Here is a 121,896-nt window from a genome sequence, read left to right as displayed (position 1 = left end):
AACTGTGACAAAAATGTGCCTTTCATTTCATCCTTTCAACTCCAAGGGTCATTTTAGTTTAAACCTGTTTTCTTTTTCCTTTGAGGCAGAAACAAATCTGACCTGCCTTAAACTGAGTTTAAGGAAATATAGAAACATATTAGAAAAAGTTAGAGATGCATTCATGTGCTATAGAGCTGTCCTATCAATGGTGTCACACTGTTCCACCGATCAATACGTCATGATAAGCTTCAGTGGACATGCTAGTAAAGATGGAGGTAAACAGTGCTTTTCCACATGTGTCATGAAGAAGATCCACCTTTAAACAAACATCAGGCCCAACAGTAGACTGAATGACTTGTTAAGATGGACTTAATTGCTTTTTTATTGCTTCCTTTTTGTTGCTGAGTTTCACCTCATTGATCCCACCCCCCCCTTCACACACACACACACACACACACTCATACACCACACCCCTCAGACCATTGGTCACTTACACCACGGCCCCGCCTACACATGGACTCCTTTATAAAGGCAAACCAAGCCAAGGGAGCTGAAGTTACACAGGCTGGCCCTTTAAAATCGCTGATCTCCTCTGCACTCACTCCCTATCTTCTTATTGGGTCAGCTGACTTTGACAGGAGACTTTCAAGAGACACTTTCATTCACTCTTTCTTTATTTTACACTCTTTTCCGCTCAACAAATAGAAACCACTCTTCAGACTTTCTTTTCAGTCTTCAGAGGAACTTTTCAGAGGACTTTTTCCTCCTCTTCACCTTCCTGTCACTTTTAGGGAATCTTCTGCAGAAGCCGATGGATCTGTCCGACCTTCCCTTCCCTCTCTCTTCTGCCGACGACCTCTACGATGACCCCTGCTTCAGCACCAGTGACATGAACTTTTTTGACGACCTGGACACCCGGCTGATGCACGCCGGGCTGCTAAAGTCGGAGGACCATCTTCATCACCACCACCACCACCACCATGTCCCCGTCGCGGAGGAGGAGGACGAGCATGTGAGGGCTCCCGGGGGCCTCCACCAGGCAGGGCACTGCCTCCTCTGGGCCTGCAAGGCCTGCAAGAGGAAAACAACGCACGCAGACCGGAGGAAAGCAGCCACGATGAGGGAGAGGCGACGGCTCAGTAAAGTCAACGACGCCTTTGAGACCCTCAAACGCTGCACGGCGGCCAATCCAAACCAGCGGCTGCCCAAGGTCGAGATCCTGCGCAACGCAATCAGCTACATCGAGTCCCTGCAGTCGCTGCTGAGGACCGGCCGTGACGACGGCTTCTACCCGCCGCTGGAGCACTACAGCGGGGACTCGGACGCCTCCAGCCCCCGCTCCAACTGCTCTGATGGCATGGTGAGTCCAAGAACAGCTGAGCAGTTCATGTGCTGCCGCTTGAAATGTGTGGAATGTGTTTGGGGCATTTATTTTTGGATACAGAGCTTCAATATGTTTTCAATGAAGGGGAGCTTTAAAATCAACTTTAGGGGCCAAAATCTCTCTTTTTTTTTTTTACTTTAAACCACAAATATGCTCCTCTTCCATATTTGAAACACACAGCCAGGCTCAAATAATTAAAAGTTATTTGTTGTACATTTGAAAACAGTCTAATTTGAAGAGAACGTCAAAATAAGTTCATAATCAAATGATTGGATTAGTTTCAGATGTACTGTTGTTGGTGTGTCGCACAGGGAAGTTTTACTTGACATGCAAACTACCTGCTAAAAAGTAGAATGAAAAGGAGCACTGATGTGATAAAAGTGGTTCTATTAGAGATTTAACAGTAAACATGTCAAGTTTAATCTTTAAAAACATAATCAAGTGATGATAAATACAGTTAAAACAGATAATAGATGTCAAAGATCTCAAATTTAAACATACAAAAGCTCAACTTTATTGATAAATTGTGATATATTCTACTCTACATATGGTTCCTGTGCTCACACATTGTGTCCGCTGATTGAGAAGTAATGTTTGGTTGGTTGATTCGTGTCTCCAGATGGATTTTATCTCTCCGTGCTCGGACAGAAGTGAAAACAGCGACAGCTCCTACTGCAGCCAGACAGCAGACGGTAAGTCCAACACAGTCACTCCTTAAATATTTCTACTGTTTCTGCTTCATCAGGCTTCGTTTCTTTTCCAACGAAGAGTTTCTCTTTCGGTTTTAACATGACTCATTTCTGCTTCTCCTTTAATACGACCAGTTTATCCTGTGAAATTAAATATTCACTATTAATTCCTTCACACACACACACACACACATGTGTATATATATTTATATGTCCTCTCTCTAGTTTAATGTAAGTAATGTGACTTTCCTTTAAAATGACAGACCCCCTCTTTACTTAAAGCAATATGACAGATTGCTCCTTTAATACATTAAATCTGTCATTTAATACAACTTCTTCTTTAATTTGACCAGTTTGACTACTAATACCAGTCCTTAAATATGAAATATGACCTTTCATGACCTTCAGTCTGACCAGCTCGTCCTAACTTGACTTATTTCTCACAAGCTGCTACAGATTTCAGCAAAACCTCATTTTTCCTGTTTCTTCCTCACAGATTCCAGCAACAGCAAACGGTCGCTCATTTCCAGTCTGGACTGTCTGTCCAGTATCGTGGAGCGGATCAGCACGGAGCCAGCCGTGGCCCCCCTGGGCGACAGCGTGGTCCCCAGGGGCCCCGGATCGCCTCAGAACAGCCCTGCTGGCTCCAGCCCCCCCGCCGAACCCAGCAGCATCTACGAGCCGCTCTGAACCCGGCCGCAGATATTCCACAAAAAGCCGAGACAAACTTCTAAAGACATTTTTCCCCCAAAGTTTGAGTCCAGTTTGGCGCTTCAGTTTTTAGCCTCCTGAACAAACTGAAGACCGACGTGTGTTCCATTAATCTCAGCAGAAAAATAAGGATTTCTGCTGCAGATACGACAACTGAGGACCATTTTGTACATCTGTAAATAAGAGCTGTTTGTTCATATCACACACACACACACACACACACACACACACACATTTACAGACATAAAGGATGCTGGGATTGTTGTGTCACATGTTTCTATATATTATTTATGAGTGAATGGCATTTTAATAAAGAAATATTTATATTATGACTTCATTTCCTTTGTATAATTCATCCATGGCTTTTATCTGTTCTAATATTTTATTAATACAACTCCATATAATGTATTCCATCAAATAATCACATGAAAGCCAGGTCTCTAATAAGATGTGGTCGACATGAGTAAATAAAGGCCGCTCGCAAATACAGAATAGAGGAAAAAACTGCTTCCTGTTATATAATGTGCATGTCCAGTGAGTAAATGTACATTTCTATTGGTTTAATTTAATAAATTTAACAATATGCACATGTTATTTTCAACACATTGTTGTTCTGGATTACTCTTCTGTATTTTGTGGAATAATACAGTAACAAGTGTGGAATAACGGCCTGTCTCCAACATTACAAATATGTTTTTGGGCCACTTTGGCACAAGATATAATCGCAGCATATCGTCATCTTTATCTTTTAAGCTGATATCACTGATCTCATCTGCAAACAGCTGCTTAATTCAGAGATCCAGCAGAGACAGAGCAGCACTATTATTACAACACTGAACATTGAGTCCAATACTGATTTAGCTCTGCTTTTAATATCTGGGTCGTGATAGATAAAGATGATCTTCACTTCAGGACAGTCATTTAACTGTAATGTTTGTGCGTTTACTCCATGAATCTGTGGCTTTTTACCACCATGAAGCTAGGTTTAAGTTGGGTATTGAACAGATATTCACTTTGCACCCAGCGGCGTCTTGTTACTCCCCAAATTGGCAGCAGGAGGACAGTTAGCTTAACCACTGGAGGCTAACTGAGGGACCATCAATACTTAATGGTTTCATTGACAAAAATATGAATATTTTTTCCATGTTATGTAAGGCAGAGACTCTAAATCAATACCAGAGACGATTACCGCACTGGATTTTTATAATTTTTTAAAGTACTCTTTATGGAAATGTCTTTTTTTTACCATTGTAATTTGAGGCAGTAACTCTGATCAATCAATGAATCAATACCATTAATTGTTACCACACTGACACACTCACACTTCATGTTTGATTTTTGTGTTTCTTACATTAATCTTTGTTGTGAAAACTCATTATTTTTATTATAATATTACAAGGGACTAAATCAATACCGAAATGCGTCACTACACTGGAGAAAGAACACACATTTAAAAGCTAATCAATTAGATCAATCGAAGAGATGGGTCAGTGGATACAAACTTGGACATGCAGGCTGGAGCATTTTTAATAACTCTGCTTTTTATTGTTTGAATGTTTTTTACACAAACACAGTTAGTTAAAATGTCTTTTATGTTCTTTATTATTCATCTAAATTCATCCAGAAAACAGTTTCACTTGAGCAGACGCAGGCAGTAAGACGTCCAGTTGTTGCCTTTGTTCCGGAGGAGTTGCAGCTGTCGCCGGGGTCTGAGCCGCTGTGGTGGCCGAGGGGCCTCGGCTCCCGTCCGGCTGGCCGTCGCTCAGCGGCCGCTCACTTCCGGCGGCGGGAGTGGGCTCCCTTCTTGCTGCTGCAGAGCACAAGGTGCAGAAACAGAGTCAGATCTGCACTGGTGACTTTAAGATGAATAATATTATAGGTACAGACAGAATAATACAGCAGAAAATATTTAATATTTAGATTATGAGTCTATTTTGTTTTATCTTTTTACATAATTTAAGTATTTTTTAAATAACATATCATCTTTCCCTCAAAAAGTACATTACAAGGCTGATTTGTTAACGATAAAAGAATAAATTTTCTTTACATTTCTTTCTCATTTGATGACTTTTGGAAAAAAAAAATATAAAGCAACTTATAAAAGCTGCTCTGCTGCCTGGTAACTCAGTATCTGACTCTTCCTCAGTCATTCTTAAAATAATATATATTTTCTGCCTCCGCCTCTTTCCTGAAAGTTTGGAAAAAGTTTGAAAATAAGAATGAGAATAAGAAATAAAGGACATTAAGGGTTAAAATGTGTATTTAGAAAAGCTTATTATTATCATACACTTTTAGAATCTTAATATAATATAACTGAGACTCTTATAAATAAAAAAACATCCTAAGAAGAACAGAAACAGCATTACTTTATAAATGTAATTCACTTAAATACCTTACTTCCATAATAACATGTTTTTTTAATTTTGAAAACACAGATGATTTGCACTGTTGGGCCTAACTCCGTGTGTGTGACATCACTTGAATGTGTGGGACGTCCTCTTGGTGGGACAGTGGGACTCAAATCACATTATAATGTGGTGTTTTCATTATAATGAACTGTGTTTCACTCAGAGGTCTCAGACATGAAGAAGCTACATCACCCTCTAGTGTCCAGACAAAAGGCCGGCTAGTCACAACCAGTGGGCTTACATTTATCATGACATTATTACTGATGTATTCAGTATATAATGATATTTAGCTAGAAATGAAGTCATGTGACTGAACAGGATAAATTCAGCTTTTATCAGGACAAACTGAAGAATATAAATAATTACACTCAGTAGTCTAAAGGAACTAAATACAGTACAAATAAAGAGCATATTTTATACTATTTTCTACCTCTATGTAACTTCTATGTAAATATTGTACATTTTTCTGTGGCTTTTGTAACTTTGCAGTTTTAGATTATTAAGACAAAATATAAAGAGCAAATATAAATACATATAACTAATAAATGATGATATATTAACACAGGACAGGCAACCCAGTAGTATATAAAGTAGTTTTAATGAGCTCAACCTTCAGCAACATGAAGGTAATGACAACACTGATGCACCAATAATTATAATCCAACAATATAACATTTATTATTCTGAAATAGGACATTCTGCAAAATGAGCACTTTTATTTTTGGCACTTCAAGTATATTTAGTATTAGTATATTTAATGCTTTTATACTTTTACTTGAGGTTTTGAGTGCAAGACTTTAACTTGTAATTGAGTGTTTTTATATTGTTGCTTCTACTAAAGTATATATATCCTATGGTGTAAATATTTATTTCATTTCATCACAATCCATATATTTATATCTATATTTATATTTATATTTATATTTATATTTATATTTGCTATTTTTTGTCTTTTCTATTGCTTTGTTTCTTTCACTGTCCCTGTTTATATTGTTGCTGCTGTAACAAGAAAATTTCCCCCTATGGGGGATAAAATAAAGAAGTCTAAAGTCTAAAGTCTATCTGAATACTTTTTAAATCACTGGTCACAAACACCAACTGTGTGCACGTTTAGATTCTTTTTTCCGTCTGTGCACTCAGAGACGGAATAAATGTCGTGTTTGAAAGTGTGATTCAGAGTTTCTTTGTTTGCTCATGTTAATGAGGAGTTACTTACTGTTTCTGCAGCTCATCGATGCGGTTTCTGAGAGAGATCACCTGAAGGGCAAACAGCAGTGTTTTTACTCAGGCACAAAAGGAATCTCACCTAAACACATTCAGGACTCACAGATTCTCTATTTAAAGGTGAAATGTGCAACTTTAAAATACCAGCAACTAAACACAACCGTAAAGATGCAGTATTACAGGTCCAAGTCATGGAATGGAGTGTAACTAAGTACATTTACTAAAGTACTGCACTTAAGAGTAATTTTGAGGTACATTATACTTTATAAAATATATATATTTTACAAAGTCTCCACTCCACTGCATTTATTCAAGAGCTATTTGTCACCACTTACATCGAATTAAGATTTAACATACAAATAATATGATCAGTTTAGAAAATATGATCCATTACTACAGATTAAACTACCAAAAGTACATGAAGTAGATAAAAGTACTGAACTGAAAGTAGTCTCTCTGCATCACGGGTACTTTTACTGTTAATACAATAAGTACATGTTTATGGAATTACTGCTTTTACTTAAGTGAATGATTCACATAAGGTGGTAATTTGAGTATTCAGATATATTTGACACTCAACATGAAGTCACAACGACGGACCAGGAGATGTGGATGTTGGGTTTTCGCAGCATGAGCTGACCTCATATTTCTGTCTCTTGAGCGCCTCGCAGTGGTCGTATTTTATTGCCTCCAGGTTGTGCAGCCACTCCCACAGCTCCTTCGCCTTTTCCCTGTCAAACACAGACCAGAAACAAAAAAAAGTTCACAAACAGCAGATGAAAATAACTCGGTGGTCCCTGAGGAAGACGGTATTTTAACCTGTGCTGGTAAACTATGATTTTAAATGAAGCACAAAAGTCTGCGTACAATGTGAACGAGCAAACAAATAATCCCACTCATTAACTAATGATAATGTTAAGAATGATCAATAAAACGTTTAAAACAAAAAACACAATTGACTGCTCAAATGTAATTTATTGTATATATATTTAAAAAGAGCTTTTCATTAAAGTATATTTAGAAATAAGTTAGCGTAATTTAAATTGATTTAGTAACATAGGAAGAGGAATAAAAGGGACTGAATGGTGGTTGAATAAAGTGTAAAATGATCAAAGTGTTTCATTTGCTTGACTTGAATCAATTTCCAATAACTTTGTATCAGCACAAAGTTCTCATGTTTATTGAAAATCATAGCGTGTGTGTGTAAATGATCTATATGTCCAGCATGGACTTGTTTTTGGGGACTTTTCGGCTTTGGGGGATGTAAACAGGAAGTTTTTAGCCTAATTTATTTACATTTTGGCAAATTGGTACTATTAGAAGTTTGCCGAATGACCTATTAGAGGAAACCAATGGATGTACAGACAAGTAGATTAGTTTGGTACTCAAGGAAATAAAAACATGTAATGATTTTCATGGAAGTTCTGAGTTATAAGAGAATGTATAATTTACTAGTGACAGATTTTGCAGTACTTTGTTATTTTTGTTTCATGCTCATGGTGAAGAAATCCTCTCCATTGTTGCTTATCTGTTCCTATCTGTTGGGTTATTAAGTGTCCTGTCAGATTTAGCTGCTCTTCACACGTAGAAACGCTCTCTGACTTGTCTTCTTCTTCCCTCCTGTGAGTTACCTCAGCTTGTCATCACTTAAATCGTCGACGTTCAGGGGTTTGCATCTCTCTGCCATAATCTTCTTCTTCTTTTCTCTTTCAGTCTGCTTCTTGCCTCTCTTCTGTTCAACCTGGAAAAAAAGTTAGACTAGTTAAAACTGCGTGTCCTCACAAACATTTTGCATCATGAGGCTGAAACAACACATAATCCAGCCCACCCTCTGCAGCAGGCTGCTGTAGCCTGATCCCATGTTGCTCAGCGCGATCTTCTTCTTGGCTTCATCCTCGGCCTTCCTGTGGGCGTCGGCGTCCTCCTTTCTCTGCCGCTCAGCCTGTGGAACGAATTTTAAATCACATTTTAGTAAAAAAAACGACCTTTTGACACGCCTACATTGTTTTTTTGTTTTACTTTGAAGGGGGCATGAGTCCATAAATCCATCAGTACAACAATATAGCCTATTATAGCCTACTACACTGTTGCCCATAAAGTTGGAATAAAATGTTTTTTACCAGATTATCGCAGAAATACAATAATTGTCGGTGCTGATTCAACAGTATGAGAAGAGGAAGGACAAACACTTTCCTTTTCCAGTTATGTCCAGGAAACAGGAGCTCCTACTGCTGATAACCACTGATGGGTGAATGTGCATCTATTCTAAGTAAATCTATCTTAACCCTTTCATGCATAGAGGTCACTACAGTGTACAGTTGTTCAAAAGCTGTTTTCTTGCATATGCATGAGCTTTGATGGTGTAGTTGCACATCAGCCACTACAGTGGATGCTATTACATCATCTCATACACTGCTACCCAGTGGGAAGCCACTGCAAGTGAAATAAAAAAAGAGTGAAACCAAGATGGCCGACAGACGACCAGAAACGGTTGTTGATCATTTTCTTCTGTTCAAACCTTCTATAAAAAGAAACCCTTGCAGGTAAGAAAGATATGGGGACATCAAGTAACATCTAAGGAGTCATGCAATTGATACATTTTCCAAGTATTGATTTTATATTGGGAGGAAATTATGGTCAATCACATGTCCACTGAATTGTACATCATGCATTAGTAGCTAGATTTCAACTACTGGACATGTGAATATATCTTTATAAAATATGGGTTGAAAAAAAAAAAAGTTCAAATCTTGTTTTTCATGAATAAAGAGGAATAAAAACACTTCCTGACTGAGGTTATCATAATTCATGCATTAAAGGGTTAAGGAGGTCACTGCTGTTGAAAGATGGAGGTGTGCTGTGAGAGACCAACCTCCCGCCTGGCCTGCCGCTCTTTATCCTTATCAGAACGAATCCTCTGCTGCTCGGCTCTCTCAGCACGACGCTTCTCCTGGAAATGAAAAGAGAGCGCTGCAATGCTTTCTGCCAACCATGTGCAGAACTCAGTGCTTTAATAGTCTGGTTTAAGTCTCCATATGTGGGATTGCTGTACTTTTATCTCATATTTGTGTAAAATCCTCACAATTCTGTCTTTGAGGGCGATGAGCTCCTCCTCCTCCTTCTTCCTGCACTCGAAGTGAGCATCAATCAGAGACTGCAGCTCAACCAGGTCTTTGTTTTGACGTTTCTTCTGGATGTCCTGTGAGAGGCAGGCAGGACACAGCGCTCACTAACAAACGGGACGAAGGCTAAAGCTTCCAAACACACACTGATTAAAGAGACCAGTGAATGAAATACAATGAAATAAAATAGGTATAAAGTAACAAGAATAAAAGCTGCAGTGCCGTGCAAGAGATTATTAAAGGATTTGATTTAATGAAAGTCTGTGGCAACTAGAGATGTGACGTTCGCCAACGAGTCGAGTCTTTTGAACGGCTCTTTTAAGTGAATGATGAGAACCCATTCACAGTTGTGAGCCGTTCGTTTGGGGGCCGTTCTTATATGCAAATTGCCCACGATGCCTTCATGTGTCACCTGTGTGCCCCATGAGTCTGAGTTGTCCACGCTGCCTTCACGTGAACGACTAATGACATCTCCGAGTCTGAGTTGTCCACAACACGCTCCATTCACGTGAACGCAGCTACAGATGTGCAGTATTAGGGGAGGAGATATTAGTGAGCGCTGCCCGACTGGACTGAAGACATTTACATTTACCGCTGGATCAGGGAGCAGGAGATATTAACGACTGAAGAAAAGTCATTTGTTCTTGTTTCCATTGTTCTGATGTGGATTTGAGTTTTATTTATATTATTTAATATATATTCTTATTTATTATTTTCATATTTTTTCTGTATTGTTAAAATGTTCATGTGTGGAAAATTTCACACTAAAGTTATTTTGCATGGAAGTTAGCTGCAGCCTGCATAGTTTTTATTGTGCCACAAACTTTTTTAGGTGAAGGGAAAATTCTAAATAGTGATCTCACTGTCAAAGCATGTTGGTACGGCACCATCTTATGGAACGACTACCAGCGATTGTTTCCTTGATGAAAACAAGTTACCCCTGGTTTACTTCTAATAAATAAATAAATAAATATAACAACGAGTCAGTCGTTTGAACGACTGTTTGCTCTTTGGTTCTTTGAAAGGAACGGCTCCCTTCAAAGAGCCATAAATCCTCTCTAGTGGCAACAGAGAAGTCTTGATTTAAAAGAGCTGTGAGTTGAGTTGTTTGTAATAACATTTGCTTACAAAATACATTTTCTCACCACTAAACAATGAGATCAAATCAAATTTTTGTCCCATTTATCATCTCATGAACCCACAGGTTGACCTTGGTGACCCTTTGGAGAGACCACTGGACCAAACTACCAAACTTCACCGTATAAGGAAGTTAAAACTACCTTGACTGACTGCAGCTTGGTGTAACAATGTAAAATATATTGATTTATATACTGTTTACTTTTGATATTTTAAAGGACCAGTGTGTAGGATTTAGTGGCAGTGGCGACGCTGCAGATTGCAATGCCCTAAATACCTAAATACCTAAATGCCCCTCATCTCAGGACTCCCTTTCCAAGCGTGTAGGAGAACCTACGGTGGCTGACGAGGCTTCACGCTGCCCTGTGCTTTTTTGTGCTAAATAATAATAATAATAATACAACACTCCTCTTCTTTCTTCTCCTTTGTCTTCCAAGCAGTGCATTCACACCGCCAAATTCAATCCATCACTTCAAAGTAAAAATGCAAAATGCCCTAGTTTGTCCATTCTGGGCCACGGTAGAAACATAGCAGTGCAGCAGGGAGGACGCTGGGAGAGAGGACCTCCTCCCTGTGTGGATATAAAGGGCAAAGTCCTACACACTGCACCTTTAGGTACATTTTTATTATAATACTTCTGTACTTTAACCTATGTTTGCTTTTGAATTAATAACTTTTAATTGTAATGGAGTACTTTAGCATTGTGGTATCGGTACTTTTACTTAAGAAAAAGGTTTAAGTACTTGTTCTTCCATCATTCAACAAAAAAAAAGTCTCCTTACATCAAAGTCCACTTTCTCTCCATCAGGGATCTTTGGAGCAGTCGGCCTGTTAAAGGAAACAACATTCAGGTTAAAACACCACGTGAAGGTGCCAGAAATGTGAAAACGTGACGGATGAGCCACAGATAAAAGAGAGAATGAATGCACTCACTTGAACTTCGGCTTCTCCTCTGGTTTTTCAGCATCACATCAGCAACAGGGGAGAGAGGAGAGAGTGTTAGAAACACAAACATGGAGGGAGACTAAAGGCTAAAAGACTGCTGGTTAATCAGGGGCAAGGTCCATGTAGACAAGCTGAGTTACATCTGAGGGCTGCAAGTTGTTTCACACCTCCAGTAGATCAAAGTAATTTGAGTGAGTCTCAATGTAGCAACACTTTTTCACGATCAGTGACCCAGTCCTTGTGTGTTAGCCTCCCTAAAAGTGCTGTAAGTACAAAGTGTTACCTCTTTTTTTCTATTTCAAAATGTTAATTTGTTGTGCATTAGTGTGTAAATCACACCCGTAGAATCTGAGACGTTTGAAGTGCTAATCAGGATCAGTAGCTGTGCCACAAATCACCATAGAAACTATTCAACTTTTCACAACAGGGAGTTTGACAGTGAAATTACTGTTAATTGGTGTGCATGGTAAAAACATCTCCAACCAGGGGTTTAACAGGAACAAATAACCAAGTTTGTGATTAGCTTTTTATTTGTTTGGTTTGGTTTTTTACGGGACCCTCACACTGAAAATAAAAAAAAAGAGACGAACAAGACGGGAGGAAAATGCAGGCAAAGCAACAGCGACTCAGCAGGAAATACAAACTACCATCTTGATCTCCCTCGTCCACTGGCAGGACACATTCATGCAAAAAAGAGAAGAAGCAGAGATGAGCAGCGGGACCCCGAAGCCGAGACTCAGCATTCCTGAATCCTTCGCCCTGTTCCTCCACATCGCCTCTGACACAGACACTGAAGCGAACTGATTAATTCTGCTTTTCTCTCAAGGATAATCAGTGAGACACACAAATGCACGCAAGTTTGAATCATTCATGTGTGAAAGGTGTCCCCGGCCGACAGAGAAACAGAAACAGGTCCAATCAAAAGAGCAGAGAAGAATCCAAATGAACATACCTTCCTCTTCATAGCCGTCTGCATGCAGCAAGCGTCCAAAGCAAGAGCAGAACAGAAATCATTAGCAGTCGGACTGGGCAGCCTGCTCCTGTCCTCTTTGTGGTGCACAGCTTATCAAGCACATTTACCAAATTGGGGTGTTTTTATTATTTTAAAAATATATGTTTTTAATGTAGAGGCAGTGGCAGCCGCTGCAGAAGTCATGACGTGGACATCATTTAATGCTTTAATCCTGCAGTAACCCAGCAGGTAGCTCACTGTCCAAACATCCCTGAGCTTTTATTCACACGCTTATATTATTATAATACATGTTATAATACAAAACCTGCTGCTATTCTCTCTGCAGGGTTTGTGCCTAATTGACCTATTAATTAATCAATAAATAGGTAAAATGACCTATGTTTAATGTTATACGTCTGTCAAGCCTCTTGACTTTGACTCTTGCATCCTGTCTCTCTTATGAACACTAAATGTTTTGATCTATCCTTCACCTTAACCTCAGAAGAAAGAAAGAAGTAAGTTTAAAGTCACTAAAATGCTAATTGGTAAAGCAGTGCTTTGATTTGTTCTGGGGTCTTTTTGGACTCGACTGTATGGAAGATTTTCGATGACTAAAGGAAAATATCATGCACACTGTAATTTATGTGTGCATTTACAGTGTCATAATGAATGAACAACACGTTAAAAGGAAAATTCATTACATGTATATTACATTTATTTGGCTGATGCTTTCATCCAAAGCAGTTTACCTTATTTAGTAATGAAGATACCACCCAAAAAGTGCAAGAATCAAGAACAGAAATGTGCGTACATTTCTTTAAATTAGCAAACTGCTTCAATTACTACATTTTAGAAATCAGAGATAGAAAAGCTTGATTATTATTTTTAGCTTTTTGCCTTTATAAACTTAATGAAGTGAATGACAGTGCTATGTATTTAGGATTGGCACGTCTATTCTGTACTGTACTAAATAGTGAAATGAAATACACCTCCTCACTTTGAAGGCAAAAGGCTAATTTATTGTCCTTTTAAATTCATATTAAAACGTATATTTTACTCAATTTTTCCTCCTTGTTTGATTTCTTTTTATATAGGCATCTTAAATCTTCCATACCAGTGGTCTAAAGGTGCTTAACGCAGATTTATCGTCAGGTAACTGGCTTTTTCTGAGGCGATACTGCTGAGGCAGCGAAATCGAAGCATTAGTTCAGCAAGCGTACAGTAAAGCCTGGGACTTCTGCAGTGATGCCATCTGTGTGAAACAGTAAACACACATCATCACAAAAGCATCTAAATAAACTTGAATAGTGAGGATGATCTCAACACCCCAATGTAAATGCTTTAGAGCAGTTTGCCAGTGTCACTCCTCATCTACACACAGAGAGAAAGATGCTAAACATGGACAGAAGGGAGGCAAAGAAACAGCTTTTACATGAAATTACCCAGCATCCTCTCTGCTACGGCCTTCAAGAGTGACTGAATGAGTTTGCCAAATGCAAACAATGGCAGTAGTCATTAACAACAAAATGAGACACGAACATGGAGGGAAGGCAGCGGATGAAACAGGGCAGCTGATTCATGTAAACGCAGCAGATTTTCTTCTTCTCCCTTTTAACATTTATATGCAAAGCTCGTATTCAAAACACACATCTGACACAACGCAGTAATGGCAATAACGCTGGAAACAGGACAAAATGTGTTGTTGTGATTGCGTGTCAGCTAACACCGATGGCTGTGTGATGTGATAACCGTGGACAGTTTGTGAAGCAAAGCCCAAATCTTTGCTGCAGTGCACTCTAAAAAAAAAAAAAAAACAGGGGTTCACTGGGGGTTCTTCAAGGAGCCCAAAGACACCAAAAGGCACTTTTCAAGAGCAACGCACAATGAAAACTGATACTTTTCTGCAGAGTTGGTGGACTTTGGCACGAGGGAGTAGGTTAGTTTCCTGTTGTTGATGCTGTAGGTGTACGTGATTACAGAGAGAACAATGTGTACAAGAGTTTGGACGTGTCTAGTGGCTGCAACATTCATAACACAAAGTTATGAAGATACTGATTTTGCCATCCTTCGGCGGTGAGGCTGTTATTAAAATCAAAAGGGTTTAACATGTTGGAAGCATGAATGTGTGCAGCAAATGGCTCATATCAATATACCAGCTATTTAAAAAGATATCTTGTGTACATTTAAAGTTTAACCAGTTATAGAGTGTCCTAAAAGGCAAAGGGTGTAACCTCTGTGGAGCCTGAATGTGGTCAATACATTTTAATAACCACTTGGCAAAATAATGGATGGCGGCTCAATGGTCAGTGCTTTAACAGAAAAAGGAAGGGATCACCTAAAACACTGGGAAGTAAAATAAAAGGTGTAGGACAGATGGACGCACAGACAGTCGGCCATCTCACATTTCCATCTCGAGTGGGGGAATAAAAAATAAAGGTTCTCTGACGTCTCTCAGTGTCGGGCTCCTTCAAGGATCCCTCGTGTTCGGTCTCTGAAGAACACCTGTTGGATTTCTTTAATCCCTTTTACTTTTTAGAGTGTGTGTTTTTTGCGTGATGGATCCTAGTATGGTGACGTTGAAAGGTGAAAGATGATTATGGAAAGAGCCAGTTTACTCTACAGTGTCTGGAGCATCAACTCTCTTCTCCATGATTTCCCAGGCCGTGATGTTTGATATGCTACACCTCTCTTAGCAGTAAGGCTGTGAAGACTCGCTCTCCTGCTCAAACACAAACCCCAGCAGTGAGTGTAACCGATTCAGACCTACGACAACACTGAGGTCACGCTCCTGACCCTATTTTAACATGTAACTTAGGTGATCAGCGCTTTGTAAAAGTCGATACACCATAGTCAAAAAGTTCTCCATTATGAGTAAACATCTTTAATTCAAAATATTACTTCAGTAAAATAAAAGTAAAAGTGCCCATTAGGTTAGACTGTTATAATATATTAGATTATTCTGTTTTTATCATGAAGAAATACACGTAAATGTATTTTAATGTTGTAGTTCATCAATATGGAGCCAATTTACGACTTTGTACGTGACTGAGTACATTAGTAGTAAAGTACTGCGTCATATCATATCAGCATATGATATGTTTTTTACAAGTAACTTGTAACGATAAGAGTCAAATACACGTGGTGAGGTAAAAAGTAGAATATTTCCCTCTGAAATGCAGTGAAGTATAAAGTAGCATAAAATGGAAATAGTCTAGTTCAAGTTTGTTAGAATTGTACACAAGTACAGTACTTGAGTACATGTACTTAGTTACATTCCACCACTGGGGTTAATAGAACTTGCAGTCAATGCTGGCAGCGAATTTAAGCCGTCTGAACTATTAAATTGGCTTAATTAGCTGCTTTGTACGTTCATGTTTAGGAAAATGCACAACAAGGTCAAACTACTCTGAGATTCGGAGGAGATGTGCAGCTGCTATCTTGCGTGCTGCAGCTAAATTTAGCCAGATAACATGTGGGTTTTGTGTTTGTCACTTACAATAGGTTGTACCATCTGTCCCTGCCGGGAATGCATCCTGACACTCGCTCTGTCGTTTCACAACTTTTGTGGGCAGTTATGAAGAGGAGGTAACTCCAGTGGAAAGGGCCAAAGGGGAGCTAAAGGGGAACTGGATTAGTGAACTGCAAAAATATCAAACCTAACAAGACAACTGACTCTTTGGCCTTCAAATGCTCTTTCAAATAGAGCACGTAACATCTGCCAGTAGAATGTGATACATCGAGGTACAGTAAAGCCTACTGCAGATCAAACCACCAGGAAAAAGGTAATGTGACTCCAACCTGGAGACACTAAGAAAATATCTCCACACACTGGCAGATTTCTGTCATTTAGTATGATAAGAGTTTCTGCTCTTCTCTAGTGCTCCCTTACAATCTTTAAAGTGTGGAGTGGACATATATTGTGGGAAAAAAACTGCAGATGGTCCAACAGACTCATGCTTCATTTAAAGGTGTATTAACAGGGAGAAACTATATTTATGTCAGATAAGAGTCTCTAAGATCAGAAAATAACGCTGCTACCTTTGCTGAGTTTACTGCCATCTTTCCATATGCAATTTATTTATAAGGAATTTATTTTTGTTCATATTTACGTAGCCACAAAGCTAAAAGACTGCCTTTATCTCCTGGATGATTCCAGAAATGTTGCGAGCTAAATAGACTTCTAAAATAGACTAATGTTGCTGCAATGGCATCATTAGAGTGCACTTTCTGCAGCTTTTCAGTCAAAAGCTAATGTAAAACAACTCTTTACTGTCAAGTTTCAGCTGATTTTCACCAGCTGATGTGTGTTGTTTTATGCAAAAAAAAGGAGATCTTTAACACTTAGCTCTCAACTTCATCAGCAACATTACTCTTTCTGCATAAATGACTATTTCATACTTAAAAAGATCAACATTCACGTTTAAACTGGTGGTTCTGGTAAGTGAAATATCATCCTGCAGCCACTGTTGTGTTGTGTTGAAGTGACTGAGCACCCTTTGGAAATCTAAAATAAACTGTGGCTGTAAAATTTAGCTTCAGTCCTTTTCTACAGCCTCTAGTTGGACTCCTGAAGGGCCTAACATGAAGAATGCATCGTTCAAAGTCCATTTATCTTCTATCACAGTTGTAATTGAAACAATTTTGACCACTTTTTGAAATAGTGATTAATGGTGGTTTAATAAAAAAGAAAATTCTCGTGTATTCTTATATGTTCTAGTCGAATCTGCATCCTTGAAAGGATAAAACAGAATAAAACAGAAAATGAAAACGATGAGCAAAAACTCAAATCATGCCTAATCGTCATCTAAGACTCGACTCTTTGGCTTGTCAGGCAGGATATGTTTTGCAGCGTGCTGATGCTGACAGGACCGACTATCCTACGGAGCAGAGTGCTGTCCTGCAGGAGAAGGGTGAACGGACTGCCCATGCCACGTACCTTCCTCCTCATGAACCACCTGCTGCACCACCTCCTGTGGCTCTGGCTCTGGTTCTGGCTCTGGTTCTGGTTCAGGCTCTACCTCTGGCTCTGCTTCTACCTGGGCCTCCGCCTCAGGGGCTACTTCTACTTCTACTACCTCCTCCTGGGCTACGGGCACGCAGCATGCACCAAACCGCCGGGAGGGTGTCGGAGAAGGCCGTTAATGAAGACCACAGACATGACAGAGCCATTAGAGACCAAAAGTGAGAGATTACTTTAGTTACAGAGAGGATGGATGGGTGAGCGACGGACAGAGCTGCTGGAGAGAGAGAAACACATGGTGATGAGAGAAAGTCAGTTGACCTTTCAGACAGAAGCCGTATTGAACTGTTATGGTGGAAAACTAACTGAAGAGCAGCTGCATTTCATTCAGATCAACTTATTGGTTCTGTTCAACTTAAATTAACCCAAATGCTAATTAGCTCTCTTCCATATTACCTGCTGGTCATAGGAGGGAGTCATTGTGTAACATAAAAACTCTTTAATTACTCTAAATGGATGCACGGGGATTGTTATTTTTACAGAGAAATGTTTTTGGATCGTCTTAATTATATTAGGAGGTCATGTGTTCGCTGTGGCTTGGTTCTCTGTTTGTCAGCAGTGCTAAAGAAAAACTACCGGCCTGGTTTTAATGAAACTTGGTGGAAGGATCTCGCCTGTGACTAATGAAAGTGTAACACCAGTGTCCACAGCAGGGTGAATGGATGTGGTGCAACTAAACATGCAACATAATTGACATAATTCATAATTCCTCATAATACATCATTTGAAAATATATCCACAAATATAAGTGGCTACACTTGCAGATTTGCATGTCATAGAAAATCCGACTGTTGGCTTTGGTGTCCTTCTAGTTATGAACTAAACTTAGTTTGTGTTTTCATTGTTGGAGCTGAAGTTCAGGGTCAGTTCTGGTGCAGAGCTGCTGGAAGCTGGTCGGACTTTTCTTTTGCTGACTTACGGATTTCCTCACGGTGTTTTTTCATTTTTATACATATATTTTTTCACAACCTCACCAAAACCAGCCTGAACTGCTTTTTAGTGTTATAAAAAGTACAAATAAAACTTACTAAATTTACTTCTGTTTGCATTTGCACTCCCTCAGCCAATGAGGAGACTTATTTCTTTTCATTCTCCCACTATCCTGAGATCATTGTTTGAATAATTTTAAGCAGCTTTGAATTACATTTTTAAGTTAAAAAGTGGGAAACATGACATTAAAAATAGTGTTTGATATCCTGGACATTTCAGTTCACGCTAACAACTATTTTAAACTTTGTTAAAGTCATTAAGGGTTTATGTTCTGGTAGTAAGTAGACTCTAATTCATCATAGATTATAGATAGTAAACCCAGAAACATGTTTCACTGTTAACATACAAGGAGCTCAACGACAGAAACCCACAATAAAAGACAGAATAGTGTTGTAAACTAGCTGTTTTGACTAAATGTGATTTGATTCTCAGTGCGGCCTGCTGCCGTGTTTCCAGGTTAGTTTTCCACCTCCACTGTTGACAATGCGGCCGTTGTGTGAATGAGGTCAATGACGGTTGCACTGACAGATGACAACGTCAACATGTCACATGCCGAGAAAACAAATGTATAGAGCACGGAAGCTCACTCACATTTTTTTCCCAACCATGTGATTAAAGACATCACTCAGTCAGCGAAAGTCACCCTTAACTTGGAAGTGTGTGACTGACAGCTGGGTGGTAGGTAGCTTTCTCCTTAAAATAAACATCCCACACTTCTAATTCAAGATTGTACAGTTAAGTCTCTTTCCCCTTAGAAAGGTGTCTGATACCATGAAACATCTGCAAAGCTTAAATGCAACTAAAGGTAAATAAAGCAACGAGGCAGATGTATTCAGCAAAGAGTCTGAACTGACTTATTTAAACCAAAGGGAAGTTTCACTTTGCATTATGGAAATCCTGCTACGACTCAAATTAAACCTGTGCACATGTTTGTATGTCCCATATAAAGAGTAGGCGTCACTGTCAAAAACTTCAAATCAAGGGTGAAATTAGGCAGCTGATGAATTAGTGCAGTAGACAAAAAAAACGTCTTAAATGTCGAATCGATTCAGTCGTCTTTACCTGCCTCTTCAGTTTTGGAAAAACAAGGCATGAAGTGGGACAACAGAAACAAATATAACATGGTGTCATTTCATAATTACAGTCAAATATTCTCAAAGATGACATTTTTTTTTAATTATCAGTCAAAATACCATATTAAAAAATATTAAAATACTTGAGATCACTTTGCCATGAATGCAATTACATGGACATTTTTGTCATTTGTGACATAATTCATTGGATTGCTGAGAAAATCTGATCTAATCTGAATTCTTAAAATGATTTACTTTATTACTAAATTACTTCAGAGTCAAATATTGAACATGTTGCACTTTACACTAAAATGGATGAAACCACAAAAATGCGAGTTGAGAAATGAGAAATATTCCTTTTTTCTCTTTAAACATCTGAAAACATTTTCAATACAAATAAAAATGCTTTTTTTTTTTTTTTAATTTACATTCAGCAAAGAATCAAAATGCAATCAAATAATCTCTCAGGTTTTTGGTGTAATCTGATTACGCAATCCCAATTACATGTAATCCGTTACAATCAATGTGAAACACATTTAGAATAAATGTCTTCACATGCATACAAAACATGTTGTATGTAAATAAAAAAATGAATGAATGAATGTATTTGCAGTGTGTTATGAACACATTTCCAAAATGACAAATACAATCAAACTTTTATTCATTTTACTTAAATTATTGTGTGTAATAATTTTGATTAAACCCACAAGTCATATAACTTACCTATTATATATAACCTACATATATTTAACCCCTTGAAGGTCCTCAGAAATAATCACGTTAAAGATCCTTACACACATAAATGTGTATGCATAAAAACAAGCCATAAAAATGTTAAAAATTTTTAAATAGTTTTTTAGACCAGCATCAGCCCTAATCATACTTATCAAATTTTAATTAGTTTTTTAAAAAATTAACCCTTAAATTGCCATGTTTTTGTCATGATGCGCATCATTTTATGGTCTAAAATACACAAAAAATACATGAAAAAAATTGAGAACTCTGAAAAATTCACCATCTTGCAAAATTATAAGCAATATGCATGAAAAACTGATAAAATATGCTAAAAATAAAAATCATAACACACTAGAAAGTGCTGAAGACCCTCAAAGGGTTAAAAAAAAGAAAAAAAGAAAGCCGAGTGGTTGTCACTTACCCTCGATATGATCCCTGTAATGTGAAAGACGAGATATTCAAAAATCAATCAAACATGAAATCCCAGCTGACTTCTCTAAATCTACAGTCTGTGTTGGTTGTTGTGTGTCGTTACTGACGGTGTGGGATTCACTTACACTTCCTCAGTGTCAGACATGGTGACAGCAGACTTCACACCTGAGGGAAAAGACAGAGAGCCCGATGAGCCGACAGGGTCAGAGCAGCGGCAGAAATGGTGTGGAAATGAAAAGGTTAAGAGTTTGATCCCCACAGAGACGCCCGTCCTGCTGCAGAAACGCCAGACTTCTCCTGCACCACTTTACTCTTTGACTTCATTAAACTGAAAATCTGTTTCTTGGATAAAAAGTTAAAAGCCTGTGAACTCAAAAACATAAAAAAATGTACTCTTATTCTCTTTCTTGTCGAGATTTGGACGAGAGAGAAAGAGGTGGATTTCACAGGATGTCAAACTTTTCCTTTAAAGAAAAAAACCCAAATGATCATCCAAGATCACAGAGCTTAAAATTCTGCGTGTCTCTTCGTGGAAACTTGATAAAACATTCAACAGTTTCTATTTCTGGGAGAAATTTGTCTGAATTTGTCAACTAAGACAACGTGTTTTGTTCCCATTTGCTCCTCTTGAAGTTAACCAGTAACCAGTGCTGTGTTTAGGAACATTTAAGCTCTTGTTAAAAGAAATGTTTAAAATATAAAACTTCTTTAAACTGAGGAAAATACTTGGTAGAATGTGTCGATCATTCATGCATCTATAGTTCAGAGGCAAATATAGATAAAATAATAGTTACTTGTCATACAGTCGTGCTAACTGCTCCTGTTAGGCTCCTTCTAATGTAAAATGATATATTACCCTTCCTTAAAACATTAAGATGCTGTTTCCTTGTACATGTCGACATGTCAGACACACACAATAGAAGCAGGTTGCATTATTCATACTTTTACTTTTAATACCACTGGTACTTCTGCACTTTGTATGTAGGATTTTGAATGCAGGGCTTTAATTTGTAATGGAGGTGCTGTTTTTTTTTTTTTATTGTAGTATAGCTTTTAAAGGAAAAACACATCTCCGTACTTGAAAGGTCGGAGCAAACTGCAGGATATAGAATCTGTCTAAGTTTCCAGAGCAGCACACGACATCATCCTCCTCTCATTTTTAGCTTAAAGAGCTTTTAATGCTTCTTTCCCACTGATTTGATGCTGCCAGTTTGACTTTATATTTCAAGTAGACAATCAGACATCATTAGCAGAGGCAACATTAAAGGGTCAGTTTACCCAAATTTCTAATTATATCTTATACTTACTTCTTGTGGTATCATGCTTTTGGTTTAATTTGGACACGTGCTGACATATCTGCCCTTTTCTTTTCTTTTGTTTGTGGTGCTCACCCTGAAAAAAAAGTAAAAGCAGCTTCTACCCTGGATAATCTGTTCAGAGGAACGTTTTCTTTACTAGAAAGTGGTTCGAATGAACTTCCTTTACAGCACAGCCTGTGATATTAACCCAAGCTATGTCCAAAATCCTCCCCATGGTCCCTCATTCACTTCTCCCAGTGTAAAACACACTCCACTGTGGTGATTTTTAAGTATATAACTTTCACATCTAGAAATTGGAGTCTGAAATGAAGCGGCACATGGTAGACATACTGCACCATATGGAGAATGGGAACGGTTTCAAACACAATCTCTGAGGTATTTTTCCAATGTTGTGAGCACCACAAATAAAAATGGCATTCACTCCCATTGTGCTGCAGCCCTTTGTTTCCTAATTCTGCCCCTGGGGGGCCCCTGCCCTGCGTGTTTTAGATGGCTCTCGGCTCCAAAACAGCTGATGCAAATGCTCAACACTGCTGTAGAGGAATCTCAGAGGTGAATAACTCAACACTTGGACAAATTCATCCAAACCTGCTGGGATTTTTTTTTTTTTTTTCTCCAATCCTGGGTGAACCAGCCCTTTAAATGTGACACGCTCTTGCTGTTACACTTCAGCGTCCTGAGATGTCCTGTGTACTATACTGCACGGAGTGAATGTATTTCACAGTTGGTGCAGAGCTGAACTATGGCAGCACTCTTGGATTCAACACCAGCTCTCACAGTTCATAAAAAAATGCTGCAGCCCCATATACGGCAAATTCCCCTCTAATCATCCTAAGGTGAAATACTCCTACAGGCCTGATGAAGCCCAGCTGAAGTCCCAACATCAGTTCGCTCCAAAAGGAGACAAGGAGCAGCTCTGATGCACCCAATGTGGGAGGATTTGTTCTCACTCTTTATTCTATATTCAACTTATTTGATATATATAAAGTGTCTTTGGATGACTCCTTCACACTTAGCAGTGGGCACAGCTGCAAAGGACTCGGAGGATTAGTTCTGGATCAGATTTCTGCCCATCAGCTGAGGAACGGTGTCCAAATAGCTGCTTTAATCCCTCGGCTTGGTCCAGCGGGAGGATCCTCTGTACTCAAACGGCCAATCAGCATCCTCCTCAAACAAACGAGCTCTTTGATCGACTTATAGCTGACAGCGGCCTCACCTCTGTGTGTGTAGCGTTCACTCAGTACATACCGACACTTCAGCACACTGTATATTTAGTGGATGGTCAGTTTCTTCAGCATGAGAACACTGAATGCTGAGAAGTGTTTCTGAGTCTTTCTGAAACTAAAACTGCTGAAACTAACAGGTGAGACCGCAGAGAGACGTCACATCCTGAGCCAATCGAGAGCAGATTTAGATTTGAAATTTATAGACCCAATATATCAGTCTGATGCAGACAGATGGAGAAAGAAAGTGTTTGATGCTGCTTATGTATCGTCATCATCCCTGAACCTCACGTCTCTAAAATGTTGGCCTGGTTTTCAGGTCGATCATGGAGGCGATGTGGGCGTATCAGCTTAAAGTTCAACATACCGACAAGAGGAGCATGTTTCGGTTTCTGTAACGTGTAGAATGATTTACATGAGAGGGGAAAAGAGATTCTTCTTCTTCTTCTTCTTAAGGACAAAAACCTGACAAATTCAGCATCTGCTCATGTAAAACCTGAACTATGTGTAGAATGACACTTAGAGCAGAATATGCAGGAAGACAAAAGAAAGACAAAGACAAAAGATTTGCCAATTTTCAGCGAAATAAATAATCAATATAACAAAAATAAGAAGATTTCAAGATTTAAATAAACAATGTGGGTATTTTCTAGACTTTGGTGTTCAAAGAATCAACATTTCTTTAATGACTGTGTCTGTTTGTGAGCCTCTCCAAGCTGCCAGCTCTGTATCCTCAGGCGTTCATACACATTCATATTTAACTACAGTTTACATCTAATGCCTATTTATAACTGGACTAAAAAATAATGCTGCTTTATGTAGCTACAAACAGTCAGAAACTAACTTAAAGAGATGGAAACAGAAAGAACTTCAACATCACATTAAGTGAAGTGTTTTTATACATCTTTGATTACCTTAATAGATTAATTGATTTCCCTCCGGGGTGCTCTAGTTTTATCATCTACATCTTTATAATTTACAAAAACGTGAAATATAACATGTCATTTTAATTTAAAGACGTATTATCTAATTAATCTGGTCTCAGGAAACTGGACTCCTGCTCCAGGGTCCGGCTGTGAACCATCCGAAACATAAACTACACGTGTTGGACAAGCAGCAGAACACGTCTACATCTATTTCAAACGTCCCTCCTGAGGAAACAGCCTGCGGCGCTGGAGGACGGACGATCATCTGTGTTTTCTTTCTCTTTTTCTACAACGCCTGGCGCTCTTTTCTCCCACTGCTCACAAATGCAACGAAAAGCTAAATCCTCCAGGAGCAGATTTTGACTCAAAAGAAGAAACAAATGAGTGAAGGAACAAGTAGTTTTGCAGTGATGAGTGATTTCAGAGCCACTCAGCGTCAGTGGTCATCTTACCTCAGAGAGGGAGAGAAGCTCCTCCAACGATGAAGATGAGGGTCTGTAAGAATCAGCTGGCTCGGCTCAGAGAATAAGTCCTTGTGTTATAGTGATACTTGAGCTCATCAGGCCCTTATTGGCTGTGGGATGAGAGCGAGGTGTGTGTGTGTTGTACATATGTTTATGTGTGGAAAAGGTGGGGGGGGAGTCATGACCCTGGAGAAGGAGATGGATGAAATACTGTGGATGGAAGAGGAGAGCTCAGGTTTTGGAAAGGAGCAGCTGAGGCGCTTCTGTTGCTAAATTTACAGTGATAGAAGGCTGAGAGGAGGGGTTACACATCAGCCTGGCATCCAGACAATGGAGGGAAAGTGTGTGTGTGAGTGTGTGTGAGCGAGTGTGTGTGCTTTAGCCACTTCATCAACCAGTCAGTCAATCAGTTAGGCACTCAGTCAGTGCAGAGTAACAGAATAATGGAATAATAATAGCACTGCGCCATAGACTCACCTGATTTGACTGTTCAGGCTATTGAATAGGCATTATCAGCACACATCTGCCCCGTGTATAATATATATAGATAAATGGTAAATGGTTTTTTGTATAGCGCCTTTCTAGTAGTCATTTCAACTACTCATCATTCATCCATTCACACATCATTCACACAGGAGGAATCTACGCTGGAGGACACTTCGATAGGAGGTGGGGATCGACCCACTCCACCTCTGAGCCACAGCCACGGGACCTACTGAAACTACTGGTGGGGTTGGGGAGCACCAGGGGTCGTAAAGCAGAGAGGACACCCTGGATGTTGTGGTTTGTGCCCCGTGCAAAACCAAAAATCAGTGTTTCATAACGTGTTTAGGTTTAGGAGAAGATGGTCTGCGTTGAAATAAATGCATTAAGTACTGGAGTGAAGTTACGTCACGATGCCATAATGTGTTTTATTAAGTGTGTAACAGTGCTTTTTTTCCACAGACTTACATTGTGAAAGAGATGTGAAAGAGCGGATGCATTTTTTTGACCATCCCGTCCCTCGTGAAATGACATCCATCAGTGGACGATCCGGGTCAGTTTATACCAAAGAAGTTTTTTTGCTTCATTAGCTACTGAGCAACTTTCATAGGAATGAATGGGGCTCTGCTGCTTTCTCTTTATACGTCCATGATTTTAACTGACAGACCATCTTTTTCTAAATCTACTGTAAATATGTAGTTGTGGTGCCTCAACCTAACTGAAGAGCAACCTTCTTATAGCTTATTATTGTTACCTTGAGGACAAAGGAAACCTCGAACAGAACCAGGCTCAGAGGGGGGCGGCTTTCTATCGGGGTCCGTGTTGGGTGGAGGTCGGATGGAGAGAGAGAGAGAGAGAGAGAGACACACACACAAAACAAACAGCAACTATAGCGCTGACAATAGGAATATGACTAATAATTAGCAATATGGTATGGTCTTATATGTCGTTTTGATGATGCGCACCTCATGGTAGGTGGTAGGTGGAGTTAGCCCCACCTGAGGCCCTCTACTGGTAGTAACAACAACTGGTAATGGGCATGTTTATGAGCTGAAAACAGTCAAATAGAGTGAAAAACTGAAAGCTATAGAGATAAACAACATGTTTACTCAGGTTTGCATGCTTTTCTTCCCCCAGAGAAACCTGTACTAGTGTGTAGACTGATTATGTATTCAACAGACCAACAGCTAATACATTCAGAAAATATGCAGCCTTGGCCTCTCTGATAGCGGTATGGACCTTTAGGTTTTTTGTAGTTTGTTTTGTAGCTCTTCTGACTTGATGGGTATGAAAACATAATGCAATCTGACTTAGCAAAGTATCAAAGTGCTCATATGGAACAAATCTGCAAAATCAAATCACATTTATTTCTTTTTCTTCACTCGTGCAATTAAATATCTGCTTGGAACATCTACAATGTGATTCATGCTTGTTATGCTCATGTGCAGACACTCACAGCACTTGGTGAAGGTAACAGAAAGACGGTTTAATATTGAAAACGTCAACAGTGACTTGGTGCATGAGATGGGTCATGTTGACTTGGTTTGAGTGCTTTTGTTGGCCAAAACTAACCACGAGGGGTCTCTGGTGTTTCTGGGATTGACCATTTTTAGGAAATGGTTCTGGCTGGAAAGGCCCTGCTGTCTCTGGGAGCTCTTCACGAATGACAGATTTAACAGATTTAAACATCCCTGTCAGGTTGAGGGAGCTGCGTTGAAATGAGGGTATCTGCAGGTTAATAGTGACAAGTGTCAGGTTGTAATGATCAAGTTCTGCGGCCATGATTGGTTGTCAGTAGCCGGCTCTTAGCCAAGACGTAGTAGCAACAGGAGCCACAAATAATCTACTGCTGTTGAAACGTGACTGAAGCAGCTGATAATGAGTAAATAACGTAAACCAGACTTCAGTGCTCCATCGCATCCCTGCGTGATCGAGCAAAAGTGAGCAAGTGTAAAGTTATTGAAAGACTTGAACCAACTTCTGTGGCGTCCCCCCGTCACCACTACCTGCTCCTGTCATACAGCCCTGACGGTGTGCCGCCTCACTTAGACCAAACCAGAGCTAAAAGTAGGGTGAATATTGCACTTAAATTCATCAGATGGCCAGAAACATGACCCCCTATGAATGCTAATGTCGCTAACTGTTTGCTAACATGCCACATCCTCTCACCACTTTGGAAGCTGGTGGCAGGGTGTTTGTTATTTCCCTCTCAGCTCATTCTAGGCAGTGGTTGAAATGAATTAATACAGCATTAAAGATACTGAACAACCCCTGCCATTAACATCCTGCTTAACTCGTCCAAAGGAGTATTAGATTGCATAAAATTGTACTTAGGCCTACTGTTCATGAACCTGTTAATTACTTTGGTGCTAATTTGTGTTAATTCATAAAGTAAGACACCACCTAGTTCACCAACAGCTAGCAAGCCTGTCAACAGTCTAGTTGAGGCGTGTGACCCCTCCCTGAACAGGACCTCAGGCATAAATTATACCCACCGACTGACTGCTGCTGCTCAATGCAGTGCAGTACTGCCACAGGTGGTCGGAGGCTTTAGTGCAACAGAACTGACTGACAGTAATCAATCTATAAAATGAAGAGTTTGGGACTTTTTAATCAAATTTCAAAGCTGATCGGGGGCTGATCGTCCCAGAGGGCCCTGAGTGGCTCCTCTGGTGAAATCTCTGGTGTACATACCTCCCCTCAAGGCAGAGTATCCCATCATCACCATCTCGTCCACTTCTTAAACCCACCTCACGGAAATAAATTCCACTTGCGAGAATAACGTTTCATGAGGTAAAGTGACACTTGGTTTGCAGAACGGGCGTTACGTGGAAACACAGCCGTTGACAGAAGCTGTAACTGAAGCCAAATCACAACACAATTCACAGTTCTTCAATCCCAACCTTGCTAAAATACTTTATTTATACTTATAAATGTGATGTGATGCTTTGGTGCATCCAGGTCTTAATGAGGAAGCAGATTTCAGATCTTTTTTATGATCAGGCTTGGTCCTTATTTTGTTATTGGTAGCTGATGTCATTGAGGTTTGATAGAATCGTTGTTATAATTATTACTGTGACTTCTTTCTCCAAGTTTCCCCACATTGCCTATTTCTGGTATATTTATTGTTAGATACGCTGATGTAATTTAGCCTCCGGGCCACTATTTCTCTATATAAGGACTTATAACCTTTCACTCTGGCTGGTTACTCTTTCCAGCCACACCCTGAGGTGACCCAGTGTGGGTCCAAACCAGTCAACGTTTTCCTTTTTTGTGATCTTTCACTATGTTCTTATAAAGACTAATAACAGCTTTTTAACTTCATCCTGGGTCGATTGCTTGTGTGCCTGAAGTAAGCACAGGGGTGCATTCACCTGGAGTTTACTACAGTACAACTTCGAGCACTCAGTGTTTTTTCTTTTATTTCTGTCTTTGTGCTTAATCATAAACACACTTTTAAGAAAACAAGAAGTAAAATAACTTGTTCTACTGATAAAAAGACAGTTGCAAATCATTCTTTCTGTCTGGTCTCTCACAACTGTTTAGACTACATCTCTACCTGACACAAAAAGCTTAAAAAAAATGCAATGTGACCATTGTTTTGGTAGAACTTCATCTTTAAATGCAGCTTTAAAACAGTATTCAAAGGCCTGACAAAGTTGAAAAGCTGCACAGGAGTGATTATTTTGTCCAGACAAAAGGTTTTAATGGTCATCAACACTCAGATAAGGGTTAGGCTTGAAAACAGTGAACCCAGCCTTGTTGATCAGGTCAGGTTTGGCCTGATGTCATGCTTACAAGCTGGATTTCTCCCCGCTGGTCTGCTGAGCTAACAAAAACGACCACCTTCCCTCAGGTGGAGGTGTCTGCCGACCGCCTGTAGGGGCTGCACCTCAGCCATCTCAGGTAGCCTGGAAACCCCCATCTGCCCTTGCAACACACACTGAAGGCAACAGTTTTATTTTTGGAGTGGCCACGGGCACTGTGGCTCACTCCCTAAGGCTTCAGTTCACTTCAGGATGAGTCGGCCATGTGGCACCCTGAGCCTGGATTAACAAGCAGAGCGACAGTTTGCCCCGACAGCCGCTCACTGAAGGTAAACCAGTAAAACTCAGTGTCTATTGATTGACCAGCTGGTGGTACTGCAGCGTGGTCCTGACCCATCGGCCAGGCGCTAACCTGTGAACTGTGCATGGGAGTCGATAGGAGCTCGTGCACGATCTGAAATCTTAAACGCATGATGCATATCAGACACTGTACCCATGAGAGGTAGAGCTTGGAGAGCAGCTTTTACCATGTTGCATGTTTCTGCACAATTCTGTGCCATGATCGGTAAATGTCAGCATGAGCCAGCGATGAACAAAACCTGCACACCAGCACGGTGATTTTACTTTTGTTGACCTTTTAGTTGCACAGGTAAATAAATTCTTCTTACACTGAACTGTTGTTTGCTTCGCAGTCTGTCCAGCTTAAAGGTCACCACACCAATTTCCACTGTAGGTAACTGTTGCTCAGAGTCACAATGTAGCAGTAATAACGAAGAGCTCGTCCTCCCTTTTGTTCGATTGAGCTCTTTACAGTTAGAGAGATTGAGGTCATGGCACAGTTTTATCGCAAAGCTAAACTTATACTTTCCTCTTTTGAGCTGCTCCAGTGGAAGCCTCCCAGATATCCAACCCCAAAGCCTTAAAAGGGGGACCTCTCATGTGTCAGCTGGTCGCTTTGACTGAAGGAGTCATTTTGACAACAGGGGACCCACGTTAAACATTTGCACAAAACCAGCCAAATGCCATATAGTGTTTCAATTTCAAGCGAGGTACGACATCTATCAGGATATGCCTCAGCTTCTATACTTTAAATACTCAAAACAGAGAGTCAGATTTGGTGAGAATATGCCATAATTCTCCTGCTTCTCCCAGATCAAACTGGTGCTAACACGATATTAATTAAATTTTATGATAATCTACGCTCGGAAACACGAGGCTAAGCTCGCAGTCGGAGCAGCTCTGAGAGGATTTGGGCCTCGGATTGGTTTCCAGCAGACTGAGGCTGTTTGTGTGAGAGCAGGACAGCAGGCAGCAGGTGCTCGGTGTCAGGATGTTTGCTCTTATTTCCCTCAGTCTAAAATTAGACTGTGGACTGTTCCTACTGTCACTCCAACGTTTAGACAGAAAGGGAACAATCCAGCTCATGTTGCCACTTGAGACAACGAAGTAAAAGTGTTATTACAGTAGGCAAAAACCACCGTCATAAAATGGCAGACTATCTATCATGTTTTCAGATGTTGTGAAGCTTTCATACAAAATGTGGGTCAAAAATTAACACCAGCTTCAACTGCAGCTTCAGTTTGTCCCATTTTAAACACATCTTTGTCTAATATAATCCTGGGTACAGAGGAATGTATGTCACATTTATTGTCAGTTAATCATGCTTCTGACCCTTGACCCTCTTCTTATTGTTTGCTTGTAATGTCAATGGCTGAGGAATTTCGACCCCATTTACCGCTGCTGACGTTTAAAGTTTCTTTGCTTGTGAACATTAGCTCCCAGCCCTCCTCCCTGCATGAACCTTGTCACCCTCCTGTATGTGTCAGTCATCTCGCTTTGGGTTTGCTTTTATTTCCTACAGAGGTCATTTTTAAATCCGACAGTCTCCTTGAGAGACTATTTTCATAAGTAGTTTGTCATCATTTCAAAGCAGCCTTGCCATAAGCAACAGCTTTACATGCCTTTCTATTTCCAATAGTGACGCTTCTTGTAGCCATGCAGCATCTTCAGGATCCAATTAAGAGTTGTGAAACCTGCTAATGAGGCCGTTGTTATGAGAGCTCATACTTTTCTAAAGCCAGCTGCAGACTTGCCTCAGAGCCATTAGCACGGGTTAAATCAGTACAGTTGGGAAGCAGCTGAATACACAATACTGGGAAGAGTGGAAGAGGATGAGCTCCGCTACACAGTAAATGACAATAACAGCTAAAGTATGGAGGAATCAAACATGATCAAACATAAGGGATCTGTTTAATTGATGATTTACCACAGTTGAAAGACCTTGAGATTATTATTCACAGGATAAAATGAATACCTGTCCAGCATAAACAGAGAAAAGACTCACTATTTGCTCCACTACCTTTTGTGAAATGATAGCAAAATGTTGCAGTAAATGTGTCATTACAACAGGATTTAAATACAGTTTCAACATAAAGCTTGAAAATACAGAGAATAGTGAAGAAAGTTTAGCTAAATTTTGATCTGAAAGATTTGATTCATACTCCAGGTAATCCAAAGTCCAGCTTGTGTTTCACAAATCTTCATAGAACTGTTCAGCTGAAATGGAGAAAAAAACAATTTACTATCAGCATGTATACTTGTTATAGAAACGCAATTAATTATCTATGATATCCATTATATCCATGACTAACAAACTCAGTGATTATTTGGTGAGCTGCTGAAATGTCAAGCATATAAAATGTACTTTCTGGCCTTTCCTTAAGTCTTAATGTTAAAGTTTTAACCATAAAAGCCAAAGCCCCAACAGATCATTAACCTATTTAGGTGATATGTAATCTGTACATGAGACTAATGTGGGATCTCACCTCTGATTTACTCTGATGAACTGTGGTTCATTATTAGTATTGACAATAAATAACGTTTATTATCGAGCAAATATCATGAAATCGAGTTGTAGACGACAAACTCTGAATAATTTGACTGTTTTGTGTTTGCTTTGCTGTTCTTATGTAAGTAGATTTTTAGCTAAAGATCTCGTCTGTCTTGCAGGAGTCTGAAATGCTGATGGAAGTCGGCTACAGTAACGGGCTGGAGCCTGACCTTTCCCAGCAGTACCCTCCACCCTTACTGCCAAAACCGGGCAAGGACAACGCAAGGCTTCAGAAACTCAAGAAGAAGAGAGCCAAGAAAAAAGGCAGCCTCTCTCAGACGCCCGTCCCCTTTCGCTCCTGTTTGTCGCCTGTCAATGAAGCAAGCACAGATCTCGAGCACAGCGACCAGTCCAGCCCACCCAGGACGCCCGATTCAGTCTACATTGCCGACTCTTCAGTGTCCATTTTCCCCTTTGGCTCCCACTACGATCACTCTGCATCTGCATTCCCTCATCCTCGGAGCAGCCCCTACAACCAAACTACCGGCGTCCTCCCTCAGTCCCACATAGCTAAAATCAGAACTTATGACGAGCAGGTGGCTCCACTTTATGAGTGCTCCTCCTTTTTATTTGATGACGTGACACCTTTCGTGATGCCACCTTTGGCTTTACCACCACCGTCACCACCTGAGCAGGTTTCAGCGCCACCTCTCCTTTCGGCTTTCAATTCTAACATGACACCAAATTCCCATGGGTCAGTCACAACAGTACTTCCAGTCGCTATGTCGCAGTCCAGCACTAAAATATCAACTCACAGCTTGACCCTATCCCCGGCTGCCCCCAATTGTGGCCCAGGCCCGGCACCTTCTCACGTTGCAAACCTACCTCCTGTTCCACTGCTGCTATCAGTTTCAAACACTCAGACACAACCTTTTATCCCCAGCCAGGGGGAGACAAATCACATTTCCCTGAAGGACTCCCTTCAGAGCCAGACATCATCTTGGACTGCCAGACCTACCACTAATGGTAACTTTATTCCAAGCCAGATGTCCCCTGAGATAACCGCCTCAAAAATATCACTTGTTGAAGCAGTGGGTGAGACGAGGCCCGACGCCGCCCAAACCAGGATTTATACATCAAAGGCTACATTTTATGAGATCTCTAAACCTCCCTCCATCCAGGACCTCACCCTACCCAACCCAACCTACCATGGCGCATCGTTATCTGCCGTATATAAGGAGAAACCAGCTGTGTCAGTGGTGAAAACTGATCAGCCTGTGTCCAGATCACAAAGTGGAAGACCTAAGACACCTTCTTGTGCACCGGCACGAGTATCCACACCCTTTTTTGAAATATCTAAACCTAACCCACTTTTATTTGCTGCAAGTCCCGCTTTCAACTCCTCTCCAGATTTACAACCATCTGCAGTTCTCAATGAGGCCCCGAGACACAAATCAGCAATTCAAACTAGTGTTATAAATAAACCCCCAGCTGCCACAGAAGAACTGAAGTGGAATGATGTTGATCACATTACTTCAATCAAACAGGCAAACAATTACAAAGAGATTGAGATTCAAAATACAAAAAAGGGTGCAGTGAACACTGGATTGTACTCAAGAGAGGATTTAGCATCAGTCATGACTGAACCTGACTCTACTGTGGTCAAAGCAACACTGATCGTCCAAGAACTGAAAACAGACCAAGGCTCTGAAAGTGAAGCTTCAGTTTTGCCAAAGGTTCCATCATTTTTCTCCACTGAATCAAAGACTTCCAATTTCCATCCTACACCAGTAATTTCAATGCAAGCACGACCAAGTCCAAGCCCCCTGTCGACCACTTACTGCCCTCCTGTGATTGAGGCACGCAAGTCTTTGACGTCACTGTTGGAGAGTCAAATGACATTAGCAGCCTCGAAGCCCAAATCACGATCAATGTATTATGGGCTTACTCCAGCGGAGTATGTTGCCTACGGTGGGATTAGAACTGTCACATCTCACCACAGCTCGGTTTCCCCTAACATTAGTGATACCACAGATGTAGCCGTAGATGGATCACACACCTCAACGCCTGATGCCACAAAACAACTCAATGGACACCAAGAGCTTCCCTCTTTGATGGAGGTTTCTGCTGCTCACACTTTACAACCTCCGTCACCTCCAAAGGATTCTGAGTTTCCAGCTGAACGGATCGTCACATGTAGCAAAGATGTGTTTGAGGGAAGTTGGTCTGGAGTTCACAGTATTGGAAAACAATCACTTCAAACATCTAACGTGGAAACAATAAAACCTGAGCCTCCTCTTGACTTGGCACAAAAAGCAATGCAACAATCCACAAGTGATGTATCCACACCAAAAGCCTCATACTCTAAGGTTTCAATGCCAATGCCTAAAGCAGGTGAGGAACACACACAAAGTGCGGCACTACTTTCTTTAGAGGCAGCATTAAATACGACTCCATGCCTGGCTGATAGCAGTGGTCTGTTGAGATCTTCCTCACCCGCAGTGAAAGTAGATTCAAATGCAGTACCACAGCATAGTGCAAAAGGGATAGATGTCATAGAGAGGAGAGAGACAAAAGGAGAATCCAGGGTCACAAATGCAAAACCACAAATTGAGCAAGCTTCAGTCCAGTCTTACCAAACTGCTGGACGTGCCACTCCATCATTAGCCAATGGTCTAAATGTCCAACCCACTGCCAAGCCTGTTGAAGACCTAGCTGACTGTAAAAACATTGTTGTGCAATCTCCTGCCAAAGAATTAAAGCCCAGCTTCTCAGAAAGTGCCATCATAAATGGTACGCTCATGTTAGGTGTGCAAGAAGCCACCAAACTGATTTCAGAGACACCTCTGCCCAGTAAAGTGGCTACCGAAGCTGTTTTACAAGCACAAAGGGATGAGGTTAACCGGCATATCAAAAGAAGCAGCGAGGTTACTAACAAAACCAACGCTGACCCCCAGTTCTCAAATATATTGATTAAACAATCGGCTACCTCAGAATCCATTTTGCCACATGAGCCTGTCACAGCATCTGTATGCTCTGCGCACTCCAGCATCACCACAGCATCTACAGCCGTCCAAAACAAAAAAATCACACAACAGCTCAGCACAGAAAGTAGAATCCAGAGAAATAGCAATACAGTAGAAAACAAGATCAATTTGTCTGGAGAAAGTCAATATTTGAAAACTTCTCAAGTATCAAGTGTTCAAAATACACCAATAATACCCTACCCGTCTTTCACCACAAGCAAATCACCCAATATTTCAGACATTCATTTTCCTTTAGGTATGACCTCGAGTGTGCCCACAAAACAGTCCCCAAAGCTAACCAAAACTAGTGAGAATGTAAATCTAAACACACAGAGTAGCATAGGTTCTAGTGGCCAAGGTAAAGTTGTCCAAGCAGCAAATTTCTACACAAGCTCAAGCAGAGCTACAGCAGAGGTGGCACAAGCAACAGAAACTGGTCTTAACATCCCTGCTAAAGATGCAATACTACTGAGCCAAGTTAATCTAGAGGCCAAACTCCCCACTTATAATAACATTGGCAGTAATAGAGTCAGCGGCTCATCAGAGGACACAGAACTGCATCCAAAACCAATCAATGAAAGTGTAAGTTTATTGGCTGGGAACACACCAATTCAGCATCTTCCCACCATACCTATTGGAGCAGAAAACAGTCAAACAAAATGTGTTATTGACACAAGAACAGCTGCTAATTTTTCAAAAGGTAACACAGTACTGAGCACATCCAGCAGTGAAACAACAAAACTATCTAACAATCCTCCTGCAGGTTTGCTTTCTGTCATCAAGTCTTTCACAGACAAGGTCTCACCTGGACAACCTGGAGGTGTGGTGGCTTTTCAACACGGCAGGTCTGTTGCAGAAACTGCTCAATCAAACAAATCCGATGTGGGCAGCAATGTTCACAGTACTCCTGTTGCTGAAACCAAAGTCCCTAACCCAGAAATGAGCATGAAGCCACCTTTTAGTACTGTGCAGGTTAATAAAAGTATCATGCCGCCCAGCCCTACCATGAGGCACATCACACCAAAAAGCCCTCAGCTGAGATTAGACAGACCTGAGAGTCAATCTGCAACAAAACCAGCTTTCAATGCACAACCTGTTTCTGGCTCTGCTGCTCAAACAAGAATCCACACAAACTCAGAACCAGATGGCAAACAGACTGCCAACCTTTTTGCTGAGCACGGATCATCCGAGACATCGGCGCTAATTACTACTAAAAAAGTCGTAAAAGACCAATTCCCTTTCATCCCACCACTTATAGTCAATAAATCTTTAGCAAGTCCCCCTACAACAACTAAAACTTCTCAAACATCTAGGACTGAGACAGCAACCTCCTCTACCTCTGGTTACGCCATGGCTAACATATCTAATATAAGTGTAGCACAGCAAACCATTGCAACACTAAGTCAAATCACTCAGTCTGGAGATAACATTCAAACCTCTGTGAGCTCAGCGGCTTCTCAGTCTAGGCTGAAAAATTTCATGCAATCTGTCACTGAAACGAAGAAATCTATAGAAACTAACATTCACACTGTAAATACTCAAACCGTCTCACACACTGATTTAAATAACCACGCTGCTATTAATATTCACCCCCTTGCTGATACCCTCACCAGAGATACAAAAGCCCCACTTAGCCCTCCTACAGTAGCTAAACCTTGGACAAGAGCCTCCCCTCTACCAGAGCCAAGGGTGCGTAATACACCCAGTCAGACCTACACTCCAACCTTGCTCCAGTCTTCTCAAACTCCTGTGTCTTTGAGCCATGCCACAGACACAAAACCCCCGTCAGTCGTTATGAAAGACCAGACAAATCCTCCCATCACACCTCTTCAAAATAACACCCCTGTTCAACCCTCTGCTAACTCCATCAAAGAGAATATCTCCAAACCAGAAATCAAACCACCCGCAACTAAGAGCACCTCATTAACTAACGGCGTTGAGGTGAACGTAGATTCCCAAAAGGACAAGATAAAAACAAGCCTAGCAACAAATCCCAATAAGGAAGGAAAGCTCTCCTCACTAAACACTGAAACTATTGTTTCCATTCAATCTAACGATCCTGTTTTGAACGGTAAACCTACTGTAAAATCACAACCTCCCATTAAGCAAGTAGAGTCAAGACCCTCCTCTGCCACTGTAGAAACAAAACCCTCAGTTGCAAAAACCAGTTCATCAAAGTCTCCCCCCGATCTGGTCCAGATTAGATCGCACATCAATAATGTTCAGCCTTCGACAGAGCCACCAGTAGAGAGCATTTCCCCAGCAAAGCCAGCAACTGATACTGTCATGAAACCGTCCATAGTTAAAGCCGCTGTGACTGACTCTGCCACTCCTGCCTCTCTGCCTCAGGCCTCAGTCTCAGTCAAAGCTCCATCCCCACACAGAGGAACGTCACCGTCATCTCAGCTAAAAACTGGACTCAAAGACAAGGATGTTCTGTGGACCAAAACCACAGCTGCACCGACGGAAGCCCCGGCAGCCGAACCCTCCATGAAGTCAGCGACATCAACTGCATCTTCAACTGCTGACAAAAAGGCCATTACAGCAGAGAAACCTCCTTCATCTGCTGAGCCCAAAGCAGCGCAGAAGCTGAAGGGCATCAAGGGTAAGCTCAGCGGATGGACAAGGCTCAAGAAACACATGGTCGTTGAGCCGGAGCAGCCTGAGTTTCCACAGCCGGAGGCAAAATCTCAGGACGACTCCTGTGGCAGCAGCGAGAAAACAAATACAGGTGGTAACGATATGTCATCAGCAGACCAATGTGCCAATCAAGAGGTTGCTAACAAAGAAGGCCCCAATGCTCTGAAGATGTGGGATGCTCTCCTCTTTCAGATGTTTTCTACCAAAGAACGAATCATGCAACAAATCAACACCACTAAGAATGATTCTGACAAGAAAAAGGCCTCTAAAGACAATCAAGCAGAAGTTCCTTCTTTTGTCAATCGCCTGCCGATTTTGCTTTACAGCCCTCGTTTTGATGCCAGGAAGCTTAAAGAGGCGGCGGAGAAGCCCCTCACGAAAATAGCAGCGGTGTTTGAAAGGGGGCTGATAAAACGCAAAACTCAGGATGATGAACAGAAGGACTTCAACAGAAAAGCCAGAGGATTTGGTTCAAAGAAAACTACCAATGTGTAACTTTACATGATGCAAAAGTATGTTTGGGTTTGATAAACTACAAGAATGTGGTTTCTGTTGTGTAATTTATCACAAAACAGAAAGATAGAATGATCTCAGGTGGACGAGGGAGTCTCAGATAAAAGGAATAATACAAAGAGAGAATTTGAAAGGAAAAAGACCTAAAACCATTTGTGGATTTCTGCCATAAAGTTAATCTCATAAATCAGAGCTGCAGCGAGAGAGCAGTTTATTCTAGAGGGGAAGAAAGATTTAAAGTGTGACTGGTTACTGCTTAATGACCATCTTTTTGAGTCAATACTGGAGCTATAATTTTGCTGTGGTCTTTGCATTTTAAACTAAGGAAACAAAACACAGTTTCACTAGAAGAAAATTCATCCCTGTGTTGAATAATGAGCAAACAACTCGTATTTTCATAATTTGTGGTTATTTAAGATTTGAAAGTTGGTGTATGAGTTTGCTGTTACAGCTTCTAAAGGTCAAAAAATAATAACGCAGCAGGTGTGACATCTTTGCACTTTCAATAAAATCAAATGAGGATGTGACTTGGCAGAAAAATGATAAGTTGAAGAAAGAAATGATCATTATATCCTCTGCAACTCTACTTTGTTAGATTTTCTTTTATCTTTCATCGGATGATGGGCTAGATTAAGAGTTGAATGCATGTACTGTAGATATTTTAATAGATAAATGATTGTTTAATTTGTCATGCTCCACATTTTTCTATTTTTCTAAACAAAGAAAGGCTTTTAGTGTACACCGCTGGTTGGCAGTTTTTAATCTCTGTGATAAATAGGGCTTTAACATTCCTGGAACAACAGGGAAAGAAGGAAAACGATGATGACTTAAGGTCCTGTCAGGACAGATTTAGGTTTCTGCAAGTTGGGTGTGGATAGAAAGGAAATGGTGAACGTCCGGGCATTTGATCAGGGCAAGAAACTACAACCACACAGGCAGGTGCATCTTGGGACAGGGCAATGTGGAAAAAAACATCAGGACATCTAAAGGATCTTCTGCTGATGTCCATATATATGATAAGTGATATGATCTGTTGGATAGACTATGGGATGGATTGCCAGTAAGTTTTGTACAGACATTTATTCTTCCCAGAGGATTAATCCTATAAAAACGTCTGTGGTCCCCTGACTTATTTCTCTAGCGCCACCATAAGGTTAAGATTCGTCATTATGAGTGGAATATACTGACAGCTGGTCGACGGATCGCTAATAAATGTTATTCCGACACCTCTGTTCCCCAGAGTATGAACCCTGAGGCATTTTAGTGATCTTCTGACTTCATCGTCAGCTCAAAGTTTTAATTTTTATGGTTTATGGTCAAATACCTGCAAAACGAAGGACATTCCCATCAGCCTCAGCTGTGCTATTGTGTTTTGTGCTCGTTAGCAAATGCTAGAATGCTAAAGTGGCTAGGTTGGCTGCAGACTCTCTGTCTTGTTTCCATTAAACTACACAGTAATGGGAGAAAACTGATATTATAATTGCTTTTTGGGATTATTTGTGACCATCACACTACACATTGCCCAGCCCTAATATACCCCAGAATCAAAATCTTGTTCCATCATATCAAAGTTTATATATCGTACTCAAGCTCCTCTGTGAGTTGAGGAAAGTCTCTGATTATAAAATGGAAAATGTTCACAATTAGAAGATCCATTATTTTCATCCATCATAGACGATACGCAGTGACCCTGTTGGTGGATGGTAATTTCCTGCCTTATGATGAATTGTCCGGGACTTACTGAGTTCAGATTGTGACTAGGATGTAGCAGTGAAGACCTATGGATGAAGAAGAAGATGATGATGATGAGGATGAGGATGAGGATAGTGAGGCCTGCTGTAGGAGGACAGACTAAAGGAAAATTGGGTGATAGCTGGAGAAAAAGGGCAGACATTTGATGATAAGTGTGAAGTTTCAGAGCTTTGGAGAGTTTTGGTGCTGGCCTAGCAGCTTATTTTGAGCCGTTTTGTCTCTATATTGGATTTCAATAATTGTTAGTTTTCCCCAAAATGGATTTCTTTTAGGTGAGGGGGACTTGACCCCTATAAGCTAAACACGGCCCTATTTATTACACTGATGCTTAAACAATGACATGTTTTTGTTTACTGTGTGATTCTAAAAAATGCATAAAGTTGAATGTGAAACTCTTGTGTTGCATTTTTTTTATTTTCTATCACAACACCTCTTTGGTTGGCACCTGAAACGTAGCCAGAGCAAGTTACAACAGTAAATTTATAAGGTAACTACTACTAGTTATAGTAGAAGACTAATGTTATTCTAGATTTTTGTTATTGTCTACAAATCCCATGAAAAGACTCAAGTCCACTCGCTCCTACTGAAGTCAGACATTATTTGAATAAGTCACAAATACATTCTCAAATTAAAATGAAATTGTAAACATCTGCACACTGCAGTTTCTTATTCAAATAGGAGTAAATACTGTGGTTGCTGGGGACTTTTTTCAGCGGTGGATTAATACACGTTTGATATTTGGTGCAGCAGGACGGCGTGTGTTCATGGCGATGAAGGAACAGGTCACCTAGTGAAACGTTGGGGCTCACTGATGTGTTTTTATAATATAAAATAAAATAAAAAGCTCTACGGCTCAGAGAAATAAGATAAATCATGCTGTGATACACACACACAATATGCGTTGGTAGATGTATTCAGTGATGTACTGACTAAGAAAAACATGGAACATCAGCAGATTTATCCTTAAATATGTTTGTTATTTAAATGAAAAAAAGAATCTTTTGAATAACAAGTGAATGGATTTTAAAAAAAAATCCTTAACAGAAAAAACGTTAAACAATTTGAAACCAATAAAATTTTATTACAATATAGATAAAATTAAATTTCCATCTTGATCTTGTTTCCCTACCGAATGAAGGATGTCTTACCTGACAGGCAGTTTGCATCCTCGCTGCAGTCGTTGTCAACAGAAACCTTCTCATACTTGCCGTGACCCGTCACCATAAACTTAAATTTTTTACCAGTGGAGCTCTCCTGAAATCAGTTTGGTAAAACATTATTTATCAGAGACAGATTTTTCTTATTTAGCCTCCTTTAATCACTGAGTTGACGGTTTATGAAAAAGAAATTGCAGCATCTAACTGTCCACTTTAAGTATAACAGTCAAGAAAGCTGAGTCTCATGTTCTCAGTGTGTTTACAGTAAAGTACCATAAAGTTGTGTGTTTAATAAACTATCTAAGACCCTGAATATGCTCACTTATTGCATCACTGTGGAAAAACATTGTCATCCAATAACTGTAAGGAGGAGAGGAATTTACCAGAAGAGGAATTTGGTGTTTGAATTCGTACCTTTCCTTCCCTCCCAGAGGATAACGTGTCGCCGAGGCTCTCCCATAAATTCTTCTTGTTTAAAACGCCACCAGGTTTCATCTCCTGCAAATACATCAACACACAGAACACTCACTGATGCTGCAGCAGCCACAAGGGGGCACATTGACGCTGGACGCTCTGTTTACTGAGCTGAGATGATTCACACCAGATGAAAAGAGGACTGGGTGCGGCTGCACGCGCGAAGCGGAGAGGAACGAGGAATAATGCTGATTCAAACAAGTCATGAAGATGAAATAGAGATAAAGTAAAGATAAGAAAGAAAACTGAGAAGAAAGAACTTTTCAGAAAGATGAAACCAAATATCAGCAACACGTCTTTCAGAGTAAAAGTCTGACTCACTGCTGGTCTGGAGGGGGAGACACACCTGCTCCCATCCTCACTCCCCCTCACCCACTGGTTGATGAGACCGGCCACTCCGACTTTTAAACCATCTGCATCCTGAGACAGAGAAGAAGAAGAAGCATTGGTGCCACTTTACATGACAGCTCATGGTAATAGTAGGATCATAGCTTGATTACAACAAGAGGTCATTAAGAGGTGATAATCAATCAATTAATTAATGAATTACCATGTAATTACTAAAGTAACAACCAGCCTATAGCTTGGTGGGTATATTTAGGTCCTATAATGAGCCAAAACAAAGGGTAATAATGGAGAAACACATTTAAAAATACCAACGAGGAAAAACTGTTTAGTAGTAGCTTAATAATATTTTGGTAACGATATGGCATATTTGGATTAAAAACAGTAATATGATAATATTGATGGGGTAATGATGATAATGAGTTAATATGGGTTGATGTTTCCACAATATTATGGGCTCCTACCAACATAACACCTTCAAAATCACATGGAAATAGTCAAAAAGTCCAAATTTGTACATATAGTGCTGAATTTCTCAGACGCTCCAGGTATGCTGTGTGTTGTTAGCTGGAAACACTTGAACTGAATCAGGGCTGCAAAATGCTGACGTAATTCTAATGTAAAGTGTTGCCAAAACATTCATCATTACTATAAAAAAGGTCATTCTGCTGCTCATCTGTTTCTTATATCTCAAATATTTGCTTTGATTCTATATCTAATCTTTAAGAAGTTAAGGGAGCAGAAAATCCAAATGTTTAACACAAAAATATCAGCAGCAGCAAAACATCAGTCTCAAATGTTTTGAGAGGTTGAACAAAGAATATTGTTGTAAAAACAATGTTTTCTGGGAAAAAATACAAAGTGGAAACTCTTCATCTGTACATTTTTCTTTTACTATGAATCAACAGCAGGATTAAACTTTCTCTCGTAGGAAATGAGAGAAGGTGTGAGTTGTTATTGGTCAGCTGTAGTGGGAATAGCTCTTTTAGTCTGGTGACCTTAGACGGTGGGACCGAGACGGTGTTTTGGTTCCAGGCCTCTCCGGCCTCAAACAGGTTCTTCTTGGCAGAGACGGGCTCGGTGGGACTCGTCAGGTCCGCCGGCGCCTGACTGCAGGATCTGCCTTCCTTAGTGGAGACCTGTGAAAAGTAAAGTTTACATACGACGTTGTGACAGTTTGAGACACTTCATGCTGATTTACGTTGACTTTGGGTTCAGAAAATATGAGCTGGCTCTGAAATCACTGTGAACTGTTTCCGTTATTTTATTTCAGTGTCTACATTTTGTGAGAGCAAATTTATGGTGAGAATAAGTTTCTTTCTACTTTTACTTCACTGCATTTAAGAGGGGAAATATTGTAGTTTTTGCTTCACTGCTTTACTTTATTTTGACTGAAGTTTCTAATTATTATTATGAAGTATTTTTACGAATCAAACTAAAGAATAGACACGTTCTGCTGAAATCATCGGTCAATCAATCAATTAGCTGGCAATTGGCAATAGGTTGGAGAAAACAAACGTATTTCTCAGTATTTTCACATATTTACAAACCAAACAATCAACTAATTCATAGAGAAAATAATCTTTATTTTAATTTATTCTAAATTCAGCTTATTTTTGAAGTCAATAAAAGGAAAACACTGATTGAAAAAAGGTTTTTACCTCTAGAGCATGTGTGTACTGCTCCAGCCTCTTGTCGATCTTGGACACAGGAACAGTAGGCAGCGTCTTCTTTACGCTGCTGGTGCTTTAGAGGATTGGAGAAATGGTGAACATGAGCTGAATTCACCAGAGGAAGAGTAACAAGTCATGCTTCAAAGTCTCCTCTGAGCTCCATTGCACTTTATTTTCGTATCTGTAACTATATCAGTTTTTTATTCCTGGGAACATTTCTTCTAAGAGGTGGAGCTGCACTGGAGTCAAACACCACAGAACATCTGCAGTTCTGGCAGGCACACAAACTCAGACTCACCTCTTCCTCAGAGACTCGGTTCTCTCTATGATCTGAGGAGAGAATTAAGACAATTGATGGTTAACACACACTTGAGAAATAACCTACAGTAACACAGTCTTTTCACTGCAGCAGGCTGTAATTTGCACCTATTAAAAGCGGACTTTTTTTCACTGATGCAGTCATTAACTTCGGTTCCCTCAGTGTTTGGGTTTTGAGGTTACGGTTTAAGAGAAGCCCTCAAATGTGGGACATGGACTAGATTCAAATGAGCTGTTTACTTAGTTCAGTTTTGTGGCCAACTTCATAACCTGATTGAAGACTCAGGCAGTTTCATCAAGTAAAGATAGTAATAAAAAACAGAAAATAATGTAAGATAAAAACGATAATAACAAACAGATGATACATGGTGTAAAGAAAACAGTCTGCTGGTGTTAATAAAAAAGTTTTGATAATTGATTGATTGATTTTTCAAGCTGAAAACAGGCAGAGAAGCAGGCGGGAGCAGAAGTGAAGCTGCCACATCTCTCGTCTTGTGGTAGCCGCTGACCTCTGACCTCTGACGCTCGTCTACAGCCGACTCACCGTGCATTTACCGTCTGTTGACACTCTGCTGTTCACTTCGTCCTGTAAAGAGACACGATGTGACTGGAAGCACAACTCAGACATGCAGGACGTTATTTCTGTTTCACACGTGAAGTGCAGAAGACACAAGCGAAGCCCCTCCCACCTCTGACACATGACTTACTGGGTAAAACTGGATGAGGAGTTTCTGGAGGAAGAGCAGGGAGCATGAAGGAGACAAAATGATGTAGCACGGTTAATATGACACAACGCTGAATCATTTTACCGCTGTCCAGTCCTACGTCAGCACCTGTATCCAGCATGACTGCCAAAATATGTTTTAGTGTTGAAAGGGCAAGATGTAAAAAACGGAGTGGATCTGGAAACTGCAAGTCCGACACCAGACATACTTCCATTTTAACACGAGTGTCAACACAGTTTCCTCTTTCACATCTGAATCCGACAAGAATTAACAAAAACAGGCTTGTTTCGTCCGAGGTAAGATACTAACCAAGTGTTAGCCAGAACACAAATACCTACCTTCAAGTTAAAACATAACTCATAACATAAAACATGGGCACATCAGTCAAAATCTGCATTACAACTTCATAACATGAAAGGGGAAAATAGTGCTATTCCCCTAGAGCAGAGTGGCAACATCCTTATCATAATTTTAGAGGAAAACTCCTAAACTTCTTAACTTAACTTAAATCCAAGTGTGCAATATGCAACCGTGTTGTCGAGGAAAATACAGAAATAAGACGTACTTCATCTGTAACTACATCAGTAACTACATCTCTGTCCAGCTTAGGTGTTAAATGCTGCTGCAAAATGCCAGCACTAAAATAAAGGAAATGTAATGGCAATGTTTCCTTTAATGTTGGGGGGGAAAAAAGGCATAAACAATGAAGCTGGATTGAGACAGAGATTGCCACGGTCACGTTTGGTTGCCATACTGCACATTCGAGGGTTGTTTGAATCAGTAAAACTTTATGGCACAGACCACCTTTGGTTTGACGAGATACCTTGAATGTTGGGCTCATGGGGCCGTAGCAGTTTAACGGCTCCTCGCCTTCACTGCTGCTGCTGCAAAGAGAGACTGCAGATCTTTTGTTCACGTCCTCGCTCCTCCTGCCCTCCGCCGACGCCTGGGACAACACCGATGAACAAATATGAGCAAATGTTAGCATGACATTGAGAGAAGTCTGATCAAACCTGATCAACAAGACAAAATTAAGTATAAACAGTAATATAACTTAATCTTATTGTGCTAAAAAGTATCTTAAGAGCAATTTTCCATAACATCTGTTTCTTCTCCCTTGATTTTTTTTCTAAAAATAACGTTTAAAGGTTGCTCACCCGTACCCATACCGTGTAATTTGGTGGCACAAAAGTAATGAGACACTGGCAAACCACCGGTGCTAAAAGCAGGAATTTGTTACAACATCTTATGTCATTGCTGCTTTCGTCAGGCTGCACACCTCATTTCTTCCCCCCGTCGGCCAAAGCAGCATTCTTTTCCTTTATTGCTTTCAGATTCGAAGCCAAACTCTACGCAGTGTGAGCTTTCTAATAAGCCTGCATGTGTTCGATTAAATGTTTTATGAAACACGGGGAGGAGAAACAAGGCGTGTTTGGTGTTGTGTCGGCCCACTACTGCTTAGTGGAAAAGGTATCGTGTGATTAGTGAGAGAGAAAGTCTAAATTCCTACTAGAGGCCCTTTATAACACCCCACAATGTGTAAGAGTTGGACGTAACATACGTTTTAGACACTCAGTAATCAAGGTAAGAATGTAAAGTGTGCTCTGATAGTGGCACCTGGACAATACGTAGACAGTAAAGGTAGCCTGAGATCATTTAGTTTAGGTGTGCAATACACATTCCTGCAATCAGCCAAGGCGGCGAAGAGGAAGACCGTTGGGTTGTAAATGTGGATATTAACAAAGCGGGTTTCAAACTGTGAGGAAAAATCCGCTTCTCAAATGTTTTATGAGGAAAGAAATAGATTCAACATGTTTTTGAGAGGATACTCAGACATTTTGTTTTTTTTACAAGAAACCTCCAAAGGGCACCTTTGTTATGAAAAAAAAGTTTATCTGCTTGGAGTCGATAGATTAAGAGAAATCCTCTGAGCATTACTGACAGTTTACCCTGATTATAACCCTGAAAAAGAGACAGTTACTCCTCTGGGGAGCATGAATCTGGTCTGTAGGTAGTGGTGTAGAGGAAAGGTTATGCAGTTTTTGAGATACCATGCCATGAAAATTTTGACCTGGCAGGGAAATCTCCAAAATAATTAGCATTTGTTCATCCTCTGGTGATGATGAATATCCACTGAGGTTCTATGACAATCTGGATGGTAGTTTCCAGCATATTTTAGCATCAACAAAGAGGATGGATGAACCATCTTTAGGTCTCCTCACTAGTGGGGCAGTGGAGGTAGTAGTAGTGACGGTGCTATTGGACAACCAACCTTGTCTAGCATCTTGTACTCCTCCTCTTCCTCTTCTTCCACCTCCCTGTGTCTCTCCTCCCGCCTGAGGTGGAGGTCTTCCCTCCCTTCATGTGTGAAGCTTAGTTTTTCATCCTCCCGATCATCTTCATCTCTGGGTCTCTGTCGGGTTTCTGGTGACCTCCACTCCCTCCGCAGAGCAGTCTGCGTCTCTTCCTCTTCCTCTTCCTCTTCCTCTCCCTTATGCTCCTCTTGCTCCGCCTCCCCATCCACCCTGCAGGCCCCTCCACTGTGGAGGAGATGATTTAACTGGTTATTAAAGTGGACAAGCTATTGATTAGAGAAACGAGCATGTTCAGATATCAGGATACATCCAAACGTGCGAAGCAACAGAGACCAAAAACTATTCATGAGATCAGACAGACACGTCACTTAAACAAAGAGGGAGATTAAACCAGACAAAGAGAGGAGGACACACCGGGGCCTCATCGTCCCGGCCACCAGGTAGGACGTCCGGTCTGCCGGTTGGCCCACGGCGTGCTGCAGCCTGCTGTCCTGTGGCATTAAGACTGTTGAGCTGTAAGACGTCTTGACTTCCATTCTGCTGCTGGACATCTAAAATGAGCCAAATGCAAAGCAGTTACACTTTTAAAACCAGACTTTGCAGCTTACCAGGAAATGCTGTTACTGAATTGCGTTTTATGATGAGCTGGAAATCAGCTCATCAGAAAGCTCCTGTACTGAACACATCGGTCAGCGTACCTTCTCTGGAGGTCTGGTTGAAGTTTGGTTGGTTGAAGTTCTCTGGGACTGAACGCTGTGTTCTGGCTTACACGCCTCCTCCTCTTCATCCTCCTGCTGTTTCTCCTCTTCGGGCTCTGGTTTACACTGTGCTGGTGAAGGCCTCTGCTCCCTGACCCTGCAGTCATCCTGCACCTCCTGCTCATGACGATTCTCCAGCCTGTGACTCCAGTCGCTGAAGCCCTCGTCCTCCTCCAGAACCAAGCAGCAGCTGGGCTTCAGCTCCCCGTCCAGCCTGAGAACCAAGAACAGGTAACTTTTAGTCCTGACTGATTGAGGAGGATAGAAGTGGAGTCAAACTATTAGCTGGGTTTTTTATTTTGAAGAAATGCAGATGTAATACAATACTGATTGACTTTGAAGTTAAAAAAAACGCAACATTCAAGCTGCTGGACTCAGGACACACAGGAGGAAATGAATGTCTTGTATATGAAACTATGAAAACATATTTTCTTTACAACCAACGATGAAGGCCTTTGCTTGATCTGCTCTGTGAGGGTTATTTGATAAAGGTGCTATAAAGCACCAAAAGTAGTTCCGCTATGATTACGAGCCATAGAACTACTTTTAGTGCTATTCAGCACCATTTTGTTCAGTGTGTAACAGCACAGTGTCATTGCTCGACCACATTCTCCATCTTGTTTGATCATATTTGCTACATGATGAATATGCTAAATCCAGACATGCTCTTCTTTTGTGTGGTTGAAAAGGGTTCAGTCTATCCAGTAACCCTAGATTTGAGAAACTCTTAGTGGTTAAGGTTTGGTTAGAGGAACAGTTACTGATACACTGACAAACAATGTGCACAATAAAGAAATAACACTAGTCTATCTCGACACAACCACTGAAAAGGTGTAAGGTTTATCTAAATGATGCTGCGAGACGTGAGGGACTGTGTCCGGATGCAGCTGACGGTAGTTGAGTGTCTCTGGTGTCACCCAAAGGTCTCTAGCAGGGCAGAGGGGTGAGCCAGGCGGCAGCTGGCAGACAGGACCTGCAGCTTCAGGCTCCATGGAAACAGAGACAGTGCCCATGGAAACAATAAACAGAGAGGCTCAGCAGCGTCCTGTTCCAGATCAGCAGCCTGGACCTCATCAGCACTAACAAAACACCTAAACGCTGATGTTATTTTTCCAGAGGAATTGCAGTGGTTCCTAAATGTTATGCTGTGTGTGTTTTGACCTTCGTTTAATTCAGGCCGACAGGGAATGAATCACACACAATCACACTGTTGGCTGAACAAACACAGTTTCTGCTGGTGCCCTCTGAGTTCAGTCTCACATGTTGCCTACAGATGATTACTAGTTGATAGATATCATATTATTTTCAGTTTGTTTGTTTATGTGTTAGTTAGCAGGGCGTCTCAAACTACTCAACACATTTCAGTGAAATCTGGTGGGATGTAGGGCCATAACACTTTAATGTTTTTGCACTAAAATCTGAAACATGAGGCAACATTTTCTGGTTCAATATGAATATTTCAGCCAAACATATGGTTTGTAAAGGGACTCCTTGTACAAAAATGTCTTATAACGTATATAAAATGATACTTTTCCAATAATATATTGCAAGAGAACTTTATTTTATCACTTCAATCAATTCTCCTGATACAGGACACTACACATAAGAACAGCTAAAATATAAATCATTACAAACACAGTAACTTCCCCCAGGAGACCACTATTCATGTACTGTGTGAAACCCAAAGCCAACACTGACTTTTTGTGACTTATTTTAAGTAAGATTTAACTTATGTCCTACATCCCCTCTGTCTGTTCCAGTACTGTTACAGATTCAACATACTTATTTTAATTAGAATATACTGTTTTCCCAATTTTAACCAAGTAGTTTTGGAGCCTAAACATAACCAAACTGCAGTGGCTTCACAAGCAGTGACAAATGCAACGTAACTCATTTGCTTTCTTGTGGCTGGTCCCCATCTGTCAAATAGAGGATGCTGAAAAATGCTCATATACAGTATGTGGTGTTGGGAGTCATTGGAAATCGACCTATTCTGTCATTTCATTATGAGGATTTGTCGCTACTCTTCCTGGTAATTTGGTTAAAGAACTTATCTGTAGCATTCATGTCTGAGATTCACTGTCAACCTGTTGCGAAAGTAGTAAGAGATTAATATCATTCAAAACTCCAGGCAGGATGACCCATGAAGCCAATTACTGACTGAGTAAACAGTGCAGTGTTTGATGAGTGGAATGAGTGTGCTCAGCACCTCGCAGCCTCAGGTGATGTGGAAATTACCCCTCGTCACACCTCCGAGCGATTAAAGTGAAACTAATGGAACAGCAGCTTCCTCAGCTCGTTCACCTGCAGCATCACTGGACTGTGTAACTGCATTCAACATACTGATTACACACACATGAGTCATGCAGGTCATGGAGACTCAGCTGGAAACATCAAGGACAGTTTTCCATCCAATCTGTGATGAGGACTCAAATCTATCAGTCCCAAACTGAGCTGAGGATAGTTAAAGAGAAGCGTGGCAATGTAAATGTTGTTCTTACCGAAGGCTTATTGTTAATGTTTAAATGAGATTTTGGGAAATTTGTTTATTCTTGTTTATGCTAACAGGCCAAGCTAACTGGCTAACGTTCAGCAAGAGAGCAAATAAGCTAATTTCCCAAACTAGTCAGTTATAACATTAATAGTTAATTAAAAAAATTCCTCATGAGAAACACTTGTTTTATTTTAAATGCATAATATGTAATTTCTGCCACAGTCAAAATAATAACAATAGCCACAGGTTATTGACGTTGTTAAGTAGCATGGGATCATGGGAGTTGTTGTTTTCACAAGTGTTGATGGTGAAAATCTATCTGACGTGACTAAAGCAGAAATCATGTCATTCTAATGAAATAGCCACGAGCAGCAAAAGATGATATTACGTAAACCAGCCAATGGAAATCAATGACTATGATCCATCACAAGTGAGCAATTGAATGAAGGAAAACTGGCTAAGTAGCATCTCTGACGTGTTTCATCTTTGTGTTTACTCAGAAGTTAAAGCAACTGAAGTGGGTAAAATGGAAATTACACCACTGGCAGCCAACCAAATGAAACGCACCGTTACTTTGAATAAAATGGAAATGTTACATATCATACCTTTAAGGTGAGAGTGAAAACATTTGTTTGTGGTTCTGGTTGGTGGTAAAATTCGGTTTGTCTAACTCACTCTGTGTTGTGTGCAAGGTCGTTGTGTTGGGGGGGCTCTGGCCAGGAGGGGCTCCCCTCTCCTCTCTGCCTCTCCCTGGCTCTCCTCCTTCGCTCCCGCTCGGCCTCCTCAGCATCCTCCTGGCTCCGCTGGGCCGTCACCCTGCAGCCAACATGGACCCACAACAGGCTGTCACAACAGTCCTGAACCTCCAGGAGCCAGTTAACATCATACAGCGTGTGTTTTAAATTTATTTTAGCATTATTACAAATCAATCTTGACATATTTGATCTTTAAACATTGTAAAAATACATTTTGATTGTTGGTTTGACCAATATTTGGCTGCATAGAACGAGTTTGTAATAACAGTCACATCATCACATCAGACCTTATTGACTTGAACAGACACGTTGAGCATGGTGACTATGATAACTATGATCCCTCCTCAGCTCCCTGCTTTGTGGGCAGCTGGAAATCCCTCAGTCTCCAGAGGCCCAAAGACTCCAGATAACCCAACATGGCTGGAAGCATGTGGACTCCCAAACATTACATCCATATGTGATTGGTGAGCTTTATTAAATTATGGGTATTAGTGCGCAGCCACCACTCATGTGGTTTTCGTCTTTCCACCAGATGTTTGAACCTGGCTGCAGAGATTTGCTTCAAATCAGCCACAAGAGCATTAATGAGGTCCAACAGTGATACTGTGTGATCAGGTCTGGCCCACAGTCGGTGTTCCAGTTCATCCCACAGGTCTTGGATGTGGCTGAGGTCAGTTGGCCAGTCAGGCTCCATCCACACTAAACTGGAAGAAGCATTTCTTTATTGAGCTGACTTTGGACTTTCCCCAAACTGTGGCCACTATGTTGGAAGAACATTATCTAAAATATCACTGCATGTAAAATCCTGGACCATTAAGCATTCCATTGGTTGGAGCTAAGAGGCCTTAACCCTGAAAAATATCGCCAGACTCAAAGTTTGTAGACAAAGAGGTATATGACGCAAGTTGATATAGTGCAGGTAGATGCTGTATAAGTCAGGAAATGAACCATAAACCATGTCATCTGCTCCACTTTGGCAACAAACTACACATTATTTACATTTTCTACGTGTGATTTGTCTGCTGCAACAGTGACAGGTATCTGTGGAAACATTCACGTGTGAGGATTGTCTCAGGTACTTCACAATCATAGGAAATAAAAGTAGTTGTTAGCTGTGTTTGAAAGAAAGCTCATTCAGCTCTTCTGCCTGATCGGTTTTAGTTTCCAGAGGGGCGGGACTTGATAACAATAACTCTTTTTATTGTCCAAGCACATCTGGCAGAGCTTGAGCCAGCTGCTGTGCTGTTTCACTTAATTTCAATCTCTGGAGGGAGACAAAGAGAGCGAGTGGGGGAGAAGGTGAAGACATGGAGGAGGAGCAGGAGAGGGACTTTAATCCCGCTTACCCAGAAATCCATCTCGTCACACTTATGAAGGCCTGGAGAAGATCCGGTGAAAAACCCTTCTCTGGAGAGCACCTGTTGTTGGACTTTTGTTGGGCGCAAACAAGTTTTCCAAAGCGTGATGTCATTGGTTTTAAAGGACAATTACGGTTTACAACTTGGATCATATTCTTTTGGAGATTTGGGCCTGATGACGTCTTCACCAAAGTTATTGCTGAGATCTCAATCAATGTGGCGCCATTGCTAAAAGTGTCTGACTGGGCAAGAAACACGATAGCTGAGAGAGGAGACAAAGGTCTGCTGTACACATCCATCACAGTGCACAGTTTACAGTCTCTCTGGTTCAACTTTGACCTTTTAACCTTTAGTTTAACCTGCAAATCTAAAGAGGTTTAGATAATCTGACTAAACTGTTTGAACGTTTACAGTCTTTCTAATTGTCTGAATGATCGAGCTCCTTAACAGATCGTAATGACAGTAACAATGACACCACATGTCCTGTTCCACACGTGTTTATTTTACTTGTATTTCAATTTTAGACTGGATATTATATAATTAATGATGTTAGTGGATATAAGAACATTTCTTATAACTGAACTACCAACATTTAGGTCAGTTTTGTTTCGTTTGCATGCTGGTGGAAGTTAAAAGTATTCTATTTTAGCTATTTTAGCTATTTAGCAACTGTTTACTCATTGTTGCTCAGTGTTTTATCATTACTTTTAGTTCGCTATTTCAGCCATTTATTTATCATTTTTAGCTATTTCAACAATGCATCCTTTACTTTTAGATATTTTAATCATTTATCCACGACCTTTCAGTAACAATTTCAACAGTGGATCAGTGATAATGTTTCAGTACAATATTCCTCCTGCTGTTTTCCTCTCAACGTTGAGGGACAAAACACAAAGAGGGAATTTTGCACTAAAAAAGCTGTAACTTTGGAGACATTCGCTTGACTTCATTAACTCAGACTGTTGAAGCCTTTTAAAAATAAACTTTAGAAGACATCTTCTTCTGCAAAGAACGACAACTGGTAAAATTTTGAGTCAAAATGCTGCAGCAGCATCGTGGAAGAAAAACAGGCCAGAGCCTGGAGCTTGTTGGTTCTCATTAAAAGAATACATAAAACATGCAGAGCGTTTGCCTTTGTTCTGGCCAGTTGCTGGTAAATTCAATGCGCAGGCTTTCACCCAAAAATATTATTCATTCTCCCAACATGTCAACGTGTCGTTGCATCAGACATTTGGCTGAAAGAAATCATCCCCGAAAAAAAAAACAAAAAAACATCTTTGTGCAGAAACAGATTCAAATATAAAAGACTGATATAAATGTGAGACACTGGCCATGAATGGTTGTGAATCAAACACGCTGAGGTCATTATTATGTGGGAAGGTGACCTACATAACACCAAACACGCTAGAGTGGGAGCTGCATTGGCAAGAGCCAGTCTGTAGTTGGCTGTAAATGGATGTGATGTGTGATAGTCAGGCCATTCTGGAGGGGAATGGGACAACTGGGGATGAGGTTTGATTGTCTGGATCTCGTTGCTGCTGCCTGAAATGTAACAAGGGGAAGGAGTATGAAATCCTTTAAGGACCATATTGGTGGTGTTGCACGTTTAAAAGTTGTAGCCAATAACTACATATCAGTTATACGGAATTTAACCCAGAACACAAGAGAATTAACTGAAGCTCTTTTCTGTGCAAACGACAAATTAACTTAATATCTTGTGCCAAACATCAACTTACATTTAACTAATTTGCAGCAGCACATATGCACGTATTATGTATTATCAACATAATGACAAAATAAAGTTAATTATCATATCGAGCAAGTCAGCATAGCAGCAAACTGTTTAGTAACAAGCCAAAATATACAACCTTGCAATATCATATCTATAATATCTGTAGTTATTTTACTATATCACTATAACTACTTACTGCTGTTAAGGTTCAGGAGAGTTCATGGTCTGTTTTAATACAGGAAAAACTAGGCAGTGACTCGAGACGCAACGTTGTTATTAACATTAAATTGAGACCACAATCTTTGCTGCACATTAACCAAAGTGCTTTTGTTGCCTGAACCGAACCACAGATGGGATTCTGGATGCCAGAGTTCGGTGTTAAAGACCTGACCTCCGCCCACTCCGACCACCTCCTCGTGACTCAGTTGTGGTGGATAAATGTCGCTTTTCATTTTCTCAAACAAAGCCCCTGAACACAATCCAAGCTACAATTACGTTTGACACCACAATGTAGGTAGGAACGTAATTTAGCAAAATAAACATGGAGTTTGTAGGAGACAAGACCTCTTGTGTGTTCCAGATAAAAAGAAACGACATATGTTTTGTGACTTTAGGGGCTCTGTTTTCATCTCAGTGACCACAGATGACATGTCAACAAGTCAGAGTAGTGGCTCTATCAAAGGGACATTATGGAAATGTAGGAAATCATGAAGTGAAGCGGATGTAGATGAGGCATTTCTGCTCTGCTGTTACAGGGTTTGGTCTCGGCAGTCTGCAGCTCCAGGTATCTTCAGAGTCTGCTGGGACATTTAACATGAAGCATAAATGTGAAAAGAGCAAATTATGGAGGAAATCTGCCTGATATGCATCACTTTTTCCACCATTTACACAATGAGGCAATGGAGGCCTGGGGAACGGCCTTTTCTTTGTGTGTGTGTGTGAGCAGTAGAACAGGAGGGGGTTCAGGAGTCAGCCAGATGATGTCATGGCCATTAAGGAAGTTGCAGCTATAAAAGAAACCATTGAACCCAGAGCTCAGTGTCATTTTCAGTGAGGTCACACAGTTATGTTCCACTGATCACCGAGGAGACGAGGAGCTCGCTGACAATGAGGAACACTTAGTTAGGATGTCAACAAAGGAAACAACACATCAGGTTCCTGCGTCTCTCAGAGGAGATAAATCAGATCGGATTGTTCCAACTGAGCCAGTAGAGAACTGAAGAGTAACAGGTAGCAGTGGAAAGTAATCAAGTACATTTAATCAAGTGTTCGAGGATTCTTTCTACTTCTACTTCACTTCACTTCAGAGGGAACTATCGTACTTTACTACATTAAGTCTTTACTAATTACTTTCTACACATAAAAAACACATGAGGCAGTACTTTACTACTAATCTACCTCGTAGTAAACAAAGTATCTAAAACTGTAAGAGCACATTTTCTTTAGAGATAAAAACAGAATATTGTATAATAATAATAATATGATGCTTTGAAAGAAGCCATTGTGCAGAATGAGTGCTTTTACTTTTGATACTTCAAACACCTTTTGCAGATAATACTTCTGTACTTTTACTTAAGTTAAGTATTTTTTCCACTTTTGTAATTGTACTTTCACTTAAGTTAAGTACTTCTCCAACCCTTAAGTCGCCCTTAAGGTGACAAACAGAACGTAAGGATACGATAAAGAGTGATTGAACTGAATCTGTTTGCAGTGATGGAGAATAAATAAACTAATAAAAGAGTCTTTTCAAAAACAGAACTGGTTTTGTCTTTGGATGGATTTTGCAGTTAAAGATGTTATATGGTGACATTAAGATATAAAGCCAATAACTCTGACTGCTTCAGCCATTCATAGCACTGATAAGTCAAAGGGAAATACAGATATATCAGTCTGTGACTTTCTTCAAGCCATTAGATTTTTCTTTAAATAGGCTCAAAGTCAGAAATACTACCAGCCAATTACAGCAGTGGTTCAAGAATAATAAAGTCATTAGTTAATGACACGCACAGCTTGTTTCTGTTAGTAAGAACTTAATGATGATGAACTGCTCACTGTCAACGCTGAATGTTTCCCCATTGCAGCAGCCAGCAGATGTTGACCGCAGGATTTGATAAGATGTCTCCCAGATTGTCGACCACACATCTCCATCGTCTGCTCCGCTTTTCTCTGGTGTCAGTTGTTCTCTTCACACTCTTTAGAACCGGGAACCACCACATGCTAATGCTGAAGCCAATACAGCAAAGCTGCAGACTCCTACTGGCTCTACATCAATCTCTTACTGTATTCTGATGACATTTACAGACAGTTTTGGACAGTTTTCAGAGGCTTACGTTACCTGTTACGACGTCTGCCACAAGATCTCAAATTAAAATAGTTGTTCTGACATGTTAAGACATTTGCTTTTGTGAATGTTTGCTTGACTGACACCTTTAACTCCACCTGAGTCCAGTTGTTTTGTAGGTACAAACAGCTGTAGTGACAGCCAGACACAGCAGCTGTATCTCTCTCTTCAAAGCCCCAGACTCCATTGACAAATACAATAATTTTACCTTGCAGGACACCAGAGTTTCTGGTCTGCTGCTGCCTCAGTTGTTTAGTGTGTTTGTGTATTGTGTTCCTTAAAAACATGAAAGTCCCACAGTAACACAAACCTTGTTTTCTTTTAAGTGCTCAGGACGAGTGGGACTGATAATCTGAGATCCATATAACACGAGCAGGTGATGATTGTTCTACCCACCGATGATTAGATTTGATGAAGGCTGTAACTTGTAATGTTTTATATAGTCTAATTAAACGTGTTGCACATTTCAATGTGTTTTGTGTTAAGTTAAGTTTAAGTTTGTCTGTTCTGTGTTTAATCTGGCTGCAAAACAAATTTTCCTTCAGGGGCCGATGAATTTTAAGTTGAAGTGAAGATAAAAGTAAGTAAGTGCTTTTTTTTTTTTTTTTTTTACTGCACTCCTAGAAAACGACTCCTCAATTCTTTAATACAACAATAATACTTTGATGAATATTCGTCTGGAATTTGGTTTTTACTGGAGACAGAAAATGTAATTTAGGCAGAGGCTCCACACACACACACTCCTCGTTACTCATTAATATCCTCTACATGAAATCATTTCTACGACTGCAGCCATGACATACATTACAAGACGTTTCCCCTCCGTTGGGCTTTAGTGAATATTAACACTTTTTGTCTGTGACTTGTTCCAATAGTGAAATACTAGTATCAATATAATATATTATCATACTCACTATGTGGCAAAAGTATCAAGAACATCAGTGTTACACACAGATAGATGACTGTGTTACTTTGTGCACATTTTTACATCAACCTTTAGATGTTTTTATTCTGGATGTACTGACTGTATTGTTTTTTAAAATCTTTATCTGCAAAATAAGAGGTAGCTGTAACAATTAAGTGCAATGGAGTAAAAGGTAAAAGTAAAATAACAGTGGAATATTAAAGTAAAGCACAAATACCCTCCACTTTCTCCTGCTCTGGTTTAATAATGTTTTATTATTTTATGATGAAGCTCTAAATCACACTTTGCTGGATTTTTCTGAGCAGCAACTAATATTTTCTGACATTTTCTCAAAGTCAACCGAACACACGTTTAGAAAAAGACCTGCGGATTCGAGGTAAAAGCCAACCTGTGATCATGGATGAGTTTAAAGCACTCCTCTCTCACCTGATGAGGTTCTGCAGGAGCTGTCTGCTGGAGCTCTTTCTCCTCATGGACTCTGACATGGTGGACTGGGCTGCTCCTGGTCCGTGCTCCTGATTCTGGTTCTGGCTGTCCTGTAGACTCTGGTCCTGGACCTGGTTCTGGTTCTGGATCTTTACAGCTGCTGTCTTGTTCTTCTTCTTCGCCTGGCTCATGTTGGCCTCCCTCTCTCTCCCTCTCTCTCCCTCTCTCTCCCCCTCTCTCTCTGTTTAGTCGCAGCTCTCTCCTCCCTCCATGTGGTTTTCATTGTAGCGTTCTGACCCCCCCTCTCTCATCCTAAAAGGGGTCATGTGACTCTCCCGGGGGGAAGTAAGATGATATCATAACAGTGGATCAGTGATAATGTTGTATGCATGTATATTGTACATATTCCTGTTGTGAGGAGAGCGACAGACAAAGTGAGACTCAGCGAGTGTGTTTGGCACATTTAGAGATGTTTGTAAGAGAGATCATCAATTCTTGTGTCACTCTTACAAAATGCAGCATTAGTTTTTAGACTTTAGACTTTTGATTGATTGATTTATTTATCTATATTAATGTTTCAGTCTGGAACAGGCACTATACACTGAGTATGTGACAAATAAAGGTCTCATCTTATCTTATCTTATCTATAAAATACACAGTCCAGGGTCCTGACTGTTGAATTTGCACCATCCTTTAAACAGCCTCACAAGCACTGGAGGGTATCTCACCTTTCAACAAACCCCTTTAACATGCGTGTTGAATGTTAACACCTGGAAAAGTCTAATTCGGTCAGTATGTGTCGCACTTTGTTTCTGTGTCTTTTATCTTCCACGTAAAGTGCTAAAGTGCTTTATTTAAGTGAAGTATTTGTATTTTACTCGAGTCTTTTATTCCACTACATTAATTTGATGACTTTTCAGATTAAGATTTGACACAAAACACCTATTCAAAGCTTATAAAATACACTAAATTGTCCCCAACATTTTTGGCTTTTGAACCATTACAATAAATGCGTTTATTTCCACTAAAGAGACATTTTCCCCCAAAACTACTGACGTGGTTTCATTTCAGTAACTGTCTGATCACCTGGGAGGAACTGGAACAAACTAGTTAACTGTTTATAATATAATGATAATATTGCCTCCACCTGGAGCAGCTACAACAGTAACATGCTGCTCTGATGCTGACGTAATAATTTGACAATCACAGCCACTTTTCAACAACCTCACTTTAACTTTTAATACTTTTAGAACATTTTTACTTGAGTAGGATTTTGAATGCATTTACTAGTAAATAAAAAACAGGATCCAATATGATGATTTCTGTAGGATAACAGACAGATAAGATATTTATTTAAATTTAAACTAAACAAGGCTTTAAAAAAAAGGAGCTTGTCATGTTGCTGCTTCGAAGCTTTCGAACTTTCCTCCTCTGGATTTAACACCTGCGGACAGTTTGTGGTCACATCTGTTTAGGCTAGTTAGTCTTTTTGTTCTGTTTCGTTAATTATTTCTATTCATGGTGTCATCGTGGAGTATATCTTAGCCTATGTGAATAAAGTTACTAACCTACTATGTACTAAACAAAAAAAACGGACTAGCAAGCAACACATAGCACAGACATGATCTAAAAACACTCAAACAATCCACCCTTTACATTGTAGATGTGTAAGTGTTCACTTCTCCGGGGGAACTTACAGGAATCGTATTAAACTGTACAGGGGAAACTAATTTCTTAATGCTGGAAACCGATCAGAGAGAATCTAGAAATAAAAACATCGCCCCACAAAGGAAGAGTAAAGGCTCCAGAAAGCTGACCTGAAGTGAGCAGAGCTTCAGATCAGAGGAGAAGTGTGTGTCTCACTGTGTGGACGTCAGATAAGAGCAGCAGTCTGGGAGCTGGTGAGGAGTGAGGGAGTGTTTCAGCTCTGGTTTCTGTTCAGCAGGTTATGAATAAGATATGGCAGCTGAGAACAGGAGCAGCTGCTGGAGGCGACGGGCTGATCGGCTGAGTCCACCTCCGACTATACTGAGCCACATCACTGCCAGGGTCTGTCTGTCTGACTGTGTCTGTCTGTCTGACTGACTGACTGTCTGACTGTCTGTCTGTCTGACTGACTGTCTGTCTGACTGTCTGACTGTCTGACTGACTGTGTCTGTCTGCCTGTCTGTCTGACTGTCTGTGTCTGTCTGTCTGCCTGCCTGTCTGTCTGACTGTGTCTGTCTGTCTGTCTGTCTGCCTGCCTGTCTGACTGTCTGTCTGTCTGTCTGTGTGTCTGCCTGCCTGTCTGTCTGACTGTGTCTGTCTGTCTGCCTGCCTGTCTGTCTGACTGTGTCTGTCTGTCTGTCTGTCTGCCTGCCTGCCTGCCTGCCTGTCTGACTGTGTCTGTCTGTCTGTCTGCCTGCCTGTCTGTGTGACTGTGTCTGTCTGTCTGTCTGTCAGTCTGACTGTCTGACTGTCTGTCTGACTGTTTCTGTCTGTCTGCCTATCTGTCTGTCTGTCTGTCTGTCTGTCTGACTGACTGACTGTTTCTGTCTGTCTGTTTCTGTCTGTCTGTGTGTCTGTCTGACTGTTTCTGTCTGTCTGTTTCTGTCTGTCTGCCTATCTGTCTGTCTGGCTGACTGTCTGTCTGTCTGTCTGTCTGTCTGTCTGCCTATCTGTCTGTCTGACTGTTTCTGTCTGTGTGTCTCTCTGTTTTTGTCTGTCTGTCTGTCCTGCCTGACTGACTGACTGTCTGTCCGTCTGTCTGTGTGTCTGTGTTTCTGTCTGTCTGACTGACTGGCTGTCTGTCTGTGTGTCTACCTGTCTGTCTGTCTGTGTGTCTACCTGTCTGTCTATCTGTGTGTCTTTCTGTCTGTCTGTCTGTCTGTCTGTCTCTCTGCTTCTCAACACAAAGGCAGAAGTGGAACTTTTTCTCTCCGTCTATCAGTCCAAAACTCACAGATGTGCATTAGGTCACACAGGCATTTCCAGCCAGCACTGATTTACACTCTCTCTCTCTCTCACACACACACACACACACACACACACACAGTTTCTCGCCCACCCCCCCACAAAATCCCACGGGAGCTTGAAACACTCAAAAACACTCCACAAACTGGTTACCGCGGCAACAACTCCCACAGCACTTAACACAGTGTGTCTGTTTGCGAGAGGCTGATGGTGACGGACGGAGCCGCCGCCCCGACCGCCAGCCTCCACACTTTATCCAACATGGAGGAGGAGTTCAGCTCAAACACACAACACACACTGTTGGAGCACGTTCAGTGGAAGGATTGATCTCCTTATTTCTCCAATAAGCTGATGATCAATACACATTTGATCACTTTCAGCTGGTATTTACAGCATCAGAAAAATATTCCAATATCTCCCCGAGAAAAGACAGTTTATAATACAGAGAGAGACACTAAAACTAGCCCCAAAACATTTTCTGGTTACTTACTTCTGCTTGATAATGTCGTAATCTCCTAAACAAGCTGTGTCAGCTTTTGTTAGATTAGGGAGGGACATTTCTATACAATCTACAGTGATTATTTAGGGGTTTTATGCTTCAAATCAGGGAATTTATTGTTATTTACCAGTATTTTTAATATTAAAAGACAACAAAAAGCTGCAGCAAAGCAAGATCGTTTGTGAAAATCGGATTATAAAAATATAATTTTCAGCTCTTGCTTAGTGCTTCTCATCAAAACACATGAAATGTACCTTTAAGGCCTCACAGACATGTAAAATAGTTTGACATAGTCAAGTGGAGCAGAAGATAAAACCAAAGCTCCGTCGCACCACCAGTGGTCAAAAACAGCGGAGGCCTCCTTTAATTCCACCATGTAATTTAAGTAATTAAAGGATATGATTAAATCAGTGCCTTATTATAAAGTGTCTATTCAAATATCTATCAATAACTACAAATCCTCCTGTGGGTGCTCATACATGCTGTGCAAACATATAATATGTCTTCACACGGGAAGTTATCATTTCTAATATGATTATTAATCATTATTATTATTAGCACTTGTTAGCATCCTTACAGCTCCATCGTGGTGTGTTAGAAACCATTAATTAAACAAATCTACAGACAAATACCAAAAGGGGTTTGAAACTGAAGTTTTGCCTAATTAATCTAATCACATGACTTCACTGAAATGTTCTTCTTGTTTGGCTCTGGTTGTCTTACAGGTGAGTTATTGTTATAAACTGGGTGTGAATCAGTTTGCAGTCCAACTGGCTTTTCATTTTCTTCCTGCAGATTTATTACTGGAGGTTAAAACACTTCAGACTGGCCAAATGTGTCTCCTCAGTTCACCTGGAGTGATCCCACCTCTGCTTTCTGCACTCACTTTGTTTGCTGCCTTTGTGTCGTCTCTGGCTTCACAGTGTCGTCTACTGAGACTGTCACACGTGTTTCTGTACAGTTTGAGAACTTCCGTCTAAGTTTGGGCCTGCAGGCTGCAGGTCTCTCCTCTCCGTCAGTCCCTCACTGAGCAGTAAACGTTGCCAGCTGTCCCGTAAAAGACAGCGTCACGGCAGGAAAGCAGCCGCCGCCGACCCGATCCAGACAGATGAGGGAATGGATTCAAAGTGTGTGAAGTCAAGAAGGAGCCTTCACCAGCTGATCCAAGAACGTTAAAGCTGGAGGAGCTTGGTGGAGGTGGTGTGCAGCTCGACAGGAAACACAAATGAGTGTGTGTTCCAGTGTAATGATTGATGGACACACTGATGTACTTAGGCTGCCATAAGATTAGTTATTGGATGAGTGTGAAAAATAAGAGTTCTCTGCCGGAGCAGTTCATGCCTTTTTGGTACTTTTCCTCCATCTGAAATAGCTTTTAGCTGCGATGGCTGTGTTCTTTTGTCTGTCCACTGGTTATCCAAGGGAATATCTCAACATCTCAACATCTCAACATCTCCAGGATGGATGTGCACTGATATTTAGGTTTTCTCTGATGCCACCTCGGGGTTCACATTTACAGTTTTCAGTGAAACTACCGAATGGAACTGGCATGAAATTTAATTCAGGCATCACATTTCTTCTGACTTACTTCGCTGACTTTCTCCGTAGCGCCATCATCGGGTCAAAGTTTGTCAATTTGTCCACCTACCTACAAACTAGTGATATTCCCATCAGCCTCAGCTGTTACAGATAAAGCTGTCCAGCAGTATATACATACAGTAATTAACATTAGTTCCACCTTTACCAGCTGCAAAGTTAAAGTGATGAACACAGTAATGCATCAATAATTATAATCCAGTTCTATGATATGAGCATGAAATTAACCATTCTGTATTTTGAGCACTTTTTTAGGACTTTTAATACATTTTACTGCCAAGTTTTTTGTATTACAACTCAAATAGAGACTTTTTGGAAATCAGGACTTTTAGTAGCACCAACGTGGCTCCGTACTCTTGTATTGGTGCTTTTGCTGAAGTCAAAAGTGTGAGTGTGTGTTCCAGCACTGCCTGTCGGTCCTTACTGTTGCCTGAGCCAGCTGGACGCGTCACATTCACATGCAGACTGTCTTAATTTGGCCTCTGAGTTTGACCCGAACAGGGTGGATTCTCAGTTTTGTGCTCAAAGTTTTGGGAAAGCATGAGAGAAGTCAAAGATATGTGTGTGTGTGTGTGTGTGAGAGAGAGAGGGAGAGAGGGAGGGAGTGTGTGTGTCAGAGGGCGAGTTTATCACTGTCAGCAGCCTGTCAGAGGAAGTGTATCTGCCACCTAGTGAGTATCAAACTACACTGCACTCACTCACCCAAAAACAAATGATCAGATGATTATTAGATCAATTTGTAACTGTATCGAGACTATTTTAACTGTTCAGTGTATTTATTTTGTGTTTTATTTTCTGTGTTGAGCTTCTACAACTCAAAACAATCAATGTTTTTGTTTTCCCATTAAAAACCTTGAAAAGACTTTTATTGTGAAGCAAATACACAAAATACACTGAGCCATAACTGTGTGTACAACGAAAAGTTTGCCTCTCAGAAACAAGGCAGAAAAGCAACAAGTGGGCAGTTTAGGTTTCAGAAGATATGACTTTCATGCAGGAGAGCAAGTGTTTGCATCCTTAGAAACACATTAGCTAGTTTTGCGGCTCTAAATTACATTAGCTGTGACCGTAGACGGTATGAAAGATGATGCCCCCTTTTTGGTGTTAGGATTACCGTTTCGTGCCTGTTTGGCCATCTTGGTTTATTGGAGCCTGTGGAGTCGCCCCCCCCCTGTTGGCTAATCGTAGTGAATTGTCAGTCTCACGGTAGCATGCCCTGCTTTATCTGCTACTTTACTCAGAACTGGACCCATAATTTACAAAATGATCATCATCCTGTATTGAACAGGACTTAAAGCTAGTGAATGAGACCATAAACTCAATAGGAGAATGTTTATTGGGGTCATAAATCAAAGTGAGAAATAGCCTCATTTCCTCATAGACTCTAGTAGTCGTCCCTGCTGGACATTAGAAAGAATGCAGGTTTATGGCTCCTCCTGATGAGCAATCAAAAGTAATAAGAAACTTCTGCTGCGTCAGTTTGTGTGTGACAACGTTGTAGAAGTGCGACGATAAATCAAGTGTTGTTTGTGCGTCAGACTTTAACAGTAGTGGTGGCAGATCGGAAAAAGGCCTCATGGATAATTTCTGTAACAGTCACACGTGTTTTTGTAAAGCACTAACAAATGAGTCGGTCTTGAGGATAAAGGCCTCTGTTCAGAAGGCGCACATGTGGGTGACATATGAAACACACTGTTTAGTTTGGGAGGCTCGTTTGTTCTTGTTTCGGTTAATTTGTTTTATGAAGTCCTGTTTTTTTTTTTCGTTGTTGGTTTTTTTATTGCACCTCAAGATCAAATGCTTTCTCCAAACACACTCAGAGAAACGGCACAGCTCCCAAAAAACTACCCACTGCACTGAAATTAAATAAAATCATTAATTTTAAACAGTTTCATAGAATTATTATGTATTTGGCTCTAGATGTAGTTCACCGGCCACCCAAGTGCCACAAAACACACGCTGTGCCGCCACAGTCCCGCTCAGGGAGACTCGGTTTCTAAAACTCTGCCTTCCTGGAAACGTTTCCATCGCTCACTCATAACGAGCACATGACACATCTGTGAAGCATTCATGACTGAATAGCTGCCAGCTTCATTAAACACAGTGAGGGATTAGCTGTTAAAGGCAAAAACAGAAAAATCCAATCCCCCAATATCCTTCATCGAGCTTTTATTACATTCCAGATACGCTTCAGCTTGTCTTCGTTTATTTTATTCTTTTTTTTTTCATCTGTTTCCAAAATTAGAATCTTTTCAATCGTCTCAGATGTTTCACTCTCAAGATAGCAGGACAGTAATCCCAGGAGCTTCTCAGCACACTGACACTTCTGTTATACCGGTGTGTACACTGGTGTGTGTGTGTGTGTGTGTCTGTGTGTTTCAGCCTGCCAACACTGATACTCAGTCTTCCAGCTGACTACGGTGATTTACAGCGAGCATGTTTCTCTGCACAGCAACACTCTGATCACTGTCAGGAGTCGGTTTCATCTCCAGTGTTTCCATTACAACATGGACATGTTTCCCAGTGAGGCTGTTTCCATGTTGATCACTTCATCCATCTCTGCTGAGCTAAACACAGGGAAAAGTGCCCTATAGGCACATAAATGAGGAATCATATGCATTAAGGAGGGGATTCAGGAATAGATTATTAGAATTAGAATATTTATAAATGATAACTAGAAGTTTATGGAGTTCATTTTGTCCAAATAATTAAATGGAAAAAAACCTAAAGCAGGAATGTGATTTGCTTGATGAGTAAACTGGTGACTTTATTGCTGTTTGTTTTGGTTCGTGTTTGTTACTTTCTGACTTTGCTCTCCCCTTCACCCTCTCTTTTGTCATTGTACATTCAAATATTGAACAATTAAACAAATTTCACTGTTGTTTCTCAGCATTTATTTATTTTTTTCCCTCCACTGGGCCTTAATAGATGCCTCTTTTCATCAATAGCAGCATCATCGGCATTACAAAATCACATTATTACACCTTATAGCAGTGTTTAGCCATGCTGTGTGTCACTTCTATACAGTGGAGGTGAATGGTATTAAAAAGTAGTGACAGTTTAACATAAAACCTGCAGTTGGGTCCGTGCAAATATGTTGATTATCTTTAGTTCAGGCTTTTCCAAGTAAAACCTACTAAATGTTTAGAATTTAATGACAAAGACATTTGATCATTGTTGATCGGGTGGTTTTTATGAGTCTTTATAAAGAGCTGCATAACTTTTACTTTAATTTAATCATGACTAATGGTACCAGCCTACAGGATCCATCATTTCCATGCTCCCCATTCATTGTCTATGTGAGCATATGTGCAACACTGGGCTACTTCATGATGTCCACCACCACTTGCCACCTCTGGAAACTCCCCCAAAAAACTTTTAAATGAACCTTTATTGATCTAACATGAAGCCAGATTGTCTGTGAACAAGCTGTGATAATGTTGGTTGGGTTTGAAATCTAGGAGCAGAAAGCCCACCAGTGAACGGTGCAGCCAGGAGGTGTTTGCATGGTTGTACATGTAACCAAAGTGTTTCCAAAAACACTCCTGTGGACACGTCTCAGAGAGAGAGAGAGACCTAATTGCTAAATATAAAGTTTGGCAAGAAGAGGTTTACAGAAAACACTTTTAAAAATCTTGTTAAATCAATAATTTTCCTTAGTGTGATACATATTCCATTAATGTGTTCAAAGCCTTTTCAGCAGTTGCATATCTACCAGCTGGTGTGTCCGGTTGAACAGCGTGTGGAGGGGATGTGGAGGGGATGTGGAGGTGACCACCCTGATGCAGATGATATCACTATGACTAACTGTAACACAGGAAGTTCCTTTTCTCCAAACAGTCTCTGGGCTCCATACTGCCCGTGTCGTTCTTGGATAAGGCTCCACATCGCTGCCCCTCGAGGGGGCAGAGGGGCAGGTCGGGGTACGACATATCCGCCCCGTTCACCCACAGCCAATGACCGGCCAGGAAACGGAGGCCTGCCCACACCTACGGAGAGGAAACAACTAATGAACCCCTAAAGATGCATTAAGAGAAAAGAACCCCCTGGTGTCCATAGAGCATTTCCCCACAGACCAGCATTACCACAGAGGTGTCATAAAACCGTCAACAGGACTTCTCTGACTGCAATAAAAGGTCAGTTACTCTTTGCATTCTTCATTTTCAAATTATTTAAGCTTTAATAATAGTACATTCCCAGAGACTAAAAAAAGCCTACTTTTATGAGCATGATGTAATCTCAGAGGGAAGTTTATGGGCCGGCTGGTGCTCGCAGGGAGAGAGATGCTAATGAGTGTACGCAGTGGACGGCACAACACAGAAGCAAGCCTGAGAAAAAGCTGGGTTTTTTGGTTTTTTTTGGCGTATGAGCTGTGTGGTAATCAGTGCTTATATCAAATAAGGTGGAGACAAAAGAAGAGCACCACTATCAGCATCACGGTGGTGTTTCTTGAAGATTAGTTGTCTCTGTCAACGTGTGCAGGGCTGTGACTTCTCCACCCTTTGTTTTTCTGCTTGTTTTCACTTATTTTCTATTTTTCATTGCCTTTTTAACTGAAATATAGAATTGATTGCACCGGCTGTGGTGCTCCAGTGGTCTCAGGAGGAAGAGGACTACGGCCATTTAAAATACAGATACAATCATTGATGACATTATGGAAATATGTGAAATGGGATACTCTAATAAGCTCTCTGGAGTTTGAGATTAGGGGCCCAGACAGTTTGAATTCATCAGCTGAGCGTGGGGGGGGGGCGTCTGTACACTCTGTACACTCCAGCGAGCGATGGACCGATGGAGGGAATAAAGACTCTTCCACCTTCTGAACACAGTTTTTTACATGAAACATCATTGCCAACAGTCAGCTGATATGAAACCTGAAGACCCTGTCAGCTGTTATTGAAGGTCATTTTGTGAGTAATGTGATGACAGGCCACAATCTAATGTCGTCTGTTGTCCGGTTAAAGTGCTCACTACGGGTCGATATCTGTAGGGGGCACCAAAGATTCTTTGAAAAAACAAATCAAGACAGTTGTTCCCTCTCAAACAGTGCAGCTTCACTCTAAATCTTCAATAGGAAAAGGGATTATGGGATGAGGAGGAGCTGGTGGCCAACACAACACTGTCTCCAGTGACGTTGTTATAATTCTTTTACTGCATATTGAGCAGTAAATTGAGATTTCCAACACTCAGTAATCATAACATTCAATGCAGGTGTAGTGTAGCATGACTTAACAGGATGGAAGAAAACAGGGAAGGACTTTGGACTCAGTTTTAAGTGTACACAAAGTTTGCTCTGGAAAAAGAGCAACCTCTTCCTGTTTTTTTTATTCTTTATTGCTGTAAAGCAACACGTAGTTCCCTCCAAACTGGCTCCACAGAGCAGTGGTTGGTTCCTATTACATGTGTCGCTGAATGTGAACCCACCTCCTCTGTGTCGGCCTCCTTGGCCTTGTTGGTCATGTAGTTCTGGTCTTCTCCAGGCTGCACGCTGACCAGCTCGTAGCGAATGCTGCCATGGATGGGTGACCTGAGGGCTCGGCAGTGCTCCAGCGCCTCCTCCCAGGTCTTGTTCTCCTTTATCAGGACCAGATTGTCCCTGAAGCAGATGAAGGGAAACCGGGCGGTGCAGTTGTGCGTGGCCATCTTTTTGTCCAAAGCGGAGATGGAGACGCAGTCGCCGTGGTTTCCCGGCTCACTGCCTGTCCAGCTCCTGTACTCTGACATCCCTGTGCTCCACTTCCATGTTTCTCCTGCAGAACAGATGTTGGAAAGTTTTTCAGACAATCGACCCTCAGTCCCACCCTCAGATTTATAGCAGCAGACAGGGGTCAGACATGTGTCAAGAGATAAATTAAATTGTTTATAACACCGTCCGCGTTTCTCTTACACACCGACTGCTGCTGGTGGGAAATCTCTGAACTTTTCAGGCAACCAATCTTACACTCCTCACTAAAAGTCAGGGATATTCAGCTTTCAGGTGAAATTTCAGGATGAACCTAAAATACATTCTCACCTTTCCAGGTGAACTTAATGTGACCTTCTCTAAACCTTTGAATGCACATGTCCAACTGTTCAGTGTCTCAGTACTTTCTGCACCAGCTGCTGTTCTCTAACAAGAAGCTTAACAGCAACATTCACAACAGGTTTGATCCATGAATCCACCAATACATTTCCTGCTTCAGGTAGAATTGGTATTTAAACAGTCCTCCTCATCCTGCTGTTCACATTCTGACATCATGAGACCAAGACGACACCTAACAGTTGATCAGCAGCACCTCAACACTGGAGGCTTCAAACAGGAAGTCCTCAGACGGAGGTGTTCACTGAGCTTAGAGGGTCACAGAGTGTCATCAGGAGGTTGGAACAGTGATACAGAGTGACCAGAGTGCAAAATTACCATTACATGCTTCTACTTAAATGCCCTACTTTCATGATATAATATCACTGTAGCATTCACTTTTTCCATTTTCCATATATTTCACCTGAAAGTCGAATATCCCTAACTTTTTGTGAGTAGTGTGTCTGTGAACCAGAAGTGTTGGATCTTATCTTCTGGAGAGAAGGTGACCAGCTTTAAGTCATTAAGCGGTTCATGGTCGTTGTGGTTGTATGATGGTTGCTTGTGGCTGTTGACATTTTCAACTGTTTCGTCTCCAGATGTGTGTTCTTGTCAAAGCAGATCCACAAAGCTCCTGAGACGGTCTCTTAACTGTTTTGATGCCATTATAGGAAATAACGCTCCAAAGTTTCTGGTCTGAATACAGAAAGATAAGAAATAAAGCATGACAGGCTGCAGTTTGGTTTGTCTTTACCGTCTCTGTGCAGCCCAGTCCAGACTGGAAAGTCCTCCTCAGTGACAGCTGAGTGCAGGTCAGCGTAGTCTTCAAGAGTTGCCAGATCATCGTACTCACTCCTGCAGTACGTGCGGGCTTCAGACCACGTCTTCACCTGCGGTACAAACTTGTGTTCGAAGTGGTCGTTGTGGCGCTTGTGACAGATGAAAAAATACGATTCTTCACAATTGGTGGCATATAACCTTTCAAGAGAAACAGGAACAGCACAATCACAAAGAGGAAGAATTCAATCCCTCCTCTATAGTGAGGTGACAATAAAGCTCAGTGCAACTAGACCAAACAAGCAAATTAAGATACACAGGCAGATAAACTGCATTAAGAAATACAGAAAACACAAGCAAATACACAAACTCTGCATGTCATACAAACCAATGGAAGTAGCAAAACATTGGCACTGAACAGATGAACATGCTGGTGGTTAGTAAAAGGGTATCCAATAGTTATTTATTTAATATCTTACAAACAAAAAGAATTTTAAAAATGGAAAAAGAGAAACTTGTGTTTTCTCAAAGCACCAAAAAAGTTTGGTTTTAAATCTTAGACACTAAATATTCATTATCAAATAATCAAAGGTTCAGGAAATAAGATTTCACTTTGTCGGAAATACAAAGTGGCATCTATTTGCAGTGCAACCAAACAATCTCAAGTTATTTCAAGTCTGAAGATATAACACCACAGTAACAATAAAAACACATGATATTAAATGAATCTGCTTATTGTGCAAAAGCAAGCGAGTTTCAAAGAGTGTTTAGTGTCAGAACGAATGGTCTCACATTACCATACGTGGCCGCTAATGATGAAAGCACAAGCATCACTGGGGTGTGGCTCGTTGTGCGCCCAGGCCCAGAGGCTGCTGAGTAACCCGTCAGACCAAATCCAGAACAAGGAGGAGTTGATTGTGTCTTTGTGCAGGCCGACCCATGCCGAGTAGTCCGTCATGTGTAAACTGTCTGCATCTGACTGTGTGAAGATGGTGGCCAAGTCATTGTAGTGATGCGAGCTTTTTTTTGGAACAGAAGAAGAAGAAAACATGGCGTTAGTGATGTGTGCTTGAACACAAAGTGACACCAGCAGTAGCTCAATAGCACAATAGCATATGCTAATTAGCACAAAGTACAGCTGAGGCTTGAAGGGTTGTCATGAACCTTGGTGCACACATTCATGCCCCCTCCCAGGTTGAATTGTATTAACTTTAGGTGACCTCTTATCCGTTCATGCAGCACCATCATCAGGTCAAACGTATCAGCCTCTAATACTGGTACCGAGAGGAACAAGTGCACCCACTTCCTGCAGTAGCTTTGAGCTTCGTGCCAGGTGTAATAGTTTCGGATGTACGAGTAAGATCTCGAGAGCACTGATCCCAGTCCAGATGCAGTACTGCTGAGGAGGAGGAGGAGGAGGAAGGCTCCTGTGAGGCTGCGCTTCATCATCATCATCATCATCATCAATCAGAAATCTACGGCACAGACAGATATTGATTGGTTTTGCTATTGTGTGTAGCAAAAATGATGAAAATTTCATAGCAGATGATAAAAACCACTAATAGACACTGACTAAAAACTTTGTCAACCACCTTTACAATGAGTGCTGACACCACTGTTGGCGTGTTGAGTCTGTTCTTACCTGTTCCAGGTGATTATCTTGCTGTGCTGTGCTGTGCTGTGCTGTGAACATCCAGCTGAACAACTCCCCACTGAGTCGAACGTGTCAGAACAATCATTTGATTGGCCGACAGCCTTAAAACAACCATCTGCTCCTTCTTAATGCATCTCCAGACACTATTTGACTGTTGGCAAATGAAGCAGAGATTTAACTACAGATATGAAAACTGTGGACACTGTATATTTTGGCCACGGGAAGCAGGCAAATAAAACTACTGGCTCATTGTGCACATTAGGACATCTTAAAAGCAGTTGAGCACTGCACTTCAGTCACTGCTTTAAATCATCCGTCATGATTTGTTGAACTGGCTGTCGAGCTGACAGACCACAAGCAGACGTCACGCTGAAGATGTCACTGCTTTGATACCGATGAGACAATAAAACACAATCCAGTTTGAAGACTCATCAGCCAAAACGCTGCGCGGTAGTTTATAGCTCAAGGTTTTATGACTCCGGAAAGGGCGGCTGTGGCTCAGAGGTCCATTAATCACAAGATCGGTGGTTTGATTCCAGGCTCCTCTAAGCCAGCATGTTGAAGTGTCCTTGGGCAAGACACTGAATGTGTGTGAAAGAATAGTCTCCTTCAATGAAGATGGAATATAAAAGTGCTTTGAGTGATCGAAATGACTAGAAAGGTGCAGATACGGAACATTTAATATCAGAAAATAATTAATCCAGATTTTAATCATCCTTCCCAGACCAGGCTGGTGAATCAGCATGTCTGTAAATATCGCAGCTGATAAATGACAAGAAATTGAAGGGAAAAAGATGCTTGGAAACTTTGCCACCATTCTGTAGTTTGAATTATTTAATTTAATAAATTATTTTTCATTTCATTTTTGGGAACAATCAGGCTTAGTCCTGTTTTAGTCACTCCTTAAGACACATTTTTATATCTAAAAAAGCTCATTTGGCAAAACCTTTCTTGTTTTTTCTGTTTGTTTGTTTGACTGTTATGAATCACTTTGTTTCTTGTATTGAAAAGTGCTGTACAAACAATTATCATCACCATTATTGTTATTATTACTACAAGACCTGATCAAACCAGCGTTTTCCCCCCCCAACAGTGATTAGTAACAGTTCGAGGTCACTGACACTGTGGACAAAAAAGTATTTTCCTCTTATTTAGAGGGAATAAATCAATCTGACTGGACAGTCACACTTGCACAAAAAATGTATTTATTTAGAGATGTTATTTTAACTGATGACATTCACAAACATCTTCTGCTGACTGCATTTAGAAATAAATCAAAAATGATCTGAAGGGATCTCCAAAATAATTCATAAATAATAAACAGTATAACAGAAGAACTTTTCTGCATAGTTTTATTATGCACTGATTTAAACTCTTCGATGTCTCATGCAACTGCAGTCAGAGTGCCAGTAAACTCTGAATTACATCTGAAACAAAAAGAAAAGTCATCAGTAATAAATATTTTCTGTCTGTCACATGCAGCAACTCAGTGATGAAGTCATGAGACTTAAAGCATAGTATCTAGAATCCTCTGATCTATCTAATTAATACTAAACTAGTTCCCTTAAATTTGGTGGTCAGTAAAGAAGGATTCATTCCCGCTCACCAGGGTGGGACATGCTCCTCTCCAGCTGCTTGAAGGACTCTCCTGTCAACGTGCGGATTTCGTCCTTGAGCCGGCGGTGTCCGTCCAGAGTCAGGTGCCAGAAACACGACTTCCTCTTGCCGTCTCTGCACAGCTGGTTGCAGGTTTTGCGGAAGCTGCTGTTGAAGCACAGGTTGTGTCGGATGGTGTTCTTCCAGCCATCCGGGGCTGTCTGAAAGAAGGGGAAGTGCTCTCTGGGAAAGGACAGGCCCTCTGATGATTATTTCACCTTCCACAGAAACATGTTGTGGGGATTTTAACTATCATAAACCAACCTGGTGAAGTTGTAGATCTGCTGCACTTTGAGGCTCCCGGTGTGGCTGCTCTTGAGCGCCAAGGCGATGAGGATGCAGTAATTGACTGGGGGACGAGGCCAGCATCCTGGCTTCAGGGTCTTACTGTCCTGCAGGCAGACAGAAACTAATTAAAAAAGGTCATTCCACTCCACAGTACTTGTGCATGACAGTTTATTTTAACATTTCCAGCATGGATTCCCTCAATGTGGAACAATAGAGATGTTCTGAATGTGATTCTGCACTTAAACTCCCAAAAAAGCTGATCTGCTTCATCAGTTTGATCACATTTGATTGACAGATGTCACCCAAACAATTGCTAAATGCTGATTGGTGCACAGAAGCTTTTTTTCCAAACAGAGAAAAGAGTCATTTCAAACAAATCTCATATGTGAAATAACTCAACCTAAGCAGAAAACTGTGTTCATGTAAAACCCCATCACTCATGCTAAGATGCTAAGAGGTGATTGGAGGGCTCCCTACATCCCACAGAACCTCCTGCTGGACCCAAGCCTCACGCTCTCACCCGGGCCTTTGTGGTCCTTCCCTTGCGTCTGTTCTTGGCTGGTTGACAGGAAGCTTTTTCACTCTTGATCTGAAAAAGGAGGACAAGAGGACAAATCTAAACAAGAAGTTCCAGGTGTAAATGTAAAAGCATGTGATCAAGATGTTATTGTACAGATGGGTCCTCCTCTTACTCCTCCAACCAGTGCAGTTAAAGTTAGAAATGGATAAACACCTTGCTTGTTACTCACACTTCTTGGTTTTCAGGGGATTATACACTACTGAAAACATAGTGAGGAATATTACACCCATTTCACAATGAAATATGCTCTGTGGATGTGTTTTATCTGTGAACGTAAACACACACACACACATGCTGTGTACCAGTGACTGATGTCTGCAGTGTTAATTGTACCATGTACTCAGTGGAGGAGGAAACGGAGCGCAGCACTCCCTCCTGGAGAGGAGCATCATGGGAGGTAAACCTGTGGAGTGCTGTGGGAGGTTGACGTTTGGTCCCTGCAGGGCCCAGTGGGGGCATTTGGATTTCCTCAGCAGGTTCACGGAGAGTCCGCAGATCTGTTGCATTTTCTGAGAACTGGATCGGGGAGGCGATGTTGGGATTCACCAGCAGCCACAGGTTTGGCTTCACGAAGGTGTCTGACGGACGGGAAAATCATGGCGGACATTCAGGGTGCTGCAACATGAAGTTCAGCATAATTCATCTGGCAAGACATGAACCTAAATGTGAAATCAGAATATGTTGTGGTGATAAACCATGAAACATCAGAGGAGAATTTTAAAATGGTGACAGAATGACGTTCAGTAAAAGGTTTGAACATACAGAGTTGCAGTTGAAACCTGTCAAACTACCATTAGATTTAGCAGGTTGCTCCACAGACAGGTGACAGGCTTTGGACAGTCACATCCTCACCTTCACTTCAATGTTTTTCTCCCTCAGCTCACCTGACGTCTTATCGTACCAAATGAATTCATCTTTTCTCCTCGAGGCTCTTGCAGAAGGTCTCTGGACCACATATTGATCACTCAGTTTGTCATCTGTCATCATAGATACACGATAACTAAACACACAGACATCACATGCTGACAAAATACACACTTTGCACTGTAAAAATCTGCTGATCTGCCCTTTAGACTGCAGCCACTCGTCCTGAATGTTACATGAAACACTGAATGGAACCTCCTTTAATGATAATCTGTGTTGAAACTAGTCAGAAGAACCCTCAGTGGTTTTCTGTGCTGGAATCAATAAGAGTGAATGACAGAAACCCTTTAACCAAACACTACAGGAAAAAGAAAACTAGTCACCGTGGTACAACTGGTCGGTGGTTGTGGCCAGTTTCAGCTCCTTGTCCATGTCCCAGTCGGTCAGGCCCACCGAGCAGTGCAGGTCAAAGAGTCGAGCTTTGGTTTTGAGCTGTAAAGTCATGGCTGGATGTGTTTCATGAGTCTGTTTCTCCCAGTTTTTCAGAAGCTCTCTGAGGAGACTCACAGGTGGACCGACTGATTCAACAGCTGGAGCCTGATTGGACTCAATTAAACGTTAAGCCTGTACCTGTGAATCACTCTGTGCTGAATCACTCTGTGCAGGGGCCTTTTAGCGCCTGCAGCTAAATTAGAGTGAAACAAATCTGAATGTTTCATACATTCACAATTTGATAATAAAGAATTTGTGTCAAGATCCTGAAGCTAAACAGTTTCATTACAAACACTAATCCACCCGATCACCCGGCCTGGTGTGCAACACTGATCACAACAATCTGAGGAAGACCTTGAGATACAGCTGAAAGCTCTGGAAAAGGCTAGCATGTGGACCTTAAGTTAGCAAAAACAAGTTCAAATTGCTGTTATATAATCCCTCAAACTGATTTTCTCTAAATTCAGAAGGAACTCGTACACCTGCGTAGCACACAGTGATTAAAGCTCCTCTCAGAGCTGTTAGCATGAAGACTTGTAGACTCTTTAGTATTTATTTTACACTGTGCTTGAAACCCAGTCAGACAGCTGTGGAGATATTCGTTTCTATTTCAGACATTTTAAATGACAAAGCATCCTGCTGTCTTATTATGTCTGCAGCTTCACAGCCGGCTGACGATGGAAACTGCAACGGAAGAAATTAAAAAGTCAGCGAGCAATTAAGAAACCTCACTCTTCAGTCGCACACAGCTGTCTTCATCGGTCACCTGCACAAACACAAAACCAGAGGAGATATTTCAAAGCTGTTTGATGAGTCTTTTGAAATTTTCCAGACCTGCGACAGTGCAGTTCAGTCCGTTTAATTTTTTGTCACATTTACAGTACACGTTTCACAAGTAAGAAACAGATCAAAACGGCAATAAATCAATTTTTACAGCATGAAAAAAAAGCAAATCATACAGTAAAGTTATCTTTAAATATTTATATATATATCTTTGTTTACTTTCAACATTAATTCTGTCATATCGTCACTACATTTTGCCTCATTTACAGACTCACACAGGAACAGGGATCACTCGTTAGTTTTTTGGGGGGGGGATCACAGGAATGACCAGACATGCTGACAAAACCTAGCACTAAAACTAAAATAAATATATAGAGATGCCGAGCAGAGGAATGTTCTCGTGTCTGCTTTGTTCTGGACTGGCTGAAGTTCAGAGGTCAAATGTGGTTCAGATTTACAACATTAACTTTTGTCTTTTCACTGATTTTGATGGGCGATAAATCCAAAACACTGAGTGTGCTGAAGCTTCCACTGTGTCGTATGCCTGGAGGTCGACATGATCTCATAAAGATGGCTGGTGTTTGCTCTGCTGGGAGCTCACAGTAAAAATAAATTAACCTGCGAGGCTTTTCCGTCCCGGTAGCTGTTAATTCCTGGATTTGGTAAATTGCAAATTCGTTGTCTGGTGTCTTCATCAGCTGATGTGGCAGGTGGATAAAAACGTGCCACACACACACACACACACACAGAAAAAACACACAACACACTGAGCGTCACAAAGTTTAGACAATCAGAGGCTAGTGTTTGAAAATCAAATGAGTTATTTCCTCTAAAACAAACACCAACCACCTGTGCTGGAACAGGCTCGTGTCCTACTTAGCTGGGACTCAACAAGGAACTACTTTACACCTACGAGTGAAGAATGTGAGAAAATTTAGCATCAAACCATCAGAATGTTTAACACCAAGGCAGGATTGGAGACACTGTTCAAGACATAGGACTGAATGACATGATGATGATGATGGTGGTGGTGGTGGGAAGAAGAAGGCGAGATTGGAGGGGGGGGAGAAGGGGAGGCTCAAAAGATGGGAATGTAGTTGTCAATCTTGGCGCGGTGCCGCTGGGCGATGCACTCGGCGATCCACACGATGTTCCTGCACTCCTGCTCCTTCAGCTTGACGTAGGCGTAGAAGACGCTGAAGTGGAACTGATTGAGGAAGGCCAGCTTGTTCAGCTTCACCTGCAGGCAGGAGGGAGGGAGGAAGACGTTGATGATCACTCAAAGTTCGCTGCACTGTTGTTTTCGCTATATGGACAGTTTTTTTCTTTCCTGCTGAAACACAGATTACTTGTGGCAGAATTAAATGTATGAATTAGTTTGGTTTTAGCAGACGTTGATTTGATCGCTGCAGCAGGAGAGGGAGGGGCGATCTCCCCAAGGAGGAGGATAAAAGCTAAGCTAACACAGCTAATACCAAAGGCTGCTTCTAGCTGGAAGATCGGATGAAATGAGACTCAGGCTGCCTAAACAACTTTTTGTGCCCGCATTTTAACACAAACATGAGTCCATCTCTACTGCTCCTGACAGCCGTACCACCAGGTGCTGGTAAAAACAGAGGAAAATACACTCTTTAAACCAAGACGATAGCCGCACAAGCTCTTTGATTTTTTAGAATTTTTAACAAATATTCGGAAATCGAGTCCCATCCCCGGTAAATACGTTTTTATTTTTTGTTGCTTTGAGTGGAAAAATGTCACGGTGCTGAAACAGAAGTTTTAACTCTTATTGTTGTTAGTTGTTATGAAACTGCTTTGAGTGTTTAAAAATGCAGAAGAACTGAAAAATAAAATAAAAGACTATACTTTTGGTAGCATCTATAAAATTGTCATAGAAAAAAAGCATTATTAAGGAGCCCGCCCGTATCATTACCGAGCTGATGATAAAATCATTATTTTACAATCACATCATCATCAGATGCAACAAACAAACCCCAGGCTGTTGACAGCAGCTGTGCCGCGAGATCCAGTTAATAAACATTTAAAAAGAGTGACGACAGAGAAGGTTGCAGGAAACAGACGGTTGTGCAAAATGATGCTTTAGAAATGTTTCCAGTGTCCACAGCAGAGACCAGACTGAGCCAGACTGCAGCTGGACTTCATGTACACGAGCAGCTGCTCCACGTGGGAGTGAGTGTGTGTGTTTGCTCGTGTGTGTGTGTGTGTGTGTGTTACCTCATGCTCGAAGAAACGGTCCTCCAGTGTTTTGTCGCCTGGGTTGCTGCCAGCACCCTCGAACAGCAGCTTGTACTCCTGAGAACACGAGCCAATTTCAGACATGATCATTGGAGTCTGACTGGCTTCGCTTTAACTTTGCATTCAAAAAAAATCAGAGAGATCATTTAGAAGCTGGGCTGAGCTGAGCGGGTCTCTGGCTTTTGGACTTACGGGATAGAAATCAGCGACGGCCTTGACCTGCTCGTAGTCGTCCGCACGGGCCAGCTGAGCAAGGCCCTCTGGGTAAAGCTTGCCGCAGTGGGGGAAGAGCTTGGCGCGGTCCTCCTTGGAGAGCTCTGTGCCGAATGAGTTGATGGTGATGATGAAGGCTCTCCTGTCTGCCTCGAACTGCGGCAGAAACAAGAAACAAGTCAGTGGAGCAACAAGAAGTGAGCCTGTTTACACAGACGCCGACTGGTGACACTGAACCAGGCTCGTCTCCTGCAAAATACATCTATATACAACTCATTTGGAACAGCAGAAACTTCCAGCTGACCAAATTATGTTTTCTATTGATGAGGAAACGTTAAAGCTGAAAAAATGCAGATACTGAACAGAAAAATGTTCACTGACATCATCTTTCATTTGTTTTCAGCCTAAATAACCAAAATAATCTTTTATCTCACCAGATTCTTTTCAATTTAATAAAACAATCAAATAAATCAATATATCTTCAGGTAATAAACAGGACTTCGTTAAACTTAAGAATGTGACAAACAGGCCTCCTCCACCAGCTGTGTGTGTGTGTGTGTGTGTTTTCACCCTACAAACAGAGCAGAGACTCACCTCCAGAATAGGACACATGGTGTCAGCTGTGGTTCCTCCGAGGGTGGAGCAGAACTTGTAGAAAGCCTCCAGGTAAGCCTGATGGTTCAAAATGTAAGCAACAGAACACAAAATAACTAAACAGATGTACAAAATCATCACAGATCTTCATTTAAAATCTAATTATAAAATAAAACTCTGCTCAATGTACTATATCTTTTGTCTTGCAATATTTGAGTTATTGTTAGTATCTTTTTTATGATTTTTAGATCTCTTAGTTTCTCTTTAGTATATTCATCCTGCTTTACCTTGTAAAGTGTGTTACGAATGATTTCAATGTTCATCTCATCCAAGTCCTGTTCAGATATGCAGTCCTGGAAGAATGCAGCTGTAAGTAAAAAAAGAGAAGAGAATTTAGATCACAGCAGCAGAAATGTTGAATGTTGAAGCTTTGGTGCCATCTAGAGATCTGCAGGAGACACTTCTCCTACCACGTCTAGTTTAAATGGCAGTTTACACAGGGGGGTGGGGGGGTACAGACCGAGGGGCGTGTCCACCAGGATGGCGTTGTAGAGCTCGGCGGGGGTCTGGGCGATGTTCACCGCCTCCATCTGCTCGAAGCTGCCCAGTGGGTGACACTTAGGCACCAGCTCAGAGATGGCCCTCTGGTGTAGGGTGCCCGTGATCAGCAGGATGACGTTATCAATCATATAGCTGTACCTGGAGTCACAAGGCAGGGGGGAGGTTTTCAGACGAGGCAGAGACGCTAACTGTATATATTATATAGCCCATTAATAGCATTTTCCACAGTAACATACAACCTGCTCAGACTGAGATAGTAAATCTACTGCCTTTACTTTAGTACATTTATAAGATGGAGCCACTTTAAAAGTTGTCCCTGCTGATGCATTCAAGGAAACTCAAGAACGACCGGACAGTCTTCATGAGTCGTCAATGGATTGTGTTACAGCAAATGATTATCAGTGCTCAGATGTCAGAGCGTACTTGAATGCACCAGTGAGTTTCACAACAGCCCCTTGCTTGTGTCTGTAGTGCAAAGAGATGACAAAGCTCTGCCAAAGGAGAAACAATGACGGAATATTCACGGTTATAGGTTATAGTGAAATGAATTCAGACCAGTGCTGTCTTGTTGGTAGGAAATCGACTGGAAAACGTACGCTATGCTTTGGAAAACTCCTCCGTAATGTTTAGTATGTGTGACTAAAATGTCTGTATTTTAATGGTGCCATCACAAGAGTTTGCTCTCATTGGAGGTCCAAGGTTGTTGTGTATCCATCATGTCCCTTTAAAAGCTACACAAGAGCAAATGTACATTTAACACAATAGCTTTGAGCTCACGTGATGAAGTCCATGAAGCTGGCCAGCGGCTCGTACGACTGGTTCCTCATGTGGCGAAACTCCACCACCATCTTCTCCTTCAGCTTGTCGTCGATAACGGACACGGTGAGAGGAGACGCCTCGTTCGCCAGGAAGCTGCCATAGTCTGTGCTCTGCAGGTGGAGCTTCAGATCTACAGGGGGGGAAGACACGTGGACAGATAAAGAAGAGGTGATCAGGAAAAAAATCAATCTGTAAGACAAGTAAGGCAACAAACTCTTGAACTCAGGAGGACCACACCATTGTGTTTCTATTTTTTCACTTTAAGTAAGGTGCAGTTTTTTTTTTATGGGTTTTATAATGTCTAAATCTCTATGCACTGCAGTCCATATGCAGACAGACATGTGCCACTTCCATGACAAATGGTCCCAGGGAGGCGTAACGATGGAAAACTGAGCCCCCTCTGTACAGATGTGTCTTAACCTAGTGGTTAAAGTTTATTTGCCATTTTTTAACTGTTTAAAAATGAAGCCTCAATGAAACAGAGTACAAAACTAGAAAAAGTGAAGGTAACAGTCACACAGCAACAGAGATGAGTCTTCAGCTGCTTTCCATATATGACAACTGCAATGTTAGACTTTTCCAAGTAGCCACTGATGTAAATTTCGCTGTGATATAAAATGCTGTTTGTACAAACTTGACTTCGCTTGAGACACAAACATAGAAACAAACCATCACAGTGAACATTAGTCTTACATTTATTTTCATCAAAGTCACAATCTTGTTAAATGGTAACGAAAATGCTGAGAGTACTCGACATAAAACAACATAAACAGTAACTGATACTCTGATTTTTCACTGTTTGATTTAGATGCTGATCAGAAATGAAAGAAAACCATGAAACTCTAAAGAGTGTAGTGAAGTATAGTTGTAGGCAGAGAGACTGCTGGGAAATGTCATAACCTTTGTCCTTAGCAAAACAAGTAAACATGGAGCGTTTACTGCAATACAACCGGATTTATATTGATGTTATATTGATGTTATATTGATCAGATATTGTAGAAAACGGTGACAAGCAGCCAGTTTAATCGCTTATGACCACAGCGTTAATGTTAGCGCAGCAGAGCTAGCTACAGCTACTAGCACACGACATTTGTTCAAAGCTGCAGTTAAATTCTAAAAGTAAAATGTCTCCCAGCTGTAGTTTCACTTCCTCTAAAAAAAAAACCCCACTGTTGATCAATAAACGACAGAACACTGGGCTTTAATTGCTTGGCTTATGCTAGTTAGCATTGTGTTAGCTAGAGGCTAGCAGGCTTAAACTGCCAATTTGAGGGAGATATTTCGCCTTATATCTGCGCAGGTTATCGATGTGAAGCTATATGAGTAGTAGTAGTCATAATAACAAACAGAAGAGTGTTGGATATTACGGTTATAATCAATTTTAACCGTTGATGTAAACCGAGCTGTCTATGCTAACTAGCTCTGAGACTGACAGCCAGCGTTAGCTACTGGCATTAGCCTTAGCGGCTAGCTGTTAGCCGTTAGCTAGAATCTGGTTTGACTCACCTTCCAGGGTCTCACACTGGACCAGGTTCAAATAGTCCGCCTGGGACAGTATCCCAGCTTTAAACCCTCTGACCAGCCCCTCCAGGTAGCCGTTATCGACGTTAAAATACAGCTCGGAGAAAGGCATCCTGTCTGACCGTCAGATCCGTCCGTGCCGCAGGAAAACCGTCCGTCCGACAGATCAGCTGATCAAAGCACGTGACCATCATCTGATCAGTCATCTGCTAGTGTGTGTGCGTGTGTGTGTGCGTGTGTGTGTGTGTGTGTGTGTGTGTGTGTGTGTGTGTGTGTGATAGAAATAGATTGCACAGTTTGCATCATCCTCTAATTGTCACAACATAATATACTTTATTTCTACACTATACTTTATATTTATATTATATCTCAAGTAATCCACTGTACATAAATACAGTTGTGAGGTAGTTTTGCAGCAGCAAGAAGTCAAAGGATCAATTATTAACACAGACGGGTGTTTAAATGACACATTACATTCTCTTGGTATCATTCTGTTCCCTATGCATGTTAAGTTTTTATCTTTGGAAATCAAATTAATCTATAAAAGTATCATTATAAATGTGTTTTGGAAAGGTTATATTTCTTGTTTATGTACCTGACCTCTAATATCAGGCAGCATATGGGAGACGTCTGCCTTCAGGGTTTTCTGCCAGGAAGCTACCGCTTGTGTCTGGTTTGAAATCACAATTCAAAAATTATTATTTCAACCCAAACTGAAACATAATCAAGTAGATTTGATGCCTAATCCTATCAAAGCAGTTTTGTTGCATAAATCTGCAACTGAAAACTGAAAATAATTGAAAAAAGAAAGGCTCTGAACACTGGATGAGATAAATTACCACCATCTATTGGAGATACAGGTGAACTACGTCATGTGATCTGTGTTTTTTCCCGTATGCCACAGGTTGGACTGGTTTGGGAATGTGAAACTAAATCTAGGAGGATATAAAAGAGATACATCAGACAAACACACAGAAAGGACTGGAGGGAGAATGAGGAGCGTTGTCTGTTTTATTCTACAGTGTTTTTAATTTGATGAGGATGTGAGTTTGACAGGTAAGAATCCTTAACTGTTGGGTGAACTGTATGACTGATGTATTGCTGATAGGGGGGGGATCATGTCTCTTTATATAAAAAGCCTTTTAATGGAGCCTTTACTGTGACAATCCAGGGGAACCCTCCACCATGAATGTATCTGAGGAGAGAGAGGACGGGGGTTCTGCCTCTGAAGCCCCTCTGAGCTCTGCTGTGGCTGTCATGTTTCTCAGACAAAGGTCGGATAAACACTTTTTTAACATTTGCCATCTCAGAGCTCAACTGCACATTCAACCTCTACTGTTTCTGTTGTGTTGGAGCCCAGTGAAGCAGGAGAGACCAGACTCATCTGCCCCCAGCTGTGTGTCCATGAACAGTGACCCGTTAATGTATCAGGCCATGCAGTTCAAGCATGGAGAACTCTCTGATACGCAAATGTGACACTTTAATGAGGGATTTGTAGCGTTGACTGCTGTGTATAGTTTTATGTAGTATTTCAGAAATGTTGTTTTATATATTTGAAGATCAATGTGAATGTTTCTGTTGTGTTGAAGGCCAGTGGAGCAGGAGAGACCAGACCCACCTGCACCCCGCTGTGTGTCCATGAGGAGTGACATGTCTAAAGATGAGCCTATTGAGTTCAAGGACGGAGGAACAATTACTGAGCCACGGTAAGACTTTAAAGCACGTGTAGCTGTGCCCTGGAGGTTTTAAGTTTCTTCATCATACTTTTGTAAGTTGCATATTGGACGACACTACTTGAAATACTTGAGTATTGGTAGCAAAATAAGTATCCAAAGGAAAAATACTCATTGGCAAAATGGCTCCAATTATAAAATCTTGATCTGAAAAGTAACTAGTAACTAAAGCTGTCAGATGAATGTAATGGAGTAAAAAGTACAATGTTTCCCTCTGAAATTGGAAAATGCTCAGCAGGTGGTTGGATGAACCATCTGTCAGACAAGTTAACTTCAACCAATCAGATCAATAAACCATATAACACTGTTAAGACTCATGCCAAATCCAGTCGGGAGAGAAGCAAAAGCATCTTTTTTCCAGTCACGAAAAGCCTTCAGTGCCGTTCTTTGTTCTCCAGCACTGATATAACTGATGCTTTTGTCGTCACACTTAAGTCCTGCACATATCTTACCACTACATGGTCTGCACTGCCATGGATCAGCCACAAACACATAACTTGTAGTCTGCCAATGTGGTCTTGCAAGATAGTAATCTTGCGAATCCAGTTGCCTTGCAAGGTTCAGAATGAGGCTCGGTCAAAGCTTGGCATGCAATGATTATAGTTCAGGTTCTCCTACAAGGTGCTTTAAGTCAGGTGGGATCAATCATGGGTCTCATAGAACTAGTCCAGACATCATCATATTAAAGGTATCAGTCATCCATTTACCCCCATAACCAATTTTAACCTTGTTTCTCTGTTTTAAATGTATTTAAATATAGTCCCTGAGTCTCAGAATGACTATTGGTTGAAGGGAAACATTTCAAAAATCTTCTACTGATATATATATCTTTAAGATCAATGTGAATGTTTCTGTTGTGTTGAAGGCCAGTGGAGCAGGAGAGACCAGACCCACCTGAACCCCGCTGTGTGTCCATGAAGAGTGACATGTCTAAAGAGGAGCCTATTGAGTTCAAGGACGGAGGAACAATTATTGAGCCACAGTAAGACTTTAAAGCACGAGTATGTTATCGTATGAATCCACTGACCTGCAGTTGTGTGCTGGAGCTTCCAAATATCTTCATCACTCTTTTGTAAGTTGCAATGATTGGCCCTCAAACTACATGTGGCGTCAGTAACAAACACCACAATGCAGAAAACACTCAAATCAACGGCATTATTCAAAATCTTACTTAAAATACTTGAGTATTGGTAGCAAAATAAGTATCAGAAGTAAAAGTACTCATTGGCAAGTTCTCCCATAACCAATTCTGATCTTGTTTCTTTGTTCTAAATGTATTTAAATATAGTCCCTGAGTCTCAGAATGACTATTGTTTGAAGGGAAACATTTCAAAAATCTTCTACTGATAAGTATATATATATATATATATATATATATATACACACTACCGTTCAAAAGTTTGGGGTCACCCAGACAATTTTGCGTTTTCCATGAAAAGTCACACTTTTATTTATCAAATGAGTTGCAAAATGAATAGAAAATATAGTCAAGACATTGACAAGGTTAGAAATAATGATTATTATTTGAAATAATATTTTTTTTCCTTCAAACTTTGCTTTCGTCAAAGAATGCTCCATTTGCAGCAATTACAGCATTGCAGACCTTTGGCATTCTAGCTGTTAATTTGTTGAGGTAATCTGGAGAAATTTCACCCCACGCTTCCAGAAGCCCCTCCCACAAGTTGGATTGGCTTGATGGGCGCTTCTTGCGTACCGTACGGTCAAGCTGCTCCCACAACAGCTCAATGGGGTTGAGATCTGGTGACTGCGCTGGCCACTCCATTACAGATAGAATACCAGCTGCCTGCTTCTTCCCTAAATAGTTCTTGCATAATTTGGAGGTGTGCTTTGGGTCATTGTCCTGTTGTAGGATGAAATTGGCTCTAATCAAGCGCTGTCCACAGGGTATGGCATGGCGTTGCAAAATGGAGTGATAGCCTTCCTTATTCAAAATCCCTTTTACCTTGTACAAATATCCCACTTTACCAGCACCAAAGCAACCCCAGACCATCACATTACCTCCACCATGCTTGACAGATGGCGTCAGGCAGTCTTCCAGCATCTTTTCAGTTGTTCTGCGTCTCACAAATGTTCTTCTGTGTGATCCAAACACCTCAAACTTCGATTCGTCTGTCCATAACACTTTTTTCCAATCTTCCTCTGTCCAATGTCTGTGTTCTTTTGCCCATATTAATCTTTTCCTTTTATTGGCCAGTCTCAGATATGGCTTTTTCTTTGCCACTCTGCCCTGAAGGCCAGCATCCCGGAGTCGCCTCTTCACTGTAGACGTTGACACTGGCGTTTTGCGGGTACTATTTAATGAAGCTGCCAGTTGAGGACCTGTGAGGCGTCTATTTCTCAAACTAGAGACTCTAATGTACTTGTCTTCTTGCTCAGTTGTGCAGCGGGGCCTCCCACTCCTCTTTCTACTCTGGTTAGAGCCTGTTTGTGCTGTTCTCTGAAGGGAGTAGTACACACCGTTATAGGAAATCTTCAGTTTCTTGGCAATTTCTCGCATGGAATAGCCTTCATTTCTAAGAACAAGAATAGACTGTCGAGTTCACATGAAAGTTCTCTTTTTCTGGCCATTTTGAGAGTTTAATCGAACCCACAAATGTGATGCTCCAGATACTCAACTAGCTCAAAGGAAGGTCAGTTTTATAGCTTCTCTAACCAGCTAAACTGTTTTCAGCTGTGCTAACATAATTGCACAAGGGTTTTCTAATCATCCATTAGCCTTCTAAGGCAATCAGCAAACACAATGTACCATTAGAACACTGGAGTGATGGTTGCTGGAAATGGGCCTCTATACACCTATGTATTAGTTTAATGTTATCTTCATTGAAAAAACAGTGCTTTTCTTTCCAAAATAAGGAAATTTCTAAGTGACCCCAAACTTTTGAACGGTAGTGTATATATATCTTTAAGATCAATGTGAATGTTTCTGTTGTGTTGAAGGCCAGTGGAGCAGGAGAGACCAGACCCACCTGAACCCCGCTGTGTGTCCATGAAGAGTGACATGTCTAAAGATGAGCCTATTGAGTTCAAGGACGGAGGAACAATTACTGAGCCACAGTAAGACTTTAAAGCACGAGTATGTTATCGTATGAATCCACTGACCTGCAGTTGTGTGCTGGAGCTTCCAAATATCTTCATCACTCTTTTGTAAGTTGTAATGATTGGCCCTCAACCTACATGTGGTGTCAGTAACAAACACCACAATGCAGAAAACACTCAAGTCAACGGCATTATTCAAAATCTTACTTAAAATACTTGAGTATTGGTAGCAAAATAAGTATCAGAAGTAAAAGTACTCATTGGCAAGTTCTCCCATAACCAATTCTGATCCTGTTTCTTTGTTCTAAATGTATTTAAATATAGTCCCTGAGTCTCAGAATGACTATTGGTTGTAGGGAAACATTTCAGAAATCTCTTACTAAAGTATATATATATATATCTTTAAGATCAATGTGAATGTTTCTGTTGTGTTGAAGGCCAGTGGAGCAGGAGAGACCAGACCCACCTGCACCTGCACCCAGCTGTGTGTCCATGAGTAGTGACATGTCTAAAGATGTGCCTATTGAGTTCAGGGACGGAGGAACAATTACTGAGCCACGGTAAGACTTTTTTTGAGGTTTTAAGTTTCTTCATCATACTTTAGTAAGTTGCATATTGGACTGCGATTGGCCTTCAAACTATATAACGGTGGCACAAAATCATTCATCCACATCTTACGTGAGCAAAGAGAAACTTCAAACACATCCTCAGAGTCCAGTATTCTTAGTAGCTATCAGTAGTATTAGTAGGAGTTTGTTTTGTGTGTGCATGTGTATCATGTGTGAAATGACCTCTGGGTCTGCAGAGGTCACTGGAAGAGCTCAGAGGGTCTCAGTGATCTGCGTGAACATCAAACAAACCTGGACTCCATTTTCATGGTATGTAAATGCTCAACTGTTGACTTTTTACACATGGTGCAAATACGGAAGTATTGCACTGACACTGAACTGTGCGCGCTATATTTGTATGTGCATTAGTGAATGCTGTGATTACAGTTGTAAGCACTTCCAAAGTCTGCATTGTTCAAAGTCAAGTAATATTTTACAGGCAGTTGAACCTACTAACTGAAAGCCTTCATCAGTTCTTCCGTGTGGAAAGTCCCAGATATCACCAAACTGGTTTGATTACATCTTTGGTTCAGTTGTTCATTTACTGGCTTAGTGACACATTTGACAGGAACCTGAATGTCGACTGTCTCACATAAAGGAAGCCAGTGTTTTCTAATGTCTGCCTAGCTGAACAGTGTTTAGTGTGGCTGTAGACAGGAGGGCACCACGGCTTGTTAAACCTGTAACAAGAGTTTGTCTTGCTGTGAAGACAAGATTGACATATCATTATCTCTGAGATCGTGCCAATGGAACTTACTATTATTAGCAAACATTTGCCCTCAACAGTAAAAAAAGATTCACTAAGGTATAATAACTAATTAGTAATTAATTTTTGCATTCTGTCTACTGTAACAGTGTTTATGTTTAAACTACAGACTGTATAAAACAAGTGGACACATTTTAAGCGACTCCACTGGCTTAGAAAAGAACTGAGAATTTTATGGAAGTTCATTAAACATTTTTGAGTTTATGGTCAAAACAGCGTTCATGTTTCAGTTTCTAGATGATTCAGCTTCCAAACATGAGTAGGTGGATATGATGCTCACTGTCTCCATCACCGTGAGAACATTTAAAACGATGCACTTTCTTCTTTTAGCGTCTTGAAGAGAACATTGTGACTTTTGTGAAGAACGAGCTGAAGAGTTTGAAGAAAGCTCTGAGTCCAGAAGACCCCGAATGCTCAGAGAGGCCAGTAGACAACGATGAAGTAATGAGTGGAGAAGAAGAAGAAGAGCAGCAGAGCAGCAACAGAGATGCTTTTCTGAAGATTACGCTGAACTTCCTGAGGAGTATAAATCAGATGCAGCTGGCCGACACTCTGCAGAGCAGTAAGATGCTTTTCAGAATTACATGTCACCTCTGGAAATATGGAATTTATCCAATAGATTTATGAACTCCAGATTTGAACCTACATTAGCCAAATGTTGGAATAATTTGTCCTAAATATGAAGTTCTTAATACGGGGCTGGATACCTGAACACAGTAGTTTTCATTAGGAAACATTATTTCAAATTAAGGTAAATATAATGCGTTTGTAATTTTAGCGTGCCACTCATCAAATCATCAAATATCTAACTGTACCTCCACATCCATCAACTAATGTTATCTGCTGTTTCCTCAGAAACTCTTGCTGTGATTTGCCAACGTAAACTTAAGTCTAACCTGAAGAAGAACTTTCAGTGTTTATTTGAGGGGATTGCCAAAGCAGGAAAACCAACGCTCGTGAATCAGATCTACACGGAGCTTCACATCACAGAGGGAGAGAGCAGAGAGTTCAATGATCAGCACGAGGTCAGACAGATAGAGGCAGCATCCCGAAAACCAGATTTGGAAACAACAATCAGATGTGAGGACATGTTCAAACCTTTACCTGGAAGAGCTGAACCAGTCAGAACTCTGGTGACAAAGGGTGTGGCTGGCATCGGCAAGACAGTGTTAACCCAGAAGTACATCCTGGACTGGGCTGAAGACAAAGCCAACCAAAACATTCAGTTTATCTTTCCATTCACTTTCCGAGAGCTCAACCTACTGAAGGAGAAGAAGTATAGCTTGGTGGAACTTCTTCATCATGTCTTTACCGAAACAAAAGAAGCAGGAGTCTGCAGGTTTGAGGAGTTCCAGGTTGTGTTCATCCTTGATGGTCTGGACGAGTGTCGACTTAATTTGGACTTCGACAACAATGAGATCCTGACCGATGTTACGGAGCCGACTTCAGTCGGAGTGCTGCTGACAAACCTCATTAGAGGCAAACTGCTTCCCTCTGCTCGCCTCTGGATAACCACACGACCGCAAGCGGCCAATCAGATCCCTCCTGAATACATTGACATGGTGACGGAGGTGAGAGGGTTCACTGACCCACAGAAGGAGGAGTACTTCAGGAAGAGGTTCAGAGATGAGGAGCAGGTCAGCAGAATCATCACGCACATTGAGAAATCACGAAGTGTCCACATCATGTGCCACATCCCCGTCTTCTGCTGGATCACTGCAACAGTTGTGGAGGATGTGCTGACCACAGAGGGAGGAGAGCTGCCCAAGACCCTGACTGAGATGTACATCCACTTCCTGGTGGTTCAGACCAAACAGAGGAATGTGAAGTATCACAGCAGTGAGGCTGCAGATCCAGTCTGGACCACAAAGACCAAGACAACCATTCTCACTCTGGGAAAACTGGCTTTTGAGCAGCTGGAGAAAGGAAACCTGATCTTCTATGAGTCAGACCTGAAGGAGTATGGCATTGACATAAAAGCTGCCTCAGTCTACTCTGGACTGTTCACAGAGATCTTCAGAAATGAGCCTGTGCTGAACCAGGAGAGGGCGTTTTGCTTTGTCCATCTGAGCATTCAAGAGTTTCTGGCTGCTCTCTATGTCTTCATAACCTTCATTAACAAAGGTGTCAATCTACTGAGGAGAAGGTGGTTCTCAGTTGGGTCCAGGCATTTACGGTATAGATCTAACTTTAAACATCTTTACCGGAGCGCAGTTGACAAAGCTTTACAGAGTCTAAATGGACATCTGGACTTGTTTGTCCGCTTCCTCCTGGGCCTTTCGCTGGAGACCAATCAGACGCTCCTACGAGGCCTGCTCAAAAAAACAGGAAGTAAACCAAAGGCCAAGGAGATGGTAGTGCAGTACATCAAGGGGAAGATCAGGGACAGTCTTTCTCCAGAGAGAAGCATCAATCTGTTCCACTGTCTGAATGAGCTGAACGACCATTCTCTGGTGGAGGAGATCCAACTGTACCTGAGATCAGGAAATTTCACTGAAAACAAACTCTCTCCTTCTCATTGGTCTACACTTGTCTTCATCTTACTGTCATCACCAAAAGACCTGGACAAATTTGACCTGAGGAAATTCTCTCCTTCAAAGGAAGGACTTCTGTGGTTGCTGCCAGTGGTCAAAGCATCCAAAACATCTCTGTAGGTGTACAGATACAAGGAAGCATATGATTTGTGATATATGATCATTTCTATGGCAAAGAACACGGAAACTTTTCTCACTCAAACTCTTTCCTCTTTAGGCTGAGTGGCTGTAACCTGTCTTGGAGAAGCTGTGAAGCTCTGGTCTCAGTTTTCACCTCCAAAAACTCTTGTGTGAGAGAGATGGACCTGAGTAACAATGACCTGCATGATACAGGAGTTCAGCTTCTCTCAGATGGGCTTAAGAGTCCAGACTGCAGACTGGAGAGTCTAAGGTCGGTTTCTGCTGTATAGATTCACATTTAGATAACAATTCACATTATTTATCAGTGAACTCATCCTATTTAGGTTTCTGTTTTCTGATTGTGTTGAGTTGATCATAAAACAATCAGGAGCAAGAGACGATATTTCATTGTCTCCTTTCCAGAAAGATTTTCTGACCAATTGAGTTTAGCATTAAACTGGGTAATATCATGCTCATAGACTTAATCACATTGTCTCTGTCCATTATGTTGCACACAGTCGATGTTTTTGCAAAAATTAGGCTAAAAGGGAGTTTGGAAATGACCTAATTAATGAATCTATCTATTAATGAAGGTGTAAATCTAACATGAAGCTTTGTGTATGTGTTTTCAGGCTTTCAGGCTGTCTGATCACAGAGAAAGGATGTACCTTTCTGGCTTCAGCTCTGAAGTCCAACCCCTCCCATCTGAAAGAACTGGACCTGAGCTTCAACCATCCAGGAGACGAAGGAGTGAGGCTGTTGTCTGCTGGACTGAATGACCCACAATGGAGACTGGAAACTCTCAAGTAGAGTAGATTATATAATTATACAGACACATTATACCCATTGCCTTTCTTTGTCATTCACAACTCTCTACCTCTTCCACAGGATGGATCATTGTGGAAAGTGCCGAATGAAACCATCTCCCCTTAGGTGTAAGTCAGCTTTTTCTGGTGTCAGTAATCTGATTATCAACTCAATCCTCCCTTCAAAGCAGGTGAAGCATGCAGGAATAGTTACACGTTACGCTACAGTTAAACTCAGGCACTACATTTGGTTTCAGGAAGATTTTTAAATTCATATAATACTTCACATCGTACACTTTCTTGAGATTTTTTGGTTTAATCTGTGTGTCTGTATGGTAATTATGAAGCCAACATCCAGGAGATAGATATCTTAGCTTAGCATAGACTGGAAACGGAGAACCAGCTGGCTTGGCTCTAACATTTCCCGGCTGGGTGTAGTAACTACTTGACATCTTCTTGTGTCTGTAAGGTTGTCATGAAGCCAGTGATGACTAATGCACAGACAAAATACACAGAGGCTAACGCTAGCTAGCATAGTGTCAATGAGCTGAATAACACCACACAGTTGCCACTGTGATTTAAAAATGTACGTTACATACATGTATGTTACATGAATGTAACCTCTGCAACAGGCTGCCACCCCCTGCCGAGCTGCATTTTCTTTGTTGGCGACGGTAAATGAAAATGTTACAGTTAAATAGCACAGGCAAATGGCTGATGGCAATGATGAAACAAAAACATGATTGGTTGACACTTCATTGCTTATCGGTTTCTGCACTGAGAACACTTTTACTGGATTACAAACTGCTGTTGCATCGTGTTTTGTTTCCTCCATCAGATTCCTGTGAGGTTTTACTGGACCCAAACACAGCGAACGGAAACCTCTCACTGTCTGACGACAGCAGGCGAGTGATGGAGGTGAAGGAGAAGCAGCCATATCCTGATCATCCAGAGAGATTTGACATCTGGAAACAGCTGCTGTGTAGAGAAGGTCTGACTGGACGCTTCTACTGGGAGGTACAGTGGAAAGGAAGGGTTAACGTGGGAGTGGCATACAGAGGAATCAAGAGGAGAGGAGATGGCGATGAGTGCTGTATTGGATGGAACGATCAGTCCTGGGGTCTGATGTGCTCTGCTCAGGGTTACACTGCCTGGCACAACAACACACCGATAGACATAGCCACACTCCCGCCCTCCGACTCCAACAGAGTAGCGGTGTATCTGGACTGGCCTGCTGGCACTGTGTCCTTCTACTGTCTCCCCTTCAAAGTGTCATCTATGAAGCGGATCCTCCTCTACACCTTCAACGTGACATTCACTGAGCCCCTCTACCCTGCGTTTGGGTTTGGGCAAGTTAGAGATTTCGGGCCTGACTTGTTACCATCCTCAGTTTCTCTGTCACAGATTGAAGAATGAATGTTGTCTCTTGCGTAGAGCAGCGGTGTTATGTGGGCTTTCGAGGTATGCAGTAGTTAGAAATAGTGACTGAAAGAGCAAGTCATGGATGGATGGATTCATCACTGTAAATAGAGCTCAAAGGGATGCTGATACATATCAGCTCTCCACAAAGACTGAGACCAACAGCTATTTAAAAGCATTGAAAGACTGTAAAGTGACACCTTGACTCATTGATTTTTGTGAGGAGGGAAAGCTTGCTATTCTGCTCCAAAATGTCATGTCTGAATGCAGACAAATACCCTTCTTAAGCAAAGGTATATCTAATACTAACAGGTAAATAGATACACGAAAAACAAAATGAATGCATGATGTTGTACCTTGAAAACATTTATTTAATCCTTATTTAAATCAGTCAGTCTCACTGAGATCAAGTTCTCTTTTGCAAGAATCCTGAAAACAAGCAACATTCCTGCAAAAACACAAAACAATTACACACTAAAGAATTAAAAGAATCAGATAATAAGGTTTTAAAATCTCCATGAGACTCCAGTTTGAGGGCAGATACAGAGAACAATGAAGAGCACTGAATTAGTCCTTTGTAATAAGTTGTAAAGCACTAGAATACACAGGCTTTAAGGCTAAAAGTGGACTGCACAATCATCTGACGTCCTTTATTCCTATACAAGAAGCCACGTTTTATTCTTAATTTTTGAGTCAAATGTTGTATGTCAAGCCACATTCTTACATATCTGTATCTGAGTGGTTTAGAGCAAAAGGGGGTCATGACTAACTGGCCCTAACAAGTAACTTGTCAAAAGTCCTTAGAAGAGTCTTAAAAGTCTTAAACCAAACACAAAGAGGAAGGGGGAGCATCATGTATTTGGTCTTCTCTGCATTTAAAACGAGTCTGTTTAATCTAAAAATGACAATCCTATACATTAGAGTATGATAAATAAGAAAGTTACCTTATAGCATGTCTATTTTTTATTTGCTGCTATTTATTGTCATATCTTCAACTCTGAGTGATTTCAGTGGAATTTAAATAATTTCAAAACAGTTTTATTTGTCTTTTTTATACTATTTTGTATTTTTACGTCGTGTTCTCGTTATCTGAGTTTTCATCTTTTGTGTTTTGTGCTGAACTACTGCACTTGTCCTTCATTCCATGTCACTGTATGAATGTAAATGTGTGTACATGTATAATGAATATGTGGTTACTGTAGTGAATAGATGTGTTATGCAGTGTCAGCATAGTATTGCAGTTACTTGCTTTTCATATGTAAAGTCTGCAGTCTTGCAGTAAGAAGGAGCAGCTAAAGAGAGTCGTCATTTGCCTCTGCAGACGCTACAGAGCCCAACTGGTCTTCCTGTTCTCTCTGCTCTCCTAAGCCTAGTTTGCAGCTGCAGGAGGGAGCTGATTTCAGCAAGAAAGCTCTGTTAAACCCACTGTGCACAACCTGCTCAGCACGGAAGACTAAAGGTTTCATCTTCCATCACACAGCAGGAGGACGGAGTTACACGCCAGCACCGGTGCTCTCACACTAACACTAACAGAATGAAATGTACTGTGTATTTACCCAAAGGAACACAATTAATGGAGCATCATTAAAAAGATCCAAGTTCAGTGTTTTTATTCATGCTGCATACTTTTCTTAAGCTGACTTAACATAAATCAGTAATTTGTTTGGATGTAATATTTTCTGTGATCACTTATAGTTGAAGGATTATTTAATGTTCTTTGTATTAATTACAAACAGGTAAAAGGTCTGCGCAACAGGTAACACATACATAAATTAAGCAGTAAACATGATTTTAATGCTGAATTGCCTTTTGGGTTTCTGACCTCTGAATTGGACTGTGCATTAGTACCATCACCGTGTTGCCTTAGTACTGCCTCTGCTCTGTGTGTGGGTCCTCTGAATGGTAACCGTCTCAATTCTGTGGTGTCCAGAAGATGAGGACCTGCTGGAGGACACTCACTGTTGGAAATAGTTTGGCTTGTTAATGTGCTGGAACAAATTGTAAACAGAGGCTCAGTCTGCACCCCTGTTGCTATGATGATTCATTTAATGTGTCCAGCGCATTCATTTGGATCAGAGAGCAGACCGTTTCCTCAGAACTACCCAGTAGGTGTACTATATCACATTTTAACGGACACTGGAGTACTGATCCAGACAGCGATGTAATGCTGAGTGTATCTTAGAGCCACAGAACTGCACTGTTGCCTAAAAATGACATAACTGTAAATAATCATTCTGTGCTACTTGCAAAGCTTAAATCACTCACTCACCCACCAAAAACATAAGTACTGACCCGTGTCCTCAGGTCACACACACAAACACATGTGTCAATTCATAATTGCAAACATTTAGGATGCACTGCACTGTGAAGGTGACCACACACACATTGTGTTGAGTGTCTGTGAAGCAACGACCTGATATACTGTTTTTAAGGGATAACGCAGGACTCCACAGAAGCAACTGCTGGTTCTCTGCCTCCAAGTTGTCTGTTTAATTCCTGATAATGAAAACAATAACCAGTTTATGCCATGGACTAAGCAATGGAAACGTATTAAAATAAGGAAAATAGATTTAACATACTTTTATAACACTTAATATTTACATGATGTGTACCGTATGAGTTAATGTGGAATATTTCCAATCCAACAATTTTTTGCACTTATACATCACGTAATTCAAATTTCCCCCCAGTTGCAGGAATTTTGACAATATTCCAATAATGTGACTCCATAACTCTTGTGCTTATCTAATAACTAGATGGTGACCATTAGATTTGTATGTGGGCTACATATAACAGAGGCAGGAAGGTTGTTGTCAGGGAAGCCAACATATGAACTAACGCCTGACTGCACGCACACAAGTTATAATAATAAGCAAACAATTTCACTCCACTGTTAGTAAAAGACATAACAAGGGGAGACTTACAAGCTGTGCTTAAATATCTTGGGCTGTTCTCTCCTACCGTGCAGGAAAGGAATCAAACTTTGTGAAGGTGCAGACTAACAATTTGGCCACTCCCTACGACTTCAACTCCGTCATGCATTTCAGCAGGTGAGCGTGTGTACGAGTCCAAACCTTTTTTCACTCACGCAGTCATTTTGAACCCAATATATGTAAAAATAGGGTTTAAAAATACCAGAGTTATCCTTTAATTTTGATTTTAAAGCCACTGTGTGCTTGCTTTATATACCTGATATGTTCCAAAAACGGACAGCCAACCATCAAGGCTAGGAGCAATCCGAACCTTTCCTTTGGACATGCCACGAAGATGAGACAAATTGAAAAACTAGTGCTGCACCCTTTAAGTTGTCATATGTATGTAAGAACATACATCCCACTACTAATTGGGTAACAATGTGACAGCGACACTGTAAAACAAAGGAAACACAGGACTGAAATGTAATATATCAGAGATTGTAATCTATTAATCAGAAACTCATTGTCACAGAAGGAAAAGGTCGTCCTCCAGACTCACTGGCTTGTTATGATTATACCAAAGACCCAGATCTGTTGTTCTGCAAGAATATTACATCAGGAGAACAGAAACTTAAATATAGAAATATGCTGTACGCTTGTGCATATGTGATAAAAGAGATCTTTTATAAGCCCAGCCTCATTTTTAAGAACTCAAAACTAAATGTTTTTCATTGACCTGGTTTCCAATCTGCAAAAGACCCACAGATGATGATTCACATGTCCTTTGTGCTGCTGGAGGTTGGCACTATTATAATGTTGAAATGTAAATCATAAAAAAGAAGTACTAAGTGCAAGTATCTCAAAATTGCACAAAATAAATTCTACTTTATTACTTTGCCACTGCAAACCAGGAGGGAGATCTTCAATAACAGATGATTGATGATAATATCCTCATTCTGATTCTTCTCATGCAGATAAAACATTTTGGGGTTTCATTCTTTTGTTTGTAGTGGATATTTATCCCCTTGTGATTTATCGAATCGAATGAAATGAGACACTCATTCAATAAAATCAACAAAATAGATAAAGTTGTGATTTTATATTTTAACCAAGGGGAGGCAGTATCACTCCGTCACTTTAACAGGGATGGAGCTCAGAGGACTTCAACACACATCCTGTATAAAAAGGTATGTCGTCATAAAGAGCAGTTATGGTCAAAATTCTGTGATTTTATCGCTCAGACTACCACCATGTCTTTAACTGTGGATATAATTCACAAAACTCCACACTTGAATCCATCCATCCATTGTCTTAAGCGTCGCAGGGGGGCTGGAGCCCTGGATGGTCGCCTGTCAATCACAGGGCTGACACATAGAGGCAGACGACCATTCCTGCTCACACTCACACCTACGGGCTGTTTAGAGTCACCGATCAACCTAACCTGCATTTCTTTGGACTGCAAGAAGAAGCCGGAGTACCTGGAGAACCTATGCAGGCACGGTAGCTCAAACTACAACCCAAACCTGCTGTGAGGCAACAGTGCTAACCGCTGCACCACCATGCAGCCCACATTCACAATTTATGCTGTATATTTTTACTTCTTTGTGGGTTTTGTCCTCCTGGGAACATTAGCAGGATGAAATACTCAGATCTTTTTAAGTTAGAAGTACAACAATGTAAAAAACACTATATCCTATATAAAAGGAAAAACCCAGTAGTTATATGAGTCTGTACCAGGTGGAGCTAGTTTGAACTATTGTTTATACAGTTAGCTAGTTTAGTCCCTTTTCAGGGGCCTAAATCTGAGGATTTGTGAGGTGTTTATTGGGAAAGTAAGTAGTTTTACTTCTTTTAGCCTCAGTCAGTTATTTGAATGAAACCAACTGAGAAGTTTAGAGGGCAAATGTCACAACAACTCTTCTAACTTCTGAAAAATGCCCCAACTAGACACTTTTATTTTGTAAGGTGTAACAATCTGATATCTGAGAAGTAACTATTCTAGGCGAGTAGAGGTAGTAAAGTAGCATAAAACAGGAATTTAAGAACAAGTGACTGAATGTAAGTTCAGTACTTAAGTAAATATTCCTTCCAATTCTGTTTTTCCTGTCACATTTCCAAAAATATCTCCTGCTTGCTCCACCAGTTTTATTTGAGGCATCACACTGACTCACTGTGACAAACTGGTGTCAGGAATAGCAGCCACGAGCTGCACACTTCTCGTCTATGTATATACATCTCAATCAGAGTGATAGGTTTCTTTATTTATAGATGCAGTCATGTCCTGCCCTGTGATCAGTGCCACCGTGCTGTGGATTTATGTCACTTTTCTTAATCTGCTAAAGCTCCACAGTCAGGATACAGACCACCTTGTATTACAAATCGCTCTCTATTTAGTATATAGTGCACTACATTTACACTCCACCATTTTATTTAAGTGTCTGAATGTTGAGTGTGTGAATATGTCTAATTTGTCCAAGATTTCTAAGCTTGGATTGAACAGGTGAATAGAGGGGGCGATGAAAAGGACCTCAGTCTTGTCTGCATTTAACTGTAAAAAGCTGTTTGCCATCCAGTCCTTAATGGCAAACAGACAGTGTGTCAGTCTCATCAGATTTAAAAGAGAGATACAACTAGATGTCATCAGCGTAATAATGATAAGAGAAAAACTGGGGGAAGCATATCCAAGGCAAATAATATTGGGCCCAGGACAGAACCCTGAGGCACACCACAGGAAAGAGCGGCTGATTTAGACATGAAGGGACTATGTGTCACAGAAAAGCTCCTGTCTGAGAGTCCAGGGCGGTCGTAGAGACACCCACCCGCTGGTGGTTCTACCAGGTTGTATTATATCATAGTGAGATGACTGAATAAGGGAGTGATTTCAAACACAGCCCTGGAGTTTTATTTGTATATCCGTCCTGGGAGAGGGATCCATCCTCTCTGGTTTTTCCTGAGGTTTGTTTCCATTTTTTTTCCCCCTGTTTTTTACCGACTGTAAAGCCCCTTGAGGGAAATTTGTGACTTGTAATATTGGACTATGTAAATAAAATTGACGTGACCTTGTTTGACTGTTTGTTAGCAGGTATCATTGGATGGAAAGTTTGGAAAATTGGTCCAGAGGGGAAGTTTTTTGGTGCAGATCCAGGAATTTTAATGTTTTTTTCTTATCACTTTCACTATCACTATGAATGATCATCTCGATCTTGGTGATGCACCACTTCACAACAGGGTACAAATGTGCCTCATTGTAAAGTGTTACCCTTTATTTTGGTCCTTGTGTTGACTCAAATAAAATAAAGAGAGGATCAGGGAGGAGACAGAGAGAGAGAGTGTCGTGGATTTGTGTGAACAAGGCTGGATTGGATTGAGTACCCAGAAGCAACGCTGAGGCAGAATGGGTCGAATTACTTCACTAAACCAATGTTCAAACTGTCAGGCTTACATGAAAAGTGAGATATGAAAATGCCGTCCAAACAAGCAAACAACTCCAGAAGGGCAAGGCAGGCGGGTCATAAACAGGCAGCTGATCAGAACACAAGCAGCACAAACCTGGCAGGAAATCAGGAGTGGGTGCAGGCGGCTAGAGCACAACAAAATGAACTGGCAAAGGGAAAAGGTCTGGTGAGCTGGTTATACACACTGAAGGACTGATGAGGTAAAGACAGGCACATGTGTGGGGATTATCTGGGAAATTGGTGCAAGGAATCTGAACCCCCAAAACACACCTTAAAGACAAAAAAGTTACTTCCTGCTCACATTTTTCACCTCTGCATTGTTTAGTTTTTTTAAAAAGAGGGTGAAAAGGAGCTTTCTTAAGACAAATCCATCATAAAGTCACACAGTGCTTAAATACAGACCATAGCTGCATGATAAACCACAAATCCACTGTCTCCAGGCCTGGAAAGTTCCTCAGAAATGAGTGATGGACCCAGGGGAAGTGAGAGGTGGCTGGAAGCAGGGACGTTTTTATTCATGGTGATGATGAATGAAAATGTCGCTGGAGCATTTATTAGCTCCAAACTAGATTTTTCTGTCATGATGACAACGCTTAAGGTAGAGCCAAATATTCCCCGACTTAACCATCCAACTGGTGGCTGACATCAAGAGCATCAACAGTCCGTATAAACAGATCATTTTTTCGAGCTTCTCCTTTGGCTGCTCTCGCTCTCGCTCTCTCTGCCTCACTGCTGTTTATTTGACTGAAGTGACTCATCACTCAGCAGCGCTGGGAATCGTTTTCCCAGCTCATCTCAGCTCTCATCATTTCGCCGACAAAAAAAAAAACTAAAATTAGGTGAAATTTTTGCGCCAGCAGAAAGTGGCTCTCCACAGAAAGCTTTATTTTGAGAAGCATCCCTCTCTCATCTAATGTGCTGCAGGCATTCACACTCACACATATGGGTACAAATGTGTACAGACAAACACCAGCAATCCCTACACTGACTGTGTGTGTGTGTGTGTGTGTGTGTGTGTGTGTGTGTGTGTGTGTGTGTGTGTGTCTGAGCAAGAGGTGGAGAATTTTACAGCCTTTAGTCTTCTGGTGAATATTGCATGACTGCAGAGCCCATGTGATCAATGCGTTTCTGGAGCGTGTTTTACTCATAAGCAGCATGAATAACTCCGTGACTACTGAGCCGGGAAGATCTGGGCCACATAGCAGCACTGTTTTAATGTGAAGTACAACAGACTGTGCTCACTGCAAACAAAATGCCAACTGATCTGATGGCGTGCACTAAAGTATTTGATTTTTTTTTTTTTGTTGAATGAATCTCTTTGAAGGCTACATATGTCATTTTAACTCCGAGCTCAACTATTCCCCCACAGTCTTAAATAAATAATGGTTTAGGTTGGTGACATTCTACTCTGTTAAGTGTGCATCCACAATAAAGTTACAGAGTTACATACCAGAACATTAGGCTTAAATATCATACTAATAATTACAGTATTTCTAAGATTACTGTATAATAAGCTTCAGTGTTGCAGCTGTATAGTTTTTACTGTATTTATTCCATCAAATAGATATTGAATAACAGTCAATAACTGTAAAAGCTATAACAGTTTTAACAAGAACAGGCTGAGGTGTAATTTTTAGCTCATACAGAAATATCTAAACATTTACTTAAAGCTAAAAAAAAAAAGAAGAAGCAAACATACGTGTAATATCAGCTAAGTTGTCCACATCTATCGATTACAGTAGAGGAAGATTAGCTAGCAGCTGCTCCTGAAAAGTAGCCTCCGAGGACCGTGGACGTATTATAAGAACTGGACGTCAAACATGGCGCCCTGTCGTGGGAGTCAAATTGCTCGCCAAGTGCAGAAGAAGGCAAAAAATCTTTCCTGGCCTGAAGGTAAACATAAAAAAGCTGGGAAAGTTTTCCAAATGTCGGAGTCAGGCTTATTGCCAAGTAGGCTTTCGAACACAAGGGACCTGCATTGGTATTTTGGTGCACAGAAATAGACATAGCGAGAAAAGAGGAAAAATATTATACAAGATCTACAAAAATCAAGAAACACACATAAAAGATAAAAAAGTTTTTTTTTTAAAAGATAAGATAAGAAGAGTTATGATGAAAAATGTCAAATGTATATATAAGAAATGTCCAATTAAGATATAAAACCTTCATGGATTAAAATTTCATAATGCAAATTGAGTTATAAGAGTTTTTATTCAGAAGTGTTACAGTGGAATGAATGAACACATTTCAGTAAGAACTGATTAATAGATGCTTTCATTTGGTGTCTTTTTATCACAGTCACATTGAACCTCTTCACTATCTGAGATTTTTTAGATTTGTTTCTCATAATGCAACTGAATTACATCAATGAAGTAATGCCCGACTGCTTGAAGTGAGTGTTCCTGGTGGTTTAAGTGGCCTGAACAATTTAGGCTTCAGTGTTTTGCCCAAAGACACATGTTCCTGGAGTTTTCTGTCCGTGATTCAAGATATAAGCTCAAAGATAGATGTAAATAAACAAAACTTCAACACAAAGCATACATTATTTTACTCTTATTCAACAGCAACACACTGTATCCCATGAGTCTTTGCTCCTGCACACTGTCAGAGAGTTGCACCTCCATGTATTGGGTGTATTATTGGGTGCCATATGCTCCATTTGCTGGAGTGGCGGGACACAAACACACACACACAAATAAATAAAAAAAAGAAAAAGAAGATTTCTAATGGAGGACTGGCACACGATGGCATTCTGTTTAAAGAGTCGTGGGATGTAAATGTTGTTGTTTGAAGCGCCTCAGCTGCTCTCAGGTCAGTCCAGTGCTCTTGTTTAATTTGTCTCCACATTTCAGAGGCAAGAATGCGCCTGCAGGTGAGTGGGAGGCAGAAGAAAAAAAAAAAAACACACACTCTTCTTCCTTGTCAAACAGTGACCTTTAAGGTGACGAATGGGTGTGGAGGTATGATTTATACAGAAGAGAGTGTGTGTGTGTGTGTAAAGCATAGTCAGTAGGTAGGGAGAAAGATCGATCTCTCTCTCTCTCTCTCTCTCTCTCTGACACACACACACACACACACACACACAGGCTGGTTGTGTGTGGAGGAGTAAAGATGAGCGGCTGGTATCTTAGCAACAGCACGTTAACGGAGGAGAGGGGAGAATGTGTCGGTGAAGGTGGATGGTATACCAAACTACTGCACACACACTCACACACACACACACACACACACATTAATTTAAAGGCTCACCACTAATGAGGCAGTTTGTTGCCGGAGCTCCTGGACAGCTGACAAAAGGTTTTCTGTCTGAGCCGTCTCATGTTGTCAGAGATGTTTCATGTTTTCAGGACTTTGACACAAAGCTGATGACGATACTTCTTTGGTCAAAAGATACCAACGTTTTTTCCAGAGTTTAAAATATCTCCTATAGTGCTTCTTTTAATGTCACTATGTTTCAAAGTATTCAGTGCAAAACACCTCTGGAATACTAAATGGTTTTCTGACCACCTGCAATTTAAATTTACATAAAAAAAACTCGCAGAAGCTTTGCAAAGAATTCCAAATATGTTTCACTGAGGAGAAAAAGTTGGTGCATCGACTGCCTGAAAGTGCAAAACAGACTAATAGGTCGAGACATACATGAAGCAGGTGACTCACTGAACAAACTAAAAATAGCAGCAGACGAAAAAACATCACATATAATGGGCTCTTGAACTTTTTCACGTCAGCTTCCCTTCAATCTCAGCCTAGCCCACCATTTATATACACGTAGACAAGCAACTCCTGTCTGATGGGTTTGAATAGAACAACATCACGGCTGTTTGTGGTTAAACCAAAAGGATCTTCCAGGTCTCTCTCTGTAGGGATCCTTTCCATGATGCTGTCACACACTTAGAATAACACTCTGAGCCTGTCAGTGGATCAAACAAACACTTTTAGTGGACACAAATGTCCTGAAGGAGCCCAAATATGTCAAACATATGGCCCAGAGTTATCCTTTAATATTTCTATAACAGTGGATGAATGTATGGATTCATTTGAATTTCTTTTTTTTTATTTTGGATGGAAACCTGACCAGTGTGCCGATTGTCACGGGACACAAACACTCTCCACTACTTGTTGCCATCATCTAACTCTCGCCAAGAAGGAAAATGTGTGTACATCCCAAACGGCGAACGATTCTTTTAATCACAGAACCGGTGTCCGTTGAGCTTTGCTAAGACAACACTGACTGGGCAGCATCAGCCTGACGTGTGTGCACACCAGTGAGAAAAGGGCTCCAGCTGCTTCCCGCAAATTCTATCAAATCTAAATCTGTGCCTTTCGGACCCTCTTGTTTTGATGATGCCTCTTTACCTCTCTCCCCCGCCGCCTGTCTCACTTTTCCATCTCACACCATCAAACACACACTGCTCAGAGGTGTTTCTCTTTTCCAGGGTGTGAATGGGATTGGCACCACGAGGGACCAGAAATGATGCATGGATAGCGGGTGCTGGGATGGATGAAGTGGAAGAGGAGGAGAAGGAGGAGGATGAAGAAGGAGGAGAAGAAGAAGGTTTCTGTCTGCTTGTAGAGAGAATATGTCAGGTGATGGAGAGTGATGGAGATGAAGGTGGAGGGAGAAGAGGTTCTGTGATTCTGTACCATAAATACACTGTGAAACTTGGAAGATTGGAGGACAGAATCACTGTAGAGAAGATGGAGGAAAGAAGAAAGAAGGTGCAGAAACAAAAGTTAAGTATGTGAAAGGAATCTGTGCTTTGGAGGAAAAGTCAGACTGATGAAAAAGTGTCTCCTACAAATCACTGGAAAGATTTTAGAAACAAAATCCAGTGGTGGAAGTGGAAGTAAGTGCATTTACTAAGTCCTGTAACTTGCTGCAAGTAACGTTCTTATACTTCACTTGAATATTTTCATTTTCTACTACTACTTTTTACTTCACTACATTTATCTGACAGATGCAGCTATTGATTACTTTTCAAATCGATGATAATTAAAAGATTTAAAAGATTTGGGCTCCTTATCACGGCTCCACCAATAAATTTCTCCTTAAATTCGTGTTGTATAGATAACATTAACATCAGCGTCGATCCCAAAGTTCAGCCTCACATAGCTGTAGACTTATTTACTCTAAATCAAAAATCCCTCTCAATTCTAAATATCTTACTTTCATTTCATTATTAGGGATGGAAATCAAAAACCAGCTCCAAATTGGCCCAGTCTGTTGAAATCACATACCTCTGGGTTCATCAGCTCCATCGATGCAGGAATGTTTTTCTGACTGCTGAACGTTGCAGAACAATGATGTCAAACTCATGCGTCTACGCTGCTGGACACGTGCCACTAAAAAGGAGTGATGGCAGAGGAGGAACAGGTCCAACGCGTGGCTGCATTACAAGAACAAAGATGACAGCGGTGCTGTTTGTAATGTGTGTAGAATGATTACGTCATGTGAGGCTGGAAATATCTTCCACACAACACGGGCTCTAACTCCAGGAATGCCATGTATTGAACCTCCAACCGCAACCGTCACTGCTTCCCAACCGAGAGGCATGTCAAGGGGTAAATATCCTATGTTCGAATAATATTAGCGCCATGCTGGCAGGCTTAGCTGATTTTTTTTATCCTCCCCACCATCTGAGAGGTTGTTCTCCGCAGCTGGAGACACCATTAGCCCACAGAGATCTGAGATCCCACCAGAGACAGGAGACACGTTCATTTTTCAGCATTAGAACTGATGACGTTATGTGCCAGTTTTATATTTAGTTCACTTTTGAAACCGAGTATTGTAATTTATTCAAATGTCACCGAGCGTACAGTACATGCCTCTTTTTCTAAGGAAGAACTGTTTATTTTATCAGTCAGTTTTATCTTTGTTAGTCACATCTTTTTAAGAAAAAAGGAGTATTGTCATTTATTTTTAACACGTTGAAATGTTGGCAGGCTGCTATGGTGAGCACACAGACGATGGTAAAACACACCTGCTGTTTTTCCACACAAGAATATCAGCAGTCAATAAGAGTATTGATCGAGAATCAAAATGTATTCTAATAGAATTGATAATGGCATCGGTATCAAAATCTTCTGAACTCCCATCCCTCCAGTTTATCCAATAAAATTAGATTCTATATACTGTAAAATGGGACTTTTATATTCAACTGATTTGCAAAAGCATTTACGTTTTGAGGGAAATGTAATTACATTTTCTCTGAAGATAATGAGGAGAATGTTGTTAATGAACATTGAATCAGTAAAAATCACTGACAACATATTTCATTTGTTTTCTGTATTTCATTTTATTCATATTTCATCTGTTCTCCTCCAAAATTACCCAAATGATGACCTTTCCCTGAACCTTGAACCAAAGGGCTTTTGTTGCCTAAACTTAACCAAAGAGTAGAATGTGGATTAAAACTCTGAACTCCACCGCTGTAAATATAAATGTAGTGATTTATTCATTGTCTGTGAACATAATCCTGGTAGCGGTTACATGTCTTCATTTAAACCTCACCTTGAAAGCTGCACACAAACATCAGGGTTGGATCGGTTTTAAAGTCAGTTGGCAAAAACCATGTTTACATTACCGACAGTGCCAAGGCTGTACTCTTAGTAGCTGAAATTTATTCATGTTCCCTCCTCCACCCGCTGTTCCAGTAACATGTGCGAGGGAGGTGCAGGTGAATGCAAACAGTCTTCTACAATAGAGGCTTAATATCAGGCTACAAATCGCTGTGGTTCTTCACAGACTCCCTGCTCACTGTGTGGCAGCCACTTTTGAGATAGCAAATCAATCCCAGAACAATTTGGGGAGAGAGAGGGGGATTCAGACACGGCTTCACAATTCAACAAGCTCTTGGTTTGAAGCATACCCACGCCTAATGGGTAAACCAGTGCTACTATGTGCATGTGCATAAATGTCTTAGAAGTAAGAACAGTGTGCCAGAAGCTCCTTCTCTGCAAGACACTGAGCTTCTCTACACCTGCATACAAAATACTGGATGTGCATGTTTTCTTTTTAGAAACCTGCAGGAAAATATGTTGTATTATAAAATCTCTTTTTATTCTCAGGAAGAAAATTGATGTCTGAGGCATCTGCTAACAAGAACGTGAGGAAGGGAGGAGGAATTGGTTAGCAAGGAAAGGGATGGTGAGAGAAAGAGAGAGACGGAGGATGAAGGACGGTGTCAGTTCATGTACAAGATGTATCAGAAGGAGGTGGGGAGGTGAGGAGGGATGGTGAAAGGCAGATGTGTTCACAGAGGGAGAAGGTCCTTGGCACTGAGCAATATCCTTCTCCCACTGGGTGCCATTACAGAGTCAGAGCCTCTGATCAGTCGCTTTAAAGACTCCACAGGGTCGCACTCTGCTAAACCGGGCACGGTCATGCCAATAATGACAAAGGTATTAAAACACATCATTTTTGTTTCCCTTCCCAGCCTACGAACTCCATCCTCTTTCACATTCTTGTCTGTTGATGCCTTAACAAGGTCACAGAAGCAGCCCGCCAGCACAAAGATATGCTTCACTTCAAGGGCAGCTGAAAAGTGTTTTAAAAGATAATTTATGAGTTCTCGCTCAGTTTTCAAAAGAGTATGCTGTAGAGCTTTGAGCTAAAGGCTTAAAACACATTTGTTTTGTGTGCTAACATCTGCTAATTAGTGCCAAACACAGTGTACAATGGTTTTGCAGATATTTAGTCAGAATTCAATGTACAAACTGAAATTACTTTCATGGCAATCCGTCCAATAGTTGTCAAGACACAACACTGTAAGCTAGAAGTCAAGAGGATTCATCCTCTTGGGGCCGAAAACTTGCGCGAAAGCAGGACACACATCCTTCAGTCGTACAACCAAACTTGTGGGCGGTTCAAGATGTTATTAAGGACCAATGGAGAGAGCTCATTGAATAGACACTCAGTAGTTTACTCAATAACAGTAAATTGAGCCGTCATTTTCACATCTATAATCTGTGATGCATTGTATTGTGGGATTGTGCTCATGAGGCGCACGGATGTGTAAAGAGAACTGAACAGCGTGCAGGGCACCATTTGTTCCTTTGAAATTCGCTCTGTGACGCATGAAGCCAAACGCCACTTCTTGCTGTAAATCAATTACTTGGACAAAATGTACTGCATAAGCTTGATGGGCCCCATCGAGTCAGCTGAGCCTGCAAAACCTTCCAGTTTAGCCGTCCTCCAACTTCAACGGGAATAATAAGGATTTAACTGTGCGGTTCACGAAGCATTATTGGACCAAATGAGTTCAATTCTGATAGCGAAACACGTCATTTCAAGGATTGTATCCACTGTTTTACAGGTGTCTCAGTCACTGTGTAAGTCTATGGGACACTGCTGTTGTAATTACATAAATTGGAAACTATGTGAAATTGGCTTTAAAGCCCAGGATGTTTCCTGGTGATGTGGGAGGAGGTCAGGGTCAACAGAACCATCTTTCTGTGATCCTAAAGTTTGTGTGTCTTAGCCCAACTGAACCTTTGTGTTGTCAGATTACAAGATGCTTTTGTGTTTTGGCACTTTGGCACTTCCCAAGACAAACGATACCATCCTGAAGGTGAACCAGAAACCTCTTTTGGTCGTTCTGGGAAGTGATTTGTCTTTTAATTTGGAAGGCTTACAAGTTGTCACACTGAATGCTACCAGGCAGCAATTGGCAAATCAAATAAATAAGTATATTTTACAGTGGCAGCAATGATGCATGAGTGTGAGGTGGTGATTTTCCTCCTTTTACTCAAACCATTTAATGAATTCTGTCTTATTAACTATACATATGAAGGAAAATGTGACAGAGTAAACAACAACGCAGCAGCACAGCATGCCTCGTTAAATTTGAGCAAATCATCAACCATTTATGTGTGTGTGTGTGTGTGTGTGTGTGTGTGTGTGTGTGTGTGCCCATGCGTTTCTATAAAGCCGCTTGTATGCGGGTGTGTGTGAGTGGCAAAGCGAGGATGAGGGGAGGTGGCTGGTGCTGGCTGGATCTGGGGCTCGATCTGCAACACAGCCCGTCTGCTTACACAACACACACTATAATTGGACTCAGAGGAGCGTGGAGATGTACCCGCAGGCTTCGGATTATGCTGATATACGGCATATATTGCTCTCCTAACATTCCTATCTCATATCGGGCTCAGTTGTAGGTCTGCATTTAGTGCAGTGGTAAAGTAAAATAAGAGGAGAGTAGAAAGACGGTCCTGAAAACCCAACGGAGCGTCGGGGCTGACTGACATGTCGGAGGAAAATCTGAGATGTCATCTCCTCGCCTGTTGCATTTTATCTCTGGAATCAAACAATAGATCATTCCTCTGAGGTGTGACACACACACACACAGTCACAGGGAAACACAGGCTTGATTTACAACGGCTCATTTATCACAGGCAAGAGATTCTGATTTGCCTTTATCTTCACTTAAAATCCAAACTGCAACAAAATCTTTGAGATCTTTTGGGAAACACCCAGAAACAATAGCATGGGAGTGGAGAAGTACGGAGGCCCAGAAGTGCCAATGTTTCTGACTAAAAGCATTTCAATTCATAAATAAACAAACAGTAAAGTGAACTGAATGGTTAATATGGACGGTGAAACAAGAAAATAATCATGTTGTTCAATATAATGCAACAATCGTCAGTATCAGGTCAGCTGAGGCAGCGTTTGATGACTTTACACCTGTATACTGGGATATTTATCTGATCAATTTATTGCTTTAATAAGTATCTCATTGTTGTCTCACAGTATTGTATTATTGGTATTCGTAAATCACTTTGTAAATGTTTTATAGTACAGGTTTGGGTGACTTACTCACATAATTCTACTCGTCCATTTATCATTCAATCCTTTTTTCACCCTATTTTTTGGTTTATGTTTACAGGAGACATGTTCTGCTCATTTTCAGGTGGCTTCTTGTTTTTATTTTTTACTAGAATATGTTTACATGCCGTCATGAAATTCATCATTTTCTCATACTGCTATTTTCAGCCTCTTTCTGAATGATCCATTTGAGCCTCCAAGCACGATCTGCTGCTTCACTCTAGTAGTAAGACGTTAAAGGTAAAGAGGTAAAGAGAGAGGACAGTCTTTATTCATAGTTTAAGGGTCTAAGGACACGTCAGGGGCACATATTTCACACTAGAAAGTACATTTTGCCCAATATGTCCTCTTTAATGGTTTTCCTGTTTCTGGAAAAACATTTCTGTTTCTAAACGCCTAACTCCAGTTAACATGTAGTACAGAAGGAATCGCTTGGTGTTGTTGTAAATAACGATTGATTCGGTAAAATCCTGACACTTTGACAACTTGTTGATCTACAAAATCCCACATCTGATAATAAACCGCCAGTTTAACTTCAGAATCAGAATTCCTTTAATAATCTCCAGGGGGAAATTGCTTTTTGTGACACACAGCTCCAAGTAAAAAAATATAAATATATAAAGTATGTATAAAAAATGATGTATTATAATAATAATAATAATAATAATAATAATATATAACATGTACATTCAGAGTAAGGTGTTATACTATATAATACTAATAATACTACTACCACTACTATTTAACAGAAATATCGGTGTTGCATTTTTCAAGACATTAATCATCAATTCTGTTCTATTGTATTCAACACACCTGATACATTAGGAGCAAATTAGACTGTGTGTCCTCGTCTAATTCATGTTGTTTTCTAATGACATGATGCTAATGTTCGAGTGGATTCATTTGAGTGATGAGAGCTGCAGCTCGCGGCACAAACTGAGCACACCAGGTGTTTGATGTCTGAGCAGTTCGCTCTCCATCACGTCTGGCCTTTCGCTTTAAATTCAACTCGTGTGGTTGTTTTGTCCATTAATTTGTGTGTGTGTGTGTGTTTGTGTGTGTGTGTGTTGAGCGGCTTTGCTTTGGGATGCAAAGTGTTGCCATAGAGGAGAGCACGATTCATTTGAGCTCATTATGTGGCTGAGGTGGGCCGGCTGTGGAGTTGTCATTAGAGGCGGCTCTGATGGAGGTAATGAGAGGAGAGTTTCTCCTCTACGACGCTCTTTCTTTAAAACATGGAGGAATGGGGAGGGGGGACAAAAGGCTCACCCCAGGGACCACGGTGGTATGTACAGTATGGCTCATGAATACGAGAAACCACTGCTGATGTACGGTCCATAAAACAAGAAAAACCATATAAAGTCCATCAAAAACATCAGATTAAAAGGCTGATGAAGGCCCTCCTGAACTTGTCAAACATCAAGAAGCAAAAGGTGAAAGGTGGTACAGTTTTCCTTGTTTTTATTAGCTCAGATAATATGGTCCTAAAAGGAAGCTGCTGTTTACAAGCTGATAATTATTTTCATAATGATACATGAAGCATTTTTCTTCATTCAAAGCTGCTCTAATTATTATCCAAGTTAACAACAGGCCAAATGTCTATAGGTCTGTGAAATGATGTCATACCCACAGAGAATCATACCAGATGCATTTGTACAGCAGCAGTGGATCATTTAGCAGCCGAAGAACCAGATATTCTTCTCAGACACTGGTGGAGACCAAAAACAGAGCTAAAAAACGAGAGAGAATTTTGGATTTGCATTCATAAAGTGGCCAGAAACAAGACTGTGTGTATCCTCGATGTTTAAACAGAAAACTTCATAAGGTGATATCATGTCAGTGTTGTTTTTTCAGCTTGCTGTGCTGCTTAATTAATGCAGCTTTAAGCTTTTTAACTCTGTGGGGTTTTTTCCCATTTACATTTTGAGCTTGTTAACGTCTTAAAGATCCCCTCCAGACATATTCTATGAGATTTAAATTTAAATCAAAAGTTAAATTACCTATTTATATGCAAACGCTTTTCATTTCACAAGTTTCACTGCTCGACAAGACGGCTCCTACGTCCGGTCCCTGTTCACTACAGTACTGCAGTAAAGTTTCAGTGTTGTTGGACTAATGATTAGATTTCAGACCAGTTGTGATGTCACAAAAACACCTCATATGTACACATCTTTAAAATCTGATTTAAAAGGTGTGCACAGAGAAAGTTTCTTCCTTGAGCAGATAAATAAGTGAACAAACCTCTGGTGTCAAACGTTCAAGCATCCAAGTGAAGTAACAATAACCAAAACATGTTTCTGAGGGGAGGGGGGATTTTAAGGAAGGGATTAGAATATTTTTTCCACCACTGACAGAAGCTTAAGACATTTCCAGGGACAGGGACATTATCAGGGATCTGAGACATTTGGATTTGGAGCCTGTCAGAATCAAAAAGTGAGGGCCTCTAGCTAAAGTCACGATTCTGCGCCAATGTTAAACCACGGTGGGAGAAGTCTGGCACGTAGAGACCAATTTCGACCACCATGGGGGTTAGGAAAAAAGGACCAGAATACTGCAGTCAGGCTCTGTTGCTGACAATGTGTGAAAGACAATGACCTCTCCAGTGACATTTGAGCAATTTGGACAAAAAGCACCTTTTCCTACAAACTCACATTTATTTCCACGCTGTCCAACTCGATGTAAAGACCATCTGTGACCAGTGCAGGAAGTTATCTAATGGTGCAGAAGAAAATCGAATAAATAAGTAAAATACTTGATTTCATGATAAAATAACTCCTTGCCACGTTGGAGCTGCCTGGGATGAAGATTTTCGCTAATTTGACAGATGTCTAATTGGAAAATGCTTTGATATTCCTGACAGGGGTGCAGTGCAACAACAATTGTTCTGCCGTGGCTGATTTAGAGTTGATTTACTCTCTGATGAGGATTCCACTGCAAGAAGTGTGGGCTTTGTGTTTGTGCGTTTAAACGTGAAGATCAATTTAGATGCCTGAGAGTCTTGGTGACCAGCCAGTCGATAGTTGCTGGTCCAGGAGCTGAGACTCAGCAGCTTTAGATGCTCCTGTCAGCTCTGATCAGTGTGATGGAGCAGAACACAGGCGAACAGGGCAGCAATATGCCACAAGGGTTACTGCAGTATCAGGAAAACCAATATCTGTCTTTGACAAGTCTAAGCTTGAGAATATGTTGCCGGTCTCCTCAGAAACCCTTTTAACTTCAGTTTGGGTGATATTCACATAATATCTGCTGCATTTGTCGTCTGATACAGGCTGAAAAAAATCATAATCCCTCCACTTGGAGTATTTAAACAACACAAAAACTCTTCCACCACGATCGCAGCTCATTCAAAAAGGCTTGTCATGGTGAAGTAAATGTAAAAATTGGAGGGAGAAGGGTGGGACAGTAAAGATGAGTTGTCTAATTTGCCAAAATGTGCATCTTCAATCTCCCTCTTGCATCTTAAATGGAAGAGACTTAATACCAAGTTCAGACTGTATGATATCAGCCCAACCAACGGATGCAGGGCAACAGGAATGAAAAGGGGAGGGACGGTTTTATCCTCATGTTGGAAACCATGATGGATGAAAACCGATGCTGCATCTGGGACGCCTCCCGACTTTTGCCCTCCTTGTGACAAAACAATAAGGGCACTGAGCGCTCTTCATCTGTAAACCATGGCAAAGAGAGAGCAACACTGTTTTCAGTGCTTCTCCAAACACAAGACAGACAATCTCACACACACCGCTTCGGACGCTTCGGACGCCATCGCCTTTTTTTTTACAGTCTTGTTTCTGGAAGACGTCATGCAGGTCATGAAAGACAGCAAGCTACGATTGGTCGGGGACCAACGTGTGCTATTTGTTAAAAATCTTAAATAAAATGAGTATTTGTGTGTGACGTGCTGTACGTTTCCTCGTGCACGCCTGTGCAAATGTGAGATTGCACATATCTGATTGGCCAAAGCAAGTGCAGGTAGAGTTGCTGTTGGTGTGTAGCCAAGATGTGTAATCCATGTATTTTTTAATGTTAATTACACACATAAATAAAGCAGCTTTTGATTTGTGAGATAGGACGTTTGATGGAGCCAGGGCACCAGTTTACCCCTGATTCCAGTCTTTGTGCTGAGCTGAAAACTGGAGCTGCCTCTGTATCGACCACTCAGAGATGAAACTAGACTCTTAATTAGGAAACAGGTGTCCCCAAATGATAGTCAAAGGATTACTTTAACTCCAGGGAGGGAACATTTATTCTATGAAGCTTATAAGAGGTATAAGGTATAAGAGGCTTCATGGAAAAAAGCATTTTACCTCTGAGTTTTTCAGTCGCTGCCAACATACCAATAGCAGCTCTCTGGTGTTCTCCTTGCACCATATTGTGGCGAAGTAAAGCAGCACCATGTGCTGTGTGCTGTTTGAGGCGATCTGTCTTTGTTACCAGTAATTCACATGGTAACATGTTGGCGGTGAGCCAGCCTATCAGAAAGCCCCTGGAGAGCATCATGGGAGATCTGTCTTTACTTAACAGCGGAGACGTGCACACTCCACTGACCTTGAGAAAACGTGTGAATTTCCCTCCTCTTCTCCCTTTTCTACCTCTGTCTGTGCGACTCTCTTTACATATTCCTGCAGAGTGAAAGACATCCCAGAGATTTTATTTTCCATCCATTTGCTTTCATTTAGCACAGCCTAAGGGTGCTTACATTCTCTGTGTGGGAATCTAGTTTGGATTTCACTGCAAAGAAGTGTGATGAATTTGGCACATTACTGTATAATCCAGGTTTTTGAGTTCTCTAAATCCCTCCCACAAACAGAGGTCGTCCAATCATAGTTCAGCAACGGTAACCAGGCGTGGAAGGATTGATGAGGATCGGGTCTGAACATCGCAGAGTCCCAAATGCTACTATATCAGAATTTAGAGCATGTTAGCAGGTCTGTGCTGGAGTTTCACTTGCCAAAATCATTTGTTTGTCTTTATCTGGTTTTCTTGTTATAGTTGAACACAATCTTTGACAAAACAAAGCATAAATACTAACGTACGTGTTGTTTCTTCAAGTAACACATCATGTATTTCTGTGGCAAACATCCAAACATTATTACATTAGAAATAAAAAAGACCTTATGATCCATATCACACAGTTGATTATAAAGATCCTTGTGCAATTTTTCTCCTGTCTTGTAAATTATGTTAAGCTGTTTTATTTAGTCTGTTTTCTCATGACTTCCTGTTTTACTTTGACGTTTCCCTCTCTGCCTGTGTGTGCCCCGTCCTGAACATACTATTCATTGCAAGTATGACGTCAAATTGAGTGCGTTTCAACTGCATAGTTTGGATTTTGTGTAGGCGAGAAATTCCGGGATGTATAATAGATTAGAAGGCCCAAAGGCCCCAAAATGCATTGCGTCTCTTCCGACTGTCCAATGGCAGACTGCGAGGGTGATTGTTCTAGCCCTACAGTGCGGCTGCTGAGGGGCATGGCTGGATGAAATGATTAAGAGTGATGCACGGATAAATCAACCACCACAACCCACTGGGATGACTTTTCTCCAATTTAGAGAATTAATTATCTTATCCTTTCAAATTACGTTGAGCAGCGTGAGCTCTCTAGATGATTTCGTAATTGTTTGTAATGTCTGAGTGTTTTCTAAATGATTTAACGTCAGAGATCAGAAACGCCGCTTTCAGCAATTCTAAACATTTCCATTTGTGCCATAGTGTCACTGCAGCAAATATTACGAGACATCGGAGCAGTGAAACTATAACCTTTAGCTATAAACTTGACAGCACAGAGGAATCTCTCCCGGGGAGACATTATGAAAGTTTTAGCTTCTGAAATAAATGTTTTAGACAGCTCTGATGGAGCTCAGGATTAATCAATCTCACTGTATGTGTGTATGTGTGTATACGAACTTTTGGATGTGCAGAAGAACATAAATCAACTCCTGAATGATCCCGTCTGTGGTCTGGAGAGTTAAATAATAGATATAGTTAAGCTGATGTGCTTCATGCAGAAATGCGCACGGCAGCTTTTTTAAGGTGGAGACGTGCTTATTGTTGTTTCTTTCCCGTTATTATCCCCCATGTGTTCATCACTATTGTTGGGTGAACCTGAAGCAGGAGCTACTCAGACAAGATGTAAACCTTGAGCATACTTTAGCGTGAACAGTCTGCTGGAAGCATACTACTCATTTAGTAGGCAGTATGGACACATGGGAGAACAAAGACAGGCCTACAAGTAACTTCCAAAGCCTGAAACAAAGAAACAGGCGCCAAACCGGAGTCCAGGAAGAACCCAGCGATGTGGCCATGGTGTCACCAAGCGTGCAGCGACACCAAACCACCTTTCCACTGCGACACAAGTTGCTACAGCAGATGTTCCTCGGTAACAGCTTCCCCCACAATCGCTGGACGAGTAACCGGATGTTTCTGATCTCATTTTTGTTTTTCTTGTTTTTCGTTCCTTTTGTTTCCCTCACTGGGCACATCGGGATCCAGAGGAGACCGCAGAGCGACCAGGGGCCTCCCCCAGTCTACCTGCAGAGGAGAGAGAGACAGTTCGCTGTTCTCTTCAAAAAGACAAGGAGAACTTCTCCACCTGTCGACTCCCGCTGTCCTATGCTGCCACACAAGGATCAACGAGCAGTTAACCTTGCCGACGCAGTGGCATAACGGACTCTCGCCGTCATCCAAGCTGGACCAAACTCCGCCAGGTGCACCAGGACACAAACACACACACACTAAAAATCGCTCACAGCAGCTCTTAGCACAGTGCAGCTAATAAAACCTACATAAGGCAGCGTGTTATGACAGCACACTGGTAGACTGGGAAGCTAAAGGGGAGTTGGAGGAGCTTAGCGAAGAGTCATGTGATGCATTTAAAATCCATTTCATTAGCTTGGAACAATACACAAGACTGATTACAGTTTTTTTAATCGTCAAATTGAGAACAAACGTGATAAAGTGTGGTTCAGTCTTTTTTTAATGGAGAACGACGGTACAGGGAATGAGTGGTGATGTTTCCTTGTGTGTTTACAGAGACACTTGCCCTGTTTGTGGATGTTCATTATCGCTTGCAGCGAGTGGTAATCATTCACACACAGTCTTCTGGGACGTCTGACTGTTGAGTGTGTCGGGGGAGTTTGTCTCACAAGGGACAAAAACATCCTACTCGGTTTTGTGTTCGACTGTATCCATTTCCAGTGACTGTAGGTGGATACAAAGGTCAATTGTGGAGGGATTTGAAGTCTCTTGTGCACACACACACTACTGTTTTTTAAAATTCAGCGACATTACCTATTCAGACAGCTTATTGTTTCAGTAATTACAGTAATGAAGCTTTTCTAGAAGGCAAGTTAAACTGTCATAGCAGTTAAAAATCTGTTTACATCTTCTGTCTGTCCTAGCGGAGAGAATAACAATTTTAAATGCATGTTGGATTAACTTCAGCAGAGTTTCCACTGCAGATACACACATTCTGTCAAACTCCAGCAGGACGGAAAATGTATTAAAGTACTGCGCCAAGATGGCTCATCACCAACAGCAGGTATTAGTAGCTCCTAATTCCTGTCGAGTCACACTGCAGCTATTTCCTGCTCCAGAGGGAGCAGGTTGGTGCAAAGGGTGTCATTCTAAGCGCTATAAGTTATTAGCTGGTTGCTTGTGTGTTTACTCTTGGAGAAAAATGTAGAAAAGAGTAAACCGCCCTTTATTATCAGAAGTAATTAGCTAATTTGCAAATAATAGTTAGCTGTAGTAAACCAAAGAAACCCTATTACCCATCTGTGGTATCAAGTCAGAAATAAAGAAGGTCGCACTACTTCTCATCACTTAAGGAGTGTGTGAGAATTATTGATAAGTTGCATCAGCAACTATTCCACTATCAGTAAAATCAAATAGAAATCAAAGAAATGCAACCAGTCGATTGTCTAATAGGTGAAATGAATAAAATAATGGCCATGATTCATTTAGATATTCCAGTGCCAGGTAAGACATTTGTCTTATCTTCATGCACACTACAGCGACCAAATTACAAAAACTGCTTAAATGGTTAAAAAGAAGTTTAAGAGACAGTACTGTATTGCATGCTATGACTGACACCTTAAGGTAAATTAACTAAATATAATCCTGAATAAATATCCAATAGCATTGTTCCGTATTTCATTTTATTCTACTGTGTTAAATTTGTATGCATACCCATTCCTTTCTCTATCTGGTGGCAGAGGCTTTGACATCCACATCTGATGAAATTCAGAGTACTCTGCCTTTAAAGTGCCCCATTTTGAACCATTTTACATGCATATCATCATCTTTTATGAAGTCATCAGCTGGCCGAGGCTGAGCTTCTTCCAGCCGTTTACCAGCAGACAGCCTGAGAGAGGCTCCAGGCCACGATACCCTGCTGCCACCCCCATCTTCTTCTGTAGCCCATCATCCTTAACCTCTGCGATGTGGGAGCATCTATAGACATGTGAGGAGATAAAGTTGCCGCCGCCTCCCGCATCGCAGCGTGATCATCCAGGGAGAAACAACACGAGACAGGCTGGCGAGGAACCCCAGGGAAATATCAGGATCCAACCTGTAAGGTCTGACTGATGAAAACAGTGAGGGGGAGAAAGATGAGATGCAGGAAGCGAGAGACGGGAAGCAAATGGCACCGAGGGAGGAGAGAGAGAGGGTAAATGTGTCAGATAAGAGGATGAAAAGGAGGTTCAAGGAGGAAAGGGAAGGAGGGAGGGAAGAAGAAGAAGAAGAAGAAGAAGAGGAGGCGGGAGAGGTGAGCGGTGATGGCGAAGCAGAGAAATTGCATTTTGATGGAGGCAAATTGAATCAGCTCTGCAATGGAGGCCTCGGGGCAGAGAGACAGATTGAAACGGTCATGTCAGCAGCGAGAGATTACTGCCACCTGTGTTTGTGTGTGTGTGTGTGTTAGTGTGCATGTGAAGAGAGTGTGTGTGTGTGTGTGTGCGTGATGATTGCCTGCCATCACCGTCTTCAAGTCTCACACAAAGATATTTGCACTCACACTGCGACTGCCACTCCACTCATTTCTGGGGTGAATGAAAAGACACACACACACACACACACACTTTCACTGTCTGAATTTTCAACTGAAGCGCCATCGACATGTACTAACATGATTATGGTCACTAGTGGGTAAATAAAGCGAACACCAGTCTGTCTGAGACTCCCACAGAAGGAAAAAAAGAGTCAAAGTCACATTGAGGAAATCTGGAAACTCGCTCTCACTCACTCTCCTGCCTCACATTCGTCATCAGAGGCTGTGTGAAGAGGAAAATGTGTCTCCCTGGATGAGCCCATGCGTCCTGCTCTTAATTTAAACACTGAGGCCACATGAAACATGATAAAGGGCTGAATGTATTCTCCTCGTGTATCTGTCTGCTTGTCGTTTATGGCTAACGTGGACTCCCTCCTCTCACACATCACCTCCATGCTGTTGGTGTTCACGTTTACGTTTACATGTGGAGTTTAAAGGCAACAGGAACTGAAAGTTAAGACGCTACTGCTAATAGAGAAAAACAGTCGGAGGATAAAAATATTGAGTTTTCAGACAAAAGATGGGACCAGATTTGAAACTAACCCATCACATTATTTGACTGTATTTTCAAAATGACTGTATTCCTACATTAAATCTCTCATAAAGGCCCCACATACCAACACTGTTTTCAGTGACTGTGACTCAGAAAGGATGTCAAACAGTCTGCACACAGTCCCAAGAAAAGGTTGGGATCATGGGAATGTAGGGCCTTTAAAGTGGATTTACTCTTCTATGTTATGGTGGAGCAGAGGTTGGACTCAGTGTGGCCTTAACGTGGAGGAACCAACCATCTCATTGGATTGTATATAAATACCTCAACTCATTAAAAGGGCATTTCCTTAAACTGGAGCTTTTTAACGTGTCATTTAATGCTGTTATTTTGTGGCTAACGTGCTTATGTTCAGGCACATAAAGTATGTGAATAGGTTTAAGAAAAAATAAATACGTTAGTTATGGATGCTAAGTTTCACTTGAGCTAACGTGACCTCCAGTAACATGTGTTAACCCTTTAACCTCCTGCTCAACCATATGGTAGAGCACATTTTGACTCACTATATCTTATTGAAAACATGTTTTACTTACGACATCTCAACCGTTTGGTAGAGGCCAATATTTCAAAAAATGTGGGGTCTGTTCATAAATAAACATAGATTTTTGTAATTAGTGCCCCAAAGAAATAAAATATATAAAGAATACATTTTTTCATTGCTTTTTTCTTGGTGAGGACTTTAAAGTCCCGTGTTCGACCCGTCCGCCTCCCTACGTGGACCCGTGACATGCTGTCTCTGTAGAGACTAAATTGCATATGCATGACACAAGAAAAGCAAAAAAATAAAATGCATATACGTGATGTGAAATGTTTTGAAAAAGAACAGTGCTATTCACTTCCTAAGAAAACTGTAAGTCAGTTGCGTGTCAGCTGACTAGAGCAGCAGCCGGCTGTCCTGCCTTCACCAGCTTCAACTTTCTGACTGACAGCAGAAAGTTACTGCACCAAAAACAGCTTTTCATGTCACTTCCATGGGAAGTCACAGTGTCTGTGTAGCCTGTTGATTCATTGATGTAATTCCTCCGCCCACCTGGTAAATGTGAGGACTCTGTTAGTGAAACATAAAGCTCACTAACAGGCTGGGAGGCTTCATCAATCAACGGAGACACGGTGAAGTTCAAAACGCACACAGCAGGATGTTTGTGTGATTGTAACAGCTGTCTGTGCGCCAGAAGCCACAGAAATAGACTTTAATCAAACAAATGCTCTGAGAGACGACCGCCACTCATCAGAATCATTACGGACTGATCTATTTAATAAAATGGAAGCACATCTATTCTGTGACAGATGTCAAAAACACTTCCTGTGTGGATTATCCTGCTGAAGGCGCTTTGAACAAGTGAATTTACTTTTATTATTACAATAAGCTTGAGCTTCAAGAGGACTTCGCAGCATTGTTAAAAAAAATATACATATATTAGTTTTTATTCTTCTGGAATATTACCAGGTCAAAAACTTGAAAGTAAAATCATTCAGGTCTCATGACAAGTCCTCACATTTGTGACTTTAGTCTGCGGCTCTGCATGGTTCAGACCGAATGTGACAAAACGTCACCTCCCTTTATTCAGAAATTTGACTGCTGTAGTTTTTTTTTCAAGTCTTCCTTAACTGACAGAACAAAAGATAAAGCAGGAGAGAGAGGTCAGACAGACTTATTTCAAAACCTTCCCAGGAATTCTTGTTGTGAGCAGAGTCTTGTTGGCAGAGACAGAAAAACAACTCCTGTAGGTTTGTTCTGTTTCCCCCTCTTACCTACACGGCTCCAGTTTTTCTTTTAGAGATTTCTCAAAGGTCTGAAAATGTCCACCACAGAAATGTCCCTCATCAGTCCATTAGTTCTGATGGGAAGATTGGATGGAGGCCATCAGGCTGCCATCACACTTGTTTTGTCTCCCAGTGAAAAACCTGAGGTGATGGTACAAACCAGGAAAACTCAACAGCTCCTTCCCCTCCATACACTTTTATAACCTGACTGACATGTTTGACATAATTCAGCAGCTTCTGGCTTCATCCAGATTCTAGTTAACTAAATCTTAGAAAAACAAAATCTCTAGGTTACAAACTTGGAAAAAAAAAAGAATGATTTATAAACTTTTTTGTGACTGGATGTGATCCTCTTGACATACCAGCATCCAGAGATATGCACATTGTTATAATGACCTCGGTGGGTTAGGGTTAGAAAGTAAGACCATCCATGGGTAAACACGTGTTGCACAATAGTTCAATTAGAAATCAGGACGGGACAGAGTGAGACCAAGGATTTGGACCAGCTGGTTCACTGGATACTCTTATGTTTCTATAGTTTATGTCCCATCATGTTCTCCATGTCTGCATCTGGCTGAGGGTTTTTCCTGCCTGGATATGGAAGGTCTACGACCCCCAAGCCCCAAATGCGTGTACCCCTGCTGCAGGTAATGGAAGATACATGTACAGATCAATCTGCACGTGGTTTTCATGGACCATTCTAGTCGATTGCAGGCGAACATGGCCTGCTTCCCCCCCCTCCCCACTATTTGATTACTTGTTCCCTATGTAGGACACATTCAGCTTTGTGTACACAGAGTTTGGGGGAAAAATAGAATAATTTCAATCTTTTTTTGTGTGTTGTAGTTGTAAAAAATTCTATTTTACAGGCTGCTGTACGTATGTATGAATTGTAACACAGAAGAATTTGTCATTTTAGGCATTTGCCTCTTAATAGGCAGTCACAGTATTTTACATTTAGCACATTAGTGTTCAGTGGGTTCTTAGAAATGTCTTTTCAAATCGTGGCGTGTGTGCGTGTGTGTTCGTTCTCTGAATATGAGGTTTGCTTGAAGAAAACGTGTGTAAACCTCTGAGAAAATCCTGTAGTAGGAGAGAATTTAAAGTGGATGAGACAGATGGCATATCTACTAGTAAATCTGAAGGACTTCCCACAAATCATCTCGCTGGAAAAAAGGTGGCAAGTAGTTTTTTTGTTCACAAATTAGCGAAAGATTTAACCCTCAGCTTTGTGGCATGAATTAAAGACACAGCGTCATGAAGCTGCTCATCGCCTGATGGGAGGACATGAGCCAACCAGGGCACAGTGACTTAACCACCTTCTCAAACCTGGCAACAGTTAGCTGGCTGTCTGGTCGAGATTCAGACAGTAAACAGCTGTTTAATGAAGCCGACGTGGAAGCGGTTCAACCAGCAGGCGCAGCTCTAGGAAGAGGGACCTCATGAGAGTTGCTCTGAGGCAGACTGAGGGAGCAGTGGTGAGTCAGCCAGCACTTCCACCGGCCCCACGGTAATAGACCCCGACACTGTGACACCTGCCGAAGTGTTTGAAGCGGCACCAGCTGCTCTCCCTGAAGAGACGACTACCTGT

General features: G+C 41.1%; 7 protein-coding genes across 10 annotated transcripts; 3 read left to right on the top strand and 4 right to left on the bottom strand.

The window, feature by feature from the left end:
* The first annotated feature begins 560 nt into the window (after positions 1 to 560).
* myod1 (myogenic differentiation 1) lies at positions 561 to 3,308 on the top strand. Its single transcript, XM_070833563.1, has 3 exons — positions 561 to 1,342; positions 1,986 to 2,058; positions 2,552 to 3,308. Exons 1-3 carry the CDS (start codon positions 794 to 796, stop codon positions 2,743 to 2,745), a joined length of 816 nt encoding a protein of 271 aa, XP_070689664.1. The 5' UTR covers positions 561 to 793; the 3' UTR covers positions 2,746 to 3,308.
* A 979-nt stretch (positions 3,309 to 4,287) lies between these two features.
* Positions 4,288 to 24,831, bottom strand: LOC139203483 (troponin T, fast skeletal muscle isoforms-like). Of its 3 annotated transcripts, XM_070833292.1 has the most exons (15): positions 24,725 to 24,831; positions 20,930 to 20,969; positions 20,794 to 20,807; positions 17,491 to 17,640; positions 12,555 to 12,572; positions 12,250 to 12,270; positions 11,591 to 11,609; positions 11,440 to 11,485; positions 9,481 to 9,597; positions 9,271 to 9,348; positions 8,227 to 8,340; positions 8,030 to 8,139; positions 7,039 to 7,129; positions 6,391 to 6,431; positions 4,288 to 4,576 (listed from the first exon to the last, which is right to left on the bottom strand). In XM_070833292.1, the coding sequence occupies exons 2-15, from the start codon at positions 20,947 to 20,949 to the stop codon at positions 4,540 to 4,542; spliced, it is 876 nt and encodes a 291-aa protein (XP_070689393.1). In that variant the 5' UTR covers positions 20,950 to 20,969; positions 24,725 to 24,831; the 3' UTR covers positions 4,288 to 4,539. The 3 variants fall into 3 exon arrangements, with proteins under 3 accessions (XP_070689393.1, XP_070689470.1, XP_070689547.1); XM_070833369.1 differs by lacking the exon at positions 12,250 to 12,270 and having other exon boundaries at positions 24,725 to 24,830; XM_070833446.1 differs by lacking the exons at positions 12,250 to 12,270; positions 12,555 to 12,572 and having other exon boundaries at positions 24,725 to 24,829.
* Positions 24,832 to 31,217: 6,386 nt separating this feature from the next.
* LOC139200479 (non-muscle caldesmon-like) lies at positions 31,218 to 57,654 on the bottom strand. Its single transcript, XM_070829785.1, has 15 exons — positions 57,544 to 57,654; positions 50,682 to 50,822; positions 47,453 to 47,726; positions 47,169 to 47,305; positions 46,712 to 46,979; positions 45,263 to 45,385; positions 44,422 to 44,445; positions 44,259 to 44,300; positions 43,695 to 43,726; positions 43,385 to 43,469; positions 42,722 to 42,862; positions 41,700 to 41,798; positions 41,319 to 41,402; positions 40,896 to 41,001; positions 31,218 to 31,542 (listed from the first exon to the last, which is right to left on the bottom strand). The coding sequence occupies exons 1-15, from the start codon at positions 57,600 to 57,602 to the stop codon at positions 31,517 to 31,519; spliced, it is 1,641 nt and encodes a 546-aa protein (XP_070685886.1). The 5' UTR covers positions 57,603 to 57,654; the 3' UTR covers positions 31,218 to 31,516.
* LOC139201644 (uncharacterized) lies at positions 33,748 to 40,143 on the top strand. Its single transcript, XM_070831028.1, has one exon. It carries the CDS (start codon positions 33,748 to 33,750, stop codon positions 37,975 to 37,977), a length of 4,230 nt encoding a protein of 1,409 aa, XP_070687129.1. The 3' UTR covers positions 37,978 to 40,143.
* A 14,785-nt stretch (positions 57,655 to 72,439) lies between the features above and the next one.
* foxr1 (forkhead box R1) lies at positions 72,440 to 74,971 on the bottom strand. Its single transcript, XM_070835824.1, has 7 exons — positions 74,851 to 74,971; positions 74,488 to 74,580; positions 73,937 to 74,181; positions 73,544 to 73,612; positions 73,000 to 73,127; positions 72,686 to 72,918; positions 72,440 to 72,506 (listed from the first exon to the last, which is right to left on the bottom strand). Exons 1-7 carry the CDS (start codon positions 74,969 to 74,971, stop codon positions 72,478 to 72,480), a joined length of 918 nt encoding a protein of 305 aa, XP_070691925.1. The 3' UTR covers positions 72,440 to 72,477.
* Positions 74,972 to 75,775: 804 nt separating this feature from the next.
* On the bottom strand, positions 75,776 to 81,856 carry LOC139205350 (V-type proton ATPase subunit d 1). 2 transcript variants are annotated; one of them, XR_011584458.1, is made up of 9 exons: positions 81,689 to 81,856; positions 80,141 to 80,312; positions 79,323 to 79,501; positions 79,090 to 79,169; positions 78,803 to 78,880; positions 78,188 to 78,364; positions 77,975 to 78,052; positions 76,508 to 76,982; positions 75,776 to 76,440 (listed from the first exon to the last, which is right to left on the bottom strand). XR_011584458.1 is itself a non-coding variant. In XM_070835538.1 (8 exons), exons 1-8 carry the CDS (start codon positions 81,813 to 81,815, stop codon positions 76,821 to 76,823), a joined length of 1,053 nt encoding a protein of 350 aa, XP_070691639.1. In that variant the 5' UTR covers positions 81,816 to 81,856; the 3' UTR covers positions 75,776 to 76,820. The 2 variants fall into 2 exon arrangements, 1 of the variants encoding a protein (XP_070691639.1); XM_070835538.1 differs by having other exon boundaries at positions 75,776 to 76,982.
* A 1,439-nt stretch (positions 81,857 to 83,295) lies between these two features.
* On the top strand, positions 83,296 to 93,053 carry LOC139208171 (protein NLRC3-like). Its single transcript, XM_070837804.1, has 11 exons — positions 83,296 to 83,409; positions 84,302 to 84,418; positions 86,395 to 86,511; positions 86,931 to 87,053; positions 87,299 to 87,371; positions 88,198 to 88,429; positions 88,723 to 90,517; positions 90,619 to 90,792; positions 91,154 to 91,327; positions 91,410 to 91,456; positions 92,166 to 93,053. The coding sequence occupies exons 1-11, from the start codon at positions 83,342 to 83,344 to the stop codon at positions 92,741 to 92,743; spliced, it is 3,498 nt and encodes a 1,165-aa protein (XP_070693905.1). The 5' UTR covers positions 83,296 to 83,341; the 3' UTR covers positions 92,744 to 93,053.
* Positions 93,054 to 121,896: the final 28,843 nt, after the last annotated feature.

The sequence above is a fragment of the Pempheris klunzingeri genome, chromosome 1 (genome assembly GCF_042242105.1).
Source record: "Pempheris klunzingeri isolate RE-2024b chromosome 1, fPemKlu1.hap1, whole genome shotgun sequence".
In the NCBI taxonomy this organism is placed as follows: domain Eukaryota; kingdom Metazoa; phylum Chordata; class Actinopteri; order Acropomatiformes; family Pempheridae; genus Pempheris; species Pempheris klunzingeri.
The sequence above is the reverse complement of the archived record's forward strand: the minus strand, read 5'-3'. Positions and strand labels throughout refer to the sequence as shown.

What these genes read in the sequence shown, in the direction of transcription:
- myod1 (XM_070833563.1), top strand. Translation starts at nt 794, where the DNA reads ATGGATCTGTCCGACCTTCCCTTCCCTCTCTCTTCTGCCGACGACCTC. An exon ending in CCAACTGCTCTGATGGCATG is followed by an intron (nt 1,343 to 1,985) that starts GTGAGTCCAAGA and finishes TCGTGTCTCCAG; the next exon opens with ATGGATTTTATCTCTCCGTG. An exon ending in CTGCAGCCAGACAGCAGACG is followed by an intron (nt 2,059 to 2,551) that starts GTAAGTCCAACA and finishes TCTTCCTCACAG; the next exon opens with ATTCCAGCAACAGCAAACGG.
- LOC139203483 (XM_070833292.1), bottom strand. Translation starts at nt 20,949, where the DNA reads ATGTCTGACACTGAGGAAGT. An exon ending in ACAGCAGCCTGCTGCAGAGG is followed by an intron (nt 8,140 to 8,226) that starts GTGGGCTGGATT and finishes CTTTTTTTCCAG; the next exon opens with GTTGAACAGAAGAGAGGCAA. An exon ending in TTAAGTGATGACAAGCTGAG is followed by an intron (nt 7,130 to 8,029) that starts GTAACTCACAGG and finishes TGTGTTTGACAG; the next exon opens with GGAAAAGGCGAAGGAGCTGT.
- LOC139201644 (XM_070831028.1), top strand. Translation starts at nt 33,748, where the DNA reads ATGTATTATGGGCTTACTCCAGCGGAGTATGTTGCCTACGGTGGGATT.
- LOC139200479 (XM_070829785.1), bottom strand. Translation starts at nt 57,602, where the DNA reads ATGTCAGAGTCCATGAGGAGAAAGAGCTCCAGCAGACAGCTCCTGCAG. An exon ending in GACCTTGCACACAACACAGA is followed by an intron (nt 47,727 to 50,681) that starts GTGAGTTAGACA and finishes CTTGGTTCTCAG; the next exon opens with GCTGGACGGGGAGCTGAAGC. An exon ending in CCATGAGCCCAACATTCAAG is followed by an intron (nt 44,446 to 45,262) that starts GTATCTCGTCAA and finishes CTCTTCCTCCAG; the next exon opens with AAACTCCTCATCCAGTTTTA.
- foxr1 (XM_070835824.1), bottom strand. Translation starts at nt 74,971, where the DNA reads ATGACTTTACAGCTCAAAACCAAAGCTCGACTCTTTGACCTGCACTGC. An exon ending in CAGATCTACAACTTCACCAG is followed by an intron (nt 72,919 to 72,999) that starts GTTGGTTTATGA and finishes GTCCTTTCCCAG; the next exon opens with AGAGCACTTCCCCTTCTTTC. An exon ending in GAGGAGCATGTCCCACCCTG is followed by an intron (nt 72,507 to 72,685) that starts GTGAGCGGGAAT and finishes TTTTTGTTTCAG; the next exon opens with ATGTAATTCAGAGTTTACTG.
- LOC139205350 (XM_070835538.1), bottom strand. Translation starts at nt 81,815, where the DNA reads ATGCCTTTCTCCGAGCTGTATTTTAACGTCGATAACGGCTACCTGGAG. An exon ending in CCAGTGTGAGACCCTGGAAG is followed by an intron (nt 80,313 to 81,688) that starts GTGAGTCAAACC and finishes CCCCCCCTGTAG; the next exon opens with ATCTGAAGCTCCACCTGCAG. An exon ending in AGCTTCATGGACTTCATCAC is followed by an intron (nt 79,502 to 80,140) that starts GTGAGCTCAAAG and finishes TTGTGACTCCAG; the next exon opens with GTACAGCTATATGATTGATA.
- LOC139208171 (XM_070837804.1), top strand. Translation starts at nt 83,342, where the DNA reads ATGAGGAGTGACATGTCTAAAGATGAGCCTATTGAGTTCAAGGACGGA. An exon ending in GGAACAATTACTGAGCCACG is followed by an intron (nt 83,410 to 84,301) that starts GTAAGACTTTAA and finishes GTTGTGTTGAAG; the next exon opens with GCCAGTGGAGCAGGAGAGAC. An exon ending in TGCAGACTGGAGAGTCTAAG is followed by an intron (nt 90,793 to 91,153) that starts GTCGGTTTCTGC and finishes ATGTGTTTTCAG; the next exon opens with GCTTTCAGGCTGTCTGATCA.